Genomic DNA, 144179 nt, shown 5'->3' with positions numbered 1-144179 from the left:
CTGTCTTCGCCCGCGGTGGCATTGTATGCGGCGCCCGGTGAGGGGCTGGCGGTGGGCCGGGAGGAGGAAGGGAAGAGAAGGCGTCCTCTGTCAGGGGAAGGAGGGGGCTGAGTACACAGCTTGGCCGGCTGTTCCCCGGGGGAGCGGGGTCCTCCTCTCTTGATCTCTCGCCCTCCAAGTCGTTGAGGGCCACGCTTGCCTCCAGGGAGGGGGGCAGTGTAGGAGGCGACTGCTCTGGGGAGGAGGGAATGTAGTCCCGGCTGTCAGTTGAGGATGAGGGAGACGACGAGGAAAAGGGGGACGACGATGACGTCGCCTCGCTTTCTGGCAGGCTTCCTCCGCTGACCGTGACCTTCTCTGATACCCCCGGCTGCGCTCGAAATGGGGAGCAGTGGAGGGGGGTCTTCAGGAGGCCCTGAAGCTTTGCGAGCTCGCCAGTGGGTGACGTGCTACGGCTGGAATGTGCACGTGGCGGGTCCGCAGGGGGAGATGCCGCCTCAGCTGGAAGAGCCGTCTTGCGGCGCTTCGTTTTGCGAGTGGCGGGAGAGGTGGCTGTGCCGGTGCGAGGATGTCGCCCTGCACGGTTTGTGCCTCGCTTCTTGGTGGGCGCCGCTCGCTTGCGTTTGATGGTCGTAAGCCGCGTTGACGGACCATCATCCTTGGGGAGCCGGGGCTCTGGCATGAGCCGCGGGGTTGCGGTGAAGAATTCCATGTTCCTCGAGCGGCCAGGAGTGCTGCTGGGCGCGAAGAACAAATACTCTTCCGCTGCAGGGTCACCCATTAAGGGTGCGCTAAAACGGCGCTACATCCCGCGGGAGGTGGATCGAACTATGTAATGAAATAGAATAAAGAACTTATAAAAGAAATAACTAAGAATGGAAAATATACTGAAACGCGGACGGAGCTCAAAACGTGACCTTCTCGGTCGGCTGTCCGAGGTGAACTCCTCCTTGGAGGCGATGCCTCCTCTCGGCGGGCCAGACGGAAGCGGTCCGCAAGGCGAGGAGGAAGGCGCGCTCGCGCCTAGTGAAGCCGGCCTCCGGGAGATGGCGTGGCGGGCGTCCCCGCGCTAGGGTGCCTCGATGCGCGCGCGCGCTCCGTTTAGGGTGAGGACAACCACGTCGTCTGCTAGCGCGGCCGCCATTTTCTTGCATACGCTGGTCGCGGTGCGCGCGTTGGCTGCGTGACGCGCCTTGAATGTGCTGGCCCCGCTGGCAGTGGGGGCTTGTATGGGCCTTTACCTTTGATAATTATACCTTTTCTAGGGTAGATGAAAACTAGGAGTAAAGATTTGGTGACGCATTCGCTATTTCGAGACGATTAGTGAAGGTATATCGGATATCTTTTTTTTTTTTAACGTTAGATGAGCACGGCGGGCAACTTCTCGCCGTCGTGCACTTGCTGTCGTTGCGCTGACATATGGACAGAGCGGTAAGTAGGCGAAGTACGCGAAGGAAGGGAACTGCTGCATATTCAACTACGGATGCACGGCATGTTTACGTCCACTAGTAATATTCTTCGCCGTGGTGACATAGGATTACCTGGCTGCAAACTGTCATGCGTAGACCATGCAATTAAAACATGAAGGCTTAGGCGCAAGGAAAAACAATGATTTAATACCTTGATCCACAAATACGTGATGTTTAAAATGATAACGAAAACACTTCACTGCAGTTGTAATGCTGCTTATGATTACTACACTTAACTTTTTCTCATGCTTATGTGCATGTATACGAAAAGTTCATACTTAATACAGCGTCTTTAAGTTAAACTAACACCAGCACAAGTTTTGCTTCCGTGACCTCCGGCACGTGTGGCTCGGTACTGACGTAAATGGATACGTAGCCGCAGTCTTGTGTAGGTGGCTATCAGCATTTTAGATATTGCTTCCCTGTGGTCTGCGCATGTGTTCAGGCATGGCCGGTCTACCTTCGCAAGGTATTCCGTAAGCGATTTCAGCGGGGACTTCATAGTGTGTATATTGTTTGTGCACCACGCGATAACACCCGTGAAGTGCTCCTCGTAGTTCTTTAGAGTGCGGATCACTTCACTGCTCGGATAGATCAAGTTCCGTCCATCCCTTACATACTCCTTGAGAACTGCCAAAGAGGCATATTCATTGCTTGCTGCTCCAAGGAGGGCATCCTTGCATTGGGAACAGGATACGTTCTTTACGATGCTTTTCAGGATGAAGCCACCAAGGTAGTATAAAATACAACATTCCGTTGACGTCAGCTCCTCAATGAACAAAATCTCAGAGTCGTCTATTTCTTCGGACAAATTTTCTGAGCACTGCTTCTTTGCTTGAGAAAGGAGGTCGACGAGGTACTCTCGATCATCAAGCTCATAGTTTGTTGTTCGCGGTGTGTGTAGAAACTGGCTCACGCTGACAAGCCTCAGAGCACATTTTAAGTCATATGCCGTTGGCACTGGCTTCTTTAGGCGTACTACAGAAAAAAGATTTTCGAGGCAGTCTTGAAGTAGCCTGCTCGTTAGGAAAAATTCGTAGCGTTCATTGCCCAGGAAAACTTCTTGGAGGCGAAAGACGACCGTCGTGGAAATGAGGAGCCCAGCTTGGGATGGTTTCCATTGAGATGTGGCGCCCATATTCATCCCTTGAATTGTTTCTGCTGCAAGGCGCAAGGTTTTCAGAGCGGCATAATATTTGTCCATATTCCGGTTGCTTAAAGCTAAAGTGGGATGGCGTGACGACATCAAGGCATACCACTTTGACACCAGATCCATGAACCATGCTGTCGTTTCCCCAGATGGGTCAAGCAGCCCTTCTTTTACCAAAAATCGGATGGCCGGTGCAGCTTCTCTGAAGAATTGGAGAGCTAAACTAACCTTCATTTTTGTGAAGTGGCCGCTGCTCACATGAACCTCCGATAGGGCAGGGGCTACTTTAAGTTCCCTTTCTGCGTCGTAGTCCACCACTGCCTGGACGTGCTCCAGTTTCACGTTCGGTGACGGAAGGTTGTTGTCGAGCACGGTGGCAGCGCTCAGTGTAAAAACTTTGGAGCTTAAAAGTTGCCCTCGTAGGTTCTTCAACACATGTGCTGCATCGGCAGTGAAAAAAAGCTCTTTACCGTCCAAACATGGGTGTGGTATCGAGCACACTGTGCTGGAATTTCTATGGCTCGAAAACCCGAATTCTCGCCACATTGCTCGATTTGCTGATCCCATGTCACATGTCACTGCACGGACTCTTAGGGAAATCTGGCTACAGCGCCGGGTGATGTCGCGAACATAGTCTTTGAGCAGGGCACCTTCCACGTGTCGGCCAGTGAATTCATATCCGATGACTTGCTTCCACCGCTGATTAATTCCGTCCAACATGAACACCAACGCGTGATTGGCGGGCTCCTCTGGCTTTGAAGGAAGTGAAGACATTCTCCAAGGAGAATGTCTTCACTTCTATCCAATTCAAACGCCGTAGCTATTTCCATCTCGTCCAGAAACAGCACGCAGTCTTTTTCCACGTTTTCCATAGTCTCTGCCTTGCACTTCATGACGTCAAAAACTTCTTGAAGAATTCCTGGAAGGAACCTCAGTCCCTGGATCCTCCGCGCCAACGTCCTGCTGGACGGAAGAGGATAACCCAACTTCCTCAGTGTCTCATAGCCGGTCGTTCCGCAAGCAAACTTAATTTGCAAACCTTGTTTAACTGTCTCCGCAGACCATGTGTGACCCTGGGTGCTATATTTAGAAAGAGCGGAAATCTGATCTGAATTCAAGAACCGCGTATTTCTTGCGAAATTATCCGCCTTACTTTCAAGCTTTTGCACTTGCTTTTTGAGGTTTTGGATTGCGTTCTTAGCAATTGTGTGATGTTCTTGAAGAGTGGCGTATTTTCTTTCCATGTCTGCCAACTGCTTTTTCAACTCAGCACAATTCCTTTGCGCCTCACTAGCTGTGGGAGTTTCATCTGTCGAGCTTGGAATTCTGACGTGCAAAGCTTCGTCACCTGGGTTGTTGACTTGGAAGTTGTTCGATGACGCCTCTTGCGTTACCGTGTGAGTTGACTCGGGGAGCATTTCCCCTGCCTCTGATCCGGCGTGAGGTACTTCAGGGTTGATTACCTCTTCATTGGTGGATATGGGCACAGGCTGCGTTCTGTCTCTAGGTGGCTTTCGCTTCCTTAGAGCAACTGGAAGCAGAAAGGTACACAAGCCGATTATCAAACTAAGCACTAAGATGAGGGAAAACGCGGTATCAAGGAATATGGAAAATCAAGACAATGCGGAAACAAGGCATGGCCAGCGTCTCGGCAATCTTTATTGAGTTTTCAGTTTTCCACAAAGAAAACCTAAGGGTAGGAGGGCAAATAGGTATACATAAGTACCTGACTAGGTATCCGCTCCCTGTAATAATTACAATGTCGACTTGGTTAATTACACATTAATTAGCCAACGCGACTAATTCCCTTTTTCAAGAGGAAATGTGTTAAGTGGGTGCGTTGAGATTAAGGTTGTTGCACGAACCGATCGACAGTACAACTGATTAGGTAGAAATGCTTCTCGATATGAGCGGCAGAAGCAGCATTGATACACACACGCGCACATACGTACATACATACGTACAATCATACATATATACATAACCTGTTAAAGTCAAAATAAGTGACGCATGTCGGGCCAGCGGCTCAAATACTGCTGAAATGTTTCCGAGCGACCACCACTCTTTCGGTAACGAATGTATGCACTTTCAAAGAATGAGGCGGTGAATCAAACGGGAAATACCTACCTCTGAATGGGAAAACCGTTGGTACAGCATTTGGTTTCAGCTTCTTGCATCCATCTGCTCGGTTTTGTTCAAAACAGGATTCTTCAAAGTGAGCCTGCACGAAAAAGTATTGTTAATATAGGTGCCTTATTCACCCGAGAAATAAGATTAAATGACATTAAAAGAAGGAAACCGAACGAACTGACACCGGCACACATATGGGCTCACATCTGCACACATGCACAAAATAAGGCGTCATTCACAAATTTTTTCACCTCCATGCGCTACTTCCGTGACTTATGATATAAAGCTGGAATAAATGTCATGAATAGCATAATTTTCGCACACAAGAAAAAGTATAAAAGACCTTTATTTGAAACAACACGGAGTAAGCGCGAGCATAACGCGTCGCATGCTCTTTTGCGCTCCGGGATTCGCCCTCCACACTGCTATATGCGCCTGTCAAATATGGGTAGCGAGGGCTTTTGGTGAAGCAAGCGTGATGCGTGGCTGAGAAAGATCGTTTACATTTTTATAAGGCTGTGCCTTATTTCGTGATGCCAAGCGAAATAAATAGAGCTGCAAATGTGACTGGGGTTTCATGTCGGCCCCCAGCTCTAAGAGGCTACGTCCGTTTGCAGCGATCAAATATCAGAAGGCCGCAAAAGCATGATGACGGCTCTAACATGAACACATAAAATCGTACGTCTGGTTTTTAGAAACAGTTGCACAGACAAGCTGTACGTAAGCCTAAACATAGATTTGGTGTTGCTGAGAAATTGGGTACTTACACTGCAGATACACGAGTAGTTCGTCAGCTGCCACTTGTCCCGCTTGATTTTCACAGTCCACAGAAGTCGTCTTTTTTTGGTCTCTAGGAAATGAAAACATTCTCCAACCATTCTTAGCGCTGTTAGTGCACTGGGGAACGCAGCAGCCAGGCATTCTGCAAAGAGACTGCGTGAAGAATGCCGCTTTCCGTGTAGGGAGCGAGTCGGCGTGCCGGCGGGAACGGATTGCAAGAAAATGGCGGCGGCGCCTCCCGAAAACTGGTTTTGGCGGTGACGACCCCTTCAAAGAGTGGCGCCACCCTCTGCGGAGAGCGGGCGCACATCGAGGCACCCTACCCCGCGCAACCCGGTTACAGTGGCTAGAATAGGAGAAGTGTAATGAGCGCGCCTGCTTCGCCGTGACGCTTCGCAGGGAACGGGACAGGTGGCGCTGTAACCCGCTTACACGTCAGGCGCTTGGAGCAGACGCGTTGCCTAGGCCGCGCCCAGTTGAGTCTCTTTATCCGATTTAGCGTTCATGTTGCTACACAGTCTAAAATAACATGGTGCAGCACAAGGATGTGGCAAAATCTTCTGTAGAAGTTTTTAAGCTAGCGAATGCGGCATGCATTAAACGAAATCCAAGCGACGGGCAGTCGCATACTCACGATAATGGCGTTTCCGTTCGACCTGGATTTTAAGCAGTGCCTTAAACAAAAGAGTGAGGGCCACAAATACTTTTATTGTCATAACAAGACTAAGTTTCCGACTCACAATATAGAAACACAGACGCGAAGCAGTCCCTTTTCGACTGAATGCTCATGTAAGACGACTGAGCTTCAGATGCTTTCTTTTCTCGCGAGATGATGCGCGTTCCTTGTTCAGGGACTTCGTGAAGAAGTGAAGGCGTGTGATGAAAAAAAACTTTATAATCTGGTTCGTAAGGTCGATACCATGGCGTGCACAGCCGACGACGACAGAATTTTTCTGCAGGCAGGAGGTCAGCTCATTCAGACTGTCTTGGTGTAGTTCATTGTAGCTGAACCATGTCGTGAAGGTAATCTCAAGGGCATCCACAAAGGAAAAGAGCTTCTCCGAAGGATAAAGTAGGCCGCCATTATCACAAAAATCTGTAAGTACAGCGAGATCTCTGTTCGCCTTCTGCGGTGATACGAGAAGCTCACCAAAGCAGTCGCTGCAGCCGCTTTTTACTATAGTCTTCCTGGCAAGATACCCTGCTATGTAAAAGACAAGTCGGGCATCGCTTGTCTTTTCGGGATACACATGATCAGGAATTATCTTCGATTTCTTGAGCACCTCAGAAGCTTCTTCGAGCTTGCCTTTGTCAAGCAGTGAATCCACTTGTTTGGCCTCACTTCCATCGGCTAACAGAGAGATAAGCGAGCCTCCTGCACAGTTCCCGCTGCTTGGTGCCTTTACCAGATCATAGAAGCTTAGGCAGTTCACTGTGATTAAAAATTGGGTAGCTATCGGGTGGTCGTTGCATCCTGAAAACTGACGGATAATGCCAAAGAACTTTTCTATACAGTCTTGGCTGAGTCGGCTTGTGAGGACGTACTTGAAACAAAGTTTCTCATTGAGGTACTTTAGAAGGCCCAGAGTAGCATCCAAAGTGACTCTCAGTCCCTCAGCGGTGCTTGCGGAAATGAATCCAAGCTTGGAACTTCCCAAGGAAGCTTCCCATTTGTTTAGGTACTCTTGAAAATCGATAATGTTCTTTTCCTGGGGAGAACCAACTTTAAGCCCTTTTGATGGGATGCGTGCTGTCATGGCCTCAATTAATTTTACCATCATGAGCACAAATGCTTGTGTTGGTGCCGGGTCACTCCAATGCTTAGATATCTCGCTCTTGTAGAAGAATAGCCCACGGAGAACTTCAGCACTGAACAGGTGGAATGCGAAGTTTACTTTCATCTTTTCAAAGTTGTTGGGGCGAATGTGCGACATCGTGATTTTAGGCATCACTTTCAATGTTACTGCGCATTTATCTTCATCGTACGCTGCCTTGATGTGCTCCATGTAAATAGAACCATCTGGTGTTTTGTAAGGAGCTTTAATAAAGCCATTCCTGACACATTTCACCAAATGTGGAAAATCGGAAATGAAAAAAAGGCGCCTCCCTATCTCGACGGGATGTGGCACGGATGACTTTATCGAGGATGAGGTCCCAAATATCCCAAACTTGCGCCACATAGATCTATTCCATGAGGCTCCATCAGAGGTGATAAAATCCACCTTGAGGCCTGCTTTCTCTGTAAGCAGCACGGCTTCCATTAAGATCTTCGAAAGCAGTGCAGCCTTCACATTTCCCCTGGAAGCGAAACAACCCAGTACTTGGTGCCATGAACCAGTCAATGGTTGAAACATAATGACCAAACCATGATCACAAGGCATGTGTCGTTCGGAGTCAGGTGTAAACTCTCCCAAGTCCACAAGCCCTTCCACCTTTCCTCCTGTGCCAACATTCAAGCATTCTGACAACTTCATTTCATCCACTATGAGTCCGCCGTGTCGTTTGAATTCATCCATTGATTTTGTTTTCTTGGCAATCCCTGCCAAGACAGCAGAATTAAAGCCGAACCCACTCTTGTACTTGCGTGTGTAAACCTTGAGGCATGATCGACTAGGCAGCAGCAGTATGCCCTCCCGTCTCACGTGCTCATAGAGCCTTGGGCTCTTCATCCTCATTATCATGCATTCTAGTAGCCAATCCGGGTTGTACTTCATACCTTTCGGTGACTTCCGTCGAGCACCCTCAAAACACTGCATGACGGCGAGCCGTTGCTTGGGTGTGAGGGCTTTTAGTCGGCCTTCGAGGACGGTTTCTTCGAGCTCCTCACTCTGCTGCTTCAGTTTCTGGATAGTTTCTTCGTACAATGAAAGCCTAGCCTTCAGCCGTCTGATAGCTTGCGCTTGCATCCGCCTTCTTAGTGAAATACGTGCAGCTTGACTCTGGTTGCGCTGTTTCCTTGCAGATCTTTGATTGAAAAGAGCTTTCCTCAAATGTTTGCATGAAATGCATGGCTTGCTTTCATTGGCGGTTCCCTGGCAATTCTTGCTTGAGATTACGGTTCCTGAGACTGAAAATTTCTTATTTCCAATGATGAAAGGAAATTCTTGAAGAGTTCCTGCACCCGCGCACACGCTGAGAACATCTACGTTCCTTAACAAACACTCAGGATCGTCTGACACACAGTGCGGTATCTGCACCCCCTTCAAGAACACTTCTTGCTTCACTCCATGCTCATCTTGGGTGAACACAACTAACTTCTTGGCGAACAGAATACTCTTGTCCTCAGTGGACTCACACACACTGTACGCAATAGTTAGGGGCGAAGCACTAAGCGTGTGTTTTCCCCATGAACACGACGGTAACGTCAAGTTGTCAAACGGCGCGCACGATGTATTCTCGAAGTCAACACTGTCTGTCGTACTCTCAGCCCTTACAGGTGTGGTAGCTCCCTTTGCACGTTTCTTCCTGGGTGGCGCATTCTGTTCACTTCTTGTTGGACGCTTTCTCTCTGGTGGCAGCCTCTTTGAACAATAAGCCGGTAGGTTCGGGAACAAAGTAGGAACTGCGCCTGGAAGCAGCACAGGCCTACTTCTCTCGATGCGAACGAGCTCACCGTTCACTTTATGCTCAAAGTGCCTTGACACGTACCGTTCGTCGAAGTGCAACTCGCACACTGCACAGTTTTCTTCCAGGTTTTTGTCAGCGCGAGGAATAGCACGCTGCCATTGTGCGAGCGCACTTGAGTCTTTAGGTGCACCAAACAAGGACAGTTTCTTCTTGCTCGACTTGTAGCCTGTTGTGCAGCCGGGCACAAAACAGTGACTCTGCCTTCTAGGCATGACTGCACAGATGCTAAAGCGGGCGAAACGTACACTTGACACGAAAACTGCACGCACACGACGCTATCGAAACAGGCGACGTGTTCTGCGCTGTGTCTGGGCATGACGTGAATGCGGGAGCGAGCGCCCCCATGCGGTTCCCTCTCCGTGGGCTTCAGCGCCTCCCATACGAGCCGCTCGGCGGTCGTCACACTTCCCTATTCTAGCCACTGTAACCCGGTCGCGCATTTACATTCGCTCTCCAGTGCAGCCGGTCGCCTGCAGCGCCGCCCCCGCGGCGCCAACGGGAACTATATATCTAGGTAACTTTTCGCCCTAGGGGAGTCTAGTCCCTGCGCCATCTAAAGCGCCTAGCGCCATCCTTCCCCTAGCGCCGCCGCCTCCCCAGCTTTTGCAGCGTCCACGGAGCGACGGGTGCGCTGCAAGCTAATGGCCATCGAAATGTCCATCGAAATGCGGCGCGCAGCAGGTAAGTTTCCACTTTGTCTGCTATATTGGTTCAGCGACAGTTAACATAGTGCGCGTGCCGCAAATGTTAGTTTTGTATTCACTTTTGTTCTTGAATGAAACTATATGCGCGTCCGTGGCAGATGCAAAAAAGAAAACGGGCACTTGCGCCGTACTCGCGCGCCTGATCTCTGTACATTCAGTCACACAGTTGGTGCACAGGTTTCTTCTGATCGCGATCGAGGCCAATCAGGATGAAAATTTGCGCTGTTGCACGGCCGTGCTAAGTTTGTTGAGCTGTAGCGCAGAAAACGAATACGCGCTCGAATGCTGGCGCGATGCTCGATCGACTGGATCCTTACCGAGCAGTATCGCTACCTTAAGTGCGCGGGTGTCACAGGTGTAAAAAGTGCTATGTGCTCACACCGCACACATTTTAATCTATATATTTAGAAAACATGCATTCCAGTCGTATCATTACTGATGAAATGGTACACTTGCGCGCGCATGATAAAATGTTCCATACCCACACCAATATCTCTGACGTTCAGGAGCACCTTGAAGCACAAGGATCCTAAGCTTAACAAAAGCCAAGGTGAATAAGCTTTTTATTCAGCAACAACTTTTGCACAGAATTGCGAATCATATCGTTTCCACAATAACAGTGCAGAACTCAACCGTACCAATAGCAAAAAGAAAAAAAGAAAAGACGTATTTTCAGCGCCGTACTCCTGTGAGCATCCGTAGAAGCACTGCAGCTGAATGCAGCGAATGCTTTCACAATGTTTACAGAATAACAAACAAAATTGCACGTGACTCAAACTTAAGAACAAGTTTGATAGTGGAAGAATCAGTGCTGGCACAAGAATAATGAACCACAGAATTACGAATCGTACCACTTTCACTGCAACAGCACAGAACTCAACCATGTCAAAACTTAAGAAAAAGTATTTTCATCACCATGCCCCTGTCAGCATCTGTACAAGCACTGTAATTGGATGCAGGAAATGCTTTCACAATGTCTACATTTTGTAAAATGTTAGGAATGAACACTGCATGAGAATAACAACAAACAAAATTTCACGTGACTCCAACTTCAGAACAAGTTTGATAGTGCTCCAGCTTCCTCTACACCAACAGCTTTCTGCAGTAGTAACAGTGGGCAGAACTCTTCATCCTGCACACGAGGGTTGGACCCTCCCGCGTTTAACCGTGCGTGGCTTAGCCGTGTCCGGGGAAAAGGGGATCCTGGGGGTTGAGCCGATGCTGGGTGTTCGGACCTTTAAGGCCCCCCGGCGGAGGTAACACACCCCTTTGGCCTCGGCTTCACGCAGACGGCACCCCCGGACTGACCCACCCGGGGGAAATCGGTAGTTGCCTTTTCCTGTCTCTCTCTCCCTCCAGCCTTCGTCTTTTTCTCACTTTTTCATCTTTCCTGTCTTCTCCTAGCTTCCGTTTACTTCCAATATTTCCAGGCAGCAAGGGTTAACCTTGTGTGAATAACCAACCTAGGTTATCTCATATTTGGTTATAGTAACAACGTACAGCTGGCGTTTGCAGGACCTGTTTTTACAGTCCCTGTAACGTCCCCTTGTTGGGCTCCATGGTGGGTGGCTGGCGTTATTGCCGAAAACTAAGTTCTCTTATGGCAAATTCCTTCCCACCCCTCCTTGATCGCCCTCAGAAAAGAGGGCGCACCGAAGATGTATTCAAGTTCTTTGGTCGTGAAAGACCCAACTTCCCACGATTTCATGTTATTCACTCGGAAAAATCAGACACACAAGTACGCACAATCTCCCCATTTCTAGTTTCAAAGTCCTTAACTGAGGCTCTTGGTCAAGGTTACAAGGCAACAAGGATGGCAAGTGGAGATCTCCTCTTGGAGCTCCAGAATCTGAAACAATTTGAGAAGTTATCCAGTCTCGTGTCATTTGGGGACGTACAAGTGACGGTGACTCCGCACCGCACTATGAACACTTCACGCGGCGTTGTCTCAGATGATGACCTGCTTCAGCTGACAGAGGCAGAGCTCCTAGAGGGCTTGAACGAGCAAAATGTGGTTAATGTGAAAAGAATAAAGATGAGGCGCGATGGTAAAGAAATTGCAACCAAACACCTAATTCTCACCTTCAATTCAAGTGTCCTGCCCGAATCAATCGAGGCCGGGTACATAAAGCTCCGTGTCAGGCCTTACGTGCCTAATCCACTCCGATGTTTCAAATGCCAGCGCTTCGGCCACAGCTCGCAGAGCTGCCGAGGCCGCCAAACCTGTGCTAAATGCAGTGCCAAAGAACACACCACTGAAACCTGTGAGAACGCTCTCCGCTGTGTAAACTGCGATGGGGAGCACGCCGCGTACTCGCGGTCGTGCCCATCCTGGAAGAAAGAAAAGGAAATTGTTACAATTAAAGTCAAGGAAAATATCACTTTCAAAGAGGCACGCAGGCGGGTTTCATACCTGCCCAAGAAAAGCTTTGCCGAAGTGGCGCGTCAGGGGGCAGCGTCACAACGGCCTCCGGCGGCTGTCCGACCCACACGCAGTGAGTCGGCAGTTACGCCGTCTGCCCCTGCGGCGGTTGCAGCTAGCGCTGCTCCGCCAACCGTGGAGAAGGGACCATCGATCCCGAAGGTGGGCGCAGCCGAGGCTGCCTCAACCTCCCAGGTCCCTTCCAGCGCTGGCAACGGCCGGCGCAGCCAAATCCCTCAGGGAGCCCCAACGACCTCCGGGCTGTTGGGCGCAGCGGTCTTGCCCTCCAAGGCAGGACACTCCCTGATAACCTCTCGCTCGCAAGAGCACGTGTCCGGCGCCTCACAAGAGGCAATGGACACTACACCTACCCCCAAGGCGCCCCAGGCGCCTAAGGAGCGGCGAGGTTCACTCGAACGCTCCAGAAAGGGCAAAACTCCCGTTACAGGGCCTCGAAAGGGCTCTGTAATTTAATCACTGTAATTTCCATAAACACTACTTCTGTTTCTGTACACACAGCACATATTATCTCCCAATATGGATACACAGATAATTCAGTGGAACGTCAGAGGTCTCCTTAGAAACCTTGATGATGTTCAAGAATTAATCCACAAACACAATCCCAAAGTGCTGTGTTTACAAGAAACAAACTTAAAACCCAAACACACCAACTTTCTCCGACAGTACATAACTTATCGCAAAGATCGCGATGATGCTGTCGCATCATCGGGTGGTGTCGCCATTGTTATCCATAAGAGCATTGCGTGTCAACGTTTACAGCTACAAACGCCTCTCGAAGCAGTGGCGGTTCGAGCTGTTCTCCTAAACAAACTCATCACCATTAGCTCTCTTTACATACCCCCACATTACAAATTAACGAAACATGAATTTCAATCCTATGTAGATCAATTGCCAGAACCTTATGTTGTTCTTGGCGATTTCAATGCACATAGCACCTTGTGGGGAGACTCTCGCATCGATGCGCGAGGTCGTCTCGTTGAACAGTTCCTTTTTTCTTCTGGAGCGTGCCTTCTAAATAAGAAAGAACCCACATATTACTCTCTTGGAAACAGATCCTTTTCGTCAATAGACCTTAGTATAGTTTCCGCGTCTATACTGCCTGAACTCAAATGGGAAATTACGAGCAATCCTTACGGGAGCGATCACTTCCCCGTACTGCTAAGAACATCTAAAGAAAATGAATTTCCGCCACAAGTTCCTAGGTGGAAGATAGATACAGCCGACTGGGAGAAATTTCGAAATCTATCTAGACTCTCATGGGCTGATATGTCTTCTCTAGAAATCGATGCCGCTGTGGAGTATTTTACAGCGTTTATAATAGATGCCGCATCTAAATGCATATCTGAAGGAAGCGGTTTGGCATGCAGACGGCGTGTCCCATGGTGGAACGAGGAATGTAGGATTGCTCGTAAGAAACAAAACAAAGCGTGGGGGTTGCTACGCGCTTCTCCCACCGCAGAGAATCTAGTCAACTTTAAAAAAGTAAAATCCGAAGGCAGGCGAACCCGCCGACAGGCCAGACGAGAAAGTTGGCACAAGTTTTTATCAAGTATTAACTCGTTTAGGGATGAGGCCAAAGCCTGGAACAGAGTAAATAGGATTAGAGGGCGGCAAACACATTCACTCCCCCTAATAAACACACAGGGAGATACACTGCAAGATCAGGCCAACTCACTCGGAGAGCACTTTGAGAGTGTATCAAGCTCAAATCATTATACGCAATCCTTCCTAAAATATAAACAAATAGAAGAACGTAAGCCACTACCAAGAAAAGGTCGAGAGAATGAGCCTTACAACCGTCCTTTCTGTATTGCCGAATTGAGAGCTGCCTTGAGCGCATGCAACAGCTCCGCACCAGGATCTGATAGAATCATGTATGAAATGCTCAAACACTTACACAATGACACGCAGGTTACACTACTCACACTTTTCAACACCATTTGGGATGCAGGGTACCTTCCAGCTGCATGGAAGGAAGCCATTGTGATCCCTGTTTTCAAACTAGGCAAGGACCCTTCCTCAGTGGCAAGTTACCGCCCGATAGCCCTCACAAGTTGCATTTGTAAGGTGTTCGAAAAAATGATAAATCGGCGACTCATCTTTTTCCTTGAACAGAGCAAAATTCTTGACCGTTATCAGTGCGGCTTCCGAGAAGGACGCTCCACAACTGACCACCTTGTACGTGTAGAAGCAAATATCCGGGACGCATTTGTACACAAACAATTCTTCTTATCCATATTCCTCGATATGGAGAAGGCGTACGATACGACGTGTCGTTACGGAATCTTAAGAGACTTGTCAGAAATGGGCATCCACGGTAATATGCATAATATAATAGAAAGCTATCTGTCAAATCGTACCTTCCGAGTAAAAGTCGGCAATGTACTTTCACGCCCTTTTACGCAAGAAACGGGTGTACCCCAAGGAGGCGTGCTCAGCTGCACGCTCTTTATAGTGAAGATGAACACGCTTCGTGCTTTATTACCACCCGCCATCTTTTACTCTGTCTACGTGGACGACATTCAAATAGCTTTCAAATCTTGTAACCTCGCAGTCTGCGAGAGACAGGTACAGCATGGCCTGAATAAAGTCTCAGTGTGGGCAGACAAGAATGGATTTAAGATCAATCCTAACAAAAGCTCTTGCGTTCTTTTTACAAGAAAGAGAGGCCTGGTTCCGGATCCTTCCTTAGAACTGTGTGGAAAACGAATACCTATCAGCAAAGAGCACAAATTCCTAGGTGTCATATTTGACTACAGACTCACTTTCGTCCCCCACATTAAATATCTAAAAGAAAAATGTCTGAAAACAATGAACATAATCAAACTTCTATCTCAGACTACATTGGGTAGTGACAGGAAGTGCTTAATGAATCTCTATAAAAGCCTCATTCGATCGCGACTAGACTATGGCGCCGTTATTTATCACTCTGCCGCCCCGAGTGCGCTAAAGATGCTAGATCCTGTTCACCATCTAGGTATCCGGTTAGCCACTGGTGCTTTCAGAACGAGCCCGATTCAAAGCTTATACGCGGAATCAAATGAATGGTCCCTCCATCTACAGAGAACTTATATCAACCTTACATATTTCCTTAAAATACAATCCAATCAACAACATCCATGTTTTAACACTGTTAACGATATGACCTGCACTACCCTTTTCCATAATCGCCCCTCTGTAAGAAAGCCTTTCTCGCTACGAGTGAGGGAGCTTAGTGAAGAAATGCACGTTCCACTCCTTGAGCTTCGCCTAATGCATCCAGCCAAGCTGCTACCTCCTTGGGAGTGGCAGCTCATACAATGTGATATATCTTTCGTGGAAGTGACAAAGCATGCTCCAGAGATTGAAATCAAGATGCATTTCCGGGAACTCCAGCACAAATACTCCTGCACGGAGTTCTACACCGACGCATCAAAGTCACACGACGGGGTGTCCTATGCAGCCGTCGGGTCCATCCTTCTCGGAATCCGACGTACTGCACCCGGAAACTAGTATCTTTACGGCTGAGGCCTACGCACTGCTCTCGGCCGTAAAGCATATAAACAAATCACAACTCCCGAAATCAGTTATATATACGGACTCCCTCAGTGTTGTGAAGGCCTTGATGTCTTTCTGTAATCACAAAAATCCAGTATTTGTTGAACTCTACTCCGCACTGTGCAAAGCATATATATCTAAGCAACATGTGATTATATGCTGGGTGCCTGGACATAGGGGCATCGAGGGAAACGTTCTAGCAGACCAGATGGCCACATCAATCTCATCGCATGCAGCTAACTCTACTGCTTCGGTCCCTGTCACAGACCTGAAGCCTTTCTTAAGAAGGAAACTACGAAACCACTGGCAACGCATGTGGGACGAAGAAATAAATAATAAACTGCATGTAATAAAGCCACAATTAGGTTTCTGGCCTCCTGTAACAAAATCCCGCAGGACAGATGTCCTATTCTGCCGTCTAAGAATAGGACACACTTTTGGCACACACAACTTCTTACTCACGGGAAACGAGCCACCAACCTGTGGTAGATGTGGGGAGAGGCTGACCGTCCTCCACGTCCTACTGGAGTGTCGGGAAGCCGAACCCGAAAGAAAAAAACACTTTCTCTTAGCATACAGGCACCACATCCCCCTTCATCCTGTTATGTTACTTGGTCCAGAACCACTCTTTGACACCAACGCCGTCTTAGGTTTTTTGGAAGATGTTGTGTTTCATTTTATTAGCCCCACACGTTCGTAGCACTTCCTCTCTTCAGAGGATGCTGCTGCGATAATTTGAATGAGCACATGCCTCTAAGCCCTTGTGGTTCAAGGGCTCTGGCGAGGCTGTAGTGCTGTAAGAAATTCAACGTCTCGCATATTTTAAACAATGCATCATTCTTTTACGATGGATTTTAATCTTCACAGTCTTAGTCATTATTCATCGCCATAATTTTATAGTACATAGATTTTACGCATTTACACCGACCATTTTTAGGCCACTTTACAGCCAAGTCACATCTTCCATAATACATCATTAACACTACCACCAGTCATGGCGCTCTTTGGCCAAACCTGGCCCTTGCGCCACAAAACAACACACATCATCATCAACTCTTCATCCTGAACAATGTGCAGTTTGGTTTGCCAACACTGATTACAATAAAATTAACAAAAACAGCTGTTGCTCATGGCAGTGAATTTAGAATGATCACACTCACTAGTTGGCAAAGATACCTTTTGACATCACTGGTGCAATTGCTGTGCACAGCGTGAACCCACAGACATAAAATGGCGCTCCTAGGATGCGCACTCAGCGAGTTTCCATTTCAGGAACAAGACCACATAACTACCTCCATGTCGTCCGAGGCGAAGGAGCTAGTTGGACAAGGTTACTATCAGGCTCTTCGAATTGGGATTGCCAGAATAAACACTGTGACTCTTGTAAACCTGGCCTAACTTTTGGCTCACCATGGCATGCTCAATAAGCACACATTTGGCACATTGGTGAACCAATGCATGTTTAATTTGCTACTAGGAGTTACATTGATATTCCTGACATGCCATGAAGGGCCACTAGCTTTGCATTTGGCAGTACACGAGGAACTACACATATGGAGGCTTGAGGAAACCATGCAGCTTTTTCATGGGACACACCCCTGCATGATTCACTAGAAAAATGGAACGGTGTGCCTTTGTGGCAAGTAGTGTTTCACGATGAGCCCTCCTTTTAGGCCAAATCCTTAACCTCTCAACAATGAGAGGTTAAGCGATGAGTTGAATGCCAAGGTGAATGGTTCTTCCAAAAGGTGCATTCCAGCAGGTATACCTGCAATCACAAGTAGATGAAAGCCCCACTGCAGATCTCACTGTGACCACAGCAAAGTAACTCGACAGAGTCAGTCATGTCCCTTACAATATTGCCGTATCGCTTTTGTTATTCCTGCAGTGCATGGCCTCTGCTTATTGGACTTGACGGCACAAGTGTGTACATTGATGATATTGTCGCAGCCAGTGATGTCGTTGCCCTGCAACAATGTCCTTAAAAGCAGTCCGGGGACCACTAAAAAGTGCAGGAGTCAGTGTTTTGAAAGAAAAGTTTGTGTTTGGTACACTGTAGGGTTCTTCGGCTACTGTGGTGATGCTGTAGGCACCAGACCAACAGCTGGAAAATAGAAAGCCATCAGGGAGAACTTGCTGAATAGCAATACATAGATACAAAGTATCCTTGGAATGCTCAGCTTCTATAGCTATTTCCTGCAGTATCGAGCATAACTAGCAGAAAGCTTACATACACTGCTCGATTAAGAAGTTTCATGGAACTGGGGAGGATGTGAAAGCACTGCCTTTCAATGACTGAAAGCCATTCTAAGCTTGGTGCGAAAACCAAGCCATTTTGATGAGCCCCGTGACCTTGTACTGCCATGCAATGCTTCACCCAACGGTTTGAAAGCTGTCCTCTCACGAATCAGTGGCAAAGGTCTCAAAGCACCAGTATCTTTTGCATCCTGAACATTGGAAAAAAAGCAAGCAAAACTACACGCAGGTTCAAGGAAGTGGCAGCAATTGTCTTTGTACTGAAACATTTTGAACTGTATCTTGCTGGTCGTCACAAAACTGTGTACACTGCCCATATGCCACTACTGAGAATAATGAGCCAGGTGGACCGAATCCTACTAATGGTGTCAACCAGAATAATATGGCGGGGTTTGATACTTGGCTGCTACGACTATGAGCTTCTTTACCACATTGGAAAAATGCATCAGAACGACTCTCAGTCGAATCCTGCTCCCAAGGGAACTTGATGAGCGGGCGACGCTGGGAGACATTTTAGTTCTCAAAGCAATACAGCAACCACTGCTCATAGGCCTCCGTATAACACAGCTCATAGGGGCAGACAGGGTTGACAGGGTTCTTTCTGCAATTCCTAATGTATTTCAGGAAGGCGATACGAAGTAGTGGACTGGAAGAGAATTCACCCCATTCAAGTAATGTGGAAAAGAGCTATCAATCCATAAAGGTTGCATAATGCGGGGTTCGCAAGCAATTGTGCCAAGATATGCACAAAAGCAACCCCTATTGACGCTTCATGTCAACCACCTTGGAGATGTGGCAATGAACACTGCAGCACGTGGGCACTTTTGGTGGTCATGTATCTGTTATAGTACCAGTACTGCTTTTAGACATCAAATGACACAGATCACAAACATTAGTTAGGTGTATGTGACATTTTGCCCTTTATTAGTCAAGAGGGCCAACATGAACTACACAATGACATATATTTTTATCTATCAGGCACTTGACACATGAGTGTATGGATTGAGCTGCAACTAAATTGCTTCTCTCGACATAAAAGGAACAAAAAATGCATGCCATCAGAATAATTTCTTCAGCCATAACTGTAAGCTTATTCTGACCCACCGTGATGACTCATGAGCTACTTTTTGCTGCCGATCACAAAGTTGCAGGTTCAGCCCCTGTGGCCCCATTTTCAATGGAGGCAGTAATCTGCAAACACCCATATAGTATTTACAAATATATTCTGTCCGAGTAGTTTCTTGCAGCACTGTGGAAGCTGCACAACTAGTTAGCCAATAGGAAGACCGAATGTCTCTCAAGATGTGTTCACCCGTGCTGTATCTGCTATAGTGTGCCGATTGTTCTGTCAAAAATGGGTACGCTTACGGAACAAATGTTTTGTTGCTTTAACCATAAGCCATATTCTAAACTCGGAACACCGTTTCCACAAACCACATAGATATAGCGTGCGTACACCTCGTACCTTTGACTGTGCTGCATACTGGCAGCATGAAAGCAACCATTTACAAGGTTACAGTACATGAACAAGAATATATACACACGAAAACATACTCGCAAATGCACAACATGGTGACATTGCTATCACTGCATCATCTAACAGTGGTTAACGCACGTGCCGCATTCCAGATACCGACACAACACTTTCTTCCCTATTAGATCAAAAGCGGTCATAGCCCCAACACTCTGGAGGCTGCCTTTCCCAGCTGCTCTGTCTTAGGGGTATCAGTTCATTATCGGTTGACAACGGGTCTGACAGCTGTGGTTCAACCTGAGGCTTTGGCTGAACAACAGGCAGCGGAGGAGAGGTGACCTCAGATGTGTTTAACAGGCAAATTTCCCTGTTATCTTGGTTTTCGCCATCAAGCACACAATGTTGTAAATGATCTGCACTTACAAAACGCACTTTGTTTGCACTAACAATGAAATACATAGTTGGACACTTAAGTCGTGTAACATTTCCAGGAAACCACTTACACTGCCCTGCCTTGCATTGAACAATTCAGCACACGGTCACCAGCTACAAAATATTGTGGGTTCACTCTGTGCTTATCTGCCGACTGTTTCACCCTTTTTGCTTTATCGGTTGTGACATTTGTCAGCTTCGGTCTCAACAAAGACAATCTTGGTCTGCAATTTCCTTCTCAAGAACAATTCAGCCGTTGTCTCTCCGGTGAATGTGTGCGGCGTTGTTTGATAGCAAAATAGAAAGTTGTCTATTCTGTGCTACACAGTTCTTGTACTGCCATTTTCTCTGTCCTCCAGCAACTGCCTAGACAGTGCAGTCTTTGTAGCTTGTACAGCATGCCCTGCTACCTCATTGGACTGCAGCAGGTACAGAGGTGTGAATGTGTGCTTCACACCATTAGTTTTCAGAAAACTTTGGAACTCATTGGCACGAAATTGCGGCCTGTTGCCTGTTAACACTTCTAAAGGCAGACCGTGCACAGCAAACAAGAGATCTAACCACTGTAACTGTCATAGCAGGCATCGTCGTGCTGCACACTTTCACTAATAACCACTTGCTATAAGCATCAATGGCTAAAAGAAACATTTTTCCTTCTTTCTAGGCAAAATCAAAATTCACCCTTTCCCATGGGTGCTCGTACATTTTCCACGAGGTCAGAGGTTTTAGTTGTGCTGTGGTTTTACGCTTTGACAAATGCTGCACTTTTGCACCGTTTCCTCCAGTGCACCGTCAATGCCTGGCCACCAGACCATCGACGTTGCGACCATTTTCATCTTTGGGATTCCCAGGTGATGTTCGTGCGTCTAGTGCAGCACAGCATTCTGCGAACATTTTGGGGTGACCACTCTGTTCGTCCAAACAATGCAACCAGCTTCAACTGAAAGTTCAAAACATCGAACCCAGAAAGGTTGCAATCTCCCAGAAACAGCCTTTAGCCAACCATGCCATATGTCGCAAATTAGAGTTAGTAACTTGTCGTGCATTGTTTCATGCTCTATATCCTTTGCTGTCAAAGGAAGCTCGTCAAGAGTGGGAAAATAAAAATATTCTTCAGTTTTCTCTGCCATTTATGGCAGTGGCAGTCTAGATAAGGATGGCCAATTGCTATACCGAGCTTCTGTGCTATCGTACAGCTGTAGTTAGCTAAGAAAGCAAACCATCGGTGTACCCTAGCAGTGGCCATATCACTGCTTTTCCTTTTATAGTTGAAGAGCATGGTTAGGGGTTGATTGTCTGTTAATATATTAAAAGCTTGACCATACAGGTAGTTGTGACATCTTTTGACACCGAACACAGTGCTCAAAGCTTCTTTTTCAATCTGCCCATAATTGCATTCAGCTGGTGACAGTGACTGGGACGTAGATACACTTGGTTTGTCTTTTCCGTTCACAGCATGCAACAAAATAGCACCAAGACCATGTATGGAGGCATCACATGTTAGCTGTATCTTTTTTTTGACGTCATACAGCTTGAGAATGTGCTCGTTGGTAAGCATTTCTTTACAAGCCCTAAATGCATTATCGCATTGGCACGACCAATGCCATGCTGTTTCTCTGCTCAACAAGTCATGCAGGGGTTTTAGCACTGTAGCTAGGTAAGGCAAAAATTCTGAGTAGAAATTAATCAAGCCCGAAAAGGCTTTCAGCTGAGTCACCTTTTCCAGTTTCGGCACATGCTCGATGACTGCTACCTTATCCACAGTGGAATGCAAGCCATTCTTATCACCCTTATGGCCCAGGTATCTTATTCGTTGTTGGAACAACTTGCACTTGTCAGTGTTGATCCTTATGCCATGTTCTTGTAGTCATATGAGCATCTCCTCTAACCTGTCATAGCACTGCTTTCAATCTTCGCCTGCGATGACGACGTCATCTAAGTAACAGGCGGTGCCAGACAACCCGTTTAGGATTTGGTCCATCACTACTTGAAACCTTGAAACACTGCCAGCACGCAGACTATGCCACATGGCAAGCATTGGAACCTGAAAGCAGCATTGGAACCTGAAAGCAGTTCTTGCGCTCGCTCGTCCAATTAAAGCTGCATGTATGCCTTAAATAAATCCAGAATTGAAAAGGCGGCTCTGCCATGTAACATTGCAAAAATGTCCTCTAGCAGAGGGAGCCAGTACTGGTCAACCTCAATTGCAGGGTTTACTGTGACACAGTAATCACTGTATAGCCGAAGCTCCTTGCCATTTTTCTTTGGCACGATAGCGAGAGAGCTGCCCAGCACTATGGCGCACACAGTATATGACTCCAACTTTTTCAAAGTTACCCAGTTCCTAATCGACCTGTCTGCACAATGCGTATGGCACTGATCGCACCTTGTAGAATACAACTGCTTGCCTTGAAACCTTTTATCACTCCATAACCAGGCTTGAACAGTTTGCAATATTTGTCAGTCAAGGGCATTTCCTTTGTCAGTGTGTTCACTTGCATTACTTCATCCCACTGGATTTCAACTTTACTGAGCCAGTTGCAGCCAAACAACACAGGCATTAATGCAGAAAGTTGGGCTAGTTGGTGTTGATGCGTTTGCTGTTACATAGTAGCGCTAACAAGACTAATGGAAGAAAAGTTAAGACAGGACAGAGTGCTAGACTTCAAGTCTAGCACTTGAATTCTAGCGCTCTGTCCTGTCCCAACCTTTTTTTTGTTAGTCTTGTTAGCGCTAGTAAGTATGTCACAGCAGACGTAGGCATTCTCACACTTTCAGTCTCTTTAGCAATTACTAGAGGCAAATGAAAACACTGCTCACAGTAACTCACTTCAACATCAATGATTCCTTCGGCATCAATCGGCGTGCCATGTTTGCTACCAGCTTGCCTGAGATTAGCACTCGGTAAATGCTTCGCACACTCTGCCTCCGACATTATAGAAACTGCTGCTCCTGTGTCTAGTTCCATGGGTACCTCTCCCGTTTAACTATACATTTATTACAATGCCAGGACTGCCTGAACGGTTATCGGTGTGACAAAGTGTAAGCAACTCTCTATCCAATGTTTCCGGCTCCAATTGGTGTGCCACTTTCGTTTTGCACATTTTTGCAAGATGGCCTTTCTTTTGAGAGTTATAACAAGTGCTGCTGTAAGAATGGACAACTTACAGGTGCGTGCCGCCCCCCACATTGCTGACAAATTGACTTAGCTCTTTGCGTCAAAGTCCTTGGGTGTCGGCTTTTGAGGGCCGTGGTTGCTGCATGACCCTGCTTCTGAGCCCCGTCGCAACGTCGACGAGTTGCTTTGCCAGTGGAATTCGCTGCTGCTGTATGACTGTTCAGTGCTTTTTTGCAACCATTTGCAATGCATCTCTCGCTGCCATCTCCATGGCAGTGGCAACGTTGCAAACACAGTTCCAGGTGAGCTCGGTGTCAGTCATGGCTGGCAACCAACAATGTACAGCCTCGGGATAAAGACCAGCTATCAGGCAGTCCCAAAGTTCTTGTTCCAGGAAGCCGCCGAGATCGCATGAGGCTGTTAGTTTCTTGAGCAGGACCACAAAGTTTGTGATGCTTTCTTGAGGTGCTTGCTTCCTTTGATTAAAGTGGTATCTTGCGCTCACTATCGAACGCCTTGGCAAGTATTGCTTTCGCAGCATTGACACGACTTCCTTGTACATCAATGTGCGAAGCTTTCGATGAAGACCTCCAAGCTCACGCTGTCGGGATCAAATTCCGGTAGCTTGCCGACCGCCATCGCCATCTTCAGTTCATGTTCGATCGCACCCTCATTGCCTGTTTGTTGTAACCGTAGAGGGAGGCATAGGCCTCAAGAAATGGCTGTATTGTCCGTGAAAGCAACCATCTACAATATTACAGTACATAAACAAGAATATATACACGCGAAGATACACTTGTGCGTGCACAACAGGGTCACATCGCTATCACTTCATCATCTAACAGCAGTAAATGCACATGCTGCATTCCAGATACCGACACAACAATGGGCACAAATTGCCAGCCACATGACAAGTCTCTGCAAATGTCATGGAATGTCCACTAGTAGCACTATGTCGTGCGCATTCATCAGCCCAGGGGCCTTCTGTTGCACTCTTCGCAGATTACGGAAGCAAGGTAAATGAAACCCTGATTCATTGTTTTCCAATCTTGATGATGACTGTTGGCATCCCCTTTGAAACGAGGAAGTGACAAATGTTCATCTATCCGCCATGGTTTCTCACTGGCTATGGTGTTAGGCTGCTGAGCACGACGTCGCGGGATCGAATCCTGGCTACGGCGGCCGCATTTCGATGGGGGCGAAATGCGAAAACACCCGTTTACTTAGATTTAGGTGCACGTTAAAGAACCCCAGGTGGTCAAAATTTCCGAAGTCCTCCACTACGGCGTGGCTCATAATCAGAAAGTGGTTTTGGCACGTAAAACCCCATAATTTAATTTTTTTTTGCCAACCACATTTTGCCTTTGCTCTAATGGCATTTTGCTCCTGGCACATTGTCCTTTACGCTTCTGCTTAGGGCATGGACTCGCTTGTTTTTTTTTGTTGGTCGTCCGGCTGGGAATCGTCCTGAACCCCTTGGCAAGCCAGGTCGACGTCTTGCAAGGCTAGTCGGCTGCACTTTAATTTTTTTGCCATGCCTCTTTGTTGCCACGGCGGAAGCCTTCAACCTTATGAGGAATTCGTGAATGGCACTTGTGGTGGTGATCCCATCCAGATGTGCACTCAGACTGCAGGAGTGCAGCACTAGCAGGGTCTCTTGCAGCTGCTGCGTAGATGCGCTGCATGCTCTTGCTGAATGATGAATGCTCATACTGTTCTGCCAGGTCCTGCAAAGGATGTTTTTGTCAGCTATTGTTCATTCATTCTAGCACAAACCTACTAGCTGTGAATTTGCCGTGTGCTTAAATATGTGGACACTCTTAAGCAAAAATGCATCTTGCCTTTTTATAATATAGTGTGCCCAGAAATCGGTCGTAATGGCAAATTTTTTTTGTATGTGCCTTAAGTTGTTGCGCATCTTAAGAGCAGATGTTTGCAATTTGACCAGTAATTTATATTTGAGTATTCATCACAAACAGCCTAGAACAAGGCCCTCTTTGCATGCACTCGTAAATGTGTGTGTGTGTGTGTGTGTGTGTGTAAGACACTACAGGCAAAGCTACTAATGTAATCAGTTCCGTCCAGTCAACTAGCTTTCATCTGTAAATGCATAAAAGTAATCTTGCAACAACAGCTATGCAATGGTGGGCAGCATGAAAAAACTGACATTGAAAAGACTAAAAATGAAAGAAAACATGGCATCTGTATCAGGTTAGCGTGCTGAAACATGGAATGTAACACACCTCAGGGTGCAGGCTGGAGCCAGCATGTGGCTCTTGTGGAATGCACAGTGGCTCAGTGCAGTTGGCACTTTCTTGTGCAGCTGGCTCACTGGTCCCAGAAGAAAGAGAAAGTGCCATGTCGTCTTTCTGAACAGTAAATGGCACGAAAAATTGCTCTGGGGGGCATCGATCCCCAAGTGCCAGATGAGCCAGCTCTCTGCAGTCCCCTGAAGTAAGCTCTGGGCTGTTTGGGAACAGCCCACCAAGGGCCCGCTGTACAACTGCTTGATGCTTGCAGAAGGCTCCCTGGCTCCCCTTCCAGCAACTGCAGACTCCTACATCAGCCCTTACCTCATACGTCCCATTACCCAAAGAGTTGGGCACATTGTAAACATTCTCTTCAACTTGAACTATGGATTCTGGTGGGATTTCGGGCATTTTTTGGAGGAGGTGCTGGAAATCAATTTTGTGTGATTGTTCACGATAATTTGCATGACGCAGCAGCCGCGTTTCAAAATATTTTTCCCAATTAGTCATTACAAATTCAATTAGGGCTACTGCGTTGTAAGCTTTGGTCCGGCTGAGAATGACATCCTTGAGGATACGGACAGATGCCTCAGAATAGTTGTTAGTATTCTGTCCTCTTGTGACAATCCCAGCACGGTACAAAAGCACCCACTCATATTCACGTTGAAGGAATGCCTCAACTCTTTGGACATAGGATGGATAAGGCAGGGCATGTAGGCATGCTTTGGCTGCCTGAAGGTCATCTTCATCTTTTGCGTAAAGGATCTGAAACATAATATGAAACATCGATGTGTATCAGTTCGTTTTCAACATCCTCATTGTCTTCTAGCGGTGTTTTCCATATAGTTCATTGGGAATTTTAAAAAGCCCATTCTTGCCAGAAATTTCAGTATGCAAGAAATAAGTTAGGCCAAATTATTGCTGTATCTTGTGCACAAGCTCTGTGAATGTTATTTCTTTCATTTTGCTTGAATAACTCCATTATCCAGTGGTTGTCAATTTGTGGCATATGTCATGCATTATAATGATTGCATTTTTATTTGTTAGAATTGTTTCAAAGAAGTGTTGTGAAAACATTTCCTTCACTATGTGTATTATGCAACATTAACATAGCTGGCTAGCATGATATTAACACTAATGAATGAAAAAAATTGCCATGAGAAATGGCACTCACTCGCACAGTGAATTATTCACTGTGCTAGCATTAAAGACCTGTGTTTCGCCCTGCTTGTTTGCATCCAAAATGGCCAGAAATTACTCATAACTGACATTACAGAGAATAAATTTGTGCATTTTAGAATAATACCCTGATAAAAAATTCCAGTCTTAGCAGTCGCAGCACTGAAGCTTTAGTGCAGCCCTGAAAGCACAAATGAGTAAAAGGAAAATCAAATTGAAGCTTTTCTATACCTATTTTGGGACCGAATTGCACTACAGATACAGAAGAATTTTATGCCTCCAGACTAATCAATGAATCAGTCTTTTACTTGCGACATCTTTTGATGACTTTAAAACAATGTGTTTCACATGTGGCCAGTGATTGCCAAGCTTTGATGCTGCAACATTGAAGCAACATTTGAAGCTGCACCACATGACATGACAGTGTCCCATGTCATGTGGCACTTTCTGTGGTGCAGCTTCTGACATCAAAAATAATCAGATCAGTGACTGTGGAACCTAGTCGTCGCTGATCTGATTATCTGATCTGATTATTTATAACTTTTGGAGAAAAAAGTACACATATGAAATATGTATACTTTTTCTCCACAAGTTGCAAATCGATTCAGTGAAATGACATTTTAGGACTGTGGACAGCATCCTCTAGCTCATGATAGACCAAATGACTGTGACTCCACCAGAGGCTCTCCAGTGCTACCGTATATCGAGTAGATGGAGCAGCTGGGAAAGCATGTGGTCTTGGGAAGAAGATTGTTTTTAGAGCAAATATTTATACAATGCATATTGCATGTTTCTTGTGGATGATGCACGTGGGCGCCCACAAGCGTGATAAGTCTTCAACTTAATCAGTTACAAACTAAGTTGCATCATGTTTTAGCGCACCTTGTGTAGTATATGTATTGTCCAAAGGTAAACATTGGTACTAGTCTGTGCCATTTTTTCCCTTAGTCTTCTTTTTTTTTCATTTCGTGTTTCTCTTGGCATGAGGAACCTAGCGTGGTAGCTTAACATGAACATATGCTAACTAGCCGTACTCCTCGCCTTATGTAACCTCTTTGCTCTTTACACCATCTCGCTTTGTTGTGGGCTTGCATATGTTCTCTGTCGCTTGTATTCAATCAACATCCATCTGTAAATTACTCTTTTGTGTGGTGTAATGTCACCAACATGTTGTTGAGTAGTGAGGCAAGTGAAAAAGACAACCAAGGTCATTCTGACCTGATATGCCGCACCCATTCTTTTTTTTCCCAATCCAGGTTATGAAATGTAGTTCTCTACCTTTGTTCTGACTATAAAGTTCCAATCTTGCTTCATGTGTGGCTCAGAACAAGCTTCACCAAAGATCTATCGTGCAGCGCCTCTTTCTGCAGCTTCCAGCTGCTGCCTCCATGGGACAGAAATTGTCCATATCTTGCGCCATTCACCTACACTCCCACGTTGGCTTAAGCTGCAGCCAGGGTGACAATTCACAGCTGAGAGGGGCGATAGCAGCGTCAGCATTGCTTCATATTTCATCACTTTTATCTGTGTATATTGTTCGCTTTTATCGTGTAGCAAGTGCACTTTTCATAATACACCTCTGCCCTAATCCTAGCCTTACAGTAATAGTTTGTTGCATCACATTTCAGTTGCTTCTCTTATCATGCATCTTCGATTTACACAGGCACTAAGAAGTTCTGAAATAAGACAAACTGCATAAGTTTGTACACTTTCCGTTTACTAGAACCTGGGTTGCAGTGCATTTTTTACTGCGCTAAATGCATGATCCTTACTTGAAGCCCCTTAGCCCACTGCTTGAAGTGTTGAAGCAGTGTTGACAAGCACATACAACAGTAGCAGCAAACTGTGAAGCTTGTTGCAAGCTGTATTTGCTGACCATTATCACAGGTACTTTTTAGTGGATGTCTAAGGCACTTGTCCTAACAAGCAATGCTCGGACAGAACGCTACATAACACCGCAGAAAAATTGAAGCCTAATAGTAAGAACAGTCGCAAGCTAGTTCTACTGTTCTAAGTAGTGGCACCATCTCATCAGCTTTGTTTAACTGCTTCAAGTAATATTTACTTTTATTTCTGTTATGTTCTTTTTTCTGTCATTTTGAAGCTTAGTGTAAGCACTTTAAGCCTTCTTGTTACCTTCTGAAAGCTTGCCATGAGGTGGCGCCGGTCATCTTTCGGTATCTTGTTGTGTGCAGCCAAAAGCCAGCGCCACTCAGCTTGGAGGACATGAAAGATGCACAGCAATTGTGTTGCTGAGGGCCAGACGTCACAAAGGGCATCCTTCTCCGCCCTGGAGTTGTCCGTCATGAATGCTGTCGGAGCCTGCAGGTAAAAAAGAACTTAATGAATCAGCGCTTTAATAGATGAACCCTGCATTTCCTTAATATATTATTATCCCATATAAAATCATGCAAGAGCTTGGTCTTATAAGCAAGGTACAAATGAATCACTTCATGCTGTCTTTGGAAAAGAAATATCTAATCTTACTGACATAAAAGGCCTGTTCCAAATGTTTACATATATTTATGGTATCTACTCGCATAATGATAGCACTTTTGTGTAAAAAAAATTGCCGCAAATTCAGGGGTGCAGTCATTACGCGAGTTGAATTTCCCGCGAAAAGAAAACATTTTTTTTCATCCCACATTTGCTGCAGGATTACAACAGGTCAACAAACAGGCGGCTGCCGGTGTAACAGTGCGGGATCCCAAAACAAAAATGGTGGCCGGCAGAGCAAGCCGAACGCGCTGAACTTGATTTTTTTTTCTTTTCATGAGTATATTACGCTCATTGAAATAGTTTCTTTCATATCAGCAGTGAATAATATCGTTAACATCGGCAAGTCTGCGGCAATAACGTAGCCCTGTCCACTTTGAGGGGACAGAAACAGAGATGGGCATGCTTAGCTGCCAGTGACATGATGATGATGATATGTGGTGTTTAATGGCGCAAGGGCCAGGTTTGGCCAAAGAGCGCCATGACAAGTGGTGATGTTCACGATGTATTATGGAGATGTGACTTGGCTGTAAAGTGGCCTAAAAATTGTCGCTGTAAAGTGCGTAAAATCTACGTGCTATAAAATTATGGCGATGACTAATGACGAATACTGTGAACACTAGAATGTATTGGGAAAAATGATGCAATGTACAAAATATGTGAGATGCTAAAATTTTTTAAGGGCACTACTGCCTCGCCAAAACCCTTGAACCCAAGGGATGAGAGGCATGTGCTGTACGAAACAACTATCACAGCGCTATCCTCTATAGAGAGGAGGCGCTACGAACGTATGGGCTAGTTACATGTAGTACAACATCTTTCAGAAAACCTAGGACAGTGCTGGTGTCAAAGAGCGGTTCTGGACCGAGTAACATAACAGGATGAAGGGGGATGTGGTGCCTGTATGCTAGGGGAAAGTGTTTTTTTCTTTCATATTCGGCTTCCCGACACTCCAGCAGGACGTGGAGGACGGTCAGCCTCTCCCCGCATCTACCGCAGGTTGGACGCTCGTTTCCAGTGAGTAAAAAGTTGTGCGTGCCAAATGTGTGTCCTATTCTTAGACGACAGAATAGGACATCTGTCCGGCGTGATTTTGTTACAGGAGGCCAGAAACCTAATTTTGGCTTTATTACATGCAACTTATTATTTGTTTCTAGGTCCCACAATCGTTGCCAGTAGTTTCGCAGTTTCCTTCTTAAGAAGGGTTTCAGGTCTGTGACAGGGACCGCAGCGGTAGAATTAACAGTGTGTGATGCAATTGATGTGGCCATCTGGTCCGCTAGAACATTACCCTGGATGCCCCTATGGCCAGGCACCCAGCATATAATCACATGCTGGTTTGATACATATGCTTTACATAAGGCGGAATAGAGTTCAATTATTATAGGATTTTTGTGCTTACAGAACGATATCAAAGACTTCACAACACTAAGGGAGTCCGTATATATAACTGATTTTTCGAGTTTTGATTTCCTTATATGCTTCACGGTCGACAATATTGCGTAGGCCTCAGCCGTGAAGATACTAGTTTCCGGATGCAGTAAATCAGATTCCGAGAAGGATGGACCGACGGCTGCATATGACACCCCCTCGCGTGACTTCGATGCGTCTGTGTAGAACTCAGTGCAGGAGTATTTGTACTGGAGTTCGCGGAAATGCATTTGGATTTCGATCTCTGGAGCATGCTTGGTGACTTCCACGAAAGATATATCACATTGTATGAGCTGCCACTCCCAAGGAGGTAGCAGCTTGGTTGGATGCATTAGGGGAAGCTCGAGGAGTGGAACGTGCATTTCTTCACTAAGCTCCCTCACACGCAGCGAGAAAGGCTGTCTTACGGAGGGACGATTGCGAAAGAGTGTAGCATATGTCACGTCATTAACGGTATTAAAACAGGGATGTTCAGGATTTGAGTGTACTTTCAGTAAATATGTTTGGCTGATGTACGTTCTCTGGATATGAAGCGACCACTCATTCGATTCTGCATATAAACTTTGTACGGGACTCGTTCTGAAAGCTCCTGTGGCTAAACGGATACCTAGATGGTGGACCGGATCTAGCATCTTTAGTGCGCTCGGGGCTGCAGAATGGTAGATCACGGCACCATAATCTAATCGTGAACGGATCAGGCTCTTATAGAGATTAATTAAGCACTTCCTGTCACTACCCCACGATGTATGGGATAGAAGTTTCATTAGGTTCATTGTTTTCAGACATTTTTCTTTAATATGTTTAATGTGGGGGACAAAAGTGAGTCTGTAGTCTAGTATAACACCTAGAAACTTGTGCTCTTTGTTTACGGGTATTTGTTGTCCACAAAGTTCTAAGCAAAGATCTGGGATCATTCCTCTCTTTCTTGTAAAAAGAACGCAAGAGCTTTTGTTAGGATTGATCTTAAATCCATTATTGTCTGCCCACATTGAGACTTTGTTCAGGCCATGCTGTACCTGCCTCTCGCAGACTGCGAGGTTACAAGATTTGAAAGCTATTTGTATATCGTCCACGTAGACAGAGTAAAAGATTGCCGGTGGTAATGAAGCGCGAAGCGTGTTCATCTTCACGATGAAAAGTGTGCAGCTGAGCACGCCTCCTTGGGGTACACCCGTTTCTTGTATAAAAGGTCGTGATAGTACATTGCCGACTTTTACCCGGAAGGTACGACTGGACAGATAGCTTTCTATTAGGTTAAGCATATTTCCATGGATACCCATTTCTAACAAGTCTCTTAGGATTCCGTAACGCCACGTCGTATCGTACGCCTTCTCCATATCGAGGAATATGGATAAGAAGAATTGTTTGTGTACAAATGCGTCCCGGATATTTGCTTCTATACGTATAAGATGGTCAGTTGTGGAGCGTCCTTCTCGGAAGCCGCACTGATAAGGATCAAGAATTTTGCTCTGTTCAAGGAAAAAGATGAGTCGCCGATTTATCATTTTTTCGAACACCTTACAAATGCAACTTGTGAGGGCTATCGGGCGGTAACTTGCCACTGAGGAAGGGTCCTTGCCTTGTTTCAAAACAGGGATCACAATGGCTTCCTTCCATGCAGCTGGAAGGTACCCTGCATCCCAAATGGTGTTGAAAAGTGTGAGTAGTGTAACCTGCGTGTCATTGTGTAAGTGTTTGAGCATTTCATACATGATTCTATCAGATCCTGGTGCGGAGCTGTTGCATGCGCTCAAGGCAGCTCTCAATTCGGCAATACAAAAAGGACGGTTGTAAGGCTCATTCACTCGACCTTTTCTTGTTAATGGCTTACGTTCTTCTGTTAGTTTGTATTTGAGGAAGGATTGTGTATAACTTGTTTGACTTGAAACGCTCTCAAAATATTCCCCAAGTGAGTCTGCCTGGTCTTGCAGTGTATCGCCCTGTGTGTTTACCAGGGGGAGTGAATGTGTTTCCCGCCCTCTAATCCTATTAACTCTGTTCCAGGCTTTGGCCTCATCCCTAAACGAGTTGATACTCGATAAGAACTTGTGCCAGCCTTCTCTTCTGGCCTGTCGGCGGGTTCGCCTGCCTTGGGATTTAGTTTTCTTAAAGTTCATAAGATTCTCTGCAGTGGGAAAAGCGCGTAGCAACCCTCACGCCTTGTTCTGATTCTTACGGGCGATCCTACATTCGCTGTTCCACCACGGTACACGTCGTTTGCATGCCAGACCACTCGCTTCGGATATGCATTTTGATGCGGCATCTATTATGAAGGCTGTAATGAACTCGACTGCAGCATCAATTCCTAACGAAGACAGCTCAGTCCATGATATACTAGTAAGAGATTGAAATTTCTCCCAATCAGCTGTCTCAATCTTCCACCTAGGAGCGTGTGGTGGATATTCGTTTTCTTTTGGAGATCTTAGCAGTATAGGGAAGTGGTCGCTTCCGTAAGGGTTGTCGTTAACTTCCCATTCGAGCTCAGGCAGTAGAGACGGCGAGACTATGCTAAGATCTATGGAAGAATAGGTTCTGTTTGTAAGAGAGTAATATGTGTGTTCCTTTTTATTCAACAGACAAGCACCAGAAGAAGAAAGGAACTGTTCGACAAGACGTCCTCGTGCATCTATACGAGGGTCGCCCCACAGGTAGTTATGTGCATTGAAATCGCCAAGAACAGCATAGGGTTCTGGCAATTCATCAATAAAGGACTGAAATTCATGTTTGCTCAGTTTATAATGTGGGGGTATATAAAGTGAGCAAATAGTGATAAGTTTGTTTAGCAGAATGACTCGAACCGCCACTGCCTCAAGGGCCGTTCGTAGCTGCAAACGTTGACAGGCTATGCTTTTTTGAATTACAATGGCGACACCGCCCGATGATGCGATAGCATCGTCGCGATCTTTGCGATAAGTGACGTGCTGTCGAAGAAAATTTGTGTGTTTTGGTTTTAAGTGTGTTTCCTGTAAACACAGCACTTTTGGATTGTGTTTGTGGATGAGTTCTTGTACATCGTCAAGGTTTCTAAGGAGACCTCTGACGTTCCATTGTATGATTTGTGTATCCATATTTAGAGTAAATTAGTGCTGTGTGTACGGAAACGGAAGTGATGCATTAGATTACAGAGCTCTTTCGAGGCCCTGTAACCGGGGTTTTGCCTTTTTTGAAGCGTTCGAGGGAACCTCGCCGCTCCTTAGGCGCTTGGCGCGCCGTGGGGATAGGTGTTGTGTCCATTGCCTCTTGTGAGGCGCCGGACACGCGCTCTTGCGAGCGAGAAGTTTTTCGGGAGAGTCTCGCCTCGGAAGGCAAAACCCCTGCGCCCACCTGCCCGGAGGTCGATGGGGCTCCCTGTGGAATTTGGCTGCGCCGGCTGTTGCCAGCGCTGGGAGGAGCCGGGGAGGTCGAGGCAGCCTCGGCTGCGCCTACCTTCGGGGCCACTATCGGTACTGCGGCATCGCTGCGTGTAGCGCAGGTTGCCGCCGATAACTCTTGTGGGGCCGGCAACCCAAGGGTAGCCTGGCCGGTTTGCTGGTTGGATGGAGTAGGCTTACCTACTTCCACCCTAGGGGCAGAAGCCAAAGGTGCCTGCTCGCTGCACGCGGGCATGGCACTTGGCATTGGCCGCTGCGACGCCGCCCCCCGACGCGCCGCATCAGCGTAAGGTGTGTTGTGGAAAGGAGAGCACCTTTTACGGGCTTCCTTAAACGAAATATTTTCCTTGACTTTAAGGGTGATTATATCTTTTTCTTTCTTCCAGTTTGGACAGGAGCGTGAGTAAGCGGGATGGTCACCACTGCAGTTCACACTGTGAGGTGTGCCACTGCAGTTGTCGGAGGGGTGGCCCTGTACTCCACATTTTGCACAAGTTATTTGACCACGACAGCTCTGCGAGCCATGGCCGAACCTCTGACATTTGAAACACCTTCTAGGGTTGGGGATATATGGTCGAACATTTAATCTGATGTATCCTGTTTCGATAGTTTCTGGCAGTGTGCTGGATGCAAATGTTAGGATAAGATGCTTTGTGGGGATTTCCTTGTTGTCTCGTCTAATTATAATACGTTTTACTTCAGTGACATTTTGTTCTTTCCATCCTTCCAAGAGTTCAGCTTCTGTCAAGTCTAGGAGGTCTGCCTCTGACACGACTCCCCGTGAGCTGTTCATTGTTCGGTGTTGTGTAATAGATATTGGTATGTTATCAAATGTCACAAGACTGCCAAGCTTTTCGTACTGTTGTTTCTGAGGGATCTCAAGGAGAAGGTCCCCGGTAGCCATTTTCGTTACCTTATAACCTGCCCCTAAGGCTTCGGTCAGAGATTTTGCTACTGTGAATGGAGAAATAAATCTAGCTTGTTTTTCAGGGCTCTCACTGTGTACTACGTGGTATTTTGGATAGGTCTCTTTCGTGCGGTTGAAACAAGTGCTTAAGTCTTCGGTGCGTCCCCTCTTCTGAGGGTGACGATCAAGTAGGCGAGGAAATGCGGGTGTTCCCATAGTAATTTGAAATGTTTTCAGCAGCAATGGCGGCCACCCACCATGGAGCCCAACTTGGGGACGCTGCAGGACTTAACGGGTAAGGCTACAGGCGCCAGCCGTACACTGCCACTATAACCTAATATATTATACCCAAGGGAGGGCACATACACAAGGTTAACCCTTGCCGCCGTGGAGACAGGAAGTAAATGGAAGAGAGAAGAAGACAGGAAAGATGAAAAAGGCGAGAGAGAAAGACGAAGATTGGAGAGGAGGACAGGAAAAGGCGACTGCCGATTTCCCCCGGGTGGGTCAGTCCGGGGGTGCCGTCTATGTGAAGCAGAGGCCAAAGGGGTGTGTTGCCTCCGCTGGGGGGCCATAAAGGTCCAATCACCCAGCATCAGCTCAACCCCCAGGATCCCCCTTTCCCCAGACACGGCTAAGCCGCGCACGGCTACACGCGGGAGGGTCCAACCCTCGTGTGCTCGGGTCCGTGGTGTCGCCACACACCAAACGCCTGCTTGCGCAGACGCCCCTGCGGGGGCCAGTGACATAGAAACACATGGCAGGTATGCTGCGGAAACTGCGGCATTTGTCTTCACTACTATCCTAATACAGCACGTTTCCGCTAAGGCTGGGGGAATATCTTAGCTGTGTTACAGCGTCAGCGTATGAATAGGGTACACTTATAACGTATCGCAAACGTGTAAACATGGCTACTATCATTGCGGCTCGCGATTTGTTGCGTGCCCATGAGCGCAGACGAGAAGAATCAAAAGGCGCCTTTTTGTTGTTGTTGTTGAGTACAACCATTACAAAGCCTACAAATAACAAAGCCCAGGCAAATTTCGTTGTACCTTTTTTTTCACGGAAGTGTGCAAAGTGATGAAAGGAATAAAATGGGGCATCCGCTTAAAAATGTTTGGTGCATGCAGACCACTTGGTATGTCTTGAACAGTTGTTCGCGTAGCATTCAACAGCATTCGACAGACGGTAAGCGCAATCATCATTAGCTAGACTTGGCACCCGACGTATCGCTGCGGTAAGTTCGGGGTGTGATCATTACACTGGAAAGAAAAGAAATGAATTTTGACGACAAAATTCAGGGGTGTGATCATTACATGAGTGCCATCATTATGCAAGTAAATTTGGTGTACATATATTTTTTACCCAAATGTTATGAAGGTTTATGTGCCTTTTTGTTAACTGTCATTCAGAGCACTGTTTCTGGCACAAGACTTGGTTCTCCCTATGTTAATGTGCTTGCTTGCAGTGCTTGGATTATTCATTCACCTATTTTTCTATACCTACATACATCATAATATTTGTTGAAGTTCGTATCATTTTATACTCTCCGTGGCATGTGATTTTTGAAATGCCTGCCTATGTTATTGAGGAGGAAAAACAGTAGCGTGAAGGAAACAAGGGCACGACGAGTACACAGGACTGGCGCTTAATTCTAACTGAGGTTTATTGAAGCGTTGTGATATCTGTAAGTACAGCACGAGACAAGCATAGGGTATCACATTCATGACGGAACATCCGCATATCAAGGAGTCACCAAGAACACCCTCACTCTCCAAAACAACCACATTGCAGCCATGCACCATGACAGAACCGTGCGGCCCAATATACCAGAGGTGTTTACAGACAATAGATTATTGAACAGCTTCACTCTAAAGAATATGTGAAGATAGGTTGAAGCACATTCTCTGACCCACCAACTGATAAAGATGTATAAAAACAAGACGGAAAAGTAAATGCTGTGCTGTTAAGCAAGACCTGTAAGGAATACATAAAAAAACAAAAATGAAAGAAAAAAAAATAACCTAGGATACTTGACTAAGAAACTTATATAAAGCTTGAACTACAACAAACAATAACAATGTTTAAAGAATGAGGTGTTGTGTCACTAAACAGGAACAAGGACACTGTACAAATGCTCCCAGGAAGGTGACCTCTTTGTCAATTAGTGCTAAAGAAGGCATGCTAATGCACTTGTCACCTGACTTCAGAACATGAAATGCCTCAACAATTTCCCTCTCTGTTCTGTCTCGTGAGGGCTTTAGAAATGTGTGAGTGAAAATTTTTGTGTGCGCTGGAAATTGTTGAGGCATTTCATATTTTGAAGTCGGGTGATAAGTGCATTAACATGCCTTCTTTAGCACCCAATGACAAAGAAATCGCCTTTCTGGAAGGATATGTGTAGGGTCCCTGTTTCCTGATGCAGCGCCTCGTTAAGCATGATTAGTGTTTTTATAGTTCAAGCTTTATAAAGTTTCTTAGTCAAGTATCTTCGGTTCTTTTTTTTAGTTTTTGTTTTCTTTTATGTATTCCTTACAGGTCTTGCTTACCAGTGTAGCATTCGCTTTTCAGTCTAGTCTTCTAGGTATTTATTAATCAGTGGGTCGGAGCATGTGCTTCAACCTCCCTTACCATATTTTTTAAGAGTCTAGTGTCATATTGTGCAATAATCTCTACTGTCTGTTATCCCCTCTGTTATATTGGGCCCCATGGTTCTGTTATGATATATGGCTACGATGTGGTTGTTTCGGGGGCAAGGGTGACTCTTTGACATGTGGCTCTTTATCATGAATGTGATACTCCCATGCTGGTCGCGTGCTGTACTTACAGTTACCATATTTCTTTGGTAAACCTCAATTGGAATTAAGCATCAGTCCTGTGTACTCGTCTCATCCTTGCTTCTTTCGTGCTATTGTTTTTCCTTCTCAATTATGAAAGAATTCACCCAAGAAAATGTTTTACCTCCCCTTATGCACTCATTCTTTATATGATTGTTACCAGTGACAATTTTGCTAACAGCCCCAGTTCTAGCTACTAAATATGGAGCTGTTGATGGGGGGTATATTTCCATATTGTGCAGTAGTCAGTAAATGTAACTGAAAAATCAAAGTGCTTGTGGCTGTTTTGGGAAAAGCATGGATATGTGTTTCCTGGCAACCATAATATACTAGTAACTTCCTGTTTTATAAAACTGGCAAGCCATTTTATAAAAATATTGGTATTATTAAAATTATTGTTATTAATGTCTAGGATTATAAAAATTCCATTCGGTCCTTCGGCAGCGCTGGTGCAGACTCTTTTACAACATGTTTTAATTGCAATATACAATTTGTACCTCTTTGTTGCCGAAGCATGATGGGTGCCTGTCCTTCAGCAGCTGAAAGGCAGCACGGTACCCCTCCCTGGTTTGGGAACTGTGCACAAGCACAGCTACAGGCACTGCTCCTGCTTTCGTGGCCGTTAGCAGCACAGTGGCCGTGCTACCATCTGCATCACATGATGATGTTGAGTCCACGAACACAATGTTTTGTGATGACTCCAGGCTCTGGGCGCGCTGCATAATGGGCGTCACAACGAGCACTGCCCAACAGTCATTGGACGTGCTCACTGAGCAGACATCAGTGCCTGCATATCCACAGTGAAAAGTGTCAGCTTTTCTACATGAATTGTTGTGTTGCTATTAGTTAAAATTTCAGCATGTGTGGTACATGTGAAACAACTCTTGCCATCAAGCTATGCAGTATGTGTCGCTATTCTAATGATGAGGACCGCCTTATTCTGGCTCGAGGAACAAAGTTTTCTTTTTATATGAAACTACCAAAATGTGCATGGAGCCTTCCTTAAAAGCAACAGCCGCATCCACTAATCATTTTTCATTGAAGATAATACATGGGTCATGCCAGCCACTACAGAAGAGGAAAATTGTACCTGGATTGCTAGATAGACAGCTTGGAAGGATGCACGCATGCTCGCCCAAGGACTCAGTTAAACATCACCAGAGCTGGGATAGTGTAAAACTATTCCAATCTGTTTTAATTTGAACTCCACCATTGGCCCTCCATAATAGGTGAAATTGGCTCCAGCCCCGTCTATGTGGGCGTGGCGGCTGCCCATATAGGCAGTGACCGAGCAATTTTGACCTATCAAGGGGGGCTAATGGTGCATTTGGATTATGTGCAATATGCCTGCCTTGGTTTGCCCTGTGTAAAAGCATTAGCATTAATGTTATACACAGTGCTTCCTGACTTTGGACTTTTGGTGCTATTCTGCAGTTCTTTTCAAAAAGATTCTGTTGTTCGAGCATTGCTTCCGATGTTTAAGCCATTTTAAAATGCCTTGGTAATTTTAGAGCAAATACGACCTGCATGCCTGCCACCGTCTTGTGATGTCAAGGGAATGCTATAATACAACTTCCTTGTTAACAAGTTAGCAAGTAATATCAGAACTTTCACCACATAGCTTTTGCCAAGTTATGCATAGAGAAATCACAAGTGTGTCTCACCAAATTTTTGTCGTTTTGAAGAAAACTGCTTTGTATTTGACGCCAGTAGGCTCTGGAAAGAGTATCGTTTACACTAGTTTCTGCTAGAATGAAGCTCCATCTTTTTTCTCACAAATGACTTCGTTTCTCTCTGAAGGTGGCATCAAAATGTGGCAAATGCCTCAAGCTCCAATACGTGAATGTCTATTTTTACAAAGGGCATGTACAGGGTTGCCAAACCACGAATTGTCCCTTCAACTTGCAGTTCACAGCACTTTTTCATAAATTTCATAACATTTGGAGCACTTGATCCTGAAAGCATCTGGTAAGAACACTTTTAAGCTTAACACAGTTTATCCGAACAGACCAGAACCCCACAGACACCTGACCTGACAAAAGGTTGCTTGGTGAAACAAGTCACTGAGATGTCCTAAATGGGTCCTGAAACACTTTTTTAACTAATCATAGAATGGCCTCACTATGAAAGGGCGTTGCCTCACAAGTCTCATGCCGCAAAAGCTTTTAAAATCCTTCAACTATAAGTGAAGTTATTGCACCGATGCCCAGCTTTCAGTCTCTTCTCCACTAGTGCACTGGAAGCTACACAGTGCAGAACGCAAGAAAGCAAAGGCCGAGCCAAAAGTTTAGTGTCGTGGCAGCAAAAGGGCTCTTTGTGGCACCTCGTGCTGGCCGCGGTAGACTACGCTATGCAGCATACCACTGCCATCTCGGAGGCCATGTGCAGCACACGCAACTACGCACAATGCAAAGATAAAATAATTTTTTTTCTTTTTGAGCTTGCAGTATTTATCATTTATTTAACTCAAAATTAGCAATTATGTATTACTGAGAGTGCTCTCACAATCACAAAACCAGCCAGTGTTGGTGGGCCAACACTGGCTAATTTTCACATCCAGAAATGTAGGCGTTGGGCGACTGTGGAGGAGCGGCTAATGTGCTACATAAGCTGTTGCCTAAGAAAAAAACCTGTGCATGGAAAACGTTGTGCCTGCAATGTGATGTTTTGGGTATTTCAATGTGCCATTATCTGAAAAGTATGAACTCAATCGTATTTTGTTCATATGTTTTACTTTTGTCTGCTGTTCCTTTGCAGTAATAAAAATTATAGTTCATATTGACCTCCTGTGCAGTGCTTTTTCTCTTGGATTTTACTGTTATCTCTGCTGCTTCTCAGCCTCATTGTGAACCATGTTGTCTCACATCTAATATTACTGTAACACAGAAATTACCTGTAAAGTACAGTTTGTTATGCATTGCTTTCTTTTTTTCTTCTACTCGTTAAAAGTAATTGCATTGCCTCGGTAAACTTTGTGTGTGTGACAAAAAAAAGCTACATTTGTGGGTATGTCTTACTGTGGATATCATGTCAGCTGCAGTTTCCCATGGAAACCAGTATGCATGGCCAGTAATAACCATGTCAGCACCTTCTAAGGCTCCACTTTGGTAACTAGAGCTTCTACTGCTTCAGTACTGCCTCATCAGTGAAGCCTGACATATCGGCTGCCTCTGTATGACTACGCACTCTGTCTATACTTAAAGAAATTGGGCTTTATCCATAAGATGTGTATACATCCCAAACATATGTATACCAGATCCCAAAGCTTATTTGTGCTAACACTTAGTTCCCTTTTATTTTTTATTTACATCATACTGCATACCATGTGGTCCAAGCAGGAGAGGCAACATAACACAAAAATATGCATACAAGAGGCACAATTGCAAAATATAAAACATAGGAAAGAAAACAAAAATAGCACAAAACAGCAATGTTACTTAGGAACTTATTTGGAGGCGGGATTTAAGTTGTGCAAACGGTTACCACCGATTCCCTGGACACGCACAAGTATTTTTTTTCACTTTTTCACTAGTTCTTTTTCCTTTTTCACTAGTTCAATGTGCAATTACCACTGGTCATTGCTAACTGTTACTGCAGGTAGTGTACTTTGTCAAAGAAGGACGACATTCAGAAAGTGTAGGAGCTGATTTAAAGTTGATGGTGTGGTTTACCAAGCAAACAAAACACAGCAATCCAAGAACAGGCTATGCTCAGTACCAATGGCACACATATTCTACAAGTTTGACATGACAAAGCTCACCTGAAGCTGCGTACTTGGCTATCTTCTCCTGCAGCTTTGCCATTGGGTTTCCTGGTGGACCAAATCTTGAGCTCCTCCATTCGTTGTGCCACCAGTATACACTCCTCCTAAGGGGGTTTACGCTGCCATTGGCAAGCAGGAGGGGGCCATCAGGCTTAGCAGCGAGCAAGGCTTCGTGGTGCCGTATTGCTTCAGCAGGCCCTAGGCCTGTTTCGAAATATCCGCTGAAGGACGCTTTTGCATCTTCACTGGGCCGAAGCATTCGTAATGCATCGGCAGAGTCTGTGCTGTGATTATGCCGACCTGATATCTTGATGACTGTTGGTAGGGGAACAGGCCTGCGTAGGAATGGGTCATTTTTTTTCGTGTCCCTGTTCAATTTTTTAATTTTAATATCCAATTTAGCCTCGCACTTTGTGCTTCGCTGGGTAGAAGTCTTCGTCTTGTTTCGTTGGTTGTGCTGGCAGCGCCAAACTTTGTGGAAGACCATCCTAAAATAAGAAAAATGCAGCATTTTTTTTAGCAGCCCACATTTTTACCGAGTCTTTCTTAGAATGTATAATACATCTTCCATCACTGTATTTCTTTACTCCTTGAATGCCTGTTTCATTCCTTGTGAGTTTCCATTCTTTCTTTGTTTTCAACAAGATACATGCACTTTTATTTACGAACTAACTAATTATTTTTTTCATGAACAAAGGGCATATTATAAAGGCTAGAACCCATGGCTCTCGCAAGGGGTTATAAAAGGGGTTTGTAGATTGAAAATTTAGGTAAACGTAATCAACATTCAAAGGAAAGAGATAATTTGTGGCTATAGAAATATACTGTTGAGTCTGCATTGATTCCTTTCTTTTCATATTCACACTTTCTGCTTTCTTGTCAACTTGTAAGTCTTGTAACCAGTGTGTGCAATTTTGTTTTATTTTCTTACATCATATTTTATCTTTGCACAAAGCCTGTTCCAACTAATTTCTTGTCTTATAATTGAACTAAGCACACCAGATTTACAGCCCTTGCTTCCACTTTAAATTTTACAGTCTGTATGCTTTCTTCCCATGCCATTGCTTTCCTTATCACTTAAAGTAAGCATAATTTTTAAGATCTTTCCACCACCCCACTAATGAAGCATCAGCAGGCTACCTTTAACATTGAGAACTCTGTCCGACACTGTCATTTCCTCTCTATAGCCCCCACTGCTATTACCCCTACCTGCCTAATTATGGTTCTCCAAGCTCCAGAGCAGACAAAGCTGTGTGCTGTGTAAAAAAAAAGAATATCTGTGTTGACGAAAACAAGTCATTATGCTGGAATGTCAGCCCCAGGCTGTTTTCTTGTTTCCCATTTGCACTTCGTTGATTTATAACAATACCAGCTGTGCAATATATATATATACACTGATATACAGCCATAGCATTAACACTTCAAGAAAATATCCTGCACTTGCTCCTGCTTCTTTACTGCTCTTAGTTCATCCTAAGATTGCATTTTGTTGTCTAATTATGTGAAATTTAGATTGTGACCAATTGGCCACAATCTAAATTTCACATCAGTGAATGTGTGCACCATCTGGCAAATAGACATCTGCACATAAAGGCCATACATAAAAAGAGTTGCAGGAGCTGAACAGAGCTTCTGCTGTCTGTTGGATGATCTGCAAAGTAATGCGCTGCAGGCCATCTGCTCCTGAAACTTGCCATTCATGACTAGATGTGCAGACATCCTTTGATCCTTCATGTCAGACGAACCAGGCAAATGCAGGTGTGCAGTTTCAATTCTAACAGATTGAGCAACATAATATGCCATCTTTGTCTGAAAAACATGCTAACAAAGAAGCAGCGGACACGAAAGGATTTAAAATTTTGAAATATGGTAGACAGCTGTACATGTAACTGCATATACTGCCAACACCTTTTACCTCACATTCCTCTCTCTCTTTCTTTCATTCCATTGTCGTGGCAATTTTACGATGTACTTTGTTTCATATTTGTTATTTACTCAATTTAGCAAACGATAAGAGTGCTCTAGATAGGTCAACCAAGTGCATTGTAACACCACATGCAGCCTTAATTTTCAGAAAATTAAGTGTAAAGATTTACGGAACATAATTGTGCAGCATAATATCCTTGCATAATTTAGTTGAAGCACGTGCGTAAATCTCGTCACTTACTTAATGCAGTTTGTCATGGAGTTCTGAATTATCCAGGACGTGTTGGTCGCAGAGCTGTACATCTTCACCCAGTCTTCCGCAGCTGGTCCATCCGTGATGTTTAGCCGGATGACTTTTACGCTTCGCGAAGATGCCGCGGTGTCGTGCACACAGTCAGTCGCGTTAAACATCAAAGAAGTCGCATCGGTAGAACCTGCCGCAGACGCGTCGGTTTCTGTGCAATCCATGATATATTCCGCGTCCTGTGAGTGCCCTGCACTGCTGACATCGAATGCTTCCGCTGAAGCAGCAGATTCAAAGGCATGCGCGTTATCCTCGTGCTGCATGGTGCGTACGCTGTCGGAAACCGCAGTGATCGACGACCGCTATAACCAAGAAGAGCGTATGTAATTGCCGCCAGTTGTGTAAAGTTTTAGTTTCGTTTTCATTTGTGATTTTTATTGAGCGATTCAATTTTGGTTCTCGCAATTTTACGTTGAATTGGGGAAGAGAAGTGTTTTTCCTGCGTTTTTACTGCCCTCAACAATTTTTTGTAGATGTTAATTGCCATGTTGGAGCTTGGAACGTTTTAATACCAGAAATATTAGAGGGCGCTATTCGCAATGGCTGCTGTCGATGAGATGATGAAGACATGAGAGCTCCGGTGTTAACTGTGCGTACGTACTGTTCCGCCGGAGCAGTGGCGCAAGTATCATGTTGCGCGACGAGTCTGGATATTCGAGCCCCTTGTACATGACGTGTGGTGCAGTTCCGTGCATTTCGTGGCGGCCAAAAAATAACTTTGTTTTTCGGCGATATGAACGCTCATTAAGCGCTTTGTAGTTTGATTTTATAAGAGAGCTGCAAATGCGACAAGGAGTGCACGAAGGCGTTTTATGTAAGCGTTGTACGCACGATTTCCCGTTGTCCTGAAAGAACTAAATGTCGTACAAAGTCTAAATTCAGAGGGAACCAGCAACATATAATTGTTGATATGCGAGGGCGAAATCCTTTGCCCTTTTAATTAAAGCTTTGAGAGTAAATCAGAAAGCTGGCTTTAATTCTCTCTCTTTAAATGTGCTATACGAAGCGTGTACATATACAAGTACAAAGTAAATACAGCACCGACGTTTAATGCGGGGTGATTAAGGGACACACCACGAGTGAGTTGTGTGCGAAGGTTAACACATACATGTTTTAATTAGCAGCGGGGGGGGGAGGTAATGTTGAGATAGGTGCTCGAAAGCTTTACAAGTGATTCCACGCATGTTTTGTTGGTGTACTCGATGAACTAAATAATGCTGCATTAAAGAAATTGTGACGAAATGTGGGCATGTGCATAGTGGCATAGTTTAAAATGCGTGAGTAAGTAAATCCGATAAGAAACGAAGCGTACCATGTGTAAAAAATGTGTGAAAACTACAGCTGCATTCTTATGTTATGCAGCTTTGTCCGATGTCGAGATAATGGTCTTACGAATGTAGCACCCATCGCCCTTCTACACATTTGTTCTGGCTTCGACGCACTATCATCGAGGTTAATGAAACTACGCGCTACGAGCGCGTCGCCCTGATTCCGGTTTCGGTTTTTCGCTGCCGTTTCTGGTGATAAGTCGTTTGTAAATCGTGCTTTTTGTTGGTGATTCTCTTGACAAGAGACGAAAAAGAAAACTGGAAATTAAACTAAGCAATAGGTAAAGTACTTTACACGAAAAACTGTTTCAACATTCTTTTTAACATCCCAGAGCTCTAAGCGCCACTATCCGTCTAAGCGCCTTCTATCTAAGACTACGTGGGGTAGTGACAGAAAGTGTCTAATGAATATCTATAAGAGCCTCATCCGGTCACGATTAGATTATGGTGCCGTGGTATATAACTCTGCCGCCCCGAGCGCGCTAAAGATGCTAGACCCTGTTCACCATCTAGGTATCCGCTTAGCCACAGGAGCTTTCAGAACGAGTCCCGTACAAAGTTTATATGCAGAATCGAATGAGTGGTCACTCCATATCCAGAGAACTTACATCAGCCAAACATATTTTTTGAAAGTACACTCTAATGGCGAACATCCCTGTTTTAACACCATTAATGATATGACATATGCTACACTGTTTCGTAATCGTCCTTCCGTAAGACAGCCTTTCTCGCTGCGTGTGAGGGAGCTTAGTGATCAAATGCATGTGCCACTCCTCGAGCTCCCCCTAATGCATCCAGCCAAGCTGCTACCTCCTTGGGAGTGGCAGCTCATACAATGCGACACATCTTTCATGCAAGTTACAAAACACGCTTCAGACATTGAAATCCAAATGCATTTCCGTGAACTGCAGCACAAACACTCCTGCACGGAGTTCTACACAGACGCATCGAAGTCACACGGCGGGGTGTACTATGCAGCCGTCGGTCCATCCTTCTCGGAATCCGGCGTACTGCATCCAGAAACTAGTATCTTTACGGCTGAGGCCTACGCAGTATTGTCGACCGTGAAGCATATTAGCAAATCAAAACTCAAAAAATCAGTCATATATACGGACTCCCTAAGTGTTGTGAAGGCTTTGATATCGTTCTGTAAGCACAAAAATCCTGTTATAATCGAACTCCATTCCGTGTTATGTAAAGCATATGTATCTAACCAGCATGTGATTATATGCTGGGTGCCTGGCCATAGGGGCATCCAGGGTAATGTTCTAGCGGACCAGATGGCCACATCAATTGCATCACACACTGTTAATTCTACCGCTGCGGTCCCTGTCACAGACCTGAAACCCTTCTTAAGAGGGAAACTGCGAAACTACTGGCAACGATTGTGGGACCTGGAAACAAATAATAAGTTGCATGTAATAAAGCCAAAATTAGGTTTCTGGCCCTCTGTAACAAAATCACGCCGAACAGATGTCCTATTCTGTCGTCTGAGAATAGGACACACATTTGGCACGCATAACTATTTACTCACTGAAAATGATCCTCCAACCTGCGGTAGATGCGGGGAGAGGCTGACCGTCCTCCACGTCCTCCTGGAGTGCCGGGAAGCCGAATATGAAAGAAAGAAACATTTTCCCTTAGCATACCGACAGCACATCCCCCTTCATCCTGTTATGTTACTCGGCCCAGAACCTTTATTTGACACCAACGCAGTCTTAAGTTTTCTGAAAGATGTTGTTTTGCATGTTTTTAGCCCCACATGTTCGTAGCGGGTCCTCTCTTCAGAGGATGCCGCTGCGATAGCTTTTTCGTATCGCACATGCCTCTAGGCCCTTGTGTCTCAAGGGCTCTGGCGAGGCAGCAGTGCTCCAAGTAATTTTAACATCCTATATTTTTCTACTTTGCATCATTCTTCTACGATGGATTTTAATGTTCATAGTATTCACCATCTGTCATCGCCATAATTTTATAACACGTTAATTTTACGCACTTTACAGCGAATATTTTTAGGCCACTTTACAGCCAAGTCACATCTTCATAATACACCGTCAACATTACCACTTGTCATGGCGCTCTTTGGCCAAACCTGGCCCTTGCGCCACAAAAAACCACACATCATCATCATCATCATCTAAGCGCCACCTGTTTCCGGTAGTCAAAATGTGTCATGGCGGCTTCCTGTCAATTGGATGTGAGCTAATGTGTGCGTAGCATGGGAGCTTCAATGGTACATTTAAGCTTTCATGGTTATCCCAAGCTGTTCCTTATCCTTCCGCGTAATAACTCTTTCTTGTACCCAATATAATACCGAATGGGAATCGTACAGAAGCTCAGAGGCTGCACATGTCATTCTCATAGACAGGTAAGGTAGCTAGCTGTTCGCGGCCACTTTCAGCTCATCTGGGGCGTACATAATATTTTTGTGCGTTATTTATGCATGATTAGGCATCATTTTTCACGCCGCCTGAAGTCCTCACTGAAAGTACGGTTTAAATGCACCACACGCCTTAAATTGACACCCATCTGTAACGTGTTTGAGCCGTTATTTGTAGCCCATATTTTGCGAACTACGATTTGAATCTCATGCGCGCTACGGCCTTTGTACTGTTGCGCCCGCGATATCAATGTTTTTAGATCCAGAATGCTGCTTCCACATGAAAAAAAGAGACTCGCCGTGTTAAATTGTACACATGGAAGGTGAACGCTGTGACACGTTCTTTCAATTGGCCGACTGTTGCAAGCGCTGGCATCATTGCCGTCGCCGAAGTGTATGTACAGGCACACTATAATAGAGACATACTTATTTACCGTGCCAAATCAACAATTTGGTGTTTCGTCTCGTGGCGCTCTTCTGCTCGGCCTGTCAGGCAGGTGTCACGTAGTGCGTTGCAGTGAAATCGCATGAGCATACAGCGAAATCTACGCGAGCGTTTTTGTAGACATATGCTCCAAGATTTCTGTCACTAGATGCCACTTCAAAGTGCGTTTAGCTAGCAAGCCAGCACTAGTGTCTGCGCTTTCAAGCATAACTTGATAATACGAAGACAATGAGACAAAGTGTAAACATATGAATGACAGATTCAATATTTCTTGACACTCGTAAATCCTCAAACCTGCCAGTTCTTCATTAGTGCATGAAAAAGTGGAATTTTGTGTTGTTTAAAAGCAGCCATTGGTTCATCCAAACATGGCTTTGTCTAGGCCGTTGCATTGTATGAATTAATTATTAAATGCGTAGGCTTTGTAGCAATGAGGCGATGTAGCTGAAGAATGCACCTTCTTTGTTCTCTTTTCACTTTGCCTCGTGCTATTCTGTCTCAAGTTTTGCCATTGTCAAAGCAGCAATTTCTGACTGGCACAGCAACGCTCATCTGGCTGGCATCTGTCAATGTCGTAAGTTGTCATTGCTCCTTTCAGCATGTACTTTACATGGCTTTTGACATCTTCAGTACGACCTAAATGTGTGTCACAGCTGTGATTGCTTCAATACGTATAGAAGCGACGAAGTGGTGCCAAATACTTTTGCAGAATAACTGAAATGTGGACAAGTTCATTTGGATTCATGATTATGGCAAACCCAACACTGTGTAACACTACTACACAGACTGACGTTTCGGGTAGTCGAGACAAGATTGTTATTAAAACCTCTTTGAGATTTGGCAAACTGTTAACTGGGTAGGGTAAAGTAATTGGGAGTCAGAATGGTAGCCTCAACGTTGAGCACAAGGCAAAAGGTGTGTTCTTTATTGTGATCGTTTTTCTACAAGCATACACATTTGGATTATAGTAGTACGAGCATCATTGTAGCACATCCTTCCCTGTATAAAAAGGGTCATGATGCATACTGCTTAGCTGGCGTTATGCATTGTCCGCTTCTATGGTGTTGATGCCCAGAATCTCTACAAAATGGAACTTCTTTGGTACGGTCTTGTGGCTGCTTGTGTTGTTGCTCACGGTCACTCACCAAGTCTGAAGTATAATCCAACATTTCGGAACCGCGTTCGGGTCCTTTGTTCACTGAGTTGGACAGGAAATCATCGTCGCTTATGTAGCCAGCGCGTGATGTAACGAACATGGGTAAATGGCAGGCATAGTTCCTGGTGTCTGGTTCATCGTAGCTGGAGTCGATTGAATGATCAGCGATTCTAGCAGCCACTGGGAGGACATGTTCTTTTTTTGGGGGCAACATCAGTGGCATTGTCCCAGTCAATCTTGTGACTATGTTCCTGCTCATGCTCAGCAATGGCATTCGTCATGTGACTATTATTTCTTACATCACATTTTTTTCATTTCCATGCCTGACAAGACGAACTTTCATAGAACCCTTGATTATGTAGTCAGAGGCAGTGGCACTGGTTATGTCATGTTTGCGATGAATGGTCCTTTTGTCCGTGTCTATCCACTATGACTTGAGGTTATGTCCTGGCTGCTGAAGTGCAGCTGCATTTTCCAGGTCAACTAACCGGACATTAGTGTCTGGATACAAACTGGGCAGATCTTGCATGCCATGCCCAACATCAGAGTAAGTTTTCTGGTTCTTCCAGCACTTTTGCTCATGAACTTTCATTTTCCTCTGGTCCGGGAGTTGTGGAAAGAAGCTGTCTGCTCATAAGCATTTACACTAGCGAGGAGATATTTTTCAGCGGGCTCAATCTATAATCGTGTCTCTTGTAGGCATCACCTGACCTCTCAAGGGAGTTCTTGATAATTTTACAGTGGCTTCTGTGAGATCATTGTGCTGTTGGTAGCGTGGACTTCACGCCATTTGTTGGAATTCTTATGAATTCTGCGAACAGGGAGCTGCGCCCTTTTGCAAACTACTGTTTTTTGTGGTTCACGACCACTACATTATTGCACACTTTGTGAAAACAAAGAAGCAGTGAGCCACAACCACAGGCCCTGTCAAAATAGCCAGTCCTAGCTCAGGATACCCCGACTAGCATTTTGTGACGATGAGCCACCACACCCCTCCAATACAAGATATGTCCATGGTGAACTTCAGTAACAGCTTTTCTCAGAATCCCAGTTGCAGGGGTGTCACCCTTCTCTTAGCCCTGTGGTGCTAGCATGTATGACATGACTTGAAGACATTTGCTGTGTGCATGTACTTATGATGCAGTACTTCGTCGTCTTGCTGGGCATTTGTTGATTCCAAAGTGGCCTTCAAGGGAGAAGTGCTGGGTAAGCTCCTGTAGCTTCTTGGGTGCGATAGCTTATTGCCAAGATATCAACATGTTTTGGACTACATTATCCTTGTGAAGCTAGAATTCTTTCAGACTTCGCAACACCTTGTCCAGCTCTTTCGAGTGAAGATGCGAAGTTGGCAGCAGCATTAATCTAGCACTTGTTCTTTCTTCAGTTCTTGTAAAGAAGGTGGGGAGAGGCAACATGCATAGCCTTCAATCTTGGTAGCCCCTTCTGGTGCCTGTTATTCTCATTCACACAAGACCTCGACAGTGTATCAGCTGCGGGAAAGCCTTTGCCTAAGATGTACATTATGCCTCGTAATGTATCAATCGTGCACATTTTATGAACTGGGAAACAGATTGCTGTCCCATTTATAGACTTTATCTCGAGCTTGCAAGAAAGCAAGCCCATCTTTCTGTATCTGGGCATACCTAGGTGTTCTGTCTCTGCAAAATATTTTCAGGCATATCTAGTAACATCTTGCCCATTGTCTTGCTTTTGGCTGAGCACTGCAACTAGACCACATCACAAAGCATCAGCTGTGATTAACAGCTGGTCTCTCATTTTGAGGAGCAGCATTTAAGCACTTGATCTGAAGAAAGTACTTCTTTCCATTTTGAGAATTCTTGATCCTGTGTGGGTTCCAGATAAACCATGCTTTGAAAGCAGTCTGCTGGGCAATGGGTGTAGTGTTTGTCAGGTTCGGAGCGAATAAACCTAGATAGATGGTCATGCCCATTAGCAGATATAGTTCTGATTTGGAGGATGGCCATGGCATGTCTATGGCAGCTTTGAGCTCGTTTTCGTTCATGATGTGCCTTAAGTAGGATATTATTGTGATGCCAAACATCCATTTCTCTTTGTTGATGGCAGCTCTTGCACAGTAGGTGCCCTCAAACGTACTGGAGAGTTCGTTGCGTTGCTGTTTAGTTGAGCACCAACTGATAACCTCGACCATATGACAAGCAACACATAAATTCTTGATGAATATAATATAATGAATGAATATGGTATCTGGGGCACGCCAGATACCAAATGGCATGAGCAATTAAAGCGAAAGCAATGGAACGGTGCTGTAAAGGTGGTCAAGAATTTGCCGTCATTTCTCGCGGATTTGCCAAAACCCTGAAATCGGGCATCCATTTTTCAGACACCAAGCTGCAACTCCTAGGATCTGAAGGGTATGCTCTACTGCAGGAATTGAATGTGATGCTCATAGGACTTGCTTGTTCAGTTTTACTGTAATCCACAAAAGTGTGGAGTTCTCCTGATGACTTTGTCACCACTACGATAAGCGTGCACCAAGGAGTTGTCTCTGTCATAGCTGTGGTAAAACCAATCTTAAACCTGGAGAAGTTTGGCTCTCATCTTCTATGGAAGTAACCATACAAAACAGTGAAATGTTAGTGCAAAGGACACAGGCTCCAGTTTCAACATTGTCATAAAAGCTGTGCAAAGTATTTGAGGATGCGGCTTTGAATCTCCACAACCATTAACATTCTTAATCTGTCTAAGCGCTCGACTTCACTTTCACAATCACCTCTGTGACCTATTTAGCAAATTTATTTGGAAATAGCAGCGTTCTGCCTGATGCATGAGGTGGAACTTTATGTTGTGCTGGTTGCCTTACACACTGACCACAATAACTTGGAGATGACCACCTTCTCTAAATGTCACGAACCACATTGTTTTCAAGGTGAGACAAGAATTTGTGTCTAATTATCACCTGTGACAAAGAGAAATAAGTGATGCCCGTGGCAAGATGTTATTCAGGTGGTTGAGTTCCTCCAGGAGGTAGGGGGTGATACGAGTGAGAACCCTCAAAAGCCGATTATGGCCTTAGCCAAGCAGCCTCGGGTGACATAATAAAGCATTTTGGGCACGATGCCATTAGGCACCACCCTATGTAATTCATTTGCTTCCACAACACCTGCATGGCTCACGAGTGTCCGGTGGCAAATTTCTGAAGCCATGTCAACCTCGATGTCGCATCCCTAGTTCCGAATACTTAAATCTGCATGCCACAGTGTATGGCGGGTGTTACTGGGAAGGAGACTAACGAACAGCTACACATAGAGAAAAACTCTCTAAAGGCTGTTATTGCAGAAGCACTGCCCAACATCAACACACGCTATATGATAAAAGAATGTTGCTGCTATCAAAAATGAATCCAGTCAGTAATTGAACTTGAAGATGGTTTTACTTAATAGTTTTATAAAAAATGGTAAAAGAAAGCTAACAAATTTGGAACTCATATTTCGAATTTTGTCTGAAATACTGTTGATATTCCAGAACTCATTATGTCTTCAAATATCTCATGCAGCCGGTACTCCTGTTCTACTTCTCCATGACCTTCAGGTATGCTAGAGAAGTCTTTCTCGTCATTGGGCTCCAAAATGTAGTTGAGCAAAAGGAGTAGACCAATGTGGCTGACAGGATGGCTCTTCTTTAAGTGCTGTGCATAGAAGAAAAAAGCATGCAAACATCTTCAACACTGTAATGGGCAGTAACTGTTAGCGATGAAACATGAAAATCCCTAAGGAAGACATTTAGGTTTGGTGGAAATGTAGAAAATACACAGAATAAAGGCAGTGAAGGAAAATGAAAAATGTTTTGTGTAAGCTTTTTCAGCAATGCGCTTGTTGCCTGTAGGAAACACCAGGCACAACTTGGAAAGCGACCTTAACCCCAAATTGACGTAAATTCTGCATGCAATTTGTGCATATAGGCCTTGTCGGGTGTACAACTAAGATTTATATGGCATGTTTTAGCCATTACTCATCTGGTGCTTTAACAGCGAAGGTTCTTCATATGCCTTTCTTGTAAAAAAAATTTTTCGAATTGCCCAAGTGCATCTATTTTAATTTTTTTGTACATGGCACATGTGCTGATAGCCTGGAACTGATTCGCATTATTAACACCCATAGCGTTCAGAGGCCCGTGTCGCTGAAAATCCAGCAGTGGTGTTGGCGACCTTTTCCATATGAGAAAATTAATCCCGATCCATGCAGGCCCTCCACGTGGCGCATAGGTGTTACTGAAATAATTGAAATTCTCAAAGTAGAATGTGTCAAAAAATTGGTGAAGTATCACTTGCACACAACCTCGAGACGTGATAGCGTTGGATTGTAATTTGAATATACGAGGAAACATAATTCTGTTGCGCGGAAACTCAAACCCCTTTTCCAGCTGCCATTTCAGGTCCGTCTTAGGAGTGGCACACCCCAGAAAGCTCACCTTCATGCATAGCGTTCGCCACCAGCATTTTCAGGGAAGCATTACAGACGCATAAGCTGCAGCTACCGGGAACCGTGAGAAGCAGCCAGGGATCTTTTAATGCTATCGCGTTCCACTCTTAAAGGCGCAGCTTGGGTGTCCTCCAATCTTTTTTGTATTGTTTTGGGGACTGCCTTCTTGAAGGTGTTGCTTCGTTTCCTTTCTGCCATAGAGTGAATACAATATCTGCTTTGAACAACAGCAAAGCCACATTTTGATTGCACTTGATGCTGGCTGCACTAGCATGACATCTCTCCTTAACACTGTCCAACAGTTCACTATGATGTTATCGCTGAAATAGAAGAATACACAGGACACCCTTGTGTACCACTTCATCTACCTCGAAGTCATATGCCATAGCTCTATGACCATATCCTTAAAGTCCACTACTTTCCTGGATTCGTTTCAGATAACTGGAATGCACAGACTAAAAAAGCTCGGAAGCACTTGCACTCTTTGGAGAATTTTGTATGAGCATTTTCAGGCTGTTCTGGTGACACTGTAAAACATACTGGCCCTCCCGTAATCGAGTAAATGTGAACATGAAATGACTGCCGGCAAAGCAGATTGGTTGTAGATGATACTAGCCACAATCTTAAAACGGGTGTAGCACACATTCACAACGGCACACCACACCGCACCACACATACTGTACACTGGTGCATACATGCGCAAGTTTCCTGTCAAAGGCAGAACCCCATTGCAAGTCTTGTCTAGGGACCTCACGGACTGCTGGCATTGAAAAGAGCACAAGCGCACAAGCACCTGTGTCTCAAGGCCAAAAGATGACAATAGAGTGTATAGTGCCTTGTATGTGCCTCTAAATGTCGCTATTAGAAGTGACAATTAAAACTTGAGCGTACCAGAAGTTACAGCTTGAGTGATATTGTGAGCGAACATTTAGAACTCAGAAGCAATATTTTTTGTAACATGTTCGGGAAGTAACTAGCGTATGTAATGCGATCTTGAACTGTTTGCCCGGATGATCTGGTTCGAGTGCCAGGATAATGGCTCTGGCTTTTGGTTCATTGAAGGTGGCCGACAACAGGAGCTAAAAGCATTTCATACTTAAAAGGTCTGCAGTAGTGGCACTGTTCGGATAGTCAAGGACTTCAAGGACGTCAAGGACGGATAGTCAAGGACGTCAGCCACAATGTTCGTAAACAGCTCCAGCATCTTGCCCACACGTGACGCAGGGAGATCCCGTATGAGCGACAGGATGGGGCCCGTGCCGGGGGCTCTAGAGAGGCGCTCAATATGGCCGAGCGCGCGGAGATCAGCCGTCAAAGAAGGGGGCCAGGCGCCAGTTTCGGCGAGCGTCTCTGCCACTCGTGACACGCGGGGGAGGCCGTGACACACACGAAGCACCCTGCGATGGTCGCGGTCAACGGCGCGCCACAGGGAGTCGCGCACATCACATAGCGGCAGCGCGTAGAAAACCCGCGAGAGCGCCATCGCTCCATAAACACTGACGGCGAAGGAAGGGGCGCAGCCCTGCCCGCGCGCGAGGAGGCGGCGAACCGCACGTTCCACACGGAGAGAGGCGGCGCGTAGGCGTTTCACTTCCGCGACCCAGGTGAGGCGATGGTCGATAGTCAGACCAAAGTAGGACACCGTCGGTTCCCAGCTCAGTGGCACACCATCGATGAGCACACGGCCGGTGTGGCGGCGTGCGGCAGCGCGAGGGTGTACCATTATCGCCTCACTCTTGGTCGCCGACAGCTCTAGGCCGATGGTACGGAGGAAACCAGCGACGGAATCCAAGGCCGCCTGTAGTCCGCGTCGCATCTCGGTGATGGCGGACGTCGGCCCCCGGACGTAGAGTGCGACGTCGTCCGCGTACACAACAGCACGCACAGCGAATCGGCCAGCTTTCGGTATGCACTCGATGATGGGAGCGAGGGTGAGGTTAAACAGAAATGGGCTCAACACACTACCCTGAGGCACACTGGTGATCACTGGCCGAGGCGAGCTGGTGGCCCTGCCGACGCGGACGGCGAACTTCCTGTCGGCCAGGAAAGCCTGGACGTAGGCAAGCAGGTTGCCTGCAACACCGAGGGCTCGCACAGTACAGATGACAGATTCGTGCGGGAGAGTGTCGAAAGCGCTGCGTACATCGAGGAGGAGGAGGAACGCGGCCTCTCCGGCGCGCCTGGCTTGTTCCAGCGTGCCGACAACAACAGCGAGGCAGTCTGCAGCGGAGCGCTGTGCTCGGAAACCGCACTGTTCTGGCGGAAGGGCGTCGCGGGCGTGCGCAATCCACTGGAGTCGGTGTAGTGCCATCGCCTCCATGGTCTTTCCCGGCACAGATGTGAGCGAGACCGGCCTGTATGAGGCGAGCTCGCGTGAGTGTTTGCCGTGCTTCAGCACCGGCACCACGACAGCAGAGCGCCACGACTCCGGCAGGGAGCCCTCACGGAAGACGGCGTTGTAGGCGTCTAGGAGGTGCTGCCGCTGGGCGTCGTCGAGGTTGCGTAGCATCTGATGTGTGATGCCGTCTGCTCCGGGGGCGGTGCGGCGTCGCCTGCGGTGCAGGACGCGCTGCTGCTCGTGGAAGGTGAAGTCGTCGCTGCACTGGCTGTCAATCGCCCGCGCGGTATGCGCGCGATCTCCCCCTCCCACGAACACAGAGCGCCCGCAATGCAGCCACAGGGACGCCGGGTGCTGTTGAGGCGTTGGCGGCAGCGAAAGAGTCTGCTAGCAGCTCGGCGAGCGCCAACTCCGTGATGCCGCGGGCAACAGCGATGCCGAGAACTGGCCATCGTGGGGTCCTCGGATTCACCATAGAGCGCATGATGCGCCAGCCACGGTGCTGGTTTTGCGGGTCAGCAAGTGACGCGCAGAGTCTAGCCCAGCTGCGGTGGCGCAGCTGCCTGGCATGCCGTCGGCACACAGCGTCCAGTCTATTATAAGTGGTCCAGTCAGACGCGGCACTCGTGCGGATGGCGCGGCGCTGGGCACGGCGGCGGGCGGCGCGAATGTTCAACAGCTTAATGTCCGGGCAGGGAGTGCCGGCCGGCACAACCCCACTCGTCGACGCGCGCCTAGCAGACTCCGTAGCAGACGATGCTTTCTCTCGGCGGGCCACACGGAGCGGGTCCGCAAGGCGAGGAGGAAGGCGCGCTCGCGCCTAGTGAAGCCGGCGTCCGGGAGATGGCGTGGCGGGCGTCCCCGCGCAACCCGGTCGTCAGGATGGCGAAGCGCGAGCTCTCGGCGGATCCTGAGCGGCGCGGCGTCGAACGAGCTTACCCGCCGTGTGATCGGCGTGTTGACATCGTGTGCGCGTCGCGCGAGCTTGTCCACGGCCTCGTTACCGGCGACGCCAACGTGCGAAGGCACCCACTGCAGCCGCAGGTCCAGTCCTCGCTGCTGCAAGGCATGGAATCTGCACGCAACACGCTGGGCGAGCAGTGGGGCGCGCTCCTCGAGGAGCAGCTGCTGCAGTGCGGGCCTCGAGTCGGTTAGAATCGCTGCGCGAGCGATGTGCGGCGATTGCTCAAGCGCGTCAGCAGCCAGGTGTAGTCCCACGAGCTCAGTAGTGGTGGAAGTGGCTCGGCAGGGCAGGCGGCACTGGCTTTCGATGGCGAGGCTCGGGGCGAAGCAGGCAGCAGCCGCGGAACCATCCTCGAGTACCGAGCCATCCGTGTACAGGTCCCGCAGGGGCGTCTGCGTCAGCAGGCGTTTGGTATGTGGCGACACCACGGACCCGAGCACACGAGGGTTGGACCCTCCCGCGTGTAGCCGTGCGCGGCTTAGCCGTGTCTGGGGAAAAGGGGATCCTGGGGGTTGAGCCGATGCTGGGTGTTTGGACCTTTAAGGCCCCCCGGCGGAGGCAACACACCCCTTTGGCCTCTGCTTCACATAGACGGCACCCCCGGACTGACCCACCCGGGGGAAATCGGCAGTCGCCTCTTCCTATCTCTTCCTCTCGAATCTTTGTCTTTATCTCTTACTTTTTTACCTTTCCTGTCTTCTCCTCTCTTCCATTTACTTCATTCTCCTCGGCGGCAAGGGTTAACCCTGTGTGGTTATCCAACCTTGGGTACACCATATTTGGTTATAGTGGCGGCGTACGGCTGGCGTCGTGCAGACTTGCGTGCAAGCTCTGCCGCGTCCCCTCGTTGGGCTCCGTGGTGGGTGGTCGGCGCTGTTGCCGAATTTTTATACATTTTCATGGAAACCTCTTTCCCCAAACTTCCTGATCGCCCTCAGAAACGAGGGCGCACCGAAGAGCTCTTTCAATTTTTCGGACGACAAGTCCACAACTTTCCTCGATTTCACGTCATTCACTCAGAAAAGCCAGACAAACTAGTGCGATCCATTTCACCGTTCCTTGTATCCAAGTCTTTGACCGAAGTTTTCGGTACAGGATATAAGGTGTCGAGAATGTCAAGTGGCGATCTCCTTTTGGAGCTCCAAAACCAGAAGCAGTATGAAAAGCTGCCGAAACTTGTCGCATTTGGCGAGACCCAAATAACAGTAACCCCGCACCGTACCATGAACACAAGCCGCGGTGTTGTCTCGGACGATGACTTGCTGGAGCTCACGGAGGATGAACTCTTGGAGGGCTTCAGTGACCAGAACGTTATCAATGTTAAAAGAATTAAGATCAGGCGTGACAGCAAAGAAATCAAGACCAAACACCTTATATTGACTTTCGGCTCAAGTATTCTGCCCGAGTCTGTAGAGGCCGGGTACATCAAGCTCCGTGTTAGGCCATATGTGCCAAATCCGCTTAGATGTTTCAAATGCCAACGCTTCGGTCACAGTTCGCAGAGCTGCCGAGGCCGTCAAACCTGTGCGAAGTGCAGTGCACACGAACATACTTCTGAAGCTTGCGTGAACACTCTCCATTGTGTAAACTGTGAAGGCGAGCACGCCGCATACTCGCGGTCGTGCCCGTCCTGGAAAAAAGAGAAAGACATAGTCACAATCAAAGTAAAGGAAAACATATCATTCAAAGAGGCACGTAGGCGGGTAGCATACTTGCCAAAGAAAAGCTTTGCCGAAGTGGCGCGTCAGGGGGCAGCGTCACAACGGCCTCCGGCGGCTGTCCGACCCACAGGCAGTGAGTCGGCAGCTACGCCATCTGCCCCCACGGCGGTTGCAGCTAGCGCTGCTCCGTCAACCCTGAATGAGGGATCATCGACCCCGAAGGTTGGCGCAGCCGAGGTTGCCCCGGCCTCCCCGGCCCCTTCCTGCGCTGGCAACAGCCGGCGCAGCCAAATCCCTCAGGGAGCCTCATCGACCTCCGGGCTGGTGGGCGCAGGGGTCTTGCCCTCCAAGGCGGGACCCTCTCTAGTAACTTCTCGCTCGCAAGAGCACGTGTCCGGCGCCTCACACGAGGCAATGGACACTACACCTTTCCTCACGGCGCGCCAAGCGCCTAAGGAGCGGCGAGGCTCCCTCGAACGCTCCAGAAAGGGCAAAACCCCGATTACAGGGCCTCGAAAGAGCTCTGTAATCTAAGACATCTTTCAGTTTCCGTACACACAGCATCAACTTACTTTAAATATGGATACACAAATCATACAGTGGAACATCAGAGGTCTTCTTAGGAACCTTGATGATGTGCAAGAGATTATACACAAACACAATCCAAAAGTGCTGTGTCTACAGGAAACACACCTCAAATCACAACACACAAACTTTCTCCGACAGCATGTTACTTTTCGCAAAGATCGCGATGATGCAATCGCATCATCGGGAGGTGTTGCAATTGTAATCCAAAAGAACATAGCATGTCAACATTTACAGCTACGAACGGCCCTTGAAGCAGTGGCGGTTCGAATTGTTTTGCTAAACAAACTGATCACTATTTGCTCGATTTATATACCTCCACACTACAAACTAAGCAAACATGAATTTCAGTCCTTCATAGATGAATTGCCAGAACCGTACGTTGTACTTGGGGATTTCAATGCGCACAACAGCCTGTGGGGCGACTCTCGTATAGATGCGCGAGGTCGTCTTGTTGAACAGTTCCTCTTCTCTTCTGGTACATGCCTGCTGAATAAGAAGGCACCCACATATTATTCTCTCGCCAACCGAACATTTTCATCCATTGACCTCAGTCTAGTTTCCCCGTGTATATTGCCTGAACTCGAATGGGAAGTTATGGAAAATCCTTACGGGAGCGACCACTTCCCCATACTAATAAGAACATCCAAAGAAAACGAATATCCTCCACAAGCTCCTAGGTGGAAGATAGACACAGCCGACTGGCAGAAATTTCGAACTCTCTCTCTAGCATCACATGGGCTGACCTATCTTCTTTAGAAATTGATGCTGCTGTGGATTATCTTACAGCATTCATAATAGATGCCGCATCACATTGCATACCCGAAGTAAGTGGTTTGGCATGCAAACCACGTGTACCGTGGTGGAACAGCGAGTGTCGAACCGCCCGTAAGAATCAGAACAAGGCGTGGGGGTTGCTGCGAGCTTCTCCCACCGCTGAGAATCTTATCAACTTTAAAAAAATAAAATCCCAAGGTAGGAGAACCCGCCGGCAGGCCAGAAGAGAAAGCTGGCACAAATTTTTATCGAGTATTAACTCGTTCAGAGATGAGGCCAAAGCCTGGAACAGGGTTAATAGGATTCGAGGGCGACAAACATATTCACTCCCTCTAGTAAATACACAGGGCGATACACTGAAAGATCAGGCCGACTCACTTGGGGAGCACTTTGAGAGTGTATCAAGCTCAAAACATTATTCGCAATCCTTCCTAAAATATAAACAAATAGAAGAATGCAAGCCCCTCATCAATAAATACCGACAGAATCAACCGTACAATTGCCCTTTTAGTATTGCCGAATTGAAAGCTGCCTTGAGCGCATGCAAAAGCTCCTCACCGGGATCCGATAGAATCATGTATGAAATGCTCAAAAACTTACACAATGACACGCAAGAAACACTACTTACACTTTTCAACACTATGTGGGACGCAGGGTACCTTCCAACAGCATGGAAAGAAGCTGTTGTGGTCCCTGTTTTGAAACAAGGGAAAGACCCTTCTTCAGTGGCAAGTTACCGCCCGATAGCCCTCACAAGCTGCATGTGTAAGGTATTTGAAAAAATGATAAATCGGCGACTCATCCATTCCCTTGAACAAAACAAAATGCTTGATCCCTTTCAGTGTGGCTTCCGAGAAGGGCGCTGCACAACCGACCATCTTGTACGTATTGAAGGACATATTCGTGACGCGTTTGTACACAAACAGTTCTTCTTATCGATATTCCTCGATATGGAGAAGGCGTACGATACGACCTGGCGCTACGGAATCTTGAAAGATTTGTCAGAAATGGGCATTCATGGTAATATGCTAAACATAATAAAAAGCTACTTGTCCAATCGTACCTTCCGGGTGAAAGTAGGCAATGTGCTGTCACGTCCTTTTGCACAAGAAACCGGTGTACCCCAGGGTGGCGTGCTCAGTTGCACACTCTTTATTGTTAAGATGACAACACTTCATGCTTCCTTACCACCGGCCATTTTGTATTCAGTCTATGTGGACGACATTCAAATCGGTTTCAAATCCTGTAATCTCGCAGTGTGCGAGAGACAGGTGCAGCATGGTTTGAACAAGGTGTCAGGGTGGGCAGAGAAAAATGGATTCAAAATCAATCCTCATAAGAGTTCTTGTGTTTTGTTCACAAGGAAGAGAGGCCTAGTTCCGGATCCCTGCTTGGAAGTCTGTGGACAACAGATACCTGTAAACAAAGAACATAAATTTCTAGGTGTCATACTTGACTACAGACTCACTTTCGTCCCCCACATTAAACATCTTAAAGAAAAATGTCTGAAAACAATGAACATAATGAAACTTCTTTCCCAGACTACGTGGGGTAGTGACAGGAAGTGTTTAATGAATCTATATAAAAGCCTCATTCGATCACGACTAGACTACGGTGCCGTCATTTATCACTCTGCCGCCCCGAGCGCACTAAAGATGCTAGACCCTGTTCACCATCTGGGCATCCGTTTAGCCACAGGAGCTTTCAGAACGAGTCCCGTACAAAGTTTATATGCAGAATCGAATGAGTGGTCACTTCATATCCAGAGAACATACATCAGCCAAACATATTTTTTGAAAGTCCACTCTAATCCCGAACATCTCTGTTTTAACACCATTAATGATATGACATATGCTACACTATTTCGTAATCGTCCTTCCGTAAGACAGCCTTTCTCGCTGCGTGTGAGGGAGCTTAGTCATGAAATGCATGTTCCAATCCTCGAACTTCGCCTAATGCATCCAGCCAAGCTGCTACCTCCTTGGGAGTGGCAGTTGATACAATGCGATACATCTTTCATGGAAGTTACAAAAAACGCTCCAGAGATTGAAATCCAGATGCATTTCCGGGAACTCCAGCACAAACACTCCTGCACGGAGTTCTACACAGACGCATCGAAGTCACACGACGGGGTGTCCTATGCAGCCGTCGGGCCATCCTTCTCGGAAACCGATGTACTGCATGCGGAAACTAGTATCTTTACGGCTGAGGCTTACGCACTACTGTCGGCTGTGAAGCATATAAGGAAATCAAAACTCCAGAAAGCAGTCATATATACAGATTCCCTTAGTGTTGTGAAGGCCTTGATGGCTTTCTCTAACCACAAAAATCCAGTAATTAACGAACTTTATTCTGCTCTGTGTAAAGCGCATATAGGTAATCAGCATGTCATCATATGCTGGGTGCCAGGTCATAGGGGCATCGAAGGTAACGTTCTTGCGGACCAGATGGCCACGTCAGTTACATCGCATTCTGCTAATCCCACCGCTGCAGTTCCTGTCACAGACCTGAAGCCCTTCTTACGGAGGAAACTACGGAACCAGTGGCAACGGCTATGGGACGCGGAAACAAATAATAAGCTCCACGTGATAAAGCCACAGTTAGGATTCTGGCCTTCAGTAACAAAATCACGCCGGACAGATGTCCTATTCTGTCGTCTAAGAATAGGACACACATTTGGCACACATAACTTTTTACTCACCGGAAATGAGCCTCCAACCTGTGGTAGATGCGGGGAGAGGCTGACCGTCCTCCACGTCCTCCTGGAGTGTCGGGAAGCCGAACATGAAAGAAAGAAGCATTTTCCCTTAGCATATCGGCAGCGCATCCCCCTTCATCCAGTAATGTTACTAGGCCCAGAACCGCTGTTTGACTCCAGCGCAGTCCTGGGCTTCCTGAAAGATGTTGTATTACATGTTATAAGCCCCACACACTCATAGCGTCTCCTCTTTCCAGAGGATGCCGCTGTGAAAATTTCTTTTATGTAGCACATGCCTCTAGGCCCTTGTGTCTCAAGGGCTCTAACGAGGCAGTGGTGCTCTAGTGAATTTTAGAATCTTATATATTTTCTATTTTGCATCATTCTTTTACGATGGAATTTAATGTACATAGTATTCATTAGTCATCGCCATAATTTTATAGTACGTAGATTTTACGCACTTTACAGCGAATATTTTTAGGCCACTCTACAGCCAAGTCACATCTTCATAATACACCGTCAACATTAACACTTGTCATGGCGCTCTTTGGCCAAACCTGGCCCTTGCGCCACAAAAAACCACACATCATCATCATCCGTGTACAGGTGCGCTCTCCCTGCCAGGTCGTCCTCTATCCTCGCTGCAGCCTCCTGTACGATGGCGCAGAGAGGCGTGCGGTGCTTGGAGTGGACGCCTGGCAGTTCAAGACACACGTCCAGGGGCACGGCGAGACTCGGTGGCGGCCAGTCTGGTGGAGGAGCCGGCGGGTCAGCCACAATTGCCTCGAACAGCTGGAGCATCTTGCCCACACGGGATGCTGGGAGCTGCCGCAGTAGCGAGACGATAGGGCCTGCGTCGGGGGTGCTGGAGAGGCGCTCGATGTGACCGAGCGCGCGGAGATCGGCCGTGAATGAGGGAGGCCACGCGCCGGTTTCCGCAAGGGTCTCCGCCACTCGTGATGCTCGCGGCAAGCCATGACACATGCGTAACGCTCTGCGGTGATCACCGTCGATTTTGCGCCACTGTGAATCGCGCACACTGCACAGTGGCAACGCGTAAAACACCCGCGAGAGCGCCAGCGCACTGTACATGCTGACCGCGAGCGATGGGGGGCTGCCGTCTCCGCGCGCGAGAAGCCGGCGTATCGTAGCGTTTCGGCTCGTAGGCGCCGCACAGCCGGAAGCCAAGTGAGGCGATGGTCTATTGTATGGCCGAGGTATCGCACCGTCGGCTGCCAACTCAGTGGCACACCGTCGACGAGCACGCGGCCGGTGTAGCGTCGCGTGGCAGCGTGAGGGTGCACCATGAACGCCTCGCTCTTGGTCGACGACAACTGTAATCCGATGGCACGTAGGAAGCCGGCGACAGAGTCGAGAGCCTCCTAAAGCTCGCGACGCATCTCGGCGATGGCATTCCTCGGTCCCCGCACGTAGAGGGCGACGTCGCCCGCGTAGACAAGAGCACGCACAGGGAAGCGACCACCTTTCGGTATGCACTCAATGATGGAGCGAGGGTGAGGTTGAACAGAAAAGGGCTCAACACACTACCCTGAGGCACACCGGTGGTCACTGCTCGTGGTGAGCTGGTTGCGCGGCCCACGCGAACGGCGAATGTCCTGTCGGCGAGGAAAGCCTTGACGTAGGCAAGCAGGTTGCCGACCACGCCGAGAGCCTCAACAGCTGAGAGGATCGGCTCGTGCGGGAGTGCATCGAAGGCGCTGCGTACGTCGAGGAGAAGGAGGAAGGCAGCTTCTCCCTCGCGTCTGGCCTGTTCCAGCGTGCCGACAACAGCAGCGATGCAGTCGCCAGTCGATCGGTGTGCTCGGAAGCCGCACTGCTCGAGTGGGAGGGCACCGCGGGCCCGCGCGATCCACTGCAACCTCGAGAGCGCCATCGTCTCCATGGTTTTTCCCAGCACCGAAGTCAGTGAGACGGGCCGGTAGGAGGCGAGCTCGCGTGCAGGCTTGCCGCGCTTCAGCACCGGCACGACGACAGCACAGCGCCAGGGGTCCGGCAGGCAGCCCTCGCGGAACACGGCGTTGTAGGCGGACAGGAGATGCCGGCGGTGGTCGTCGTCCAGGTTTCGGAGCATTTGGTGTGTGACACCATCTGCTCCGGGGGCGCTGCGGCGCCTCCTGCGGCACAGGACGCGCTGCTGCTCGTGAAAGGTGAAGTCGTCGCTGCACAGGCTGTCAATCGCCCGCGCGGTATGCGCGCGATCTTCCCCTCTCACGAACACAGCCGTGTAGAGCGCCCGCAATGCAACCGCAGGGACGCCGGGTGAAGTGGAGACTGCGATGGCAGCAAAGGAGTCGGCGAGGAGCTCCGCGAGCGCCATCTCGGTGATGCCGCGCGCAACAGCGATGGCGAGGACCGGCCAGCGAGGAGTCTTCGGATTGACCAGCGCGCGCATGACGCGCCAGCCTCGGTGCTGGTTGCGCGGGTCAGCGAGCGACGAGCAGAGCCGTGCCCAGCTGCGGCGGCGCAGCCGCTTCGCATGTCGTCGGCACACCGCGTCAAGTCTGTTGTATACCGTCCAGTCGGACGCGTCACCCGAGCGTATGGCACGGCGCTCAGCGCGGCGGCGGGCGGCGCGAAGGTTCAGAAGTTTAATGTCCGGGGTGGGAGAACCGGCAGGGACCACCGCACGCGTCGACGCCCGTCTCGCACACTCCGCGACGTGCTCGTAGAAATCGGTGTCACGCGACCACTCGCGGCACAAATCGCGGTACACCGACCACCGTATCACCACACACGTACGGGTGACACCGCGGCTGGGAGAGGTGGGGGCCAGAGTGATTGGGTAGTGATCCGATCCGGCAGTGTCGGGAGCGCGCTGCCACACGTATGAGCAGCGCTCCGAGACAAGTGCCAGATCGATCGCTGATGTTACCCCACTGCGGCGCACGAATGTGGGCTTCCCGTTGTTTATAATGGAGAGGCCCAGTGATGACGCGGCACCGAAGAGGGCCCTTCCCCGCTGATCCGACGTAGCACTTCCCCAGCCGCGGTGGTGAGCATTGAAGTCACCGACAGCAAAGAAATCAAGACCAAACACCTTATATTGACTTTCGGCTCAAGTATTCTGCCCGAGTCTGTAGAGGCCGGGTACATCAAGCTCCGTGTTAGGCCATATGTGCCAAATCCGCTTAGATGTTTCAAATGCCAACGCTTCAGTCACAGTTCGCAGAGCTGCCGAGGCCGTCAAACCTGTGCGAAGTGCAGTGCACACGAACATACTTCTGAAGCTTGCGTGAACACTCTCCATTGTGTAAACTGTGAAGGCGAGCACGCCGCATACTCACGGTCGTGCCCGTCCTGGAAAAAAGAGAAAGACATAGTCACAATCAAAGTAAAGGAAAACATATCATTCAAAGAGGCACGCAGGCGGGTAGCATACTTGCCAAAGAAAAGCTTTGCCGAAGTGGCGCGTCAGGGGGCAGCGTCACAACGGCCTCCGGCGGCTGTCCGACCCACAGGCAGTGAGTCGGCAGCTACGCCATCTGCCCCCACGGCGGTTGCAGCTAGCGCTGCTCCGTCAACCCTGAATGAGGGATCATCGACCCCGAAGGTTGGCGCAGCCGAGGTTGCCCCGGCCTCCCCGGCCCCTTCCTGCGCTGGCAACAGCCGGCGCAGCCAAATCCCTCAGGGAGCCTCATCGACCTCCGGGCTGGTGGGCGCAGGGGTCTTGCCCTTCAAGGCGGGACCCTCTCTAGTAACTTCTCGCTCGCAAGAGCACGTGTCCGGCGCCTCACACGAGGCAATGGACACCACACCTTTCCTCACGGCGCGCCAAGCGCCTAAGGAGCGGCGGGGCTCCCTCGAACGCTCCAGAAAGGGCAAAACCCCGATTACAGGGCCTCGAAAGAGCTCTGTAATCTAAGACATCTTTCAGTTTCCGTACACACAGCACCAACTTACTTTAAATATGGATACACAAATCATACAGTGGAACGTCAGAGGTCTTCTTAGGAACCTTGATGATGTGCAAGAGATTATACACAAACACAATCCAAAAGTGCTGTGTCTACAGGAAACACACCTCAAATCACAACACACAAACTTTCTCCGACAGCATGTTACTTTTCGCAAAGATCGCGATGATGCAATCGCATCATCGGGAGGTGTTGCAATTGTAATCCAAAAGAGCATAGCATGTCAACATTTACAGCTACGAACGGCCCTTGAAGCAGTGGCGGTTCGAATTGTCTTGCTAAACAAACTTATCACTATTTGCTCGATTTATATACCTCCACAGTACAAACTAAGCAAACATGAATTTCAGTCCTTCATAGATGAATTGCCAGAACCGTACGTTGTACTTGGGGATTTCAATGCGCACAACAGCCTGTGGGGCGACTCTCGTATAGATGCGCGAGGTCGTCTTGTTGAACAGTTCCTCTTCTCTTCTGGTGCGTGCCTGCTGAATAAGAAGGCACCCACATATTATTCTCTCGCCAACAGAACATTTTCATCAATTGACCTCAGCCTAGTTTCCCCGTGTATACTGCCTGAACTCGTATGGGAAGTTATGAACAATCCTTACGGAAGCGACCACTTCCCTATCCTGCTTAGAACACCTGAAATAAAGGAATATCCACCACAGGCTCCTAGGTGGAAAATTGACACTGCCGACTGGGAAAAATTCCGAACTCTATCTTGTATTTCGTGGGATGACCTGTCCTCGCTAGGAATTGACGCTGCTGTCGAATATTTTACAGCCTTTATAATAGATGCCGCATCTAAATGTATATCACAAGTAAATGGCCTGTCGTGCAAACCGCGTATTCCGTGGTGGAACGACGATTGTAGGATCGCACGTAAAAATCAGAACAAAGCGTGGGGGTTGCTACGCGCCTCCCCCACTGCGGAGAATCTTATTAACTTTAAAAAAGTAAAATCACAAGGCAGGCGAACCCGCCGGCAGGCTAGAAGAGAAAGCTGGCAAAAGTTTTTATCTGGCATCAACTCTTATACAGAGGAATCGAAGGTCTGGAACAGGGTAAACAGGATAAGAGGACGACAAACTTATTCACTCCCCCTGGTAAACCCACAAGGCGATACCCTGCTTGAACAAGCAGACTCACTTGGGGAGCACTTTGAGAGTGTATCAAGCTCCAAGCATTATTCGCAATCATTCCTGAAATATAAAGAAATAGAAGAATGCAAGCCACTCATTAATAAATGCCGACAGAATGAACCCTATAATTGCCCATTTAGTGCTGCCGAGTTGAAAGCGGCCTTGAGCGCATGCAAGAGTTCCGCACCAGGATCTGATAGAATTTTATATGAAATGCTCAAAAACTTACACAATGACACGCAACTTACACTACTTACACTTTTCAACACCATCTGGGATGCAGGGTACCTTCCAACCGCGTGGAAGGAAGCCATTGTAGTCCCTGTTTTGAAACAAGGCAAAGACCCTTCCTCGGTGGCAAGTTACCGCCCGATAGCCCTCACAAGCTGCATTTGTAAGGTGTTCGAAAAAATGATAAATCGGCGACTCATTCATTTCCTTGAACAGAGCAAAATGCTTGATCCTTATCAGTGCGGCTTCCGAGAAGGGCGTTCCACAACCGATCATCTCGTGCGTGTTGAAGGGAATATCCGGGACGCATTTATACATAAACAGTTCTTCCTATCGATATTTCTCGATATGGAAAAGGCGTATGACACAACGTGGCGTTACGGAATCTTAAGAGACCTGTCAGAAATGGGCATCCACGGTAATATGTTTAATATAATCATAAGCTATCTGTCAAATCGTACCTTCCGGGTAAAAGTCGGCAATGCACTCTCACGTCCTTTTACGCAAGAAACGGGTGTACCCCAAGGAGGCGTGCTCAGCTGCACCCTCTTTATCGTGAAGATGAACACGCTTCGTGCTTCACTACCACCCGCCATCTTTTACTCTGTCTACGTAGACGACATTCAAATAGCTTTCAAATCTTGTAACCTCGCAGTCTGCGAGAGACAGGTACAGCATGGCCTGAACAAAGTGTCAACGTGGGCAGACAGGAATGGATTTAGGATCAATCCTAACAAAAGCTCTTGTGTTCTTTTTACAAGAAAGAGAGGACTTATCCCAGATCCTTACATAGAACTGCATGGACAACAGATACCTGTAAACAAAGAACACAAATTTCTGGGTGTCATTCTTGACTACAGACTCACTTTCGTCCCCCACATTAAATATCTTAAACAAAAATGTCTGAAAACAATGAATCTAATGAAACTTCTATCCCAGACTACGTGGGGTAGTGACAGGAATTGTCTAATGAATATCTATAAGAGCCTCATTCGATCACGACTAGACTATGGTGCCGTGATCTATCATTCGGCAGCCCCGAGCGCGCTAAAGATGCTAGATCCGGTCCACCATCTAGGAATCCGACTGGCCACAGGCGCTTTCAGAACGAGTCCCATACAAAGTTTATATGTAGAATCAAATGAGTGGTCACTTCATCTGCAGAGAACATACATTAGCCAAACATATTTTTTGAAAGTCCACTCAAATCCACAACATCCCTGTTTTAATACCATCAATGACATGACATATGCTACACTCTTTCGCAATCGTCCCTCCGTTAGACAGCCTTTCTCGCTGCGTGTGAGGGAGCTCAGTGATAAAATGCATGTCCCACTCCTCGAGCTCCCCCTAATGCATCCAGCCAAGCTACTACCTCCTTGGGAGTGGCAGCTCATACAATGCGATATATCTTTCATGCAAGTTACAAAACACGCTTCAGACATTGAAATCCAAATGCATTTCCGGGAACTCCAGCACAAACACTCCTGCACGGAGTTCTACACAGACGCATCGAAGTCACATGACGGGGTGTCCTATGCAGCCGTCGGGCCATCCTTCTCGGAATCCAACGTACTGCATCCGGATACTAGTATCTTCACGGCAGAGGCCTACGCAATATTGTCGACCGTGAAGCATATAAGGAAATCAAAACTCAAAAAATCAGTTATATATACGGACTCCCTAAGTGTTGTGAAGGCTTTGATATCGTTCTGCAAGCACAAAAATCCTGTTATAATTGAACTCTATTCCGTCCTATGTAAAGCATATGTATCTAACCAGCATGTAACTATATGCTGGGTGCCAGGTCATAGGGCCATCGAAGGTAATGTTCTGGCGGACCAGATGGCCACGTCAGTTGTACGGCCTTCTGCTAATCCCACTGCTGCAGTTCCTGTCACAGATCTGAAGCCCTTCTTACGGAGGAAACTACGGAACCACTGGCAACGCCTATGGGACGCGGAAACAAATAATAAGCTCCACGTGATAAAACCAAAGTTAGGATTCTGGCCCTCCGTAACAAAATCACGCCGAACAGATGTCCTATTCTGTCGTCTGAGAATAGGACACACATTTGGCACGCATAACTATTTACTCACTGAAAATGATCCTCCAACCTGCGGTAGATGCGGGGAGAGGCTGACCGTCCTCCACGTCCTCCTGGAGTGTCGGGAAGCCGAATATGAAAGAAAGAAACATTTTCCGTTAGCCTACCGGCAGCGCATCCCCCTTCATCCTGTTATGTTACTCGGCCAAGAACCTTTATTTGACACCACCGCAGTCCTAAGTTTTCTGAAAGATGTCTTGCATGTTTTTAGCCCTACATGTTCATAGCGGGTCCTCTCTTCAGAGGACGCCGCTGTGATAGCTCCTTGGTATAGCACATGCCTCTAGACCTTTGTTTTCAAGGGCTCTGGTGAGGCAGCAGTGCTCCAAGTAATTTTACCATCTTATACATTTTATATTTTGCATCATTCTTGTACGATGGATTTTAATGTTCATAGTATTCATTAGTCATCGCCATAATTTTATAGTACGTAGATTTTACGCACTTTACAGCGAATATTTTTAGGCCACTCTACAGCCAAGTCACATGTTCATAATACACCGTCAACATTACCACTTGTCATGGCGCTCTTTGGCCAAACCTGGCCCTTGCGCCACAAAAAACCATACATCATCATCATCATTGAAGTCACCGCACACAACACAGTCCGCCGTGAGAGATGCGGTCAGGCAGGCGAGAAAAGCGGAGTCGCGCTGTTGGCGGCGGTCGACGCGATCGGGGCGAATATACACGGATGCCACGGAGGTGTCGGTGCCCTGAACGCGCACAGTAGCGGCCACGCACTCCACCACAGAGCTACACAGATGCGTCGTGTCTATCAGTACGTGCGGGAGAGCGGCGCGAATGTACAACGCGACGCGTGGGCGCTCGCACGGGTGGCTGCTGTCGCAACAGGGTGCCGATGTGCATTCTGCCAAGGCGCACTCAGTCGCACTGCTGTAGCCGATGTAGCCCGGCAGTGAAACCTCCTCTGCACGCACATACGTTTCCTGAAAGGCGAGGATGTCGTAGTCGTGCAGAGGCAGTTGGGCGACCAGCTCGGCGTGTCGGCGCAGCAGGTGGTTGCAATTCCATTGCAGGATGCGCGGCCGACCCTTAGCAGTGCGACTGGCCATGATGGTTTGGCGGCTGCTGGGAAGCCACTGCCTGCAGGCAGATGGATCGGAGCGGGTGGTCAGCTGGCAGCATGGTGCTCACTGCTTGCATGGTGAGCAGCAGGTTTGCTACCAGCTGATCCACTGTAGCTTGGCCAGGGGGGGGGGGGGTGCAGCGGGTTCCGGCGTCTCCCGGCGGCGGGACGCTCGAGGGGCTGGTACAGGAGGTGTTGCTGCGGGGCTAGGGCCCTTTAGCGCACTGGCATATGAGCGTGCCAGCGTTGAGGACTCCTGCTGTTTCTCCTCCCGGACGGCTGCCCTCACGGCACGCCTCGACAGTGCCGAGGTGGATGTAGCCATGATCGTGGCCACCCTCCTTTCCTCCTGCCATTTGGGGCACGCAGGAGTGTCTGCCCTGTGGGGGCCCCCACAGTTCCTACAGCGGATGGTCTCGCAGGAGACGCTCGCTGCATGGCTTTTGCCGCAGGATATGCAGTCGCTAGGCCATCGGCATGATTCCGGGACGTGTCCGAAGCGGCCGCACTGCCTGCACTGTACAGGGCGGGGCCTGGCTGGCCTCACTCTGAAGCCGAGCTTGTAGAGGCGTATGTGCTCGGGGGGACCGGTCCCGCAAATCGGATTGTCACGGTGCTCCCGTCCAGCGTGGCCGACAGCACAGGAACGGCCGACTCGATCGCCCCCAGCAGGTCCGTCTCTGCAGGCAGCCCGCTCACCCCGTGCAGGAAACCGGTACTCTTGCCCCGTTCGGCTGGTAGTCGGGCAGTCCCAGGGATTGCGTGCAGCTCGGTGAGCTTGAGCAGCCCCTCTAGACACTCCTGTGTAGTGGTGTCAGGGCCCGTACATGGTCGCTCCGCACGTCCGTTCCGCCCTCGTCCGGTCGCGAGCGGAAGCCCGAAAGGCGGAAGGTGTCGCAAAATTCGATGCGCGCTCAATCCGCACGAGCGGAACGCACGCGCACTCCTATTGAGCGACGCGGCCTGTTGTCAGCTGGCAACCGTTCGGCGGAGCAAAGGTGTTCAAGGTTGGCAACGACCTTTGACAGCAGACGACACTGGCATATTTTTGCAGATGTGATTTCAATTTTCCGCGTTCCGGCGAAAATGCGACTCTAGGCTGCCACATTCTGTTCTGCAGTCGTATGTGTTGCATTGGCACCGTCATCCTTCTTCGAAACATTGCACAGTCGTCTTATCTGCGCCACCTTTTACAGATGTATTGCAATCGCATCACGTCGCAGCACGCGACGTATTCTCGGATGATTACTTTCAGTGCACGCTGCCTTGGCTGGTTGAACAAAACCTCTCTAATTATCCAACGTGATGCGTTCTGCGACACGCGAACCTGATATTGTCGCCGGAAGCGCGGTGGCGCGGTTTCTATAGTGTTAGTGACAGCTTGCAAGAATACAGAACACACGCACATCTGTCGCGGAATGCATTTGCGTAGGTCGCCAAGACGCACATTTCTACCACTGAGCACGCGTGTGAGGCCCCGAGTACAGCTTGCTGATACGCTTGCTCGTGCTTTTTTTTTCACTCTGCCAATTTTAAGAGGGTGTTTAAAGCAGTTGGATGCATGGAATGCCTTTTCCTTAAATGATATGCTCAGCGATGACTGAAGTTCTCACCGTGTGCAGAAAAAGTTGTGCATGAGTGGTTAACTTCATGCAGCAAGGAATTGAAGGTTAAGCAGTGAGTGTACAATTCATTATGACTGGCTTAAAGCAATGTGTATGTATTGCGGTGACCTTATGCAGATATATGCATACTCATGAGATATGTTTCCAAGGGGAGTACTTATTTGAAAGCATATAATTTACATTGCTGATAAGAAAACTTATTTTGAGTGAAATCAAACAATTACATTCTTTCTTGCCAGCCTGGCTACCCAATATGTTGCCACCTTACTACTTAACATACCTAATTTAACATTTCAAAAATGCACAAACATTACCAAAGCGCACAAAATTAAGCAGTACCTTGGCAGGCATGCTTCCTCTCTCACCCATGGCACCAAACAAGGATGTTCGACTTGAGACTGTTTGATACTGTTGGCATCATACATGCGTGTTCTATTTTGATTGCTCTACATATAAAAAATAAGCTCTACTCAGGTTATGTGAGTTAGTTGGGCATGGGCTGCATGTTGTTTATGTATTTATGCAGTAACAACCTTGCTAGCTCATGCACAGACATATTTTAGGAAAATGAAAAATGCATAGCATAACATAAACAGCTGGCCAGTGCCTGCATTTATTTGAAAGCAAGCCGATATTATCAAGTGTAGCTTAGCAGTGAGTTCAGTGACATCTTGTGGTGTGAAAAGGTTGATGTAGTTAGTAGTTTCGTGTTCGGCTTTCTTAATTAGTTGGTGTTTTAACATGCACATGACAATAAAAAGAAGGCACACATGGTGGAACACAGGGCCACACAAAAAGTGGGGAAACAGTTACTGCCATTTTTTTTATTTGCATAGCAAACCAGCAAATAGTTCGTTAGGTTCAGTTTTGTGAGTAATGCACAAGGTGTTCTGCATAAAACTGAAAGATGGTTGTGCTCCTTTACGTATTCACTATTCGGGTAGCCAAATGAATGATACCCCCTTTGGCACTGTGAGAGCACAGAAATTTGCAGTCAAGAGGCCGCAGTGGCTCAGCCTCTGTGCCAAATGTAAAATTGTTCCAAAAGAAAACATGCATACTGGTGAATTGGGTATGCATTCACATCTGCTATTCAAATCCACACATCACAAGTAATCTTTCATTCCTTGGCACATTTCTCACCATTGTACAGACTTTGTTTCAGCACTCTGTGCGTGCAGTAATATAACTTGGTAAATCAAAGCTGCGGTTATTCAATACACTGAAAGCAACTTTGCGTGTGGGTTAGATAAAATAATGCTCCTACATATGGGTCAACTTAGTATTATAAGCCGCTTTGTTTACTAGTTCACTGTTACGCCTGAACTATACGGTGCCACTGGACAATGCTGTATCCCTGCAAGCCCGCTAGAACAGCTTGGATATGCACAAACAATCCTTTACATCGCACTTAAATTAAGGTGGTGTAGATTTGCTGTCACAATGTGCTTGTAAGCATAACTGCCGAGCATTCAAAAAAGTGTTTGAAATGTAAGGGTGGATGCTCAGGTTTGCAGGTGTGACATTTTACATTTATAGTGCAAGGACACACCGATGAACAGGAAGGATACTACACAAATCCTCGTGTTGTGACCTTGCAGTCACAATGCAAGTAGTTTTCAGTGGTGTTTAGCTATAAACATGTGAAGCAATCTGTAAATTCAATACTGTATTAAGTAAACTGAAACACCATGAAAAGCAACATAACACTACGGTGTACACATTTTTGTCACATCAGCTCTTTGTGGTGCAGGTCAAATATGTATACAAGCTATTTGTAGGAAGTAGGAAACCTATCCAATATAAACAAGAAACTTGCAGGCAAGGTAATCACAACAAACCAGCTGAGACGTTGGTACTATTCTACTTGTGCTTGTACTTCTACTATGTGCTGCTGGATGGTTGCGACTGATATGCTCGCGAAGGTTTGGGTCATTCACATTTCAAGGGATGAGTAACTGTTACATATGTAAATCATCCTCCTCTGCATGCAGCCGCTGTGGCTGGCAGTCAATCCCGTAGCCTCATGCTTAGCAGCCCAACACCACAACCACTAAGCAATCATGGCGGGTAACTGCTCCTCAGGTTGTGCAATCTGTGTGGCTGTATCAAAGCACTGATGTAACACGTGTTTCAGTGGGGTCTAACTACCGCACAGAAGTTGTGGTGCAGCACTTCCTAATGGCAACATGTGTTGCAGCTGGGATACAAAGAGTTGAGCCTTTGTATCCGATGAGCATACGGTAAGTGGAAACTTTGTTTCCACTTCTAAAAATTTTTGAGTATGTTCTAAATGACATGAGCCCATGTTGTAATGCTATTTTAATTTTTAAAATAGCTGTACACGTTTGTGTACATCAAGTACACCATGAAATAACAGTCATCGGGGCATGCTTGAAAGGCACCTTCAGCATCTGCACTTCAAACTGCAGCTATGTCGTAGCCATTGTAGGTGAAACAGCAGTAGTCAACGCGAAATTGACCGCCACTTTAGCAGTTTGCATGCAAACACACATTCATGTGGTGGCATTGTTTATTTTGGTTACCTGGCCCAGGCAAGTAATGTGACTAAGAGAACAATTATGAAACATCATTAGCTTAGTGAGGCCCAAAATACTAATTCGGGTAACTATTAATAGCAGTAGTCGAGGGCACGCTTGAAAGGCATCATTAGCAGTCTGCACGTCAAAGCGCAGTCAAGTCGTCGCCACTGTTGGTGAAACGGCAGCACTCAATGCGAAAATGACAGCCACTGTTGGCAGCTTGCATGCAAACACACGTTCATGTGGTGGCATTGTTTATTTTGGTTACCTGGCCCAGGCAAGTAATGCGAATAGGAGAACAATTATCAAACATCACTAGCTTAGTTAGGCCCAAAATACTCAGTCGGGTAACTATTCATAGCAGTAGTCGAGGGCACGCTTGAAAGGCACCATTAGCAGTCTGCACGTCAAAGCGCAGTCAAGTCGTTGCCACTGTTGGTGAAACGGCAGCACTCAATGTGAAAATGACAGCCACTGTTGGCAGCTTGCATGCAAACACACATTCATGTGGTGGCATTGTTTATTTTGGTTACCTGGCCCAGGCAAGTAATGCGAATAGGAGAACAATTATCAAACATCATTAGCTTAGTTAGGCCCAAAATACTCAGTCTGGTAACTATTCATAGCAGTAGTCGAGGGCACGCTTGAAAGGCACCATTAGCAGTCTGCACGTCAAAGCGCAGTCAAGTCGTCGCCACTGTTGGTGAAACGGCAGCACTCAATGCGAAAATGACAGCCACTGTTGGCAGCTTGCATGCAAACACACATTCATGTGGTGGCATTGTTTATTTTGGTTACCTGGCCCAGGCAAGTAATGTGAATAGGAGAACAATTATCAAACATCATTAGCTTAGTTAGGCCCAAAATACTCAGTCGGGCAGCTACTAATAGCAGTAGTCGAGGGCACGCTTGAAATGCACCATTAGCAGTCTGCACGTCAAATCACAGTCATGTCGCAGCCATTGTTGTATTTGTTTATCTCACGGCAAGTAACACCAATGTAAGCACAATTATTCACCCTGAATAGCTTTGCTAGCATTGTTTGTACTAAAAAATTTTGAGTGAAGTTGAATGTGTTTTATTGAGGCAATTATTTAATTCACAAGCCATCGGCATAGTGATCGATGGCCAGGTTCAAACAATGACATTGGTGAAGTAATAAATGGTGAAAGTTGCAAAAGCTATCAGTGCACTGCTTTGCTGGGCTCCATTTACTGAAAAATTTCTTTGCAACGACAAAATCATCAGACCGGAAATGACACCCCACTGCACAGTGTTATTCGTGTTGTACTTTTTTGCCATCATATGTGATGGGCAGCGAAACCATCCGTTTACTAAGACTGATTGCATGAAAAATGCAACAGCATAGCAAGGTGTAGTTTCACAATATGGCACCCTTTCATGTGCACTTCTGGCGAGCTGCCACATGCACTGATGCATAAACATGAACTGAGGTAAGAGGCTAAGTTGCTGTGCAACCCCCATGACGCTTTTAAGAAAATCTATCTCTAAACCTTTCTGTTTTCATAGGCGATGAAAATCTGTTTTGAGCAAGTTGGTTAATCACACTGCAGCAACAACACAAGAAGCAAGGACAGAAAACACAGCGAGTAGGCAGACTGAGAAGACGAGGTAGACCAGTGAGAAAGGTTTTAATGAGATGGAAGAGGCCTGCCCTGCCGTGTACATGAGTTAGTGCTTTGAATGAGATTGGTTTATGAAAATGTGTAATGACTTTCCTGAAAGAAAACTAGCAAAAGCAAATGCTAATATAATATAAAAGGACAGAAATAATGGTAAGCGCAAGCACGCATGGAAACAGGCACGTATTCACACACAAATGCGAGAACTAAGAAGAACTCCAACGTAAAGAAATATGGGAAATAGAAAAAAAATTGACAAACGCAAGAAAACATACATTTACAAACAGACGCGGGTCGAGGTATTATAGGAGCGGGTTCACAAGCTGCTGTGCTTACCTTCTCATATGTTTTCTTTTTTAACCGTTCTCTTAATACTGTCTCGGGAAATTTTAATTGCATTCATGACATTAGTGCTCTCAGGCGCGTCCACATTTCACGACAGCGCTGAACGTCTTGACGTATGCAATTATAATGTTGTTCCCTAATTTCCCCCCACCGATAGAAGCATCTTTAACCGTGCAGTAACAACTTTTGAAACAAACGATAGATGTACGAAGCAGAAAAGGCCGGTGTGATAGGGCTTCTCTATCGGGCTACTACATAAGAAAACGCAATCGGCAACACTTATGCTCAGCTCAGTTCTGAGCACACGAACATCGCGTAGTACGACCACTTCTACACCCAGTAACGCTGCAACACATCGCACATATATATCACGATTTGTAGCTCGCAAACGCACTTCATAACGGCAAGAGCACAGCTCGAACGTCGCGATCACCACGGCGCATCGCAGCCGGCAAAACGGCTCATACGCAGTATAGCACACGCAGAATGGCAGCGATAACTAGGCGATAAAAACTTATCGCTACTGATCGTATCGTTACTTTTGGTAAGTTGCGAAGGGCTGGCGTTCACCACACCGCGGCAACGATCGGCATACACAGAGCAGAAACCAAACGTGTACGCTGGGTGCGCCAATCGGACGCTACTTATTTCGCCACGCCTTGAACGTGTATGCTGCTCAGAATGCACGTGTATGTGATGGAGTTCTCGTCTGCGACGCACACGCGAAGCATGGCACAAGAAATCACGAAGTCGACGGCTTCAAATATTTCTTCCGACGCTCTCGTAAACACAACACACACTTCCTGCGCTCCGTCTGTTTCTGTTGGCGATCGCGCGCACTGACGAGGTCTGGAAGCGTACACCGGCTTGCTTCTTCCGATGACTATCTCCGTGGGTGCCACATATCTCTGGTAAAAATCACAAAAAGGAGACATAAATAGACTGTTTCTGACGCGGCTGTAGCCTAGGCCTTGCGTCCCCGCTTCACTTCGCTTCGAGCACGCGCCATGTTTGCTGTGACGACAGCCGAACTATCCGCCTCGGACCAGCCAATGAGAGACGAGCAGGCGGCCGGACGGGAAACTTGCGTCCGCTCTCCGCTCGCCAGTAGAGAGCTATCCGCACGCGACCGGACGAGGGCGGAACGGACGTGCGGAGCGACCATGTACGGGCCCTCAGCGGCCACGATGTTGCGCCTGTGATTGACGCGTACCGCTGCTACACCTGGCCGTGAAGAGAGGGCTGCAGCAAGTGCGAGGCGCGGTGTTCCCTGGAAGGCTCCGCCGGGTTTCGATGGTCGGAACAGGACAGTGCCGATGACCGCAGGGTCCACCGGCAGTGCAGCAGCCTCCAGGGCTTTCGAGCGCCGCCTGTCGCCTCTGGACTGCACAAGGGTCAAGCCGTCTGGGGTTTGCTCGCAGGCGGGTGTCGTCTCCCTCTGTGCAGCCGCGGCAGGGACGCTGTGGCTGGCCGGGGAAGCGGGTGTGTGCCGGAGTTCGTCCGGGGTATCGCGGGATGGAGGGGATACAGCAGCAGGCATTTTCTTTCGTTTCTGTTGTTGTTTTTTTCCCTTGGGCTTCGGCCGCGAAGCAGGCTGGCGTGGTGGGCCCTTTAGGAATCGTGCCGCCGGGTGCTCGGAGTTCTGCGGCGCACTAGCGGGTGTATCGTCTGTCAGCTCCATGGCGGCGGCGGTGTTTTCGTCTGCAGCCGGCAAGCTAGCAGACGACGCGGCCGGGCGCGCGTCACCATTCGGAGCAGTCGGCGCATCGAGGGGGGGAGTCGGGCGCGCCCTCGCGTGGAGGGGGCTCGAAGGACGCGGCGGCCAGCTCGGCGGGGTGCCGAGAGATGGCGCTCGAGCTTTCCGCAGGTGGTGTGGTCCGCTCGCTTCCCGCTGGCTCGGGCGCGGCTCCATCTTGCGCGTCCTGAAGGGAGGGGGTGCTGGGTGTTTCCCCGGGGTGTCGGGAGATGGCGCTGCCGACGTCTTCGTCCTAAAGCCCCTCAATTTTCCAAAAGTAGCGCCATTCTTAGATCTTTCCGCCACCCCGCTCACCCAGGCGCTTCCTCCTCCACTCCTCCTGTCGCCCCAGCCTCCTCCGCCCCCCATTGGCCAATCTGTGTCACGTGAAAGCAGGCCCCGCGCTTTTGTATATTTTTTTCTTTCCGGCGCAGAGCAGGCGCCGCGCTTTTGTATATCTTTTCTTTCCAGCGTGCTGCGACCCCCATTCTTGGGCCTGCGCGACGAAAATACGGCAGGCGGTTTGAAGGAGCACGGTAGTTTTATACAATGTGTTAGGGCCGAGTGCTTAATTGCGATGCCGTGCTGCTGCGCCTACGGTTGCCACAACAGACCCAGTGACGGCAAAAAGCTTTTTGCTTTACCATCCGCCGGGCGCAACGCAAAACGAAGAAAAGTGTGGATTCACAAGATCGGGCGGGCTGACTTCGAGCAAGTGGAAAAGAACGCGCGGCTTTGTGAAGTAAGTGCCACGGCTCCTCCAACCTCTTCTTTTGACGCCCGTGTCAAAACGGGCCCGTGTCCAGTGCATTGGGGGCGCGTTAAAGAACCCCAGCTGGAAAAAAATTAATCCGGAACCCCCATTATGGCGTGCCTTATGGGCTCGTGGTGTTGGGATATGTAAAACCCAAGAATCAACTTTTTTTTCTGTCTTGTGTGCCTTGACTGTTCCAGTTAACGCAACACTGCTTCCTTGTGAAAACTTACAACGCAAAAGAATACAGACGCACGTAGTATACAGAGATAAAATTAGCACTTCAACAAAAGTGTTGCTGGTGCCAATGAGGGGAGGGGGATAATTATTTTCTGAACCTCTTTCCAGTTGTCCCATCAAGTTCCTTCTTTTTTTCTATCAAATTCTAACCATTTGCACTGTAATAAATAAATAACAATTTCATATGCTGGTACGTTGTTCAAATTATCTATACCGCCTATGTGTGAAAACGTTGCTCATGGCCACCACAACCTGTGCATGAGCTACGTACATCTGTAAAAGGCGCGGAACAGAAACGGCCCTGCTGCCAGGCATTGCTCACCGCAGACAGTCGGAATCGCGCCGGCCGAACAAAAGCATCCTGCACGTACGTGAATTAACCTACGAAACCACGTGCACATACTTTCACGCTGTCAAAACCTGAAACTCTGGTAATTACTCGCGTGTCTGAGCACACCGCGTGCTTGTGTCGTGTTTCAGCAACACGAACTTTCAACGTGCGCGCGCTTTACGCCTTAAATAAGCCTTGAATAATGGTGCTTTTCTCTATTTCTTCCGCAAATCCGACACGACATTCTTAAGGCCAGTTACCGACTGACAAAGCAAGATCTAGATTGAAAAAACTGCTCCGCAAGACTCGAACGAACTTTTCCGCGGATTTACTCCCGTAGCGTGTTAGCCGTCGTCTGCTACGGCAGGCCCACCGCCGGCGGCGCCACCGTCGAGGCCGCGCCGAGCGGAGGAGGAGGGAAGTGAATGGCGCTACTTTGGGAGATTGAGGGGTTTTACTTCGTCCGCTGACGGCTCTCCTGAGGAGGGGGGAGCGCACGGCTGCTGTTTACGTGGCGCGGCTGGTTCGTCATCCTCGCTCTCATTCTCGCGGGCGCCGTTTCCGAGAAATGGACTGGTCCATTTCTTCGCAGGGTGTCTACCAAGTTGACATTTCCAAATTCCCCGAGTTTTCCAGGTTTTCCCTGAGTGCTTTTGCAAAATTCCCTGAGTGATGCAGAACTATGTTTTATGTCAAGTCGCGCTGAAACCATATCGCCCTATGCTGTCGCTCTCTAGTAAGCATATGAAAAAAAATTTAAGGAAAACCGACTTAATCCAATTTAAATACTAAAGAGTAGTGTTTATGTTATTCAAGAAGAGAATATAAGGGAGGGGTTATTAAAGTGCACAGCAAATAAAATGTCTTCGAAAAAATTTTCAAATCGAGTTGGACATTCTCTAGTACAAAGAAAAGGAGATGCATACAGAAGCAAATATTTTCGAATATGAGCTATTTCTATCAACTGATAGCATGCTCAGTGTCATGCAACTGTCCTGACATACTCTCAGCTCGCGCAAGACGCCTCAGTGTTGTGTTTCACTGCTTTAAAGAGTTTATTTTGGTTTGGATGAGGGACACCTGCATCTCAGCACCAGCCAACAATTTGTTTTTTGAGCGCAGGTTCCTTTATTTATTTATTTATTTATTTACTCTTATACCCACAGCGCCATTTAGGCATTACAGTGGGGGGGTTACATACATCAATGTGAACAGCTTATGGCATCGAATAAACAGCATTATACTATACAATACAACGAAAGAGAAAAAGAGAAGAAAAACCGCAAAAATGACATGACAAAAATGGTACAAAAGGATATCAATGTACAGCACGCAGGAAACGGCATCATACAATTAAGTAATAAAGCACTATATAATGATAGCAAACTCTGCAATTACTGTATACTGTAAAATAAAGAAGAAAATTTCAAAGCATTTGCAAAATGTTCATTATTAAGTATACTAACTATGGCAGCAGGCAGTCAATTCCATTCTAAAATGGTTTTGGGGAAAAAGGTGCTTTTGAAAAGTTTAGTTCTACAAGTGTATTCCCTAACCTTGAGCTCGTGATCTGTTCGTCTGGATATATAATGTGGCTGAAGAATATACTTATTACGGTCTATTCCAATTTGGCCATAAAATATATTGTGAAAAAGTTTCAAGCGTAATGCCTGCCTTCTCTTTTCTAAGGTGTCCCATTTTAATGTTTGTTTTGCGCTAGTAATACTAAGGTTTCTGTCATAGTTGCCGATTAGGTGCCGTGCTGCTATATTCTGAACTCAAGTTTATCTCGGTCGGTACACGTAGGAGGGTCCCATACGGTACATCCATATTCTAAAATGGGTCTAACATAGCTTTTGTACAGAAGATCACGAGCCTGCTGGGGAAAGAGTTTTGTATTGCGCCGTAGAAATCCTAACACTTTGCATGCCTTTGCTGTAATGAAATCAACATGCCTGTGCCAACATATGGACGGTGTGAGGAATACACCCAAGTACTTGTACTCGTGAACAATCTGCAATGGGGAACCGGATAGATAATATACGGCTAATACGGATAATATAAAGAAGCGGTCGCATACTTAATTCCCCGTTCATTCCTCAGTGCGTCGATCCTTTCTGTTCTCGTCCTCCTTTCACCGCGCGTTCGCCTCACGGACCATTTGAAGAATACTCTTGGTCAATTTACAGTCAACGTCCAATTTTTCGGACCCCCTAGGGGCCGCGAAAACTTCCGAAAAATCAGGCAGTGCGAAAAAATAAATTCATGTCTTTTACTGCCCTTAAGGGCTAAAATCGACACATGTACGTCTGAAAAAGCTCTGAATGCCTGTCAGTGCACTTATTAGGCATATTGGTGCTCCTACTGTGACAGGTGAGGGCGGGTGCACACGTGTAAAATTAAGGAATACATACAGTGTCCCGCGACAATTGCCCCTTCCTACGCTTGTTACGCTTCACCGCGTTACATGACTGTATTGAGGCGAAGCAGACTTTCGGGAAAGAGCATTATGCAATGCGCCGTGCTTTCCGAGCTTCGAAGACAAAAATATTGCTGTCAGCGGAGAAATGAAGAAACACGGCACCGAACGACAAGAAGCTTAACAGCGAACGTCGAAGCAGCTAGGCCCAGCGTTGCCGCAGTGGTGGCTACGGCTGTCAGCGGATCTGCTGCGTGCGAAAGCACCGGTTCAAGGCGGCGAGGTAATCAAAATAGCAGCGGTGGTGGTTTTCATTAATGCCGTCTCGGACCTGCGATCACGCACAACGTTTAGAAAATCGGACGGCGAAGAGTTCTTCCGTCTGAAATTTCAGACGTTATGATACATTGACTCTTTGGGGTATGTGGTGGTTATAGTGTACTAGAACATTATTCTAGTGCACTATAGTGGTGGTGCCGCGAAGCTGTCCGAGTTATCGGGAATCCCGAAAGTCGGTCGTTGACTGTACACTGGCAACTCCTCCAGCCGACGACGATTCGTTACGAGTCCTGTCTGTTTCTCGAGCCAGCATTACCGCGACTTTTGACCCTCTAAACAAATTACAGCTAATTTTCCCTGATAGAAGCACAAATTCCCTGAGTTTCCCTGAGTTCTTCCAGACTACTCAAAATCCCTGAGAATTCCCGGTTTTTCCCGGTTTTCCCGGTTGGTAGACACCCTGCTTCGTCGTCCGAGAGGGGAAGCGGGACCTCCACGTGAGTTTCCTGCACGCAGGGGCCGTTCTCGGATGGCGCCGTGGTTGCTGCTGGGGCTGCCGGTGCGGTCGTAGGCACGGTGGAAACTGCAGGGGTCGCCAACGTGGGCACTCGTACGCGCAGCCACTCGCCCAGCATGCGAGTGGCGCGACGCTCGAGGTCCTCCCTTGCCCGGAGCTCCTCGAGGGTCGCGGGGCCGAGTGTCACCCGGCTCAAGCTGGCATGACGACGATGGCGGACGCGTGGCGGCGGCTCGCCGGGTGGCCGGAAATCCATGTTGAGCTGCCGGGGCCTCTTCTCGCGTGCGGGAAGGAGACCGAGAGCAGCTAAAGCGCGACAACGTGTTCCTATGCGGGCGCAAGCATGCACGACGCCGAAACACGTGGAGGCAATGAGGCGAAGTCGTTCGAGCGAGGAGAAGCGTGACCTACTCCGATCACAGCTCAGACGCGACTCGGGAGAGAGTGCAGCCGGCTGATCAGCTGCTGGCCGTGCCGCGAGCGGTGCAGGCGCTCCACGTGGTTGAGGGCCCGCCCCTCGGCACGGAGAGAGATGGGTGTCTCCCCCGCCTCGGCGAGAGTGGCGCCGCTCTGTGAAGACCGCGGGAGGCACAGGAACTGGCGGATGACGGCTCGGTGATCCGCGTCCATCACCTTCCATTGCGTTGGCTGCAGATCCGCCAGGGGCAGCGCGTACAGTATCCGCGCTGAGGCCACAGAGTTGTATAGTCGGATACAACTTTAGAAAAAAGGGGAGGCCCCGCCCAGATGACTGAAGCGGCGAAGTCACCGGCCGTCCGGCGCATGACGTCCGTCCAGAGTGCGCGCCCATTGGTGGATTGGCTGACAGTTTTGTGAGCCCCCGCAGGGGCGTCTGCGTCAGCAGGCGTTTGGTGCGTTGCGTCACCACGGACCCGAGCACACGAGGGTTGGCCCCTCCCGCGTGTAGCCGTGCGCGGCTTAGCCGTGTCCGGGGAAAGAGGGATCCTGGGGGTTGAGCCGATGCTGGGTGTTCGGACCTTTAAGGCCCCCCGGCGGAGGCAACACACCTCTTTGGCCTCTGCTTCACGTAGACGGCACCCCCGGACTGACCCACCCGGGGGAAATCGGTAGTCGCCTCTTCCTATCTCTCTCTTCTCAAACCTTCGTCTTTATCTCTCACTTTACATCTTTCCTGTCTTCTTCTCTCTTCCATTTACTTCCTTTCTCCACGGCGGCAAGGGTTAACCTTGTGTGGATATCCTACCTTGGGTACACCATATTGGGTTATAGTGATAGCGTACGGCTGGCGTCGTGCAGGCTTGTACACAAGCTGTGCCGCGTCCCCTCGTTGGGCTCCGTAGTGGGCGGTCGGCGCTGTTGCCGAACATACACTTTTTCCTATGGAAGCGCAAGCCTCTATTGTTTATGATCGGCGTCTGAAGAGATGCCGCACCGAAGTACCCTTTCAATTTTCCTTTAAAAGCAACGCCCCAACATTTCCAAAGTACTATGTAGTGCATAGTGAAAGCAACATTCCGGTAAGGAAACTCTCTCCTTTCCTGGTAGCGAAGTGTCTGAAAGAGAAAATCGGACCAACATACAAAGCATCCAAAATGTCTAGCGGGGACCTCCTCCTAGAACTGAATAACAAAGATCAAGCAGATAAGCTCTCTGAACTTACCAGTATTGGCGACGCGACAGTGACTGTTTCAGCCCACAGAACACTTAATACAAGCAGGGGAGTAATATCTGAAGAAGACTTTATTGGCTTAAGTGACGAGGAACTGCTGGAAGGTTTCCAGGAACAAAATGTGACAAAGGTGCAAAGAATAGTAATCCGTAGAAACGACCAAGAAATCCCCACCAAACATGTCATACTTACATTTGGTACAAGCGTAATGCCTACCTCTCTGGATGCAGGATACGTAAAAGTAAACGTCAGACCATATATCCCGAACCCAAGACGGTGTTTCAAGTGTCAAAGGTTCGGACATGCTTCACATGCATGCCGAGGCCAAACAACCTGTGCTAAATGCAGCTCAAATGATCATCAATCAGAGAATTGTACTTCTTCGCCACATTGTGTTAACTGCAAGGGAGATCACCCAGCTTATTCGCGGTCCTGCCCTTGCTGGAAAAAAGAAAAAGAAGTCATTGCACTAACTGTTAAAGAAAAAATCTCGTTCTTCGAAGCCAGGAAACGACTGTCGTACCTTTCGCGACGCAGTTATGCCGATGTGACGCAGGCGGGGGCAGCGTCACAGAGGCCTCCGGAGTCCTCCGAGCCCACGCGCAGTGGTGCCGCAGTGACTCCTCCGGCCCCCGTGGTGGAAGCAGTCAGTACTGCTCCGCCCTCTTCAACGGCCCTGCAGACAGCAGTCCCGCAGGGCCCTAAGATTAAGCGCACTCCAAGGCCCGAGACACGTGTCTCGGCGCCAAACTCTCGGTCCTCCAGCGCCTCAGAGAGAGCAATGGAGGTCGAAACAAAAACCCCGGTGTCCTCGACACCAAAGGACAAGCGCTCTCTCGAGCGCGGAAAGAGGGACAGAATCCCAATAACAACTCTAAATAAGAAGGCGATAACCTAAGGGTTATCGCTCTGTTGTATCTGCCTTCTTCTGATACATGTCACCTAGCATCTTTCTTATCTCCCATTCACTCGTTAATATCATTTTTTACCTTTCAATTTTATAATGGCTTTTATGATCCATTGGAACTGTAGAGGTCTCTTACATAACTTAGGTGACATAAAAGACCTGTTGATAAACTTCTCTCCTGTGGCCCTGTGCTTACAGGAAACCAACCTAGGCGATAAACACAAAAACATTTTAAAGGGTTTCACTGTGGTACGGCGCGACCGTACTCAGGCGAACCGGCTGTCGGGTGGTGTAGCCATAGTTCTTCCAGGTGGTATAGCAGCCAGAGAAGTTCCCATTAACACTCATATAGAAGCCGTTGCTGTCACCGTTTTAGCTCACAAAACCATCACCATTTGTTCAGTATACATTCCGCCGCATTCACATTTTACCGTAAGAGACCTAGAGTTAATTTTAAACCAGCTACCTGAACCATTTTTAATAGGCGGTGATTTTAATTCACATAGCACGTTATGGGGTAGTAAAACTACTGACAACAGGGGTCAAACGCTTGAAGATTTTATTCTAACAAATGACATATGCCTTTTAAACACCGGTGCGGCAACTTACTACTCCCCAAGCACAGGAGCTATGAGTTGCTTAGATCTGGCACTATGCTCTCCATCACTTCTTTGCGATTTTCAGTGGAATGTTATTGAGAACCCCTATGGTAGTGACCATATGCCTGGTGTCATCAAAAGAACATCTCCTTTTCCTACCATCCCACCCCCGCAGGGGCGTCTGCGCAAGCAGGCGTTTGGTGTGTTGCGACACCACGGACCCGAGCACACGAGGGTTGGACCCTCCCGCGTGTAGCCGTGCGCGGCTTAGCCGTGTCCGGGGAAAGGGGGATCCTGGGGGTTGAGCCAATGCCGGGTGCTCGGACCTTTAAGGCCCCCCGGCGGAGGCAACACGCCTCTTTGGCCTCTGCTTCACGTAGACGGCACCCCCGGACTGACCCACCCGGGGGATATCGGCAGTCGCCTTTTCCTGTTCTCCTCTCCAATCTTCGTCTTTCTCTCCCACTTTTCCATCTTTCCTGTCTTCTCTTCACTTCCATTTACTTCATTCTCCTCGGCGGCAAGGGTTAACCTTGTGTGGGATAGCCAACCTTGGTTATAACAGATTTGGTTATAGTAGTGTCGTACAGCTGGCGCATGCAGGCCGTCTTTTCGTGGTCCTACAGCGTCCCCTTGTTGGGCTCCATTGTGGGTGGCTGGCGGCGCTACCGAATTTTCACACATATCTATGGCAAGTTCTTTTCCAACAATTCCTGATCGCCCTCACAAACGAGGGCGCACCGAAGAAGTTTTCAAGTTTTTTGGCCGAAATAATGAGAATTTTCCAAGATTTCATGTAGTACATTCAGAGAAAAAAGAAAAGGCAGCGAGAATGATCTCACCTTTTCTTGTTGCAAAGACACTTAGTGAAGCTTTTGGCCCAGGTTATAAAGTCTCTAAAATGGCAAGTGGTGACCTCCTCTTAGAACTGCGTGATAAGACACAGTACGAGAAACTCTCGAAACTAGTATCCTTTGGGAATCTTCCAGTGACGGTCACACCACACCGCACAATGAACACCACCCGCGGAGTCGTTTCCGATGCCGATCTCATGGAACTGAGTGAAGCTGAACTACTGGAGGGCTGGAGCGATCAGAATGTGACCAATGTCAAGAGAATAAAGATCAGGCGCGATGGCAAGGAGATTGAGACAAAACACTTAATTCTTACTTTTGCATCAAGTATGCTACCTGAGACCATTGAGGCTGGCTACATAAAGATCCGAGTCAGACCGTACATCCCCAATCCTCTCCGATGCTTTAAGTGTCAAAGATTTGGCCACAGTTCACAGAACTGCCGAGGCCGCCAGACTTGCGCGAAATGTAGTGCCCAAGAACACCCATCTGAAAATTGCGAGAATGATCCACACTGCGTGAACTGTGATGGGGAACACACCGCGTACTCGCGGTCCTGTCCATCATGGAAAAAAGAAAAAGAAATAGTTACAATCAAAGTTAAGGAAAATATATCGTTCAAAGAGGCACGCAGGCGGGTAGCATACCTGCCAAAGAAAAGCTTTGCCGAAGTGGCGCGTCAGGGGGCAGCGTCACAACGGCCTCCGGCGGCTGTCCGACCCACACGCAGTGAGTCGGCAGTTACGCCATCTGCCCCCACGGTGGTTGCAGCTAGCGCTGCTCCGCCAACCGAGCAGAAGGGACCATCGACCCCGAAGTTGGGCGCAGCAGAGGCTGCCCCAACCTCCCCGGCCCCTTCCAGCGCTGGCAACAGCCGGCGCAGCCAAATCCCTCAGGGAGCCCCACCGACCTCCGGGGTGGTGGGCGCAGGGGTCTTGCCCTCCAAGGCGGGACTCCCTCTGAAAACTTCTCGCTCGCAAGAGCACGTGTCCGGAGCCTCAGTAGAGGCAATGGACACAACACTTATCCTCAAGGCGCACGAAGCGCCTAAGGAGCGGCGAGGCTCCCTCGAACGCTCCAGAAAGAACAAAACTCCCGTTACAGGGCCTCGAAAGGGCTCTGTAATTTAATCTCTGTAATTTTCATAATCACTACTTCTGTTTCTGTACACACAGCACTTATTGACCTCCAATATGGATACACAGATAATTCAGTGGAACGTCAGAGGTCTCCTTAGAAACCTTGATGATGTTCAAGAACTAATCCACAAACACAATCCCAAAGTGCTGTGTTTACAAGAAACAAACTTAAAACCCAAACACACAAACTTTCTCCGACAGTATATAACTTTTCGCAAAGATCGCGATGGTGCTGTCGCATCATCGGGCGGTGTTGCCATTGTTATCCATAAGAGCATTGCATGTCAACTTTTACAGCTACAAACGCCTCTCGAAGCAGTGGCGGTTCGAACTGTACTCCTAAACAAACTCATCACCATTAGCTCTCTTTACATACCCCCACATTACAAATTAACGAAGCATGAATTCCAATCCTTTATTGACCAATTGCCAGAACCTTACGTTGTTCTTGGCGATTTCAATGCTCACAGCTCTCTGTGGGGCGACTCTCGTATAGATGCGCGAGGTCGTCTTGTTGAACAGTTCCTTTTCTCTTCTGGTGCGTGCCTTCTGAATAAGAAGAAACCCACATATTACTGTCTTGCAAACAATACCTTTTCTTCAATTGATCTGAGCATAGTTTCTCCGTCCATACTGCCTGAACTAGAATGGGAAGTTACGAACGATCCTTACGGAAGCGACCACTTCCCTGTACTATCCCCGCAGGGGCGTCTGCGTCAGCAGGCGTTTGGTGCGTTGCGTCACCACGGACCCGAGCACACGAGGGTTGGCCCCTCCCGCGTGTAGCCGTGTGCAGCTTAGCCGTGTCTGGGGAAAAGGGGATCCTGGGGGTTGAGCCGATGCTGGGTGTTTGGACCTTTAAGGCCCCCCGGCGGAGGCAACACACCTCTTCGGCCTCGGCTTCACATAGACGGCACCTCCAGGCTGACCCACCTGGGGGAAATCGGCAGTCGCCTTTTCCTGTCTCTCCCTCCTTCAATCTTCGTCTTTATCTCTCACTTTTTGACCTTTCCTGTCTCCTTTTCTCTTCTGTTTACTTCCTTTCTCCTGGCGGCGAGGGTTAACCCTGTGTGGCTATCCAACCTTGGGTACACCATATTCGGTTATAGTGACGGCGTACGACTGGCGTCGTGCAGTCTTGTATGCAAGCTCTGCCGCGTCCCCTCGTTGGGCTCCGTGGTGGGTGGTCGGCGCTGTTGCCGAATGTATATATTTCTTCATGGAAACTTCTTTCCCTTCCCTTGTTGATCGCCCTCAGAAACGAGGGCGCACCGAAGATGTCTTCAAGTTTTTTGGACACCAAACCCAGAATTTTCCCCGCTTCCACGTTGTTCATTCTGAAAAGCCAAACAAAGCCGTGCGAAACATTTCACCATTCCTTGTTTCAAAGTCCCTGACTGATGTTTTTGGTCCAGGTTATAAGGTATCGAGGATGACAAGCGGCGATCTCCTCTTGGAGCTCCGCGATTTAAAACAATATGAGAAACTACCGCAACTAGTGTCATTTGGGGAGACTCCAATAACAGTAACCCCGCACCGTACCATGAACACCACCCGTGGTGTTGTGTCAGATGATGATTTGATTGACCTGACTGAGGCGGAGCTCCTGGAGGGCTTCAGCGAGCAAAATGTGATCAACGTCAGAAGAATTAAGATGAGGCGGGACGGTAAAGAGATTCAGACGAAGCACCTTATAATTACTTTTGGATCAAGTATCTTGCCCGAGTCAATCGAGGCCGGGTACATCAAGCTCCGTGTTAGGCCGTACGTGCCAAACCCACTCCGTTGTTTCAAATGCCAGCGCTTCGGCCACAGCTCGCAGAGCTGCCGAGGCCGCCAGACTTGTGCTAAATGTAGTGCCCAAGAACACACCTCTGAAGCTTGTGAGAACGCTTTCCACTGTGTAAACTGTGACGGGGATCACGCCGCGTACTCGCGGTCGTGCCCCTCATGGAAGAAGGAAAAAGAAATTGTAACGATCAAAGTAAAAGAGAATATATCCTTCAAAGAAGCACGCAGGCGGGTTTCATACCTGCCCAAGAAAAGTTTTGCCGATGTGACGCGTCAGGGGGCAGCGACACAACGGCCACCGGCGGCTGTCCGACCCACAACCAGCGAGTCGGCAGTCACGCCATCTGCCCCCGCGGCGGTTGCAGCTAGCCCTGCTCCGTCAACCCACCAGACGGGGCCACCGACCACGAAGGTGGGTGCAGCTGAGGCTGCCCCAACCTCCGCGGCCCCTTCCAGCGCTGGCAACAGCCAGCGCAGCCAAATCCCCCACGGAGCCCCATCGACCTCCGGGCTGGTGGGTGCACGGGTCTTGCCCTCCAAGGCAGGGCCCTCGCTGGTAAATTCTCGCTCGCAAGAGCACGTGTCCGGCGCCTCACAAGAGGCAATGGACACTACACCTACCCCCAAGGCGCAACAAGCGCCTAAGGAGCGGCGAGGCTCCCTCGAACGCTCCAGAAAGAGTAGAACGCCCGTTACAGGGCCTCGAAAGAGCTCTGTAACTTAAGGGATCACCTCCGTTTCCATACACACAGCACTTATTTACCTTCAAAATGGCGATACAAATTATTCAATGGAACGTCAGAGGTCTTTTTAGGAACCTTGATGACGTGCAAGAGCTTATACAAAAACACAATCCAAAAGTGCTGTGTCTACAGGAAACACATTTAAACCCACAACACACAAACTTTCTCCGACAGTATGTCAAGTTCCACAAAGATCGCGATGATGCTGTCGTATCATCAGGCGGTGTTGCCATTTGTATACATAAAAGTATTTCCTGTAAGCGTTTACAGCTACAAACCCCCCTTGAGGCAGTGGCGGTTCGAGCTGTTTTCCTAAACAAACTCGTCACCATTAGCTGTCTTTACGTGCCCCCACACTACAAGTTAACAAAACACGAATTCCAATCCTTTATAGATCAATTGCCAGAACCTTATGTTCTTCTTGGCGATTTCAATGCGCACAGCTCCCTGTGGGGCGACACTCGTACAGACGCGCGAGGTCGTCTTGTTGAACAGTTCCTTTTTTCTTCAGGTGCGTGCTTGCTCAATAAGAAGGAACCCACGTATTACTCCCTAGCAAACAGAACCTTTTCTTCAATAGATCTTACCATAGTTTCCCCGTCCATACTGCCCGAACTCGAATGGGAAGTTACGAACAATCCTTACGGGAGCGACCACTTCCCTATACTGATAAGAACATCTAAAGAAAACGAATACCCTCCGCAAGCTCCTAGGTGGAAGGTAGACACAGCTGACTGGGAGAAATTTCGAACTCTCACTAACATCTCATGGGCCGACATGTCTTCTCTAGAAATTGATGCTGCTGTGGAGTATCTTACATTATTCATAATAGATGCCGCATCAAAATGCATATCCGAAGCGAGTGGTCTGGCATGCAAACGACGTGTACCGTGGTGGAACAGCGAATGTAGGATCGCCCGTAAGAATCAGAACAAGGCGTGGGGGTTGCTACGCGCTTGTCCCACTGCAGAGAATCTTATGAACTTTAAGAAAACTAAATCACAAGGCAGGCGAACCCGCCGACAGGCCAGAAGAGAAAGCTGGCACAAGTTCTTATCGAGTATTAACTCGTTTAGGGATGAGGCCAAAGCCTGGAACAGAGTTAATAGGATTAGAGGGCGGGAAACACATTCACTTCCCCTGGTAAACACACAGGGCGATACACTGCAAGACCAGGCAGACTCACTTGGGGAATATTTTGAGAGCGTTTCAAGTCAAACAAATTATACACAATCCTTCCTCAAATACAAACAAACAGAAGAACGTAAGCCATTAACAAGAAAAGGTCGAGAGAATGAGCCTTACAACCGCCCTTTTTGTATTGCCGAATTGAGAGCTGCCTTGAGTGCATGCAACAGCTCCGCACCAGGATCTGATAGAATCATGTATGAAATGCTCAAACACTTACACAATGACACGCAGGTTACACTACTCACACTTTTCAACACCATTTGGGATGCAGGTTACCTTCCAGCTGCATGGAAGGAAGCCATTGTTATCCCTGTTTTGAAACAAGGCAAGGACCCTTCCTCAGTGGCAAGTTACCGCCCGATAGCCCTCACAAGTTGTATTTGTAAGGTGTTCGAAAAAATGATAAATCGGCGACTCATCTTTTTCCTTGAACAGAGCAAAATTCTTGATCCTTATCAGTGCGGCTTCCGAGAAGGACGCTCCACAACTGACCACCTTGTACGTGTAGAGGCAAATATCCGGGACGCATTTGTACACAAACAATTCTTCTTATCCATATTCCTCGATATGGAGAAGGCGTACGATACGACGTGGCGTTACGGAATCTTAAGAGACTTGTCAGAAATGGGCATCCACGGTAATATGCATAATATAATAGAAAGCTATCTGTCAAATCGTACCTTCCGGGTAAAAGTCGGCAACGCACTCTCACGCCCTTTTACGCAAGAAACGGGTGTACCCCAAGGAGGCGTGCTGAGCTGCACGCTCTTTATCGTGAAGATGAACACGCTTCGTGCTTTATTACCACCCGCCATCTTTTACTCTGTCTACGTGGACGACATTCAAATAGCTTTCAAATCGTGTAACCTCGCAGTCTGCGAGAGACAGGTACAGCATGGCCTGAACAAAGTCTCAGTGTGGGCAGACAAGAATGGATTTAAGATCAATCCTAACAAAAGCTCTTGCGTTCTTTTTACAAGAAAGAGAGGCCTGGTTCCGGATCCTTCCTTAGAACTGTGTGGACAACGAATACCTATTAGCAAAGAGCACAAATTCCTAGGTGTCATACTTGACTACAGACTCACTTTCGTCCCCCACATTAAATATCTTAAAGAAAAATGTCTCCCCGCAGGGGCGTCTGCGTCAGCAGGCGTTTGGTGTGTGGCGACACCACGGACCCGAGCACACGAGGGTTGGACCCTCCCGCGTGTAGCCGTGCGCGGCTTAGCCGTGTCTGGGGAAAAGGGGATCCTGGGGGTTGAGCCGATGCCGGGTGTTTGGACCTTTAAGGCCCCCCGGCAGAGGCAACACACCCCTTTGGCCTCTGCTTCACATAGACGGCACCCCCGGACTGACCCACCCGGGGGAAATCGGCAGTCGCCTCTTCCTATCTCTTCCTCTCGAATCTTTGTCTTTATCTCTTACTTTTTACCTTTCCTGTCTTCTCCTCTCTTCCATTTACTTCATTCTCCTCGGCGGCAAGGGTTAACCCTGTGTGGTTATCCAACCTTGGGTACACCATATTTGGTTATAGTGGCGGCGTACGGCTGGCGTCGTGCAGACTTGCGTGCAAGCTCTGCCGCGTCCCCTCGTTGGGCTCCGTGGTGGGTGGTCGGCGCTGTTGCCGAATTTTTATACATTTTCATGGAAACCTCTTTCCCCAAACTTCCTGATCGCCCTCAGAAACGAGGGCGCACCGAAGAGCTCTTTCAATTTTTCGGACGACAAGTCCACAACTTTCCCCGATTTCACGTCATTCACTCAGAAAAGCCAGACAAACTAGTGCGATCCATTTCACCGTTCCTTGTATCCAAGTCTTTGACCGAAGTTTTCGGTACAGGATATAAGGTGTCGAGAATGTCAAGTGGCGATCTCCTTTTGGAGCTCCAAAACCAGAAGCAGTATGAAAAGCTGCCGAAACTTGTCGCATTTGGCGAGACCCAAATAACAGTAACCCCGCACCGTACCATGAACACAAGCCGCGGTGTTGTCTCGGACGATGACTTGCTGGAGCTCACGGAGGATGAACTCTTGGAGGGCTTCAGTGACCAGAACGTTATCAATGTTAAAAGAATTAAGATCAGGCGTGACAGCAAAGAAATCAAGACCAAACACCTTATATTGACTTTCGGCTCAAGTATTCTGCCCGAGTCTGTAGAGGCCGGGTACATCAAGCTCCGTGTTAGGCCATATGTGCCAAATCCGCTTAGATGTTTCAAATGCCAACGCTTCGGTCACAGTTCGCAGAGCTGCCGAGGCCGTCAAACCTGTGCGAAGTGCAGTGCACACGAACATACTTCTGAAGCTTGCGTGAACACTCTCCATTGTGTAAACTGTGAAGGAGAGCACGCCGCATACTCGCGGTCGTGCCCGTCCTGGAAAAAAGAGAAAGACATAGTCACAATCAAAGTAAAGGAAAACATATCATTCAAAGAGGCACGCAGGCGGGTAGCATACTTGCCAAAGAAAAGCTTTGCCGAAGTGGCGCGTCAGGGGGCAGCGTCACAACGGCCTCCGGCGGCTGTCCGACCCACAGGCAGTGAGTCGGCAGCTACGCCATCTGCCCCCACGGCGGTTGCAGCTAGCGCTGCTCCGTCAACCCTGAATGAGGGATCATCGACCCCGAAGGTTGGCGCAGCCGAGGTTGCCCCGGCCTCCCCGGCCCCTTCCTGCGCTGGCAACAGCCGGCGCAGCCAAATCCCTCAGGGAGCCTCATCGACCTCCGGGCTGGTGGGCGCAGGGGTCTTGCCCTCCAAGGCGGGACCCTCTCTAGTAACTTCTCGCTCGCAAGAGCACGTGTCCGGCGCCTCACACGAGGCAATGGACACTACACCTTTCCTCACGGCGCGCCAAGCGCCTAAGGAGCGGCGAGGCTCCCTCGAACGCTCCAGAAAGGGCAAAACCCCGATTACAGGGCCTCGAAAGAGCTCTGTAATCTAAGACATCTTTCAGTTTCCGTACACACAGCACCAACTTACTTTAAATATGGATACACAAATCATACAGTGGAACGTCAGAGGTCTTCTTAGGAACGTTGATGATGTGCAAGAGATTATACACAAACACAATCCAAAAGTGCTGTGTCTACAGGAAACACACCTCAAATCACAACACACAAACTTTCTCCGACAGCATGTTACTTTTCGCAAAGATCGCGATGATGCAATCGCATCATCGGGAGGTGTTGCAATTGTAATCCAAAAGAGCATAGCATGTCAACATTTACAGCTACGAACGGCCCTTGAAGCAGTGGCGGTTCGAATTGTTTTGCTAAACAAACTTATCACTATTTGCTCGATTTATATACCTCCACACTACAAACTAAGCAAACATGAATTTCAGTCCTTCATAGATGAATTGCCAGAACCGTACGTTGTACTTGGGGATTTCAATGCGCACAACAGCCTGTGGGGCGACTCTCGTATAGATGCGCGAGGTCGTCTTGTTGAACAGTTCCTCTTCTCTTCTGGTACATGCCTGCTGAATAAGAAGGCACCCACATATTATTCTCTCGCCAACCGAACATTTTCATCCATTGACCTCAGTCTAGTTTCCCCGTGTATATTGCCTGAACTCGAATGGGAAGTTATGGAAAATCCTTACGGGAGCGACCACTTCCCCATACTAATAAGAACATCCAAAGAAAACGAATATCCTCCACAAGCTCCTAGGTGGAAGATAGACACAGCCGACTGGCAGAAATTTCGAACTCTCTCTAGCATCACATGGGCTGACCTATCTTCTTTAGAAATTGATGCTGCTGTGGATTATCTTACAGCATTCATAATAGATGCCGCATCACATTGCATACCCGAAGTAAGTGGTTTGGCATGCAAACCACGTGTACCGTGGTGGAACAGCGAGTATCGAACCGCCCGTAAGAATCAGAACAAGGCGTGGGGGTTGCTGCGAGCTTCTCCCACCGCTGAGAATCTTATCAACTTTAAAAAAATAAAATCCCAAGGTAGGAGAACCCGCCGGCAGGCCAGAAGAGAAAGCTGGCACAAATTTTTATCGAGTATTAACTCGTTCAGAGATGAGGCCAAAGCCTGGAACAGGGTTAATAGGATTCGAGGGCGACAAACATATTCACTCCCTCTAGTAAATACACAGGGCGATACACTGAAAGATCAGGCCGACTCACTTGGGGAGCACTTTGAGAGTGTATCAAGCTCAAAACATTATTCGCAATCCTTCCTAAAATATAAACAAATAGAAGAATGCAAGCCCCTCATCAATAAATACCGACAGAATCAACCGTACAATTGCCCTTTTAGTATTGCCGAATTGAAAGCTGCCTTGAGCGCATGCAAAAGCTCCTCACCGGGATCCGATAGAATCATGTATGAAATGCTCAAAAACTTACACAATGACACGCAAGAAACACTACTTACACTTTTCAACACTATGTGGGACGCAGGGTACCTTCCAACAGCATGGAAAGAAGCTGTTGTGGTCCCTGTTTTGAAACAAGGGAAAGACCCTTCTTCAGTGGCAAGTTACCGCCCGATAGCCCTCACAAGCTGCATGTGTAAGGTATTTGAAAAAATGATAAATCGGCGACTCATCCATTCCCTTGAACAAAACAAAATGCTTGATCCCTTTCAGTGTGGCTTCCGAGAAGGGCGCTGCACAACCGACCATCTTGTACGTATTGAAGGACATATTCGTGACGCGTTTGTACACAAACAGTTCTTCTTATCGATATTCCTCGATATGGAGAAGGCGTACGATACGACCTGGCGCTACGGAATCTTGAAAGATTTGTCAGAAATGGGCATTCATGGTAATATGCTAAACATAATAAAAAGCTACTTGTCCAATCGTACCTTCCGGGTGAAAGTAGGCAATGTGCTGTCACGTCCTTTTGCACAAGAAACCGGTGTACCCCAGGGTGGCGTGCTCAGTTGCACACTCTTTATTGTTAAGATGACAACACTTCATGCTTCCTTACCACCGGCCATTTTGTATTCAGTCTATGTGGACGACATTCAAATTGGTTTCAAATCCTGTAATCTCGCAGTGTGCGAGAGACAGGTACAGCATGGTTTGAACAAGGTGTCAGGGTGGGCAGAGAAAAATGGATTCAAAATCAATCCTCATAAGAGTTCTTGTGTTTTGTTCACAAGGAAGAGAGACCTAGTTCCGGATCCCTGCTTGGAAGTCTGTGGACAACAGATACCTGTAAACAAAGAACATAAATTTCTAGGTGTCATACTTGACTACAGACTCACTTTCGTCCCCCACATTAAACATCTTAAAGAAAAATGTCTGAAAACAATGAACATAATGAAACTTCTTTCCCAGACTACGTGGGGTAGTGACAGGAAGTGTTTAATGAATCTATATAAAAGCCTCATTCGATCACGACTCGACTACGGTGCCGTCATTTATCACTCTGCCGCCCCGAGCGCACTAAAGATGCTAGACCCTGTTCACCATCTGGGCATCCGTTTAGCCACAGGAGCTTTCAGAACGAGTCCCGTACAAAGTTTATATGCAGAATCGAATGAGTGGTCACTTCATATCCAGAGAACATACATCAGCCAAACATATTTTTTGAAAGTCCACTCTAATCCCGAACATCTCTGTTTTAACACAATTAATGATATGACATATGCTACACTATTTCGTAATCGTCCTTCCGTAAGACAGCCTTTCTCGCTGCGTGTGAGGGAGCTTAGTCATGAAATGCATGTTCCAATCCTCGAACTTCGCCTAATGCATCCAGCCAAGCTGCTACCTCCTTGGGAGTGGCAGTTGATACAATGCGATACATCTTTCATGGAAGTTACAAAAAACGCTCCAGAGATTGAAATCCAGATGCATTTCCGGGAACTCCAGCACAAACACTCCTGCACGGAGTTCTACACAGACGCATCGAAGTCACACGACGGGGTGTCCTATGCAGCCGTCGGGCCATCCTTCTCGGAAACCGATGTACTGCATGCGGAAACTAGTATCTTTACGGCTGAGGCTTACGCACTACTGTCGGCTGTGAAGCATATAAGGAAATCAAAACTCCAGAAAGCAGTCATATATACGGATTCCCTTAGTGTTGTGAAGGCCTTGATGGCTTTCTCTAACCACAAAAATCCAGTAATTAACGAACTTTATTCTGCTCTGTGTAAAGCGTATATAGGTAATCAGCATGTCATCATATGCTGGGTGCCAGGTCATAGGGGCATCGAAGGTAACGTTCTTGCGGACCAGATGGCCACGTCAGTTACATCGCATTCTGCTAATCCCACCGCTGCAGTTCCTGTCACAGACCTGAAGCCCTTCTTACGGAGGAAACTACGGAACCAGTGGCAACGGCTATGGGACGCGGAAACAAATAATAAGCTCCACGTGATAAAGCCACAGTTAGGATTCTGGCCTTCAGTAACAAAATCACGCCGGACAGATGTCCTATTCTGTCGTCTAAGAATAGGACACACATTTGGCACACACAACTTTTTACTCACCGGAAATGAGCCTCCAACCTGTGGTAGATGCGGGGAGAGGCTGACCGTCCTCCACGTCCTCCTGGAGTGTCGGGAAGCCGAACATGAAAGAAAGAAGCATTTTCCCTTAGCATATCGGCAGCGCATCCCCCTTCATCCAGTAATGTTACTAGGCCCAGAACCGCTGTTTGACTCCAGCGCAGTCCTGGGCTTCCTGAAAGATGTTGTATTACATGTTATAAGCCCCACACACTCATAGCGTCTCCTCTTTCCAGAGGATGCCGCCGTGATAATTTCTTTTATGTAGCACATGCCTCTAGGCCCTTGTGTCTCAAGGGCTCTAACGAGGCAGTGGTGCTCTAGTGAATTTTAGAATCTTATATATTTTCTATTTTGCATCATTCTTTTACGATGGATTTTAATGTACATAGTATCCGTCATTAGTCATCGCCATAATTTTATAGCACTCAGATTTTAAGCACTTTACAGCGACTATTTTTAGGCCACTTTACAGCCAAGTCACATCTCCCATAATACATCGTTAACACTACCACTTGTCATGGCGCTCTTTGGCCAAATCTGGCCCTTGCGCCACAAAAAACCACACATCATCATCAAAGAAAAATGTCTGAAAACAATGAACATAATCAAACTCCTATCCCAGACTACGTGGGGTAGTGACAGAAAGTGTTTGATGAATATCTATAGGAGCCTCATTCGATCGCGACTAGACTATGGTGCCGTGATCTATCACTCTGCCGCCCCGAGCGCACTAAGGATGCTAGACCCAGTCCACCATCTAGGAATCCGATTGGCCACTGGCGCTTTCAGAACGAGTCCCATACAAAGTCTATATGTAGAATCACATGAATGGTCTCTCCACCTACAGAGATCATACATCAGCCATACATATTTTCTGAAAGTCCACTCAAACCCCCAACATCCCTGTTTTAATACCATCAATGACATGACATGTGCTACACTTTTTCGCAATCGTCCGTCCGTAAGACAGCCTTTCTCGCTGCGTGTGAGGGAGCTTAGCGAAGAAATGCACGTTCCACTCCTCGAGCTTCGCCTAATGCATCCAGCCAAGCTGCTACCTCCTTGGGAGTGGCAGCTCATACAATGTGATATATCTTTCGTGGAAGTCACAAAGCATGCTCCAGAGATTGAAATCAAGATGCATTTCCGGGAACTCCAACACAAATACTCCTGCACGGAGTTCTACACAGACGCATCGAAGTCACGCGACGGGGTGTCCTATGCAGCCGTCGGTCCATCCTTCTCGGAATCCGACGTACTGCACCCGGAAACTAGTATCTTTACGGCTGAGGCCTACGCACTGCTGTCGGCCGTAAAGCATATAAATAAATCAAAACTCCAGAAATCAGTTATATATACGGACTCCCTCAGTGTTGTGAAGGCCTTGATGTCTTTCTGCAATCACAAAAATCCAGTATTTAATGAACTCTACTCCGCACTGTGCAAATCATATATGTCTAACCAACATGTGATCATATGCTGGGTGCCTGGACATAGGGGCATCGAGGGAAACGTTCTGGCTGACCAGATGGCCTCATCAATCTCATTGCATGCAGATAATCCTACTGCTTCGGTCCCTGTCACAGACCTGAAGCCTTTCTTAAGAAGGAAACTACGAAGCCACTGGCAACGCATGTGGGACGAAGAAATAAATAATAAACTGCATGTAATAAAGCCACAATTAGGTTTCTGGCCTCCTGTAACAAAATCCCGCCGGACAGATGTCCTATTCTGTCGTCTAAGAATAGGACACACTTTTGGCACACATAACTTTTTACTCACGGGAAACGAGCCTCCAACCTGCGGTAGATGCGGTGAGAGGCTGACCGTCCTCCACGTCCTCCTGGAGTGTCGGGAAGCCGAACATGAAAGAAAGAAGCATTTTCCCTTAGCATACCGGAAGCGCATCCCCCTTCATCCTGTTATGTTACTCGGCCCAGAACCTTTATTTGACACGAACGCAGTTCTAAGTTTTCTGAAAGATGTTGTCTTGCATGTTTTTAGCCCTACATGTTCGTAGCGGGTCCTCTCTCAGAGGATGCCGCTGCGATAGCTCTTTAGTATAGCACGTGCCTCTGGGCCCTTGTGTTTCAAGGGCTCTGGCGAGGCAGCAGTGCTCCAAGTAATTTTACCATTCTATATATTTTTATTTTGCATCATTCAACGATAGATTTTAATGTTCACAGTATTCGTCATTAGTCATCGCCATAATTTTATAGTACATAGATTTTACGCACTTTACAGCGACTATTTTTAGGCCACTTTACAGCCAAGTCACATCTCCATAATACATCGTCAACATCACCACTTGTCATGGCGCTCTTTGGCCAAACCTGGCCCTTGCGCCACAAAACAACACACATCATCATCATCATCCCTGTACTATTAAGAACACTTAAAGAAGACGAATATCCATCACAGGGTCCTAGGTGGAAGACTGAGACAGCAGACTGGGAGAAATTCCGAAACTTAACTAGTATATCATGGGATGACATGACCTCGTTAGGAATTGATGCTGCCGTGGAATATTTTACAGCTTTCATAATAGATGCCGCAACTAAATGTATATCACAAGTAAATGGATTGGCATGCAAACGGCGTGTCCCGTGGTGGAACGACGATTGTAGGATCGCTCGTAAGAAACAAAACAAAGCGTGGGGGATGCTACGCGCCTCCCCCACTGCGGAGAATCTTATCAATTTTAAAAAAGTAAAATCCCAAGGCAGGCGAACACGCCGACAAGCCAGAAGAGAGAGTTGGCAGAAGTTTTTATGTGGTATCAACTCCTATACAGATGAGGCCAAAGTCTGGAACAGGGTTAATAGGATAAAAGGGCGACAAACATATTCACTTCCTTTGGTGAACACACAAGGTGAAACACTGAAAGATCAGGCAGACACACTTGGAGAACACTTTGAGAGCGTGTCGAGTTCAAACCACTATTCGCAATCATTTTTGAAATACAAACGAATAGAAGAATGTAAGCCAATAATACAAAAATCCAGACAGAATGAACCTTATAACCAGCCGTTCAGTATTGCAGAGTTGAGAGCTGCTTTGACCACATGCAAAAGCTCTGCACCGGGACCTGATAGAGTCATGTACGAAATGATCAGAAATTTACACACTGACACCAAACTTACACTACTCACGCTTTTCAACGCTATTTGGGCTACGGGATGCCTCCCATCCGCGTGGAAAGAAGCGATTGTGGTCCCTGTTCTTAAGCAGGGTAAAGACCCTTCCTTGGCGGCAAGCTACCGTCCGATAGCTCTTACAAATTGTCTTTGTAAGCTTTTTGAAAAAATGGTTAACCGCAGACTTGTACATTTCCTTGAACTTAACAATATCCTCGATCCCTTTCAGTGTGGCTTCAGAGAAGGGAGGTCCACAACCGATCACCTTGTGCGCATTGAGGGAAACATTCGCGACGCCTTTCTACATAAACAATATTTCCTCTCCGTATTCCTCGATATGGAGAAGGCGTACGACACTACGTGGCGCTATGGAATCTTGAGAGACTTGTCGGGAATTGGCATCCGTGGCAATATGCTCGTCCTAATAGAAAGCTATTTGTCCAACCGTACATTCCGCGTGAAAGTCGGCAATGTATTGTCGCGGCCTTTTATCCAGGAAACTGGTGTACCTCAAGGAGGTGTACTTAGCTGCACGCTCTTCATCGTGAAAATGAACACCCTTCGTGCTTCATTACCACCAGCCATTTTTTATTCTGTTTACGTAGACGACATACAGATGGGTTTCAAATCCTGCAACCTTACTGTATGTGAGAGGCAAGTTCAACAGGGCTTGAACAAAGTGTCCAAATGGGCAGAAGAAAACGGATTTAAAGTTAACCCCAACAAAAGTTCTTGTGTGCTTTTCACAAGAAAAAGAGGGCTCATTGCAGAACCCGATATCGAAATGTATGGCCAGCGAATTCCTGTGAAAAAAGAACACAAGTTCTTAGGCATCATACTTGATTCCAAATTAACGTTTATCCCACACATAAAGTACCTCAAGGACAAATGCTTAAAAACAATGAACTTACTTAAAGTGCTATCCCACACAACATGGGGCAGCGACAGAAAATGTTTAATGAATCTTTACAAGAGCCTCATCCGATCACGGTTGGACTACGGTGCCGTGATCTATCATTCTGCAGCCCCGAGCGCGCTAAAGATGCTAGATCCGGTCCACCATCTAGGAATCCGACTGGCCACTGGAGCTTTCAGAACAAGTCCTATTGAAAGCTTATATGCAGAATCAAATGAGTGGTCACTTCATCTGCAGAGAACATACATCAGCCAAACATATTTTTTGAAAGTCCACTCCAATCCTCAACATCCGTGTTTTAATATCATTAACGATACGACATATGCTACACTATTTAATAATCGTCCTTCCGTAAGACAGCCTTTCTCGCTGCGTGTGAGGGAACTTAGTGACGAAATGCGTGTCCCAATCCTCGAGCTTTGCCCAATGCATCCAGCCAAGCTGCTACCTCCTTGGGAGTGGCAGCTGATACAATGTGATATATCATTCATGCAAGTTACAAAACATGCTCCAGAGATTGAAATCCAAATGCATTTCCGGGAACTCCAGCACAAATACTCCTGCACGGAGTTCTTCAGAGACGCATCGAAGTCACACGACGGGGTGTCCTATGCAGCCGTCGGCCCATCCTTCTCTGAAACCGATGTACTGCATCCGGAAACTAGTATCTTTACGGCTGAGGCTTACGCACTGCTGTCGGTCGCAAAGCATATAAATAAGTCAAAACTCCAGAAATCAGTTATATATACGGACTCCCTTAGTGTTGTGAAGGCCTTGATGTCTTTCTGTAGCCACAAAAATCCGGTAATTAATCAACTCTACTCCGCACTGTGTAAAGCATATATATCTAACCAACATGTGATTATATGCTGGGTACCTGGTCATAGGGGCATTGAGGGAAACGTACTAGCTGACCAGATGGCCACATCCATTTCATTGCATGCAGTTAGTCCTACTGCTTCGGTCCCTGTCACAGACCTGAAGCCTTTCTTAAGAAGAAAACTGCGAAACCACTGGCAACGTATGTGGGACGCAGAAGTAAATAATAAACTGCACGTAATAAAGCCGCAGTTAGGTTCTTGGCCCTCCGTAACAAAATCGCGGCGAACAGATGTCCTATTCTGTCGCCTCAGAATAGGACACATATTTGGCACGCATAACTATTTACTCACTGAAAATAATCCTCCAACCTGCGGTAGATGCGGGGAGAGGCTGACCGTCCTCCACGTCCTCCTGGAGTGTCGGGCAGCCGAATCCGAAAGAAGGAAACATTTTTCGCTAGCATACCGGCACCACATCCCCCTACATCCCGTAATGCTACTCGGCCCAGAACCTTTATTTGACACCAACGCAGTCCTAAGTTTCCGGAAAGATGTTGTCCTGCATGTTTTTAGCCCCACATGTTCGTAGCGGGTCCTCTCTTCAGAGGATGCCGCTGCGATAGCTCTTTAGTATAGCACATGCCTCTAGGCCCTTGGGTTTCAAGGGCTCTGGCGAGGCAGCAGTGCTCCAAGTAATTTTACCATCCTATATATTTTTATTTTGCATCATCCTTTTGCGATGGATTTTAATGTTCATAGTATTAGTCATTCGTCATCGCCATAATTTTATAGTACATGGATTTTACGCACTTTATAGCGACTATTTTTAGGCCACTTTACAGCCAAGTCACATCCTCCATAATACATCGTTAACACTACCACTTGTGATGGCGCTCTTTGGCCAAACCTGGCCCTTGCGCCAAAAAACACCACACATCATCATCATCCTACCATCCCACTGAGGCCACCCCGTTGGAAACTCCATCTGGCAGACTGGCCTCTCTTTACTGAGAAGGCCACTCTGGATAACATATCACATGAGCTAACTATAGATGAAATGAACGATCAGATCACCGCCTGTATACTTGCTGCAGCAGCAGAAACAATCCCACAATCGTCAGGCTTCCTAAGAAAAAACCTAAAACCCTGGTGGACGAAAGAATGTACGCAAACAAAAAAATTACAAAACAAAGCGTGGGGTATCTTTCGGCGATACCCAACACAAGATAATCTACTCTCCTTCAAAAAAGCAAAAGCGAAAGCCAGGTACACACGCCGACAAGCAGAAAGACAGTCATGGAAAAATTATGTATCGTCTATAAATAGTTCAATAACATCCAAACGAATGTGGGATCAGCTTCGCAAGTTTAGAGGCGATTACGCTTCTTACACTATCCCCATACTGTCACCTCCAGACACACAAACAAATATAGAAGAACAAGCAGACATATTAGGGCAACATTTCCATGATATATCAAGCTCGAAAAACTACACTGCTGCATTCCTGAAACATAAGCAATTAGCAGAAAAACTGAAGCTTCCGACCACAGGAAGTGCAGAAAGACTGTATAATGGCGCTTTAACACTTCCAGAAATTAACAAAGTACTTACTAGTGGCAAGAAAACAGCACCCGGTCCGGACAGGGTACACTATTCAATGCTAGCTCACCTATCCCCTAAAGCAGTTGAGACCTTGCTTCATTTCTTCAACATAATCTGGGAAACGGGAAAAATGCCCAAAGAGTGGAAGAAAGCGATCATAATCCCATTCTTGAAAGCTGGAAAACCTCCCACAACAGCAACCAGTTATAGACCCATAGCACTCACAAGTTGTCTTGCAAAATCCTATGAAGCCATCATCAACATAAGACTGACATACATCCTTGAAACAGAGAACATGCTAGATAACCATCAATGTGGATATAAGAAAGGTTGCTCCACAACAGATCACCTAGTCCGGCTAGAAGACGAGATACGTGCGGCCTTTTTACACAAACAATATTGTCTCACTGTTTTCTTTGATTTAGAAAAGGCCTACGACACAACATGGAGGTTTGGTATCTTAAGGGACTTAGCAGATTTAGGAATCCGAGGTAGAATGCTCAAATGTCTAGCCGATTTCATGTCGGACCGAACATTCCAGGTGCGTTTAGGAACGGCGCTGTCACGTATGTTCATCCAGGAAAATGGAGTACCACAAGGATGCGTACTAAGTACAACACTCTTTATAGTAAAAATGAACTCCCCGCAGGGGCGTCTGCGTCAGCAGGCGTTTGGTGTGTTGCGACACCACGTACCCGAGCACACGAGGGTTGGACCCTCCCGCGCGTAGCCGTGCGCGGCTTAGCCGTGTCCGGGGAAAAGGGGATCCTGGGGGTTGAGCCAATGCCGGGCGTTTGGACCTTTACGGCCCCTCGGCGGCGGCAACACACCCCTTTGGCCTCGGCTTCACGTAGACGGCACCCCCGGACTGACCCACCCGGGGGAAATCGGTAGTTGCCTTTTCCTGTCCTCCTCTCCATTCTGCGTCTTTTTCTCTTCTATTCTATCTTTCCTGTCTTCTCGTCTCTTCTATTTACTTCCAACTTTCCTGGCAGCGAGGGTTAACCTTGTGTGGGTGGCCAACCTTGGGTACTCCAGATTGGGTTATAGCGGCACCGTACAACTGGCGCGGGCTTGTCTTACTCGTAAGACCTGCTCCGTCCCCATGTTGGGCTCGGTGGTGGGCGGTTGGCGCTGCTGCCGAACTCATTACCTCTATATGGCTTCTAGTAAAACACTTTCCCTTGATCGCCCTCTAAAAAGAGGACGCACCGATGCAACCTTTCAATTCTTTTTGAAAAACAATGAAGAAACTTTCCCAAAGTACCATGTAATACATAGTGAAAGCAACACGAGCGTACGTAAATTCTCCCCCTTCTTGGTGGCGAAATGCCTTCGCAACACGATAGGACCTGGCTACAAAGCCACAAAAATGTCTAATGGAGATCTGCTCCTTGAACTGAAAGATAAATCCCAATATGAGAAAATGAATGACTTGAAATGCATAGGCGATGTAGCGGTCACTGTGTCCGCACATCGAACCATGAACACGAGCCGTGGAGTAATCTCCGAAGACGACTTCATGGACCTTACTAACGAAGAGCTGCTTGAAGGTTTTCAGGACCAAAATGTCATCAAGGTAGAACGAATTCTAATCCGCAGGAATAACGAACAACTTCGAACAAAGCACATTGTACTAACCTTTGGTACCAGTGTGTTGCCTAGTACAGTGGATGCAGGCTATGTCAAAGTACGTGTAAGGCCGTACATTCCAAATCCTCGAAGGTGCTTTAAGTGCCAGAGGTATGGGCACGGTTCCCAGACATGCCGAGGACGGCAGACTTGCGCGAAATGCAGCTCGAACGATCATGCATCAGACACTTGCGACTCATCTCCACATTGTGTGAACTGTGATGGAAGCCATCCAGCTTACTCTAGAACGTGCCCTAAATGGAAGAAAGAAAAAGAAATCATTACATTAAAGGTCAAAGAAAATATAACATTTCACGAAGCAAGAAAACGTCTGTCATACTTGAATCACACGAGCTTTTCCGAGGTGGCGCGACGGGGGGCAGCGTCACAAATCCCTCGGGAGTCTACCGCGGTCACTGACAGTGGCCCGGTAATCACTCCGCCTGCCCCCCTGGTGGCTGCAGCAAGTGCTGCTCCATCAACATCGAAAGTGGACCTGCCGACTCCAGTCCCGCAGGTCCCAAAGCTAATCCGAACTCCACGGCCTGGGACGCGAGTTTCAGCGCCTAGTTCACGATCCTCCAGCACCTCGGAAAAGGTTATGGAGGTCGATCAAAAATCTCCGGCGTCATCGACGCCGAAAGATCAGCGCTCTCAGGAGCGCGCTAGGAGAGAGAAAATTCCTGTAACTGCTCAAAGAAAGGGACCGGTAACCTAAACGGTTACCGCCCTAGTATACATATCCATCTATCTTTACCACGTGCTCTTGAACACAGGCAACCAAAATCTTCCTCGATATGGCTACACAAATAATTCAATGGAATGCTAGGGGCCTATTTCGCAATCTAGATGATATCAAAGATCTACTAGCAGAATATCAGCCACGACTGTTCTGTGTTCAAGAAACACATTTAAACTCTACACACCAGAACTTTTTAAAACGGTACATAGTTTTCCGTAAAGATAGAAATAATGGAAATTCTTCTTCAGGTGGTGTGGCAATCATAGTCCAAAAGTCAGTTGCATGCCAGCATGTATCACTCCAGAGTTCGTTTGAAGCAGTGGCTGTTCGGGCTATATTGTTCAATCATCTTATAACGATTTGCTCCATATATATACCGCCTGATGAACGGTTTGACACAGCAGAATTTGAAAAACTGATTGACCAACTTCCCGAACCCTATATAGTAATCGGAGACTTCAATGCTCACAGCACATTCTGGGGTGACTCAAGATGTGATGTGAGAGGACGGGCAATAGAAAACTTCCTTCTTTCTTCTGGAGCCTGTATATTTAACAAGGCAGATCCAACCTTTTACAGTTCCACACACAACACGTATTCATGCATAGATTTAGCAATAGGGTCAGCGTCACTTCTCCCACACCTGGAATGGAGAGTTATCACTAATCCATATGGGAGCGATCATTTCCCGACACTCCTAGAAACAACAAAGTGGCACGATGGACCAGCTTACCCCCAAAAATGGAGACTTCATGCAGCAGACTGGTCAAAATTTAGAAACATAAGTAAACTGTGCCTAGAAGAAGTGGACCATCTAGGTGTAGAAGAACTGGCTCGCTACATCACTGAACACATCCTCTGTTCCGCTCGAAACTGCATACCTCAATCCTGCACAGATAAAGTAAATCCAAAACCGTGGTGGAACAAAGAGTGTGAAACTGCAAAGAAACTCCAGAACAAAGCGTGGAGTAGATTCTCACGCTACCCAACCACAGAAAATCTAATAGAATTTAAGCGGTGCAAGGCAAATGGCCGCCGTATTCGCCGAGTATCGAAAAGAGAAAGCTGGACACGCTACGTATCCTCCATAAACTCGTACACGGATGCTAGCAAGGTATATAACAGGGTACGTAAACTAAAAGGACAACGTCCAAATCCTTTTCCTCTCGTCAATGGCTCTGGCGAGTCAATAGAAGACCAAGCGAACACTCTTGGCGAGCACTTTGAGAGAGTATCAAGTTCGGAAAATTATTCCGAAATTTTCTTAAAGCATAAAAGAATAGCTGAAAATATTCCTCTACATCCAAAAAAGACATCAGAAGGGTACAATAGACCATTAACGTTCCATGAACTCAAGCTTGCCCTAGACTCTTGTGGTAGCTCGGCTCCAGGTTCTGACACAATAACATATGAAATAATCAAGAATCTGCCTTATGAGACCCTAAACTGCATCTTAGGTCTTTACAATAAGATTTTTGCAACTGGTCATATACCTTCATCTTGGAAAGAAGCAATAGTCCTACCAATACTAAAACACGGCAAAGACCCTTCCTTAGTTAATAGCTATAGACCAATTGCACTCACCAGCTGTCTACTTAAGGTATTTGAAAAAATTATTAACCGTCGCCTTGTGTTCTTTTTCGAATATAACGGTATATTCGACCCTCACCAATCTGGCTTCCGAAGAGCGAGGTCGACAACCGACAATCTTGTTCTGCTTGAGTCATATATACGTGATGCATTTGTACACAGCCAGTACTGTCTATCTGTATTCTTTGATCTTGAAAAGGCATACGATACTGCCTGGCGATATGGCATTCTGCAAGACCTGTCATCCTATGGAATTTGTGGTAGCATGCTGAACATTTTGCAAGATTACTTATCTCAAAGAAAGTTCCGCGTAAGAATTGGCAATGTATTATCGCGCACTTTTATTCAAGAAAACGGTGTACCACAGGGAGGTGTGCTAAGTTGCACACTTTTTATAATTAAAATGAACTCTCTCCGCTCTGTTATACCACCAGTGGTGTCTTATTCTGTCTATGTGGACGACATCCAAATCAGCTTTAAATCCTGCAACCTGTCAATAAGTGAACGCCAGATCCAGTTGACTGTTAATAGGCTCACGAAATGGGCCGACGAAAACGGATTTAGATTCAGTGCAGAAAAAACTTCCTGTGTACTGTTTTCTAGACGTAGAGGGGTATGTCCTGACCCTTGTATTACGATGCATGGCAAAAACCTGATAAATAGAAAAGAACAAAAATTTCTAGGTGTAATCTTCGATAGTAAGCTAACCTTCATGCAGCATATAAAAGAGTTGAAACTGAAATGTCTTAAAACCATGAACCTTTTAAAGATTTTATCTCATCAGTCGTGGGGAACAGATAGGTATTGCCTCCTGTCTCTTTTTAAAAGCCTTGTGTTGTCCCGCATAGACTATGGATGTATTGTATACCAGTCGGCTTCAAAGACAACACTTAGAGTACTCGATCCTGTATATCCCCCGCAGGGGCGTCTGCGCAAGCAGGCGTTTGGTGTGTTGCGACACCACGGACCCGAGCACATGAGGGTTGGACCCTCCCGCGTGTAGCCGTGCGCGGCTTAGCCGTGTCTGGGGAAAAGGGGATCCTGGGGGTTGAGCCAATTCTGGGTGTTTGGACCTTTAAGGCCCCCCGGCGGAGGCAACACACCCCTTTGGCCTCTGCTTCACATAGACGGCACCCCCGGACTGACCCACCCGGGGGAAACCGGCAGTCGCCTTTTCCTGTCCTCCTCTCCAATCTTCGTCTTTCTCTCTCGCCTTTTTCATCTTTCCTGTCTTCTCATCACTTCTCCTCACTTCCTAGTTTCCCGGCGGCAAGGGTTAACCTTGTGTAGCTAGCCAGCCTTGGTTATGCTGTATTTGGTTATAGCAGCGATGTACGGCTGGCGTTGGCAGGGTTTCTCTAGCAGGAACTCCTGTCACGTCCCCCTGTTGGGCTCCATGGTGGGTGGTCGGCATCGCGGCCGAAAACCCAATATTACTTATGGAACATGCTTTTCCTAAACTACCTGATCGCCCTCATAAACGAGGGCGCACCGAAGAAGTTTTTCAATTTTTCGGACAACAAGTCCAGAACTATCCTAGATACCATGTTATTCACTCGGAAAACCCAGACAAACTAGTGCGCAACATTTCACCGTTCCTTGTTTCGAAGTCTTTAACTGAAGTTTTTGGAACAGGATATAAGGCATCGAGAATGACAAGTGGTGATCTTCTTTTGGAGCTCCACGATAAGAAGCAGTACGAGAAACTGCCGAAACTTGTCTCATTTGGGGAGACCCAAATAACAGTATCCCCGCACCGTACCATGAACACTACCCGAGGCGTTGTCTCGGACGATGACATGCTAGAGCTCACTGAAGCTGAACTCTTGGAGGGCTTCAGTGAACAGAATGTAATAAATGTTAAGCGAATTAAGATCAGGCGAGACGGTAAAGAGATCAACACGAAACACCTGATACTCACGTTCGGTTCAAGTGTCCTCCCCGAGTCCATCGAGGCCGGTTATATCAAACTTCGTGTTAGGCCATACGTGCCAAATCCTCTCAGATGCTTTAAGTGCCAAAGGTTCGGCCACAGTTCACAGAACTGTCGAGGCCGGCTGACATGTGCCAAGTGTAGTGACACTGAACATTCCTCCGAAACATGCCAGAAGACTCCACATTGTGTCAACTGTGATGGCGAGCACGCCGCATACTCGCGCGCCTGCCCGTCCTGGAAAAGAGAAAAAGAGATTGTGACAATCAAAGTCAAAGAAAATATATCTTTCAAGGAGGCACGTAGGCGGGTGTCATACCTGTCTAAGAGCAGCTTTGCCGATGTGGCGCGTAAGGGGGCAGCGTCGCAACGGCCTCCGGCGGCTGTCCGACCCACAGGCAGTGAGTCGGCAGTTACGCCATCTGCCCCCGCGGCGGTTGCAGCTAGCGCTGCTCCGTCAACCGAGGAGAAGGGACCATCCACCCCAAAGGTGGGTGCAGCCGAGGCTGCCCCAACCTCCGAGGCCCCTTCCAGCGCTGGCAACGTCCAGCGCAGCCAAATCCCTCAGGGAACCCCATCGACCTCCGGGCTGGTGGGCGCAGGGGTCTTGCCCTCCAAGGCGGGACTCCCTCTGAAAACATCTCGCTCGCAAGAGCGCTTGTCCGGCGCCTCACACGAGGCAATGGACACTACACCTGACCCCAAGGCGCACCAAACGCCTAAGGAGCGTCGAGAATCGCTCGAACGCTTCAGAAAGAACAAAACACCTATTACAGGGCCTCGAAAGGGCTCTGTAATATAAGGCATCCACTCCGTTTCCGTAAACACAGCACCAATTTACCTTAAAGATGGATACACAAATCATTCAATGGAACATCAGAGGTCTCCTTAGAAACCTTGATGATGTTCAAGAACTCATCCACAAACACAATCCAAAAGTGCTGTGTTTACAGGAGACACACTTAAAATCTACACACACAAACTTTCTCCGAAAGCACGTTACGTTTCGCAGAGACCGCGAAGATGCTGTCACAGCATCTGGCGGTGTAGCTATTATTGCTGACAAAAGTGTAGCGTGTCAGCATCTAAAGCTCCAAACGGCCCTTCAGGCCGTGGCCGTTCGAGCCATACTTTTAAATAAACTAATTACCATCTGCTCTTTGTACATACCACCACATTATCAGCTTCACAGACGCGATTTAGAATCATTAATAGATGAGCTCCCAGAACCCTATATGATTCTCGGTGATTTTAACGCACACAGTAGTTTGTGGGGCGATCCACGCTGTGATGCGCGAGGTCGCGTCATTGAACAAATGCTTTTCTCTTCTGGAGCATGCCTCTTGAATACAAAGGAGCCCACATATTTTAACCTAGCCAACAAGTCATACTCTGCCATAGATCTTAGCATTTTATCGCCGACGCTTTTACCCTATTTTAAATTTAATGTACTTAACAACCCGTATGGGAGTGACCACTTCCCAATAATCCTAACCACTCCGAAACAAGATCAACTTCCCCCGCAGCTCCCTCGGTGGAAGATTGACTCAGCCGATTGGGAACGGTACCAAACTCTTACTCACATGACGTGGACTGAGATGTCTGGTATAGCCATAGATGATGCAGTTGCGTATTTTACAGCTTTTATACTGGATGCCGCCTGTAAATGTATTACGGAAACGAGCGGCATGGGTTCCAAGCGGCGTGTTCCCTGGTGGAATGATGCATGCAGGCAAGCACGGAGGAACCAGAACAAAGCGTGGGCCATATTTCGCGATTCTCCAACAGCAGAAAACCTAGAAAACTTTAAACATATCAAATCACAGGCAAGGAGAACGCGCCGACAAGCAAGACGAGAGAGTTGGGCGAAGTATATAGCAAGCATCAACTCGTACACAGATGAGAGCAAAGTATGGAATAGAGTGAAGAAAGTTAATGGGCAACAAACGTATTCCTTACCTCTAGTAAATAGCCACGGAGAAAGCCTTGAAGACCAAGCCAACTTTCTCGGTGCACATTTTGAATACATATCGAGCTCTTCACACTACTCCGAAACCTTCCTAAAATACAAAACACAAATAGAACAGCAAAAATTAGAAAGGAAATCTGCTAAAAGTGCTGCGTACAACGATCCATTCTGTATAGCAGAACTGCAGGCAGCACTAAACTGTTGTAATACATCCGCCCCAGGTTCAGACCGCGTAATATATGAGATGTTAAAACAACTACCATCCGAAACACAGAAAACCCTCCTTTACCTATACAACGTTATTTGGTCTTCCGGCGAGATCCCCTCTGTTTGGAAGGAGGCTATTGTAATTCCAATCCTAAAACCCGGAAAGGATCCTTCCTCGGTATCGAGTTACAGGCCTATAGCATTAACAAGTTGCCTCTGCAAAGTATTCGAAAAAATGATTAACTGTCGCCTCCTGCACTTCCTAGAATCAAACAAATTGCTGGACCCATACCAGTGCGGGTTTCGGGAGGGTCGATCCACTACTGACCATCTCATACGTATCGAGGCACGTATCCGTGAAGCTTTTCTGCATAAGCAGTTTTTCTTATCAGTATTCTTAGATATGGAGAAAGCCTATGATACAACGTGGCGGTTTGGTATTTTGAGAGACCTCTCACAGTTAGGTGTACACGGAAATATGTTCAATGTTATCGAAAGTTATCTGTCGAATCGGACATTCCGTGTTCGAGTGGGCACTGTTCTGTCACAGAAATTTGTACAGGAAACTGGAGTGCCGCAGGGCGGGGTGCTCAGCTGCACGCTCTTTATAGTAAAAATGAATTCCCTTCGTCTACACATACCACATAACATCTTCTATTCAACGTATGTTGACGATGTGCAGATAGGTTTTCAATCAAGTTCTCTTGCTATCTGTGAGCGACAGATCCAGCTTTGTCTTAACAGGGTCTCCAAATGGGCTGATGTGAACGGGTTCAGACTGAACCCACAAAAAAGCACCTGTGTCATTTTCTCTAGAAAAAGAGGCCTGCACCCCAATCCTGAAATTGTGTTGCATGATGAGCGTCTGCCTGTAAACAAGGAACATAAATTTTTAGGCATAATTTTAGACGCGAAACTAACCTTTGTAAAGCACATAAAATATCTTAAAGACAAGTGCATGAAAACAATGAATATCTTAAAGGTGCTCTCACGCACAACCTGGGGCAGTGATAGAAAATGCCTCTTGAACTTGTACAAAAGCCTCATACGCACACGACTAGACTATGGAGCCATAGTTTACCAGTCGGCTACTCCAACTGCTCTAAAGATGCTTAACCCTGTTCACCACTTAGGAATTCGCCTGTCCACAGGCGCCTTTAGAACAAGCCCAGTGGAAAGCCTCTACGTTGAGTCGGATGAGTGGTCACTGCATCTGCAGAGAACATATTCGTCTTTCATGTATTTTCTTAGAGTGAACGCAAACAGTCAGCATCCCGCGTATTACACCGTAAACGATTTGTCCAGCTGCCAACTTTTCCGCAACCGGCCCAGAGTGGCACAGCCTTTCTCCATGCGTGTTAGAGACATGGCTGAAGAAACAAGGGTTCCACTGCTTGAATACCACCTTATGTCCCCTGCTATACGGCCCCCGCCGTGGCAGTGGCAACCAATAGACTGTGATACATCTTTCGTAGCTGTCACAAAGCACGCGCCTGTCGCGCATATACGAATGTACTTCCTCGAATTACAGCACAAATACTCCTCTCCTGAATTCTTTACAGACGCATCGAAGTGTAATTTTGGCGTATCTTACGCAGCGGTCGGTCCATCTTTTTCAGATGCCGGTGTTCTGCACCCTAACACAAGTATTTTCACAGCAGAGGCCTACGCGATATTGGCTGCCGTTAAACACATTAATGAATCTCATATCCCCAAGGCAGTTATATACACAGACTCTTTGAGTGTTGTAAATGCTTTGAAAACTGTCAGGAAATATAAAAACCCTGTAATTCTATCTCTTTACTCAGCCTTATGCACAATCTATCAGTCCAAACAGCATATCGTCGTATGCTGGGTGCCAGGGCACCGAGAGATAGAGGGAAACGTGTTGGCTGACGAGCTAGCCACATCCGTCAACGCGAACGCCTCCAACACTTCCACGACTGTCCCTGTAAATGACCTCAAGCCCTCAATAAGAAAAAAGCTAAGGGCTTTCTGGCAGTGCTTGTGGGACGAACAAACAGGAAATAAACTACATGTTATCAAGCCGTATCTTGGCAACTGGCCGCCGGTATCAAAGAACCGCCACACAGAAGTAACACTTTGCAGACTCAGGATAGGACACACATACAGCACACACGCATACCTCTTGTCCGGTGGCGATCCACCCATGTGTGATAAATGTGGTGAGCCACTTACTGTGCTTCACATCCTGCTGCAATGCACTGAATTAGACGCTAATAGGAAAAAGCATTTTCCATTACCACACCGTCAACAAATTCCCCTTCATCCTCTTATGATCATAGGTATGGAACCACTCTTTAAATATCAACACTTGTTCGCATTTTTAAAAGGTGTACACAGTTTTCATGTCATATCACCAGGAAATCCGTAGCACGGCCTCTTAACTGAGGTTTCTGCTGCGATAACTGCACTAAAAGAAAGCACCTGCCTCCCAGCCTTTGGGCTCAAAGGCCTCCCGGAGGCTTAGGTGGTATTTCCACATTTTTCCATTTTAGCTCCACGACCACTGATCACGCGTACTAGATCCATAGACATCTAGTTGTATCACTATCATAATTTTATATTATATATCATTTTACGCTTTTATGATACGGATTGATTTTAGGCCACTTTACAGCCATGTCACATCCCACCATCGCAACTCACAAATCGGCACTTAACACAACATTATCAGTCATGGCGCTCTTTGGCCATACTTGGCCCTTGCGCCACTAAACAATACACATTCATTCGATCCTGTATATCACTTAGGTATCCGTCTAGCGCTTGGTGCCTTTCGGACGAGCCCCGTCCAAAGTCTATATGCAGAATCGGATCAGTGGCCACTGGATTATCAGCGTACATATCTGGGAGTCACCTATGCCATAAGAATCATGTCACTAAAACAACATCCATGCAAAGCACTCATAAGTGATCAGTCCACAAATCAGTTTTACTTAAACAGGCCTTCACACGCCCCGCCGTTCCCGTTGGCAGTAAAATCTGTTGCTGAAAAACTTGCAATAGTTTTCACAGATCTGCAGGAAAGTGACTATTCTGAACCCGTCCCACCTTGGGAGCAATATCCTGTCACTTGTGACTTTTCCTTTAGAGAGCTTAAGAAAAAGAGTTGTCCAAGTGCCCTCATCCAGCAACATTTCATGGCTCTTGAAGACAAGTACAGATCTACTGCATTCTTCACTGATGCTTCAAAGTCTGCAAATTCGGTATCATGTGCAGCCCATGGCCCAAACTTCTCGAACACTAAAACCTTGCATAAACATAGCAGCATTTTTACAGCGGAAGCGTACGGTATTCTGATCACTATTGACTATATAGTACAACACAAGATAGAAAAGTCTATAATATACACAGATTCCTTAAGCGTTGTCACAGCCCTCTCCTGTGGCAAAGCAAGCCGAAACCCTGTAATTAACGAGCTCCTTAAACAGATCCACGTAGCGCATAAACAAAACCTTGCTCTTGTTCTTTGCTGGGTACCAGGCCACTCTGGGATCGCAGGTAATGAAATGGCGGACAAAAATGCTGGGGAAGCGGCTCATCGGGACATAATTGATGTAAGCAGGGTACCTGGTGTAGATATGAAACCTGCTGTACGAAAGGTGCTTCATGACCATTGGCAAGCTGAGTGGGACAAGCAAGTGGAAAATAAGCTGCACCTGCTTAAACCAAGATTAAGCAAACCTTTCCGACTAAAGCTTGATAGGCACACGGAAGTCACCCTAGCACGACTCAGAATAGGACACACTTATGGCACACACAAACACCTATTGACTGCAACTGACCCCCCGACGTGCACACGCTGCGGTGAGATCTTAACCGTCCTACATATCCTCATTCAATGTCCCGAACTTCACCGAGAGCGATTAGCTCATTTTAAGGAACTCTACACACACCATATACCACCCCATCCCTCAATGTTCTTATCAGAAGATGCACTTTTTAACTTTAAAAGAGTGCTTAATTATCTTGCTCAAGCTAACTTTCTAGATATCATCTCATTCCATGCTAACCATCAGACTGTGCCTCACAGGTGAAGTACAGTCTGATGCACATAAGTATATCCGAGCTCTTGCACTTCTTGCGTAGGCAAGAATTGTACAGCAAGGGACTCGGGCAATCCGCAACAATTTACCATGTGTCCCTATAACCTATAATTTTAGAATTCATCCACCAGTATTTATAGATTTCTTTTACATGTAAGCCTCTATACAGCCTCCATTTTAAGTCACAGCACCAAACCCACAATTTTACTAAACAAAAACATATGTCCTGGCGCTCTTTGGCCTTAGATGCCCTTGCGCCATTAAACTCCAATCATCATCAGTAAAAATGAACTCTATCAACAAAGTCATCCCCCCCTCTGTTATGCACTCCATATATGTGGATGATCTGCAAATAGCGTGCCGCGCTTCAAACTTACAAACATGTGAAAGACAGCTCCAGATAACAATTAATAAACTAACCGAGTGGGCTGAGAAAAATGGCTTCCGCTTCTCTACTCAAAAAACCGTTACAGTGCTATTCTCGCAAAAACGAGGATTGTGTTTAGACCCGGTTCTAAAATTGAATGATGTCGCGCTGCCGGTAAAACAAGAATATAAATTCTTGGGAGTAATCTTTGATGAAAAACTAAACTTCCTAGCCCACATTAAAACACTAAAGATTAAGGCAAATAAAGCACTGAATATCCTAAAGGTTTTGTCTCATAAGCACTGGGGTTCCGACCGAATCTGTCTTCTACGTATTTACCGGACTCTTGTGCGTAGCCTTCTAGACTACGGCTCCGTGGTTTACGGCTCAGCCAGGCAGTCCTACATCCAACTACTTGATCCAGTACATAACCTTGGATTGCGACTGGCAAGTGGTGCCTACAGAACGTCACCCATTCAAAGTTTATATGTTGAGTGTAATGAACCCTCATTACAGCAGCGCAGAGCCTTACTAACATTCTCTTACCTACTCAGAATTCAGTCATCACCGCAACACATATGCTACAAAATTCTTACACAGTGCAACTCACGCTTACACTACACAAATAAACCGAACATGATCAGGCCACTTGTCCTGCGGTATGAGCAATACTGTCAGGATTACGAGATCCCCCAAGAAGTCCTCCAGGTTGCCAAGAAACCACAACGATTGGCCCCATGGTACAATTTTACACAGTTGTGCGACTGGTCATTAATACATTTAAAGAAAAGAAACACTCCACATGAACACATCATACAAGAATTCCGTGCTCTTCAGGACAAGTATAAAAGTCACATGGAATTCTACACGGATGGCTCCAAAACAAAAGAACACGTGGGTGTAGGGGTAGTAACAGAAAATTGGGAAACAAGTATTCGTCTACCAAAACATGCTTCTGTTTTCACTGCTGAAGTTTATGCTATATGGGTTGCAGTTAAAAAGATTATCACTGGCAAGCACAAAAACACAGTGATATACACTGACTCCTTAAGTACACTGAAGGCTCTAAATCTGAAATGTGAGTGTGAACCCCTGTTAGGGGACATACTAAACATGGTCGCACTTAACAAATATGGGAGATCAATCCGCTTCTGCTGGGTACCAAGTCATGTTGGGATACCGGGTAACGAAGCAGCCGATACATGTGCATCGAGGGCAGCATTCAAAGACCTAATAAACACAGCACTTCCATGTAAAGATAATATCCGTGCCATTAGGAAGGCCTTGACGACAAAATGGGCAACACGAATGGGATCATTGTAGAGAAAACAAGCTATATCTCATTAAACCAGTACTTGGCGAGTGGAAGTCGTGCAACCATCAGGAGCGCTTTCTTGAAGTAGCTCTATGCCGACTACGCATTGGCCACACACGCCTCACACACAATTATCTACTTACAAAAGAAGACGTGCCAACATGTGAGAAATGCCAAGAACAACTAACAGTCATGCATATACTACTCACATGCACACACATTGAAGTACAAAGACGAAACTTTTTGCACAACCTATATCAAGCCCGCAGGGGCGTCTGCGTCAGCAGGCGTTTGGTGCGTTGCGACACCACGGACCCGAGCACACGAGGGTTGGACCCTCCCGCGTGTAGCCGTGCGCGGCTTAGCTGTGTCCGGGGAAAAGGGGATCCTGGGGGTTGAGCCAATGCCGGGTGTTTGGACCTTTACGGCCCCTCGGCGGCGGCAACACACCCCTTTGGCCTCGGCTTCACGTAGACGGCACCCCCGGACTGACCCACCCGGGGGAAATCGGCAGTCGCCTTTTCCTGTCCTCCTCTCCAATCTTCGTCTTTCTCTCTCGCCTTTTTCATCTTTCCTGTCTTCTCATCACTTCTCCTCACTTCCTAGTTTCCCGGCGGCAAGGGTTAACCTTGTGTAGCTAGCCAGCCTTGGTTATGCTGTATTTGGTTATAGCAGCGATGTACGGCTGGCGTTGGCAGGGTTTCTGTAGCAGGAACTCCTGTCACGTCCCCCTGTTGGGCTCCATGGTGGGTGGTCGGCATCGCGGCCGAAAACCCTACTGAAATTATGCAAAACGCTTTTCCCAAACTCCCCGATCGCCCTCACAAACGAGGGCGCACCGAAGATCTCTTTCAGTTTTTCGGACGACAAGTCCAGAACTTTCCTAAATATCATGTGATCCACTCAGAAAACCCAGACAAACTAGTGCGTAACATCTCACCATTCCTCGTTTCGAAGTCTTTAACTGAAGTTTTTGGAACACGATATAAGGCGTCGAGAATGACAAGTGGTGATCTTCTCTTGGAGCTCCACGATAAGAAGCAGTACGAGAAACTGCCGAAACTTGTCTCGTTTGGCGAAACCCAAATAACAGTAACTCCGCACCGTACCATGAACACCACCCGCGGCGTTGTCTCGGACGATGACATGCTAGAGCTCACTGAAGCTGAACTCTTGGAGGGCTTCAGTGAACAGAATGTAATAAATGTTAAGCGAATTAAGATCAGGCGAGACGGCAAAGAGATCAACACGAAACACCTTATACTCACGTTCGGTTCAAGTGTCCTCCCCGAGTCCATCGAGGCCGGTTATATCAAACTTCGTGTTAGGCCATACGTGCCAAATCCTCTCAGATGTTTTAAGTGCCAAAGGTTCGGCCACAGTTCACAGAACTGTCGAGGCCGGCTGACATGTGCCAAGTGTAGTGACACTGAACATTCCTCCGAAACATGCCAGAAGACTCCACATTGTGTCAACTGTGATGGCGAGCACGCCGCATACTCGCGCGCCTGCCCGTCCTGGAAAAGAGAAAAAGAGATTGTGACAATCAAAATCAAAGAAAATATATCTTTCAAGGAGGCACGTAGGCGGGTGTCATACCTGTCTAAGAGCAGCTTTGCCGAAGTGGCGCGTAAGGGGGCAGCGTCGCAACGGCCTCCGGCGGCTGTCAGACCCACAGGCAGTGAGTCGGCAGTTACGCCATCTGCCCCCGCGGCGGTTGCAGCTAGCGCTGCTCCGTCAACCGAGGAGAAGGGACCATCCACCCCAAAGGTGGGTGCAGCCGAGGCTGCCCCAACCTCCGAGGCCCCTTCCAGCGCTGGCAACGTCCAGCGCAGCCAAATCCCTCAGGGAACCCCATCGACCTCCGGGCTGGTGGGTGCAGGGGTCTTGCTCTCCAAGGCGGGACTCCCTCTGAAAACCTCTCGCTCGCAAGAGCGCTTGTCCGGCGCCTCACACGAGGCAATGGACACTACTCCTGACCCCAAGGCGCACCAAGCGCCTAAGGAGCGTCGAGAATCGCTCGAACGCTTCAGAAAGAACAAAACACCTATTACAGGGCCTCGAAAGGGCTCTGTACTATAAGGCATCCACTCCGTCTCCGTTAACACAGCACCAATTCACCTTAAACATGGATACACAAATCATCCAATGGAATATCAGAGGTCTCCTTAGAAATCTTGATGATTTGCAAGAACTTATCCACAAACATAATCCAAAAGTGCTGTGTTTACAGGAAACTCACCTAAAATCTAAACACACAAACTTTCTCCGTACGTATCTGACGTTTCGCAAAGATCGCGATGATGCCGTCGCATCATCGGGTGGTGTTGCGATTCTTACTCATAGAAGTATTGCATGTCAACCTTTACAGGTACAAACGCCCCTTGAAGCAGTGGCGGTTCGAGTTGTCCTACTAAACAAACTCATCACCATCTGCTCCCTTTACATACCCCCGCATTACCAACTGAACAAACATGAATTTTACTCCTTGATTGATCAATTGCCAGAACCTTATGCTGTTCTTGGCGATTTCAATGCGCACAGCTCTCTGTGGGGCGACTCTCGTATAGATGCGCGAGGTCGCCTTGTTGAACAGTTCCTTTTCTCTTCTGGAGCGTGTCTTCTCAATAAAAAAGAGCCCACATATTACTCTCTTGCAAACCGATCCTTTTCGTCAATAGATCTCAGTATTGTCTCCCCGTCTGTACTGCCTGAACTTGAATGGGAAGATACCGACAACCCTTACGGTAGCGACCACTTCCCTATACTGCTAAGATCATATAAAGAAAACGAATATCCACCATACGCTCCTAGGTGGAAGATTGAGACAGCTGATTGGGAGAAATTTCGATCTCTAACTAGTATCTCATGGGCTGACCTGTCTTCATTAGAAATTGACGCTGCAGTCGAGTTTTTTACAGCATTCATAATAGATGTCGCATATAAATGCATATCAGAAGTAAAAGGCTTGGCCTGCAAACGGCGTGTCCCATGGTGGAACGACGATTGTAGGATCGCTCGTAAAAAACAGAACAGGGCGTGGGGGTTGCTACGCGCTTCTCCCACTGCAGAAAATCTAGTCAACTTTAAAAAAATAAAATCCGAAGGCAGGCGAACCCGCCGACAGGCCAGACGAGAAAGTTGGCAGAAGTTTCTATCAAGTATTAACTCGTTCAGAGATGAGGCGAAAGCCTGGAACAGGGTCAATAGGATAAGAGGGCGACAAGCACATGCACTCCCTTTGGTAAACACAGAAGGCGATACCCTACAAGATCAGGCGGACTCACTTGGGGAGCACTTTGAGAGCGTGTCAAGTGCCAACCATTACTCGCAATCCTTTCTGAAATATAAACAAATAGAAGAACGTAAGTCACTCATGAGAAAATGTCAACAGAATGAACCATACAATTGTCCTTTTAGCATCGCCGAGTTGAGAGCTGCCTTGAGCGCATGCAAGAGCTCTGCCCCGGGATCTGACAGAAACATGTATGAAATGATCAAAAACTTACATACAGACACCCAACTTACACTACTCACACTTTTCAACACAATCTGGGATGCAGGGTACCTTCCAACCGCGTGGAAGGAAGCCATTGTTGTCCCCGTTTTGAAACAAGGCAAAGAACCTTCCTCAGTGGCAAGTTACCGCCCGATAGCCCTCACAAGTTGCCTTTGTAAGGTGTTCGAAAAAATGATAAATCGGAGACTCATCTTTTTCCTTGAACAGAGCAAAATCCTTGATCCTTATCAGTGCGGCTTCCGAGAAGGACGCTCCACAACTGACCACCTTGTACGTGTAGAAGCAAATATCCGGGACGCATTTGTACACAAACAATTCTTCTTATCCATATTCCTCGATATGGAGAAGGCGTACGATACGACGTGGCGTTACGGAATCTTAAGAGACTTGTCAGAAATGGGCATCCACGGTAATATGTTTAATATAATAAAAAGCTATCTGTCAAATCGTACCTTCCGGGTAAAAGTCGGCAATGCACTCTCACGTCCTTTTACGCAAGAAACGGGTGTACCCCAAGGAGGCGTGCTCAGCTGCTCGCTATTTATTGTGAAAATGAATACGCTTCGTGCTTCACTACCACCCGCCATCTTTTACTCTGTCTACGTGGACGACATTCAAATAGCTTTCAAATCTTGTAACCTCGCAGTCTGCGAGAGACAGGTACAGCATGGCCTGAATAAAGTCTCAGTGTGGGCAGACAAGAATGGATTTAAAATCAATCCTAACAAAAGTTCTGTTGTTCTTTTTACACGAAAGAGAGGCCTGATCCCGGATCCTTGCTTAGATCTGTGTGGACACCGAATACCTGTAAACAAGGAGCATAAATTCCTAGGTATAATACTTGACGATAGACTCACTTTTATACCACACATTAAATATCTGAAAGAAAAATGCCTAAAAACAATGAACCTAATGAAACTTCTATCTAAGACTACGTGGGGTAGTGACAGGAAGTGTCTAATGAATATCTATAAGAGCCTCATTCGATCACGACTAGACTATGGTGCCGTGATCTATCATTCGGCAGCCCCGAGCGCGCTAAAGATGCTAGATCCGGTCCACCATCTAGGAATCCGACTGGCCACAGGCGCTTTCCGAACTAGTCCCATACAAAGTTTATATGTAGAATCAAATGAGTGGTCACTTCATCTGCAGAGAACATACATTAGCCAAACATATTTTCTGAAAGTCCACTCAAATCCACAACATCCCTGTTTTAATACCATCAATGACATGACATATGCTACACTCTTTCGCAATCGTCCCTCCGTTAGACAGCCTTTCTCGCTGCGTGTGAGGGAGCTCAGTGATCAAATGCATGTCCCACTCCTCGAGCTCCCCCTAATGCATCCAGCCAAGCTGCTACCTCCTTGGGAGTGGCAGCTCATACAATGCGACACATCTTTCATGCAAGTTACAAAACACGCTTCAGATATCGAAATCCAAATGCATTTCCGGGAACTCCAGCACAAACACTCCTGCATGGAGTTCTACACAGACGCATCGAAGTCACATGACGGGGTGTCCTATGCAGCCGTCGGGCCATCCTTCTCGGAATCCGACGCACTGCATCCGGAAACTAGTATCTTCACGGCTGAGGCCTACGCAATATTGTCGACCGTGAAGCATATAAGGAAATCAAAACTCAAAAAATCAGTTATATATACGGACTCCCTAAGTGTTGTGAAGGCTTTGATATCGTTCTGCAAGCATAAAAATCCTGTTATAATTGAACTCTATTCCGTCTTATGTGAAGCATATGCATCTAACCAGTATGTGATTATATGCTGGGTGCCAGGTCATAGGGCCATCGAAGGTAATGTTCTGGCGGACCAGATGGCCAGGTCAGTTGCATGGCATTCTGCTAATCCCACCGCTGCAGTTCCTGTCACAGATCTGAAGCCCTTCTTACGGAGGAAACTACGCAACCACTGGCAACGCCTATGGGACGCGGAAACAAATAATAAGCTCCACGTGATCAAGCCACAGTTAGGATTCTGGCCCTCTGTAACAAAATCACGCCGAACAGATGTCCTGTTCTGTCGCCTGAGAATAGGACACACATTTGGCACGCACAACTATTTACTCACTGAAAATGATCCTCCAACCTGCGGTAGATGCGGGGAGAGGCTGACCGTCCTCCACGTCCTCCTGGAGTGTCGGGAAGCCGAATATGAAAGAAAGAAACATTTTCCCTTAGCCTACCGGCAGCGCATCCCCCTTCATCCTGTTATGTTACTCGGCCAAGAACCTTTATTTGACACCAACGCAGTCCTGAGTTTTCTGAAAGATGTTGTCTTGCATGTTTTTAGCCCTACATGTTCATAGCGGGTCCTCTCCTCAGAGGACGCCGCTGTGATAGCTCCTTGGTATAGCACATGCCTCTAGACCCTTGTTTTCAAGGGCTCTGGCGAGGCAGCAGTGCTCCAAGTAATTTTACCATCTTATACATTCTATATTTTGCATCATTCTTTTACGATGGATTTTATTGTTCATAGTATTCGTCATTTGTCATCGCCATAATTTTATAGCACGCAGATTTTACGCACTTTACAGCGAATATTTTTAGGCCACTTTACAGCCAAGTCACATCTTCCATAATACATCCTTAACACTACCACCAGTCATGGCGCTCTTTGGCCAAACCTGGCCCTTGCGCCACAAAACAACACACATCATCATCATCATCAACCTATATCAAATGCACATACCTTTACATCCTTCTTTAATTTTAGGAGATGATCCGATAATCCCATTACATGACCTGCGTAAATTTCTAAACGACACTGGCTTTTTAAACAAATTATAGATTAACACGGCCTTTCCACTCTTAAATAGTATTATAAAACACCTCGTGTTTGGCGCAGCATAGCCTTAGTCGCTTTTGCGCCACTAAACCACATTTAACTAACTAACTAACTAACCCTTCATCCTGTTATGTTACTCGGTGCAGAACCGCTCTTTGACACCAGCACTGTCAACACTGGCAGAAGAAACAGGGATCTTAGTCCCAGAGAATGTCCTAATGGCACCCACTCACCTGCTCCCACCATGGGAATGGCAGACCATTGAATGCGACGTCTCTTTCATAGAAATATCTAAGAGGGCACCAGAAGCACACATACAATTCCATTTTCATGAACTTCAGGAGAAGTACTCCTGTATAGAATATTATACAGACGCTTCCAAGTCCTCTAAAGGGGTTTCCTACGCAGCTCTGGGACCTTCGTTTTCAGTATCCGGAGCACTAAATCCACACACAAGTATATTTACAGCTGAAGCCTACGCTATACTCTCGGCTGTTCAAAACATAAGACTCACAAAACTTGCTAAGGCCATTGTATTTACAGATTCATTAAGCGTAGTCAGAGCCCTACTTAGACCAAGAAAATATAAAAACTCAGTTTTTAGTGAGCTGTACACTCTGTTGTGCTCCCTATATATGTGCAATCAAGTGATTGTGATATGCTGGGTACCTGGTCACAAAAGTATAAAAGGCAACGAAGCTGCTGACGAAAGCGCTGGGTCAGTAACTTTTAGCGATGCAGATTCAAATATCCCCATCCCTGCCACAGACCTAAAGCCTTTTCTACGCAGTAAATTGCGGAATCATTGGCAAGGCGAATGGGATAAACAAGCAATAAGCTTCACATGATAAAACCAAAACTGGGGAACTGGATAAATGGGAAAATAGCAAGGTACAAGGAAGTACTCCTTTGCCGTTTAAGGATAGGCCACACATACGGAACCCACTCTCATCTCTTGACTGGGGACGATCCTCCAACTTGTGTTAAGTGCGGCAATAATCTCACTGTCCTCCATGCTCTTATTCAGTGCCCTGCATTAGAAACAGAGAGGAAAAAGTATTTCCCTGCTGCATATCGCGCGAATTTACCCCTTCACCCTGCATTTTTTCTTAGTGATGAACCTCTTTTTAATCTGCAAACAGTCTTAGAGTTTTTAGCCGAAACGGACACCCTGAAGATCATCTGGCCAGGCAACTTTTAAGCACACGACTAACAGCCCTGCTTTCAAGGGCTCTCTTGAAACTCTGTTGTCAGTGTTAAGTTTTATTGCATCATGTTTTAACGAAAGCCGATTGCCATAGCCCACACCACATCCTAGTCACCGTCATTATTTTAGCACCTATGTACTCTACTCCACTTACAGCGGAAGTTTTTAGGCCCTTTTACAGCCATATCTCATTTACCATGATGCGATCATTGTGCACCTCATCCACAACACATCGTAAACATTAACACCTGTCATGGCGCTCTTTGGCCAAACCTGGCCCTTGCGCCATAAAACACTACACATCATCATCAACACCAGCACTGTCCTAGGTTTTCTGAAAGATGTTGTATTACATGTAACTAGCCCATACGTTCGTAGCGCCTCCTCTCTATAGAGGATAGCGCTGTGATAGTTGTTTCGAATAGCACATGCCTCTCGTCCCTTGGGTTCAAGGGTTTTGACGAGGCAGTGGTGCCCTTAGAAAATTTTAGCATCTCACATATTTTGTACATTGCATCATTTTTCCCAATACATTCTAGTGTTCATAGTATTCGTCATTAGTCATCGCCATAATTTTATAGCACGTAGATTTTACGCACTTTACAGCGACAATTTTTAGGCCACTTTACAGCCAAGTCACATCTCCATAATACATCGTCAACATCACCACTTGTCATGGCGCTCTTTGGCCAAACCTGGCCCTTGCGCCATTAAACACCACATATCATCATCATCAAGGGTGCCGATGATGACAGCAATGCAGTGCGCCGTAGAGCGGTGAGTGCGGAAGCTGCACTGCTCGGGAGGTAGAGACTGTCGAACAAAATTTGTCACCTTGCCGTAGTCCTATAGTGCAGTGCTGCCACGTCGAAGTTCGCCGGAAGCCCACCAAACCAGGCTAAATCCAAAAAAGAAACAAGCAGGCGGGTGACCGAACAGGCCAACGCTCAGATGCGCGGCCGCACACGCTCGCTTCGGCGGTGTGCCTACGGATGACGCATGCACCTGGCTCGTCATTCACCGATAAGCCTGTCGCTAGGCAGCGGAAGTAAGCCGCAAAGATTATTTTAATTTATACGCAGATATTTTTGCCGGAAAATAACAAAAATGTGAAACAATTTCTGTTGGCATTTTGCATTCTCTTTTTTTTCGATGCTCGGGGCAGCAAACGGTCGGCGTTAATACTAGCGTGACGCATTTCCTGTTGCCAGTTTTCGCTGATTGTCCCCTCTTGGGGCGCTATTGTCGACACGCATGGCGGCTGCACGGCCGCCATTATCCGCCATATTGACTCTGACTGGCTGTGAAGAGCTCACGTGCCTTGAAATTTGTGCCGGGAAACAGATGTTTTGCGAAATGCCATTCCGAGTGTTCATCAAGATGATGAAACGTGACGTGGAGATGCAAATTTTATCGACTAAAGGCCCAACCACACGCAGCCCGCGATACACGTCTCGCTACGCGTACACGTAAGCGTACGCGTCTGCGTGCGCGTACGCGGGTGAAGGGAAGGGCGTCCAGCCACACGATACGCGCACACGTGCGCGCTTCGCTGCGCGTAGCACAGGGCTGACAGACCAGTGGCCCGGCGATGGCGGAAACGGTTGTCTTTGGCTTTGAGAAAAGTTTATCTTTAATTTCAATATGGCTAGCCATCTTTATTTAATTTATCAATGTTAGAGCTAGTACATTGTTTTTAAGTTGAGAAATGCACACTGTTCGTATCTATACATCCTTATGGCAAGAAAAGCTACATCAATTATCAACATCACGCGCGGTAGCGTCTGCTTGCTCACAACTGCAGCTGACATCTGCGCGCGACCACGCACGACATTGCTGCCGAGCTCTTGCTTAGCCGCTTGCTTCGCCGGCATCAGCGTTCTCTCCCCGCAATGTACCACATGAGAAAGAAGCTTTTGCTGCTGCTGCTCTTGCAAAGGCGGCGGGAGCGCAGAAAGCGTCTGCGGCCTCTGCGGCGACGTTGGTGGGCCCGGCCAGTCGTTCAACTGCGTAAAGAAGAAGGACCTTACGGCTGTAACTTCTTTCCTTTCGATGATCTACAGTGGTAGAACTAGGAGCAAGTGTTTGGACATGGGGACTTATCGTCGTTAGGACAGCAATTGCTTATCAGCGTTTTTAAGTGCGCGCATAAGTGAAAGGGTTAAAGTACTAATGCGGGGATCGTACTCGCAGCGCGCGAGCGCCCAATTCGCAGAGCAGCATCGCGTCGTCGGTGCAAGGTTCGTCCAGGTTGACAGCACCGATCGAAACGATAACGTGACGTACGCGAACAGGGGGAACGACAAGAGCAGGGTGTAGTTCGGAAAGCGCGAAAGCATGGGCGAAGATCGGGCTGATTAGCCGCCGGAAGCATACAAATAGTATATTGGATACGTGGTGACGACACCTCACGACGTTTCAACCGCCGTCTGTTTAACCCGAGTATGCCGTACGACATACGGTCATTAACTGTTCAGCTTCAGAGGGGAAGAAGCGCTCGATTCTATTTGACAGACAATCTGCAATACTAATTTGGAGCTCCCTTCATTATTAACAGTAGACCATACTGTTTACACAGGGCTTGTTTAGCACCCTCTTGCACAAAATTTGTAAGGATTAAGTTTTGTAATACATTTTCTGCTATTCAATATTTTATTTGATATCCAGATTATTTTTTCTTTATTTGATTCGATTCTAAATGTACTTTTCGGTATTAGCACACCCCTACAAAAAGCTAAGGACTGCTAGTTATATTTGTGCCATTAGTATAGCACATAGATTCAAGAACACCTTTTTACACGTGTTGGTTGTCTTATATGAAGCTTGTGGACGAGATACGATTTCCTATATTTTCTGTCTCTCAGAAGTGTGACTGTAGAATATGAAGTGTAATGTAATTAAATTGTGACCTGGGGGGCAGGTTAAAATTCTGTGCGTATAATTTCGGAAGTTTCTTGGCAGTGGCCGCACGATTTTAGTATACCGTTGACTGGCTCTCCTGTTTTGCCGAGCCACTGTTTGTATTCAAGCACATAAACAAAGCAGGGGGTAAAATTAATGATGGCTAGTGGCTATACGTGTGTGTCAGTGAAAAGTGTACAGCTCCTCATACCTGCGCGTGCATGTGGGCATGGCATGGTCTTGCTGCCAGGCAATAATGCACCATTTTTTACAGATGCAACGGATACGTCAGGATGACCACGGATTTTTCTACAAGTTCTTTCGCAAGGCGCCGCAGCTCTTGGACAAGCTATTGAGCTTTTTAGCAGAGGACCTCACACGCAGCACCACATTCGAGAAACCCCTGGAGCCTGCGGAACGACTTGCTGTAGCATTGAGGTTGGTAAAGGACATTTGCCCCTAGAGTAATAATGTGCGATTGGAGGAATGCAGAACACCGTTTCTTTGTCATTTAATATATCATTTATTTTATTTTATTTACATATTACTGCCCGCCGCCTTTTGGAAGCCAAATCAGGAAGGAGTCACAAAACATTGACGCAAAACAAAAGAAAGAAGGAAATGACTGACAATGAGCGTGCATAAAAATACTAATACATAACAATAATAATATATTAATAATCATCTTTATTTCTCTCTTTCCACAGAATATAGAATTATACACAACTATTTATTACCTCGTAAACAAATAAAAAAAACCCGCAGGGGCGTCTGCGTCAGCAGGCGTTTGGTGTGTTGCGACACCACGTACCCGAGCACACGAGGGTTGGACCCTCCCGCGTGTAGCCGTGCGCGGCTTAGCCGTGTCCGGGAAAAGGGGGATCCTGGAGGTTGAGCCGATGCCGGGTGTTCGGACCTTTAAGGCCCCCGGCGGAGGCAACACGCCTCTTTGGCCTCTGCTTCACGTAGACGGCACCTCCAGGCTGACCCACCTGGGGGAAATCGGCAGTCGCCTTTTCCTGTCCTCCTCTCTAATCTTCGTCTTTCTCTCCCACTTTTACATCTTTCCTGTCTTCTCTTCACTTCTTATCACTTCCGTATTTCCTGGCGGCAAGGGTTAACCGTGTGTAATGTATCCTGCCTTGGGTATATTCATTAGGTTATAGTGGCGGTGTAAAGCTGGCGCCTGCAGATTTTCGGAACCTGCGGCGTCCCCTTGTTGGGCTCGGTGGTGAGTGGCTACCACCGCCGCCGAAATTTGAAACCATGTTATGGCAGAATCTTTCCCCCGCCTTCCAGATCGGCCTTCGAAACGAGGTCGCACCGAAGTACCTTTCGATTTTACATTCAAAGTAAATCCAGAGACATTTCTGCGTTACCATGTCATGCACAGCGAAGGAACCACCCCAATGCGACAACTCTCCCCCTTCTTAGTGGCAAAATGCCTCAAAGAAAAAATTGGAGAAGACTACAAAGCCTCTAAAATGACAAGTGGAGACATTCTCCTGGAACTTAAAAAGAAAGAACAATTGGAAAAGATGTCCGATCTCACCAGTATTGGTGACATCAAAGTAACGATCTCACCACATCGATCACTAAATACATGCAGGGGCGTGATCTCTGAAGAAGATTTCCTTAACGTAAGCGACGAAGAACTGCTCGAGGGTTTCCAAGAGCAAAACGTAATCAAAGTGCAGAGAATAACAATCAGGAGAAACGACGAACAAATCCCAACCAAACATGTGATACTTACTTCTGGCACAAGCATTCTTCCCAGTTCACTCGAAGCAGGGTATATAAAAATCAACGTGAGGCCATACATGCCGAACCCAAGACGGTGCTTCAAGTGCCAAAAGTTCGGGCATGCATCACAATCATGTAGAGGAAAAGCAACATGCGCAAAATGTAGTGCCAATGATCACCCTTCGGACAACTGTAATGCTCCTCCGCGTTGTGCAAACTGCAAAGGAGATCATGCTGCTTATTCGCGTTCTTGTCCCCTTTGGCGGAAAGAGAAAGAAATAATTGCACTCACAGTGAAAGAGAAAATCTCCTTCTATGAAGCAAGAAAGAAAGTATCTCACCTACCTCAAATGAGCTATGCCAGTGTGGCGCGACAGGGGGCAGCACCACATCGGTTCGAGGGGTCTACAGGGGTCACAGCTAGTGGACCCATAGTACCTCCATGCGCCCCCTTGGTGGCAGCGGCCAGTGCTGCGCCATCGTCAGCTAAGGCGGGCCCCCAGACTGCTGTGACGCAGGGCCCAAGACTTAATCGAACTCCGAGGCCCGTGACGAGCGTCTCACGGTCTCAGACCCTCGTTCGATCCTCCAGCGCCTCGGAGAAGGCTATGGAGATCGACCCAAAAACCACGGCGTCGTCGACGCCAAAAGACCAGCGCTCCCTGGAGCGCACTAAAAAAGACAAACATCTCGTAACTGCTTCATCAAAGGGTCAGGTAACCTGAACAGTTACCGCCATTGTTTAGACTAGCTATCTTATCATTACATGTCACCTATAAACTTCTAAAACACACACATATAAGTGAACCGTTCTAATTGTTTGACAATGGCTTTCATCATTCATTGGAACTGTAGAGGTCTGCTACATAATTTAGGTGACATAAAAGACATAATAAATAAGTATTCACCAGTGGCATTCTGCCTTCAAGAAACAAACCTAGGCCCCAAGAACAGTCAAATCCTTAAAGGTTTTACCGTTGTCCGAAAGGACCGCGAACACTCTAGCCGTCTGTCAGGAGGAGTCGCCATAGTCGTCCAGGGCGGCACCCCTACACGAAATGTTCAGCTTAATACCTCTTTCGAGGCTGTTGCCGTCACCGTTCTATCCCATAAAACCATCACCATCTGTTCACTTTACATACCACCCCACACACATTTTACTACTAGACAACTGGAAAATCTAATACACCAGTTACCGGAGCCTTTTGTTTTAGTAGGAGATTTTAATGCCCATTGTACCCTCTGGGGCAGCGATAGAACAGACCAAAGAGGGCAAGTAATCGAAGATTTTATTTTGTCTAACAGCATATGTCTTTTAAACTCGGGTTCACCAACGTATTTTTCACCAAGCTCACGCAAATTTAGTTGTCTCGATTTAGCCTTCTGCTCACCATCTGTCTTTAGTGATTTTAAGTGGGAAGTCCATGACACTTCATATGGAAGCGATCATTTGCCGGCTTTTATCAAGCTAACATCCCCATTACCTACCCTAAACTCCAAGCCACGTCGCTGGAAAGTACATCTTGCCGACTGGCCGCTTTTTATGAAACATGCAAAACTCGAAGAAGTCTTTTCAAACGAACTTAGTGTAAATGAAATCAATGAAAAGTTCACTGCGGTTTTAATTTCAGCGGCAGAAAAGTCCATACCACAAACATCCAACCGTCTGCACAAAAAAATCTACCCCTGGTGGACTCCCGAGTGCACAGAAGCAAAAAAGCTTCAAAATAGGGCCTGGGGCATGTTACGAAGACACCCCACCTACACCAACCTCTTACGCTTTAAGCAGGCCAAAGCCAAAGCACGATTTATCAGAAGGCAGGCAGAGAAATCATCGTGGAAAAAATACGTATCGTCCATAAGCAGTTCAGTCACGTCTAAACGCATGTGGGAACAGGTAGGAAAGTTTCGGGGAGATTACTCATCTTACACAATACCGTTACTTACAAGTCCAGACACACAGACAACAATACAAGAACAGGCAGATATACTTAGCGAACATTTCCGTGGTGTATCCAGTTCAGCAAATTATACAAAGGAATTCCTACAGTACAAACAGTCTGCTGAAAAACAAAGGCTGCCCACTACTGGGGCATCAAACGAACCGTACAATTCCCCCCTCACACAACAAGAAATAAACAGAGTCCTTTCTGCAGGAAAAAACACAGCGCCAGGACATGACCGTATTCACTACACCATGCTGGCTCATCTATCCCAGGCATCTGTAGAAGCTCTCCTTAAATTTTTCAACATAATCTGGGAATCAGGTATAATGCCCGAAGAGTGGAAAAAAGCTATAGTAGTCCCATTTCTAAAAGCCGGTGAATCCCCAACATCCGCGAGCAGCTACAGACCCATTGCCCTCACGAGCTGTTTGGCAAAATCATATGAAAGCATTATCAATATCAGACTCTCATTTATTTTGGAATCAAGAAACCTCATAGACCCTCACCAGTGTGGATATAGAAAGGGATGTTCAACTACTGACCATCTTGTCCGTCTTGAACATGAAATCCGACATGCATTTTTACACAAACAACACTGTCTTGCAGTTTTCTTCGATTTAGAAAAAGCCTATGATACCACATGGAGATACGGAATTTTAAGAGACTTGGCTGACCTCGGCAGCCGTGGTAAAATGCTTCAATGCCTAACTGATTTCATGTCTAATAGAACATTTCAGGTACGTCTGGGTACAGTTCATTCTAATACATTTACGCAGGAAAATGGCGTTCCGCAAGGCTGTGTTCTCAGCACGACGCTGTTTATAGTAAAGATGAATTCAGTTAATAAGATTATACCGTCGTCTCTTATGCACTCCGTTTACGTAGACGATCTCCAAGTGGCTTGCCGTGCTTCAAATTTGACAACCTGTGAAAGGCAGCTTCAAATAACAATAAACAAACTTACACAATGGGCTAACAAAAATGGTTTCCGCTTCTCCACGCAAAAAACAGTTACTGTTGTCTTCTCTCAGAAACGAGGGCTACACAGTGATCCAGTCTTAAAACTGAACGACACCATACTGCCGGTGAAACAAGACCATAAGTTTTTAGGAGTAACATTTGACTCCAAACTTAACTTCCTAACTCACATAAAAGCACTAAAGGTTAAAGCAAATAAAGCTCTAAATGTCCTTAAAATTTTGTCGCATAAGCACTGGGGTTCTGACCGAACGTGCCTTTTACGTGTTTACCGGTCTCTTGTGCGTAGCCTTTTAGACTACGGCTCCGTTGTTTACGGCTCAGCCAGACAGTCCTACATCCAAAGACTGGATCCGGTACATAACCTAGGACTGCGACTGGCAAGTGGTGCCTACCGAACTTCACCTATTCCAAGTTTATACGTCGAGTGTAATGAACCCTCCTTACAACAGCGCAGAGCATTCCTCACTTTCTCCTACGTACTCAGAATTCAGTCATCACCCCAACACATATGCCACAACATCCTCACACAATGCAACACACGCTTACACTACACAAATAAACCGAACACGATTAGGCCACTTGTCCTGCGGTATGAGCAATACTGTCGGGATTATGACATTCCCCACGAAGTCCTACAGGTTGCCAAGAAACCACAACGGTTGGCCCCGTGGTACGATTTCACACACCTATGTGATTGGACGTTAACACATCTAAAGAAGAGAGACACCCCACGCGAACACATTACACAAGAATTCCGTGCACTTCAGGACAAATATCAAAATAACATGCAATATTACACTGATGGCTCTAAAACAAAAGATCACGTGGGTGTGGGGGTTGTAGCGGAAAATTGGGAAACAAGTATTCGATTACCACAACACGCTTCTGTGTTCACGGCTGAAGTTTACGCTATCTGGGTTGCTGTTAAAAAGATTATAACTGATAAACACAAACATGCAGTCATATACACTGACTCTTTAAGCTCACTGAAGGCTCTACAATTGAAATCTGAGTGTGAACCCCTGATAGGAGACATTTTAAACATGTTGGTGCTTAACGAATACGGGAGGTCAATTCGTTTCTGCTGGGTCCCAAGCCATGTTGGGATACCAGGTAACGAAGCAGCTGATAGATGTGCATTGATGGCAGCGCACAAAGATATTACAAACACGAAACTCCCATATAATGATAGCATCCGTGCCATTAGAAAAGCCTTCACGGTAAAATGGCAACGCGAATGGGACCGTTGTGCCGACAACAAGCTACATCTCACGAAACCCATAGTTGGTGAGTGGAAGTCATGCTGTCATCAGGAGCGGTTCATCGAAGTAGTTTTGTGCCGACTACGCATCGGGCACACACACATCACACACAATTACCTACTTAGGAAAGAAGACACACCAACATGCGAGAAATGTCAACAACCACTAACAGTTATGCACATATTACTCACATGTACGCAGATTGAAACACACAGACGAGCACTCTTGCACAAATTATGTGAACAACACATACCGTTACACCCTGCTCTAATTTTAGGCGATGATCCACTAGTCCCATTTTGTGACGTCCGTAAATTTTTAAACGACACTGGATTTTTACATAATATATAGATTATTAACACAGTCTTTCACTTTATAAACTGTATTTTAGAACCCCTCGTGCTTGGCGCAGCATAGCCTTAGCTGCTTTTGCGCCATTAAACCCCATTAAACTAAATAACTAACAAATAAAAAAAATGGGACACGAAATGCTGATACGAAACAAGAAATAGTAATGATGGTACTGACAATGCGCGTGAAAAGAAATACAAGAAAAAAAATGATCGCATGATCACAGAGACTGAAAGTTTCCACTTACTGCATCACCAGTGTAACAGTTACGGCTAACTCTAAAAAAAACTGCCATCGACTGGCATCGCACAAAAGCTACCTCAGTGCTTTTGACCTTGCGCAACCTGTAAAACATGCACTGAGGTATGCTTGCACATGTAGTATTAAACAAAGGTGGTAGCTAACCTACACAAATGAATTTTGATCGTATGTCACCCGAAATGGGCCCCCACAGCCATGTAGATCATTGTCAAGAAAAATCATGTCATCATAATTAGTATTCAGACAATTGAGACATGCCTACGTATTTTTTTTTCTACTTGCATTCAAGCTACTTGGCATCCCGGTAAGACATAAAAGACGTTGCCTTGACTTACTGTGTGGGGATTGAGGCGGCTAGACTCTGCAGTGGTGTGTAAGTCATATAGTGGCGATCGTGCCTGCGAAGTATTAAACAACTGCAGAACAGCATGACAGCCGCAGAAATTTCTTACATTTTTTTTCAGGTTAAGAAATTTTTTAAAGCTCACATGCTGTTCACGGCTCCCGTCGGTAGCCCTGCTTCCTGCCAGAGAAGCAGGGTCATACGTATAACGTATACGTTTAGAAAATGCAAGGGCAGCAACGAACGTCTTCGCGTGTGACAGCCACGGTAGGAAGATCGTAGTTCGCTCTTATGCCAGTGTAAGTATGTCAAGCGGTAATCGCTGTGCCGCGGCATGGTGCCGTAAGAGATCCGAAACCGGCGAAGGCATCGGTTTCTACGGGTTCCCCAACGATTACAGGTATGCCTTTTGTGAATTTGCAAACTTGTTATAACTGCTTTTCAGTTCTTTCATTTCCAATGTCTTGTAATCTATATGTCAAGGTAGTATTCTAGCGATACCTATTGGGCTTGGTTCTCATGCAAATCCTCGGAGGCTCCCATGATAATGATTGCCTGCAATGACATGCTCACGACGTTCCTTGGCACAGAATTCTCGACAGGAAAGTAGCGAGCGCCGAGTTTTCAAGAAGACACAAGCAAGGCGGATGACGATTATCGTTGTGGGACAAGATAAGCCCCAAAGGGTGCAAACTTTCTTTCGAGCGTACTATATACGCGCGCACAATTCTTCCGCGCGTGGTTACTGTAGGGCACCGATTCCTCTGGGTGATATAATTGTGACTGCACGCAAATTTTTTTTTTTGCAAATTCGCAAATTGCCACCGTGAAAGGCACTGCATGGACAATATTGTTACGTAAGAAGCAATACAATACAATATACAATACAATATACAATATAAATACAATATACAATATTGTTACGTTCCGCCATCGGCGACACCCCGCAGGGGCGTCTGCGTCAGCAGGCGTTTGGTGTGTGGCGACACCACGGACCCGAGCACACGAGGGTTGGACCCTCCCGCGTGTAGCCGTGCGCGGCTTAGCCGTGTCCGGGGAAAAGGGGATCCTGGGGGTTGAGCCAATGCCGGGTGTTTGGACCTTTACGGCCCCTCGGCGGCGGCAACACACCCCTTTGGCCTCGGCTTCACGTAGACGGCACCCCCGGACTGACCCACCCGGGGGAAATCGGCAGTCGCCTTTTCCTGTCCTCCTCTCCAATCTTCGTCTTTCTCTCTTGCCTTTTTCATATTTCCTGTCTTCTCATCACTTCTCCTCACTTCCTAGTTTCCCCCGCAGGGGCGTCTGCGCAAGCAGGCGTTTGGTGTGTTGCGCCACCACGTACCCGAGCACACGAGGGTTGGACCCTCCCGCGTGTAGCCGTGCGCGGCTTAGCCGTGTCTGGGGAAAAGGGGATCCTGGGGGTTGAGCCGATGCTGGGTGTTTGGACCTTTATGGCCCCCCGGCGGAGGCAACACACCCCTTTGGCCTCTGCTTCACATAGACGGCACCCCCGGACTGACCCACCCGGGGGAAATCGGCAGTCGCCCTTTCCTGTCCTCCTCTCCAATCTTCGTCTTTCTCTCCCACTTTTCCAACTTTCCTGTCTTCTCTTCACTTCTTATTACTTCCGTATTTCCTGGCGGCTAGGGTTAACCGTGTGTAATATATCCTGCCTTGGGTATATTTATATTAGGTTATAGCGGCGATGCATGGCTGGCGTCTGCAGGTATTCTTCCAACCTTGTAGCGTCCCCTTGTTGGGCTCGGTGGTGGGTGGCCACCATCGCCGCCGAATTTCCCTGCTCTATATGGCAAATAACTTTCCTCCGCTACCTGATCGCTCCCTGAAGAGGGGGCGCACCGATGAGACTTTCACTTTCTTTATGCAGCCAAAACAATCTTTCCCAAAATACCACGTTGTACATAGTCAGAACGATAAGAAAACAGTCAGGATGATCTCACCATTTGTTGTAGCTAAATCTCTCACTGAAGCAATTGGCCCAGGCTATAAAGTAACGAAGATGGGAAGTGGCGATCTTCTTCTGGAACTCCGCGACAAAGTGCAGTATGACAAACTGTCGAAAGTTGTAGCATTTGGGGAAATTCCCGTCTCAGTGGGCCCACACCGAACAATGAACACAGTGCGTGGGGTCGTCTCAGAAGATGACCTCCTTGAACTGAGCGAAAGCGAACTGCTTGAAGGATGGCAAGACCAAAACGTAGTCAAAGTTCAAAGAATAACATTGAGGCGAGATGACAAGCAAATACCCACGAAACACATAATCATTACTTTCGGAACCTGCAACCTACCTGAAACAATAGAAACCGGTTACTGTAAGCTCCGCGTGAGACCGTATATCCCAAACCCACGTCGATGTTTCAAGTGTCAGCGCTTTGGGCATGGATCACAGAACTGCAGAGGACGTGCTACTTGTGCGAAGTGTAGCTCTTCTGAACACGCTTCGGACATCTGTACTTCAACAAACCATTGTGCCAACTGTGAAGGAGATCACCCCGCCTACTCTCGATCATGCCCTACTTGGAAAAAAGAGAAACAAATCATAGAACTGAAAGTAAAACTGAACCTATCATTTCCAGAGGCACGTAAGCGTTTCACACTCCAAAATCAGTCCAGTCTTTCCTACACCGATGTGGCGCGCCGGGGGGCAGCGCTACATCTTCAGGCGGCCGCGCAAGTCACACGGAGTGTGACGGCGGTTACGCCATCAGCCCCCCTGGTGGGAGCAGCCACGGCTCTTCCGCCCCCTACGACGAAGGGCCTGCAGACCTCCGAGCCTGCCGGCCCCAGGGCCACTGCTCGCGCAGACAGGCCCGAAAAACCCCCGCGCGTGCCCGCTGAGCGGGCGTCATCCAGCGCCTCTGACGAGGCGATGGATGTAACGAAAACTTCTCCGGCGTCTGAGACGCCGAAGGCACGGCGTTGCTCCCTGGAGCGCGCCAACAAAAAAGAAATACCCCGCGTCAAGGGGCCTGGAAAGGTCCCTTGAACCAACCTAAGTGATATCTCTTGACACACAGCACATAAACACAAACAAGATGGATACACAAATATTACACTGGAACGTGAGAGGCCTGATCCACAACCTCGATGATATCAAAGAACTCTTACACAAATACAATCCAAAGGTGCTGTGTGTTCAGGAGACACATCTTAAATCTACGCAGACAAACTTTCTTAGGCAATACGCTATTTTCCGGAAGGACCGAGACGATGCTGTTGCATCGTCCGGCGGTGTAGCAATAATAGTAGACAGAGGCGTTGCTTGTCGGCAACTGCAACTCCGAACTCCTCTTGAGGCAGTTGCTATCCAAGCAGTACTATTCGATAAACTAGTTACTATCACGTCCGTATACATCCCCCCAACTTATCAACTCTCTAGCACAACATTTCAAAGCTTTATTGATGAGCTGCATCACCCTTACATAGTCGTCGGTGATCTAAACGCGCATAACCCACTGTGGGGCGACTCTCGCTGTGATGCGAGAGGACGGCTTGTAGAAAACATCCTGTTCTCTTCAAGTTCCTGCTTGCTGAACAAGAAAAAGCCAACATTTTACAGCTCTACACACAGAACATTTTCTTCGATAGATCTAAGCATAGCATCTAGTACAATTGTGCCATATCTGGAGTGGGATGTCATTAATAACCCTTATGGAAGTGATCACTTCCCCATCGTTCTAAACCTTAAAAAACAAAGTGAGTGTCATGCACATCTTCCTCGATGGAAAGTTGACTCAGCCGACTGGACAAAGTTTCGCGAACTAACACAGCTGCCCTGGAATAATATCTCTGAACTTAGCTTAGACGACGCAGTAGCATACATAACAGCGTTCATTGTTGAGGCTGCATCAGTATGCATTCCCCAAACAAATGGGTTGCCCTCGAAACGACGTATTCCATGGTGGAATGAGGAGTGTAGGGAAGCCAGAAAAAAGCAGAACAAGGCTTGGAGCCTCCTCCGTAACTCCCCAACCACAGAGAATCTGATCAATTTCAAGGCGATCAAGTCGCAAGGTAGAAGAACGCGCCGCCGCGCTAAACGAGAAAGCTGGAAAAACTACATAAGCAGCATTAACTCGTATACAGACGAACGAAAAGCCTGGAACAGGGTTAACAAAATAAAAGGCCGCGAAACGCATCCCTTACCTTTATTAAATACACAAGGAGACACTCTGGAGGATCAGGCAGATTGTCTAGGAGCACATTTCGAGCACATTTCTAGTGCATCTCATTACACAGATACATTCCTAAAATACCAGCGACTAGCAGAACAGATGAAATTGGGTTGGAACAGCTCATCCAATGAAGCATACAATCGTCCATTTGGAATGGCTGAGTTCCAGGCCTCACTAAACTGTTGCAACAAGTCCGCCCCAGGAAGTGACAGAATAATGTATGAGATGATTAGACACCTACACCCTCAAACCCAAGAAACACTACTGTCTCTCTTCAATTCTATGTTCTCCGCAGGATACATTCCGTCTGCCTGGAAAGAAGCAATCGTAATCCCCATTCTCAAAGAGGGCAAGGACCCTTCCTCACCCGACAGTTATAGGCCTATAGCTCTGACAAGTTGTATATGCAAATTATTTGAGAAAATGATTAACCCCCCGCAGGGGCGTCTGCGTCAGCAGGCGTTTGGTGCGTTGCGACACCACGGACCCGAGCACATGAGGGTTGGACCCTCCCGCGTGTAGCCGTGCGCGGCATAGCCGTGTCCGGGGAAAAGGGGATCCTGGAGGTTGAGCCAATGCCGGGTGTTTGGACCTTTACGGCCCCCCGGCGGCGGCAACACACCTCTTTGGCCTCTGCTTCACGTAGACGGCACCCCCGGACTGACCCACCCGGGGGAAATCGGTAGTTGCCTTTTCCTGTCTCTCTCTTCCTCTAGTCTTCGTCTTTCTCTCACTTTTCATCTTTCCTGTCTTCTCCTAGCTTCCGTTTACTTCCAATTTTTCCAGGCAGCAAGGGTTAACCTTGTGTGAATAACCAACCTAGGTTATCTCATATTTGGTTATAGTGATAACGTACAGCTGGCGTTTGCAGGACCTGTTTTTACAGTCCCTGTAACGTCCCCTTGTAGGGCTCCACGGTGGGTGGTTGGCGTTATCGCCGAAAATTACATTATTCTATGGCTAGTTCCTTCCCTCCCCTCCTTGATCGCCCTCACAAAAGAGGGCGCACCGAAGATGTGTTCAAGTTCTTTGGTCGTGAAAGACCCAACTTCCCACGGTATCATGTCATCCACTCTGAAAAATCCGATAAGCAAGTACGAAATATCTCCCCTTTTCTAGTTTCCAAGTCCTTAACTGATGTCCTTGGTCCAGGCTACAAGGTATCAAGGCTGGCAAGTGGCGATCTCCTGTTAGAACTACATGACCAGAAACAATACGAAAAGTTGCCCAGTCTAGTGTCATTTGGGGATGTTCCATTGACAGTAACTCCTCACCGCACTCTGAACACCACCCGCGGCGTTGTGTCTGATGACGATTTGCTCCAGCTGACAGAAGCTGAGCTCTTGGAGGGCTTCAGTGAGCAGAACGTTGTCAATGTCAGAAGAATTAAGATCAGAAGGGATGGTAAAGAAATTCAAACGAAGCACCTAATACTCACATTCGGTTCAAGTATTCTGCCCGAGTCTGTAGAGGCCGGGTACATCAAGCTCCGTGTCAGACCATATGTACCGAACCCCCTAAGGTGTTTCAAATGCCAGCGTTTCGGCCACAGCTCGCAGAGCTGCCGAGGCCGCCAAACATGTGCGAAATGTAGTGCCCTTGAACACGCCACTGAAGCATGTAATAACCCTCTCCACTGTGCAAACTGTGACGGGGATCACGCCGCGTACTCGCGATCGTGCCCCTCCTGGAAGAAGGAAAAGGAAATAGTAACTATAAAAGTAAAAGAGAATATATCATTCAAGGAGGCACGCAGGCGGGTTGCATACCTGCCAAAGAAAAGCTTTGCCGAAGTGGCGCGTCAGGGGGCAGCGTCACAACGGTCTCCGGCGACTGTCCGACCCACACGCAGTGAGTCGGCAGTTACGCCATCTGCCCCCACAGCGGTTGCAGCTAGCGCTGCTCCGCCAACCGAGGAAAAGGGGCCATCGACCCCGAAGGTGGGTGCAGCCGAGGCTGCCTCAACCTCCCAGGTCCCTTCTAGCGCTGGCAACGGCCGGCGCAGCCAAATCCCCCAGGGAACCCCATCGACCTCCGGGCTGGTGGGCGCAGGGGTCTTGCCCTCCAAGGCGAGACTCTCCCTGGTGACTTCTCGCTCGCAAGAGCAGGTGTCCGGCGCCTCACAAGAGGCAATGGACACTACACCTATCCTCCAGGGGCGCCAAGCGCCTAAGGAGCGGCGAGGTTCACTCGAACGCTCCAGAAAGGGCAAAACTCCCGTTACAGGGCCTCGAAAGGGCTCTGTAATTTAATCACAGTAATTTCCATAAACACTACTTCTGTTTCTGTACACACAGCACATATTATCACCCAATATGGATACACAAATTATTCAATGGAACGTCAGAGGTCTTCTCAGAAACCTTGATGACGTGCAAGAGCTCATTCAAAAACACAATCCAAAAGTGCTGTGTCTACAGGAAACACACTTAAAATCCAAACACACAAACTTTCTCCGTACGTATGTTACGTTTCGCAAAGATCGCGATGATGCCGTTGCATCATCGGGTGGTGTGGCGATTCTCACTCATAAAAGTATAGCATGCCAATCTTTACAGCTACGTACGCCCCTTGAGGCAGTGGCGGTGCGAGCTGTTCTGCTAAACAAACTCATCACTATTTGCTCGCTTTATATACCCCCACACTACAAACTAAACAAACATGAATTTCAGTCCTTCATAGATGAATTGCCAGAACCGTACGTTGTACTTGGGGATTTCAATGCGCACAACAGCCTGTGGGGCGACTCTCGTATAGATGCGCGAGGTCGTCTTGTTGAACAGTTCCTCTTCTCTTCTGGTGTATGCCTGCTGAATAAGAAGGCACCCACGTATTATTCTCTCGCCAACAGAACATTTTCATCAATTGACCTCAGCCTAGTTTCCCCGTGTATATTGCCTGAACTCGAATGGGAAGCTATGGAAAATCCTTACGGGAGCGACCACTTCCCCATACTGATAAGAACATCTAAAGAAAACGAATGTCCTCCACAAACTCCTAGGTGGAAGATAGACACAGCCGACTGGCAGAAATTTCGAACACTCTCTAGCATATCATGGGCTGACCTATCTTCTTTAGAAATTGATGCTGCTGTGGATTATCTTACAGCATTCATAATAGATGCCGCATCACATTGCATATCCGAAGTAAGTGGTTTGGCATGCAAACCACGTGTACCGTGGTGGAACAGTGAATGTCGGACCGCCCGTAAGAACCAGAACAAGGCGTGGGGGTTGCTGCGAGCTTCTCCCACCGCTGAGAATCTTGTCAACTTTAAAAAAGTAAAATCCCAAGGCAGACGAACCCGCCGACAGGCCAGAAGAGAAAGCTGGCACAAGTTTTTATCCAGTATTAACTCGTTTAGGGATGAGGCCAAAGCTTGGAACAGAGTTAATAGGATTAGAGGGCGGGAAACATATTCACTCCCCCTGGTAAACACACAAGGCGATACCCTGCAAGACCAGGCAGACTCACTTGGGGAGTATTTTGAGAGCGTGTCAAGTGAAACAAATTATACACAGTCCTTTCTCAAATACAAACAAACAGAAGAACGCAAGCCACTAACAACAAAAGATCGAGAAAATCAGCCTTACAACCGTCCTTTTAGTATTGCTGAATTGAGAGCTGCCTTGAGCGCATGCAAGAGCTCCGCACCAGGATCGGATCGAATCATGTACGAAATG

At 47.3% G+C, this 144179-nt stretch overlaps 1 protein-coding gene across 1 annotated transcript in view; it reads right to left on the bottom strand.

Moving 5' to 3' along the window:
• LOC139048135 (uncharacterized) overlaps positions 1–808 on the bottom strand; it is a 9029-nt gene extending 8221 nt beyond the window's left edge. The window contains exon 1 of the mRNA XM_070522643.1: positions 1–808. This exon is cut by the window's left edge and continues 2070 nt beyond it. Coding sequence (XP_070378744.1) covers positions 1–781 — 781 coding nt within the window. The 5' untranslated portion in view covers positions 782–808.
• Positions 809–144179: the final 143371 nt, after the last annotated feature.

The sequence above is a fragment of the Dermacentor albipictus genome, chromosome 7, assembly GCF_038994185.2.
Source record: "Dermacentor albipictus isolate Rhodes 1998 colony chromosome 7, USDA_Dalb.pri_finalv2, whole genome shotgun sequence".
Classification (NCBI taxonomy): Eukaryota; Metazoa; Arthropoda; class Arachnida; order Ixodida; family Ixodidae; genus Dermacentor; species Dermacentor albipictus.
The sequence above is the reverse complement of the archived record's forward strand: the minus strand, read 5'-3'. Positions and strand labels throughout refer to the sequence as shown.